Genomic DNA, 142758 nt, shown 5'->3' with positions numbered 1-142758 from the left:
TGTCTCTACCACTGGCAATCCTGAGCATGGTTACATTTTGGGACCTTGTTGGTCCTAACTGGTTTTGAATCTTTACACAGTTCTTTAAAAATAAAATACAGGTACATTTGAGAAAATGTTGGCCTTGCTTCCTGAGATATTCTCAAAGCACGGTTGTTTAATTGGAGTCCCTGTTATAAAAATGGATTGTGGATATTTCCTTTAAAGTTAGCACATACCAGGCTTTTTAAAATCAGCTATAAGTTACTATAGCATCACTGCACTTAGATGTATGTTTTGGTATGATGTATGGAATATAATTATTCAACAGACTTCATCCCTTTAAAAAGCAATTGCCTACGAGTCCTCTGTGTGATTTTCTCCAGCACATCAATATTTCGTGCTGAGAAGCTTTGATTAGTCAGTGGCTTGAAAATACAGTGTAACGCAAGTGCCTTTCCTGGCCTCACGCTAACCTTCTTGCCTCATCAGAATGTCAGCGATATGGATTCCAATGTACAGTAAGCCTAAAGCTTCTGTCATAAATAGAAAACTGTGTCATAAACAGAAAATTAAGCTTAAAATACCCAAAGTCAAAAGCTACCAACTTTAAAGCCTCCCCAAAAATGTACCAATAAAAGGGTTGGCCAGTGGTACAGGCCACAGGCTGCCACGTAAGGGATCTTGAGTTCGAATCTCCTACCCAGTGAGGGAAGCAGTGGCATCATGGAAGCAATATATTCAGAGCCAAGGAAGGCAGTGGCCACTACGTAGGCAATTCCTGCCAGCCAAAGGAGCAGTGCGGAGGGTAAGCTTCAAAGCAGGCTTCCCTCCTGGCTAGCAGGTAGTTGCTTGGGTCAGCCGCCTACGGTAGGAGGTATACAAAGAGGGAAAAAACCGAGGATAGAAATTACGGTCCTTTTTTTAAGTATATATTTTCTCAAACACAGGCTTCCTTTATTAACGATTTTCTCCTGTTCTATGATTTTGGGATAAACCCATGATATATTTAGTTGAGGTTTTACTTATCAAAAGATGCCAGGATGCTTAACAAATGTTTAGGGCTTCATGTGGCCTGAGAGATTGATTCAAGGGTTAGACCCCTGAATATCTGTGAGCAGTCATATAGGCAGGCATTATTCACCTTTAGAATTTTGATATCATATTAAATGGAGAGGCTTGTATTAGTGTTTCAAATGAAAATACTTACCAAGATTATTGGATAAGGCTCACACTTCCCACTTAATTTGCCTGTAAATATTTTACATCAAAAGAGCTGTAGTAGGCAACCTGTTTGTTGATAAAGTGGAATAAAAAATGTTGTGCATTATGAAAAGCATTTGCACAAATCTCAGAGGTACGGTATCGCAAAGACTGGGGTACCCCTGAGTTTAAAACAAAAGGCCACAGTTGAAGGCCTAAACGTAGGACCGGCATTGTGCTATCAGCTGCCCCTCAACATCTAAACAATCTCTGAAAAAACACAAGCACACAATGCTGAAACTGGTGAAACGAATGCCTAGCGTTGGAAGACCGAATTAATGCCCGATCCAAGAAACATGCTGCTAAGATGGCCTGGATTTATCAAAATGTGCTAAATATCGCATGCAATAGAAAAAGGGGCCTGTTTTATGGTAATGGGCAGTTTATTGTCTCTCTCTCTCTCGCCTCTTTTTCTGATTTGCATCGCACCATACGTTATGGTGCTATCGCATACGTTAAAGGCGTTTTCGCATGCGTTAAAGGCGCTTAACGCATGCGAGAACGCCATAACGTGATTTGCTAAATGACCCTGATAGTTGGATTGTGGTTCTTCACTGTCCCTGTGTGTGTTGGTTTTGATTCTAGCTTGGGAGTGTTAACTCCTAGAAGCTTGTCAAGAAATGTACATTATGAAGTTACAAAAGGGCATCAGCTTCCATTATTACTTTGCTTGTTAATCTTTATTTCTTTGCATTCAGGTGGACTAACGCTGCAACCACACTATTTTACCCAAGCACAGAAGAAAGAGGGCCAATAATCCATGGGAGCACAGTGTTTTCATTCTCGTCCACCTCGTAAGACGATGTGAAATTTTACCAGAACCCAGGAGAAGAACGCAGAGCTCATCCTTCAGAACTCAGAATTTAAAGGATCACAGAGAGGCCAGAAGCGGAGACCAGGGTTATTTTACTGAATGTAACAATGTAAAAAACAATGTAAAGCAAGGTAAAAGCAAAATAATTTTTGAAAAGTATAGGATTGTTCAAAGAGAAATCGTATGCCCTAAAAAACAGGAGGTTTAAAGTTTCCAGCACTAGTGTGGAAATTAGGCCATGGTTTTTTTTTTTGCTGCACCAGAGAGAAGAGATAAGTGGCATTGTTACTTTTTGGATGCATGTTTGTATTTCAAGTGAAACTGCTTTTGAACTACAGTTTTAACTGCAACAGGGAAAAGACTGAAAAATAGTTTGCCATTGTGAGAAATGTGACCCTTGATTGGGCAATGAGTATTCGATAGTGGTAAATGCTAGAAATGAGAAGTTTATGAATGTATTCTAACTGCACATGGGAAAGCCTTCACTTTGATATTAAAATCGAAGAAAACTTAAGACATGGCTGTTCCTCCAAGCCTTCCCCTAACTTAAAATGTCACTTAAAATATCACGTCAGACTCAGCCCAAGGAAGGGGATGTTCACTAATCTCTTAACCCGTCATATATTATTTATATGTAGTTAATTCCTCTCTGTCTACTTCCTGGCTACTATAGCCCCCAAGTTCAATCCCCTTGTTATATGTAACTTTGCTTGTTTCCGCCTTCTTGTTTGGTTACACTTGTTAATCCCCCAAGTTCCATGTAAACCGGCCTGATATGAATCCCATTCATGAAGTCCGGTATAGAAAAATATTAAATAAATAAAAAATTAAATAAAAATAAATAAATAAGATAGAAAGTTTTATTTGCCACACTCTGCATCCTAGTGATCTATGGAACCGTGTACTGAGTTTATCTGAGGCTGATTCACAGGGTTATTTTTCTGAGATTATCCAATATGAGAATGAACAAGTTTATGTGTGGGGGAGTATGTGTATATGAGAGGAGAAAGTTCCCCCTCCTTGCCCCCTGCACTAAACCATGGTAATCTCAGGGAGACTAGAAATCTAATGTTCCCAGTTCTGGAAAGTGAGGATTTTTAAAATCCTTCTTAGTTTTAATTATTGGGTGTTATTTAATGTGTCTGCTATTTTGAAATATTTAATTGATGTTTGGCAGGGCCGGCGCATCCCAATAGGCGAACTAGGTAGTCGCCTAGAGCGCCAGACATTACGGGCCACAAGTGGAGCCCATCCCACTCACAGCCGAGAGAAGCAGAGACTCAGTGGGCCACAAGCGGCGCCTCTGTGTGTGTGTGTGTCTGTGTGTGAGAGACTGAGAGGGATTGTGTGTGTATGAGGGAGCAATGGTGTTAGTGAGAGAGAGGGAGGGTGTGTGAATGAGACAAGGAACCTAACTGTGTGCAAGAGAGGGGGCCTGAATGAGGTTGGGTCCGGAGCCAGGGCTTGGACTGGTGGGGAGGGTGGGCGCAAGGCAGAAGGTTCACCTAGGACGCCTAATACCCTTGCACCGGCCCTGATGTTTGGGAAATTTTTCATAATTTTTATGTGAGTTTATAATTATTGGATGTTATTCTGTTTATCAGCTATTTTTAAATATTTGCCTTATTAATATTTTTTTTACCATTATGACTGATGTTTTATATTCCTTGATTTTATTGTTCTGCGAAATGGTATTTGTAGCTTTACATTGTTGAGGTTTCCAGTTCAGTTTTTGTCTACACGTTTCTGTTTATAATTTATGGTCCCTTTATTCTGTATTTGGTGAGGGTCTTTCTGTGTTCTGCAATTGTGGCTGAAGCAGGGGCAGATTGGCCTATTGGGGGATCGGGCATTCCCCAGTGGACTGGTTGCTCTGGTCACGTGGTCTGCCGAGCGCGGCCGCAACAGAGCCGCGCTCGGCAGACCACGGGGTATCTCCTGGGCCGGCCTGGGCGGAAAATCCCCGGGCCGATCTTTACCCGGAATCCGCCCCTGGACTTAAGTGAGGTATTCTGCTAGCGTGTAGTTTCTGTGTGGGGATCTATAGTGACCTGACTTGTTCTGTTGTCCTGATAAGAGATGTATTGCTATTTAAGGCCTCATATAATTACATGCAGGGTTCCCTTTTCATAGTTGGGGGTTTTATTGTTTGAGTGCTGGCAGTTAGTGCTGTTTTAGTATGGGAAATTTACTTTATTATAATTGTAATTCAGTTTATGCTGGGCTTTCTGAAGGCAAAACCTACACCCAACATGCATTATAATAGGCCTAATACCATATGCATTCCAAGTGTGTTTTTTGCTTTTCTGCAGGGTTGGAATAATTTGTGATATTTTTTACTTCAGAAAACTATACTTTCAATTACCCTTTTCATGTAAAATTGGTTATTATAAATGCAGACTTTGTAATTACGTGTGGCGAGGGCAAGGGGGCACAGGCACAAAGCCATAACGTTCGCTCAGAGTGCCTAATGCTCTTGTACCAGCCCGAAAAGCCTGTGCCACAGAAAGAGCCTCACCATTCAACCATCCCCCAGGTCTTCAGGGGAAAATGCAAAGGAAAAGGTGGGAGACAGGTCTTAGGGTTCCTGGGAGTGTGGCAGGGTTGCCAACTTCCTAGAAACATTAACACTGACACTGTGTCTGTCACCCCCCCTGGGACTCTAAATTCTGCTTTCACCCTTCCATAGCATTTGAAATCAACAAAAGGGCCAGCTAGGGTTGCCAACTGGCTCCAGATTTTCAGGACAGGTCGATCCAGTCCTGGTTTTACCCTGACCTGGAAGACTCCTGACCTGGAAGACTCTCAGCCAGTCGGGTTTTCAGGATATCCACAATGAATATGCATGAGATAAATTTGCATGCACTGCCTCCACATCATGCAAATTTTTATCTCATGTATATTCATTGTGAATATCTTGAAAACCTGACTGGCTGGGGTTCCCTATTGCATTAAGGGGACTTGTTCTGATTTCCCTATTGTATTCCCTAAAAAAAGCTTGACTGTAAGTACCTGCATTCAGGGGAGTAAAACCATGATTGGTTCAATGTCCTGAAACCTGGAGCAACTCTAGTACCATCTCATCCCTTGCTTCAGGCAGAAGATTGCCTTGAGCTGCCCTTGCAGATCACACTTATATGCAGGCCTGGCATGACCAGATGTGCATACTGTGCATTTGCAAGGAGCAGCGGGCCAGCAGCAGCAAGAGAGACCATGGGGCCGCCAAATAAGGAAAGAAAATGCAGGTCATCAGTGCTGAACCCGCCAGCGGCTGAAAATAAGAGGCCTGTCTTCCGTTTGCGTGCATAGGTGCATGCTCGAGCACAGCTTCCACTCCTCCCCATCAAGAAGATCAGTAGGACCGCAGTGGAGCTCATCCCACCACGGCCGAAAGACATCAGGAGGCCATGTGTGTATATGTGTGAACTTGTGTGTGTGTGTCTGTGTGAGAGCCTATGTGCCTGTGAACGTGTCTGTGTGAGAGCCTGTGTGTATGTTTGTGTGCCTGTGAGAGTCCATATGTCACATATAGGCTCTCACAGGCACGCACATGTGAACACACACACAAAATGTATCTGTGAGGGACAGGGAATGTGTGAGAAAATGAATATGTTACTGTGTATGTGTGTGTGAGAGAGAAGATAAAATGTGTGTGACCCTACCTCTCCCATTCCACGACAATCTCAGGGTGAATGGAAATAAGAAGATCACAGGTATGGAGAGCAGGAGATTTTTTAATCCTTATTAGTTTTAATTGTTGGATATAATTTGATGACTCTGCTCTTTTTAAATATTTAATTTTGAGGGGGAATAGAACATTTTTTAATTACTGGATATTTTATTCATCAGATGTTTTGAAATATTTTATTGGTGTTTGGGAAATTTTGTATATTCTATTCATTAACTGGTTTGAAATATTTATTCTTTTTATGAATATGATTTTACTATTATGATTAATGTTTTATATTTCTTGATTTATTATTTAATGTTTTTATGAAGAATGGTAATGTTTCTGTTTGTCCATTGTTGCTCTGCTTGTAGAGGCTGGCTTATTGTGAGTTCCAGTTCAGTTCTTCTCAGCACATTTCTGTTTATACTTTCTGATCTCTTTATTCTGTATTTGGTGAGGATCTGTCTGTGTTCTGCATATGTGACCAAGGTGAGGTATTTTGCTGGAATGTAATTTCTTGGTAGGGATGTATAACATCCTGGTTTCCTAATAGGAGGTGTATTGGTATTCTAGGGCCTGGTGTAATATGTGCAGTGTTGCCTTTTCATAGATAAGGTTGTTAGGGTTGTTTTGGTATGGGAGGTTTACTATATTGTAATGGTTATTCTGTTTGTTCATGGTTTGAGGGCCAAGTTCACATCCATTTCAAAAAGTCTAATTCCATAAAAGTTCCAAGCGTCTTTTTTTGCAGTTTTCTGGTTGGCACCACAGGAGTGCATGTAAATATAATATGCATGTTGTAAGTGTTATTTTTGCCTCAGCAGACTGTACTTTTGAATGTTCTTTTTCATGTAAAATTGTCATAAATGCATCATTTTATTGTGTGTCTGTAAAGGGTTTGGGGGGGGGGGGGGGGATCCTGTGTGCAAGTCTGTAAGGTTTGACTAAGTTTCCTAATACCTTTCCCTATTCATGGGTTCAGGTGGGGTGGGGCATGTCAGTTTTGAAAAATATAGATTGCAGGACGGAGCTGAGCCATTATTTGATGGCAGCAAAAAAGCTAGCACCAGGCCCTTCTTGTACAGCACATTTCACCTCAAATAAAGGCATTCATCTGCCGCAAAGGCTTTCTGAAAGGGCTGAGCATAAAGGATGGACACAGCTTTTGAATGTTTGCATCCACTGCTAGCCAGAGTCACAAGTCACCTCCAGAGAGGTTGCAGACAGTGCTGTGTCTTCTTTCCCATGAAAAAATGCACAACTTCCTGGAGTAATTAGCCACACTGTCAGTCCTTCTGGGAAGAATACAATTTTAGCAGTCAAAAATGTGTTTATTTCACAGTGGTCCTACTTAATTAATCATGAAATGAAACAGCCATATATCTCTCCTCTGGATCAATAGTAATGATGGGAGTGACTGGTCACTGGCTGCTTTTTTCCTGCTCTTTTATCACAGCACTCAAGAGTCCGATACTTCATGCTTTCTCCTTTTGATTTACTCACTCATGGCATAATCATACATTTGATTTACTCACTCAGCCATAATCATGCATCCATTCAAAAGCTTCCATTAACCTTGAAGGAGCTATGGCAGTCATGTCTCCGGAGATGCTATAGAAATGTTCTAGGTTCTGAACATAATTTCACAGTCTCTTGTATGTTAGACTATAATTTGTTGCAAATATCAGTCTTTGCTTATGGACTTCATCCTGCTTGCTAAAAATGAAGATTTCAAAGCCCAGCTAGAATTTTTTTTTTGCCAGCTAAAGCAGCTGAACATTTTTCAGGAGTTAATGTCTCCAAAAAGGTTTATTTTGCACTTACTTTGACAGTAGTAAACCTCACTCATAAACCAGTGTGTGTTGAATACAATCTCAATCTTGCAAATTCACTGCAATACTTCTAACTTGATAGTGCCAAAGAGAGCTTCCTTCTGGAGTTTATAACCTGTTATATGCCCAGGTAACATGTCTAGATTTGCATGGAAATTCTTTTTAATCAGGCAGTGGGATTATTTCTGTATCTTTTGGCCACATTTCCTTGCTCTCTGTTTCCATTATTTGATGTTTGAGGATCTTATTTATTTATTTTTTTTCTATACCAACATTTGATCTGAGATATCACATCAGTTTACATTCAGGTACTGTAGGTATTTCCCTATCCCCACAGGGCTTAAAATCTAAGTTTTGTACCAGAGGCACTGGAGGGGAAAGTGACTTGCCCAAGGTCACAAAGAGCAACAGCAGGACTTGAACACTGGTTTTCTGGTTCATAATCCACTGCTCTAACCACTAGGCTATTCCTCCTCCCATTTTCATAAGTTCTATTCCGCTGATCTACCAATCTCAAGCAAAATACACAATAAAGCATAACAAAACATTATGCAACACAAAACAAACATGCCAAAACAACTTAAAAGAAACATTGTTATACATCTCTTGGGAAAAAAGAAAACAAACCATAGTTTAACAAGATCAAGCAATACTCAGTCTAGGAAGGCTAGAGAAATGAGAGATGGTATGTCTTTAAGTTCTTCCTAAACTGAGAAAGATCCCTCTCTGCTCTAGCAGCTGCAGGAAGGCTGTTCCAGAGAGCAGGGACTGTGGTATAACAGCTCTGCTTGCATCTCTCTCTATATTATATATATGGTCCACAGAATAGGCTCTTGGTACTGTCAGTAATGCTGTTCTTGTGCTTTTCTCCTTTACCACTATATCCAGTCTTCTTGCATCGAGCTTTCAGTCTGTTGGGATGGGAATGTCTCAGGTGATCACAACATCATTGTTCTCTACAATTCTCTTGGGGTTGTTTTCCCAGTGCTTTTCTGATGTTATTGTTCACATAGTTGACAACCAGCAACAGGATGTGTACGTTTCTATTTCAGTTTTAAAGAATCTGCATTTATTTGTTTTACCATTATTTTCTAATGCTGGCTGTAAACCATCTTGTCCGTAATCCACTATCCTGCGCCAAAATTATCAATCTCTCAACTTCAGGTTTAATCTCACCTCTCCTTAACCATTCCTGAGTGAGATCTTGGTCCACATGGGATTTCTGAAGCAGCTCTCTCTATTTCCCACTGTATTTGTGCTTTTGCCAGTTGATTTTCCTTGTCTGCTGGTCAGATATTTTAGAGTTTTTTTCTCTTGTTTTGAAATGCCATTGCCTCGTTACCAATATATGCTGGTAAATTCTCACTCATTCTTTCCACTTGCTGAAACAATCGTCTGAGCTGCACTATAACTACTCGAAGTCTGGTCTCTTCCTCCAATTTTGGCCCCAAATGATGTGCACATTCTAGCCTCACTGGGTCATGATTTTCATTCAATTGCAATTCTCAAGCAAACCAATCCTCCAAAAGAGACACCAGCCATGAATCTGCAATATTTTCCTGAAAACCAACTAAGTTAATAATATTGTGGCATGATCTGTTCTCCAGATCATCTAATTTCTCTGCCATTTGTGTTGCTTTCTTTTCTAAGGCCTGCACTGTAGTTTCCAGCTCCTGCACCTTGTCTTCTACGGCTGAAGTCCTTGTCATCACTTCCATCAAGTTTTTACTAATGGCTGAGAGCTGCTGGTGATTCTCCTCCAATTTTTCATACAACTTCTCAAATTTACCCTCCAAGGCCACCACTACCGAAGTGGCAAATTCCAGAATCTGTGTCTCAGTGCTTGGAGAAGCAGTGGGCTTCATTGAGGTGTCGGCCATCTTGGATGTTGCAGGTTTGCCATGCCTCAGTCTTTCATGGCAGAATGTGTCAACATAACCAAAATGTCGACCTCTAATAAGTAAAGGATGCTGGAGGAGCACTCAGAACAAAAGCAGATTCAACATATCAAAGCTTTGTAGCAGAATATATCTGAAATTGGGGTGGTAGCCCCGGGAGCACATCCGCCATACATCTGCCTCTCCTCACTGCTTCACGTGATCCCTTACAAAATTATTTGATTTCGACAGTAACTTTTCAATAAAGGTAAGAAAGGCACTTTATATTTGTGCTGTAATCCATTTTGTATATGTTGTATTCTAATTTACTGTTACCAAGAAACATTATTCTAAATGAACTGATTTTCTTGCAGGTTTCGTAGGTACATCACAAGTAAACAGGAAATAAGCAACATCTAACAGAAGAATGTATCCAGCAACACCATCTATATTATTCAATTAGTCAAACTTGGGCAGATTTCTGTTCTGAAGAATTAATAAAAAATGCATTTTCTCCTTCTCCTTCTCTTGAAAGTGGTATTAAGACCCTGAAAGCTACCCTATCAGACAGGGTTTGGAAGGGAAGCTTCAGAGGCTCATCTTCTCATTCTCAGCAAATGCATTCCAAATGTGACCCTCCATGCTCGCTGGTGCCGGGTGCCTCTCATTCAATAGCAGAACAGGGTCATCTTTGCTGCCATGCACAGGACTGGCCCAGCTCTGCTGACCTGAATACTGTACTGTGCTTTTTGCTCCAGCCTTCCTATGTTCTTTTCTTATCTCTCTCTCAAAGGCTCCGCAGCACTGCTCAGTTAACAATTTAGGGGAAGCCAAGTGGATGCTTCCCCTACATATTTGCATGTCGGTATCCAGAATGTTCTTCGACTTCCACCTCTGTACTGTGGAGTGGTTGTGCTGATGAAACTATGGGGGTAAGAAGGAAAAGTGTGTATGTGGAAAATGTAACTGTGCATAGCAGTTCATTCTGTTTTTAGCATGGGAGCCTGCAGATCTTTTTGGGGGGGGAGGGGAGGGGAGGCAGAACAAAAATAATGGAGATGCATAAAAGCAAAAACTCTGAGAGTTATAAAAGCATTAGCAGTACGGTTCAATCAAAAGCGGCTGAAGCTGAGTCCGCAGTACTTTGGGTCGGCCACTTCTAGATTTTGCCAGAGGTAGGAAGTTCTAATCTTTACTTGCTTCAAAGTCCTGGCTTTGAGTTTAGGAGTCTGGCTTAATAATAAACTGAATTTGAAGACCCAGATATCAGCCATAGTGCATAGTGCTATCAGCTTTTTACTACCACAGACAACTGCGACTATATCTGGAATGGCCACATCTTAAATTTGTAGTGCATCATTTGGCCACCAATAAACTCGATCATTGCAATGGTATCTACCAGGTCTTGACCGGCACCAGCCTGCATTGGTTGAAATTGATCCACAGCACTGTGGCACAGTTGGTAGTGGGGGGCTACAAAATATGATTATATTTTGCCCATACTCCATTACTTACGTTGGGTGCCTGCTGACTCTTTCATTCAATTTAAGGTCCTGACTTTGACGTTTAAATGTATTTGTTGGGACATGAAGCTTTATTTAGCTAGGGTGATCGGGTCTTATGAACCAACGAGAAGTTTGCACTGTTCACATAAAGCCCTCTTGGCACTCCCTGGCCGTATAGATCGTCCCCTACACATTATACTGCATTTAGTTACTTTGGCACTATAACGTGGAATGATTTACTGTTGGAACTATGATTGGAGGCAAACTATTACAAATTCAGAAATTTTAGTAAAAGCCTGTTTTTTTCTTAGACCTGAGAAATTATTGTAAATAGGAGTTCTGGAATTTTTGCCATATATTTTATGGGCAAGTGATTTAGGAGCCGTGAGCAATCAGGAGGAAGTAGGAATTATGATTATTTACTGCTAGGGAGGGTTGGCAGGAGTGAGGATACGATTCATTTTAATTTGTTTTAGTGGGGATGGAGAGTGGATGGTGAGGGGGACTGGAGCATGCTGAGGTAATGATCACTATGTAATTTATTGTTTGATTACACTCTGCTTTGTTATCTATGACGAGAAGCATGTAATCAAGTTTTACTATATAAATAAGAAAAAGTAGGGTGGGGGAGGGAGGGGGAAGAGAGCAAATGACTCCCTTTACCCTCTCCTTTCCCCCTCCCCTGCAGGCCCCCATGGTTTTCAGTGATGCTCTACAGAAATACTGTTAGGATCTTCTATCAATGTCGCTTGCAGAGGCAAAATTTGAAAAATATAATATGAACAGGGACTTTCATTTTTACTCCAATTCCTGGGTCCTTAATATCTCGATCAGTAAGTGTAACACAAGAAATCCAGCCTCTGTACATCTGCCCGGCAATACAGATGGGGTTTGCAGTTGCAATTCTTAATCCTTTTTTTTTATTTACTTATTATGCATATAGACCTGGGGGTAGGGAAGACAGACAGACAGACATTCTAGTATGCCTAGGGTCCCCTGAACAACCTCAGCTGACTTAACTCAAAACTTTCATTGGCATTCTTTGCTTAAAGTTGGATTCAATTGACAAATGTTCTAGAAACCATTTCAAGATGCTATCGTCATCTACTACTAAAGGGTACTGAGTATCATTTGAGGAATTCAAACCAGATAATAAAAGCTGCAATTCACATATGGTAGTTAGAGACTTAAGGCTTGATTTACTAAGGCCTTTTTATACATGCGGTACCTAGGGGGATGAAAGCTTAGTAGTAAATCAAGCCTGCAGCTTGGTTGAACAAAGGCATTAGTCTGTCGAGTTCACTCTTTTTTCAAAGCACCCCATGGTTGGAGAATTATATGTTACTGGTCATCTACAGCCTTATCGTTTGCACCGCAGCCTGGCCTCTGCATTTGCGACTGAATGCTGCCACACCCGACACTCTGTAGAGGCAGCAAGATGCCACCGCACTTGGCCCTCCTTCTCTAGGGGTGCACACATGCTGGCAGCCCTTATCTTAAAGGGCCAATGGTAGGAATGACATCAGAGGTGGACCAGTATTTAAGGATCCCTCCTGCACTTCACATTGCCTTAGCAATAGGTCAATTCCTCTAGAAGCAGAGTATTGCCTATGTTCCTGTCTCTTGATTCCTGGTTCCTGACTTGCTGTGTTTCCTGTCTCCATGTCTTCTATCCATGGATCCCTTCATCTGGTTGTTCCTGGATTTCCTCATCTGTCTTCAGCGTCTCCTTGTGCCCCTGTGGTCCTTGTCTTCCTCCTCGTCGTCTTCCTTGTGGATTGATCTTCTGGCTTTGACTCTGGACTGGACCCCGACTTTGCATGTACTCTGCCTGCCTTGACCACTGGCTTGGACACTGATATTGCTGTGCTGTGCTTGCTTTAATCTGCACTGGATTCCGGTCAGTCTTTCCGTTGATCTCTCAGCGCATTGGCCTGCAGCGTTTCCCTCCTGCTTGGACTTCCACGACCACAGAGGCCCCCACCTAAGAGCAGACAGCCCCGGTACCCAAGGGCTCAACCTAAGGGTAACTTGGGCTGGTATTGACAAAGCTCCTGTTGGGCCTCTGCTTCCACCAGCTCCGCCTGCCGATGGTGAGGACTTGTGGGGCTCCTCCCCACAGGTAGCACAAAGTCCCCTTGGCCCAGGGGACCACAACTGCAATAGATTGCCAAGGCCATGGACCCAGCAGAGATCTCCGTTCTTCAGGCTATCCTGGGCCTCGCCCAGAAGCTCCTGGAGCAGGAACGCTTTCTCAAAGCTCTAGCAGCCTCTATGGAGCATCTCAGGCCCTGCCTAGACTCTTCAGTCTCCATGGGAGCACCAACGCTTCTTATGCTGGCACCCACCACTCCTGTGGCCGCCCCACACTCCGTCATTCCACTACCAGCCCTTTCCTGCTATGCCAGGGAGCCTCAGCTATGCCAGGGGATCATCAATTAGTGCAATATGCATTTTTTTCTCCAATCAGCGCTGCTCCCAGATGACCACCTATATTCTCTCTCTTCTGGACAGCAAGACCCACCCTGGGCCTCTCCTTTGTAGGAGTGCACCAACCCCATTCTTTAGGACTGTCAATGTTTCCTGGTGGCCTTTAAGACTGTATTTGATATTCCAGGTCACCAGGCAGCCTCTGGCTCAAATCTCCTCCACATCCGTCAGGGCAGTTGCTCCCTCTCACATTATGTCATCGAATTCCGGACTCTGACTACAGAACTCCACTGGGAAATGGACTGCCTCTGCTTCATCTTCCTGGATAGACTGTCCTTGTGCATTAAGGATGAACTGGCAGCTCGTGAGTTTCCCGACTCACTGGAATTTCTCATTGACTTGGCTGGATGGATTGATCGTTTGCTCCAGGAGTGAAGCCGGGAGTTACAATCCTCCAGGAGATGCACAGCTGCCGCCAGTCAGCCCCAGTGCCTTGCCTCTCCACCAGAATCCTCTTCCTCTGGAATCCCTGCAGAGGAACCGATGTAACTAGGATGTGGTCTGACCCCAGAAGAGCACCTCCAACGCCACCAGGCTGGGTTCTGTCAGCCCCCTGCTGAGCCCGAGCCTAGGACTCAGCGGGGGGCTTACCCTAGGCCTTACCTCTCCAGCTCCCTCTTCAACTCTTTCAGTGGAACACCTCCAAATTCCCATGCTCTTTTGCCTGGTCTCATTAGTACTCTCCTCCTTCCATGGGGATACTCTGCTAGGGAAAATTACCTGCATCACGTCTCTAGTAAAGTTCCATAGAGGCTCCCTCCACATGAAGCACCTGATGTTCCATATCATGGATAAAGCCATACATCCCATAGTGCTGGGTGCTGTGGAGACAGACAATGTGGACCCCTTGCCCGAGGTGGAGATGACGTAACCTGAGAGGGCAAACCCCTGCAGGTCCCCACCGTCAGGAGGCGAGGCCGAGCTGGTGCAGGGGCTGGCTGGAGCTTCGCCAATACCAACCCCGTTCCCCACAGGTTGAGCCTTTGGGTGCGGGGGCCGTCTGGTCTTAGGTGGGCCCCTGTGAAGATGGTTGTGACAGCCGGGAGAATCATCCAAAGTCAGTCCAAGATCAGAAGCCCGAGGATCGCCGATAGCCAGTCTGGGGTCAGAAGCCAGAAGAGTCACCGAAAGCCAGTCCGAAGTCAGAAGCCAGATGATCTGTCCGCAGGAACCAAAGGATGGAAGCAGGAGCGGGAACAGGGCTCAGAAGGCAGGACAGGAACTGGGAGCAAGAACACAAAAAGAAGCACAGCACTGAAGCACAGCCAAGAAGACCTGTTGCCAAGTAGTCCAAGGATCGACAGGAGTGAGGTTTTAAAGGGCCGAGCCCTGACGTCAAGGGGGAAGGGCCAGTGGCGTCTTCCTAACGCGGGCCCTTTAAATCTCCCCAGAAGTTACCAGGAACTGCGCCGGCAGCATCCTGTGCACCGGAAGGCCCGCACCAACATTAGCAGGAGCAGAGGCCCTCTGGCCTTGGGAAGCGGTGTGGAAGGGGGGCCCGGCCCAAGCCCTGGATGTGAGTATAACACTGGGATTATCCTGGGTCCAGCAGCACTCTCCCTCAATTTGATTGGGCTTCGCTTCAGCTGTCCCGATGGGACCCTGACTGCCATGCTACCTGTTTAGAGAGGATACAGACCCGGCCATGTCTCTCTATGTCCACTGCTCCGGCAGGCCTTCCTCTGCAGTACACGCAATATGCCGATGTCTTTTCCAGAAGACAGCAGACACCTTGCCTCCTCAGGGAATTCAAATGCACCATTGACTTGCTACCTGGTACCAAGCTTCCTTGGTACCAGGTAGCAAGGGCAAGGGGTCCACATTGTCTGTCTCCACAGCACCCAGCACTATGGGATGTATGGCTTTATCAATGATATGGAACATCAGGTGCTTCATGTGGAGGGAGCCTCTATGGAACTTTACTAGAGACGTGATGCAGGTAATTTTCCCTAGCAGAGTATCCCCATGGAAGGAGGAGAGTACTAATGAGACCAGGCAAGAGAGCATGGGAATTTGGAGGTGTTCCACTGAAAGAGTTGAAGAGGGAGCTGGAGAGGTAAGGCCTAGGATAAGCCCCCCGCTGAGTCCTAGGCCCGGGCTCAGCAGGGGGCTGACAGAACCCAGCCTGGTGGCGTTGGAGGTGCTCTTCTGGGGTCAGACCACATCCTAGTTACATCGGTTCCTCTGCAGGGATTCCAGAGGAAGAGGATTCTGGTGGAGAGGTCCCTATCTGAGACAAAGGCTATGTCCATGTATATACAAGAGAACCTGGACAAGGGGTTCATCCATTGATCCACTTCCGCTCAGGGGCGGATTGGCCTATCGGGGGATCGGGCATCCCCCAGTGGGCCGGCCACGCTAGTCACGTGTTCTGCCAAGTGCGGCCGTGACAGAGCCGCACTCGTCAGACCACGTGGTATCTCCTGGGCCGGCCTGGGCGGCGAATCCCCGGGCCGGTCTTCATCGGGAATCCGCTGCTGGGCAGGCTTTTTCCTCGTGGCTAAGAAGGATGGGACTCTCCAGCCCTGCACTGATTATCGAAGCTTGAACATTGATCACCTGGAAGGACCATTACCCCTTGCCTTTAATCTCAGAGTTATTTGACCATCTACAAGGAGCAAAGATCTTCTCTAAAATGAACCCCTGACGGGCATACAATTTAATCTGTATCTGACACAGCAATGAATGGTAAATGACCTTCAACATCAGGGATGGCCACTATGAGTACTTGGTGATGCCGTTCAACTTGTGTAATGTCCCAGCCGTGTTTCAAAACATGATGAATGAGATCTTCCCGGATCTTCTATATGAGTGCGTGGTAGTGTAACTCAACGACATCTTAGTCTTCTCCAAGGATCTAGTCTCCTATCACCGGGAGGTCTTCCGGATACTCCAATGTCTCCGAGACAATCAGCTTTATGCTAAGCTCAAGAAGTGCTTGTTTGAAAGGGAGTGCCTCCCTTTCCTGGGGTACATCATCTCCAGTCTGGGCTTTAACATGGGTCCTGACAAACTTAAGAGTATCCAAGATTGACTTCAGTCTAAGGGATTACAGGCCCTGCAGAGATTCCTGGGCTTTGCCAATTATTATCGTCATTTCATAAACAACTATTCCAAGATAGCTGAAGTGCTCATGGCGCTTACCCAGAAAGGAGCTAACACAAAACTCTGGCTACCAGAGGCTGTGACAGCTTTACAAGATGTAAAGGCTGCCTTCCTTCGGGAGCCATGCCTCCATCATCTGGACCCTATGCACCCCATTGCTTCTTCTGTGGGGATAGGAGCCATATTGAGTCAGAACTCTTCCATGGGAACCCTGCACCCCCTATTCCTTTTTATCTAAGAAATTCTCCCCAGCCAAATGCAATTATGGGATCAGCGACCGAGAGCTGCTAGCGATCAAACTGGCGCTGGAGGAATGGTGCCACTGGTTGGAGGGATATAACAATACAAAAATAAATGGAACCTTTATATGTAAGGAAAAAAAAATAAAGCAACAAGCGGCATTCAGCAGACAAGTGCTATTTCGGCTAATAATTATTTTTGCAGAAAAGCACTTTATCTGCCCACTAACATCAATATGAGATTGATGTTTTAGTGACTGATGATTATACCTTTTCAGCACACAGAAGCTTATTGTTCTTAAGGGTCACCCGGCAAGATATCTGGGACTCTGTGCTATATGATGGTCGCTATAAAATAATACAAACATTTCTATAGTCCAACATAAGTAGTAAGAAATCTTTTTGTATACTGGTTGGAGAGAGCAAAACATAACCATCTACACCAACCATCTACACTGACCACCTCCACCAAGCCCAATAGCTAGTCGCTATTCTTTATTCACTTCAACTTCAAACTCAGGTACAGGCCTGCAGCCAAGAATGTTCGAGCAGATGCTCCTTCCCACTCATTTCTGACTCAAGACTCTTCGGAACCACTCTGAAACATCATCAACCTGGCCTGGGTCCTCCTCGCATCCACCATGACTATCCCTCCAGGGAAGACAGTTGTTCCCCCACATGTTCTGTGAGAAAGTGTTAAAGTGGTCCCATGATTCTCCAACAGTTCTACTGGTGGCCTCATTTGCAGAAGGATGTTCAGGCTTTTGTGGACTCTTGTCCCACCTGCATGCAGCAAAAACCTTTGGCGGAATGACCCTGGGGGCTGTTACAACTGTTGCTGGCCCCCAGGGAACCTTGGACCCATTTGTCCACAGACTTTGTTTATGGATCTTCCCCTCTCTAATGGCAATACAGTCATCTGGGTCGTAGTTGACCATTTCTCTAAAATGGCCCATTTCACACCACTTCCTGGTCTCCCCCATGGCTCTGGAGTTAGCCCAACTCTTCATTCAGCATGTGTTTCGACTCCATGGGCTTCCCAAACACATTGGGAGATACCAGTTCATAGCTCGTTACTGGCATTCCCTGTGCAAAAAATTAAACATCGTGCTGGACTTCACTACGGCCTACTACCCTTAAGCGAATGGACAGTCCAAATGGACAATCAGACATTAAAGAACTTCCTATGGGGCCTATATCAATGCTCGCCAAGATTACTGGGCATCCCTGCTTCCCTGGGAGGAGTTCTCCCACAACTTTCATCCATGTGCTGCCACAGGCTTGTTGCCCTTTCAAACTATGTAAGCCATTACCTCCTCTACCTCTTCCCCTAACAATCCCATCGCCAGTGGCTAAAGTGTCCGCACAAGAATTCCCAAACTTCTGGGATCATACTCAACAAATGCTCTGAAAGGCAAGCCAAACAGCCAAAAAGTTCACAGACCGTCATCAGAGGCCTACTCTGTAGTTTAAGCTGAGGGAGAAGGTATGGCTAAGTACATGCCATATCAGGCTTCAAGTTCCATCCATCCCAGTATATCGGGCCCTTTACAGTGTTGCGACAGCTTGGGCCACTAACCTATCAACTCCGGTTACCCGCATCTCTGGGAATTCACAACTCCTTCCACATCTTGCTCCTAAAACCCTTGATACTTTCCTGCCCCTCCAGGAAAACGCCACAGCTGCAAGAAATCACCTCGGAAGATGACACCACGTATCAAGTAAGAGAAGTCTTGGATCTAAGGAAGTATGGCAGGAGATGGGAGTACTTCCTTTCCTGGAAGGGATACGGACCTAAGGAGAACATGTGGGAACCAGCCTGTAACATCCTGGATAAAAACCTCCTACGTGAATTCCACACCACGCACCCCAGGAAACCCAAACCCTAAGGGTGGGGTTTAGAGGAGGGGGTACTGTTGCGATTGGAGGTCCGTGGGTTCCTCCCATGGACCGCCATTCTTACCTCCGCCGGGGCTGGCTCCAGCCTTCTTGCTCATGCCATAGCCTGGCCTCTGCAGTCGCGGCTGGACGCTGCTGTGGCCCGACACTCTGCAGAGGTGGCGGGATGCCGCCACACTCTGCCCCACTTCCCTAGGGGTGCATGCACGTCAATAGACTTTGTCCTAAAGGGCCAGCGGTGGGAATCTGCAAGGGCGCATCCTGATGACATCAGATATGGTCCAGTATTTAAGGATCCCTCCTGCACTTCACTTTGCATTAGCAATGGGACAACTCCTCTAGAAGCAGAGTATTGCCTATGTTCCTGTTTCTTGATTCCTGGTTCCTGACTTGCTGTGGTTCCTGTCTCCATGTCTTCTGTCCATGGATCCCTTCGCTTGGTTGTTCCTGGATTTCCTTGTTTGTGGTCAGTTTCTCACATCTGTCTTCGGTGTCTCCTCTTGTCCCTGTGGTCCTCGTCTTCCTCGTGGATTGATCTTCTGGCTTTGACTCTGGACTGGACCCCGATGTTGCATGTACTCTGTCTGCCTCAACCACTGCTTGGACACGGGCCTTGCTTCTTACCGCCTGCCTCGACCACTGCTTGAATACTGACCTTGCTTCTCGTTGCCCGCCTCCAACTCCGCCTGGATACTGACATTGCTGTGCTCTGCTTACTTTAATCTCCACTCGAGCCCAGTCAGTCCTTCCGCTGACCTCTCAGCGCACTGGCCTGCAGCGTTTCCTGCCTGCCCGGACTTCCACTACCGCAGAGGCCCCCACCTAAGACCAGCCAGCCCCAGCCCTCGAGGGCTCAACCTAAGGGGAACGTAGGCTGGTATTTGCAAAACTCCAGTTGGGCTTCTGCCAGCTCCGCCTGCCAACAGTAGGAACTTGTGGGCCTCCTCCCCACAGGTAGCACCAACTCCCCCTTGGTCCAGGGGTCCACAACTGCAACACAATGTGAAAAGCAAGGGGACTGCAGCCAAGCTGGATAAAAAATACATGAATCCGTTAACTATCCAGCAACAGATTAACCCTGTAGATTTCAGTGTACAATTCTCTACCATTCTGTGTTTCATGTTGCTCTTCTAAAGCTGTATAAGCCGAACCCTTTTCCAGCATGCCAGTAATCCCTTCCAAAAGCTGGTTCAGTCCAGGGACAGCAAGAGTTCATTTTTCAGAAAATCCTGGATGCAAGATACATTTGCTTATTGACTGGAAGGGATATGGTCTAAAGGATTATAGCTGGGAAGGGATATGGTCTAAAGGATTATAGCTGGGAACCCACAGAGCATGTAGATGCTGACAGACTCCCAGCACATTTCTAAAGGGAACAACCAGACAATGGGTCCCAGGAGGGACCATCCAGAAAGAGGGTGGAAGGTATTCTGTAAGGATTAGGGGCTCTCAAACTGATGACCCTCAAAGCTCAGGGCACAGACCATCAAGATTAACCACAGGACCAGATGATCTTGAAATATCTTGGTACTAATTATCTAGTCTATCTGGCAGGGGCAGGCTATGCCCCTGGAACTCCCAACTGGACCAGCCCTGGATGTGTCCCCTAACTGGAAGCCATATATAAGGAGACCCTGCTTAACACACCCGCACTGATACAAAGTCTCCTGGGGCCTTTTCTGATGAAGCACTGTCTGACCGGTCCCTGATTATTGCTTCACGCTTGACTTCTGATCCACACCGCAGTCCTGATCCATGCCTAGGCCCAAAACCTTGACCTGCCTGCACCCTCAAGGTATTCCATAGATCGCCAACCTATGGGGAATGACCATGGTGTCAGGTGAAGACACCACCCGGGTACTGTGCATGGTGCGTTTGCTTCATGAGCCACTGCTTACCATGATGTTTGGCCTCCTCTGGACTCCATCCTTGCCCTCCTTTGGAAGGAAGTCCCTTCAACACCTGAAAGTGAGGAGTTGCAGGAGGACACTGCAGATTGGGCTCTGGTCATCTAAATGGCAGATGAAATTTAATGTGGAAAAATAATTTCAACTACAGATACACAATGCTGAGTTCTGCATTAAAAATCACCACCCAGAAAAAGGATCTTGGAATCATTGTGGACAATACGTTGAAATTCTCAGCTCAGTGTGCAACAAAAGAAAATTGAATGTTAGGAATTTGGAAAGGAACGGAGACTAAAACAGATAATATCATAATGCCTCTCTATCGATCCATGGTGTGACCACACATTGAGTATTGTGTTACGAGCGCGCGCTGGCGCGGTCGTCATAAGCGGGTGGTGGTGAGCCCTTGGGCCACGGCAGGACTCAAGGAGGAGCCCCAAGCCACACCGTGGGAGGTGAGCTGAGCAGGCATGGTGAGCCAGGCAGGCAGGAACAGAAGCAGGGAGTCCGACCCTCAGCCGGACCTGCATGCCCATGGTAGCCAACACGGGGAAGTTGACTAATGAACGGTCCTCCGACTGTTCCCGGCCCTTTCGGACCTGCCGCAGGGAACGGCAATGGGCAGCAGGCCGGACAGAGGCGAGGGCAGACAGAGTCCTTAAACAGAAGACATCAGACGGGGCAGAAGCAGGCTGAAGCAAGACGGAGACATCAGGACAAGGGCTGAAGCAAGACACAGGAAAGGTCCAGGCGAGCAGGAACTCCGATGCTGGGATACTCACATCCGAAGCCCCCTCGGCTGGCAGAAGCTCAAGAGCCCGTGGGACGAATCCCTCCTGTTGGCCACTCCAGGGCCCAACAGGACAGAAGGCTCAGGAACCAGATGAGGACGTAGGTCAAGGCAGAGACAGGAAGACATCCGGGCAAGGGCTGAAGCAGACACTGTAGACAAGGCTGGACGGAAACATGGCACTGTCCATCAGGGCGCCCTACTCAGCCCACCCGTGGGACTGAGTCGCGGACCACCCTGTCCCAGACGCGCCCTACACAGCCCAGGAAGGCTGGTCGCGGACCACGCTGAGAAGGAGGGTGCAGGGAAACTCCAGGCGAACAGGAACTCCGATGCTGGGATACTCACATCCGAAGTCCTTACGGCTGGCAGGCAGGGAAGCTCCAGAGCCCGGGGGACGAATCCCTCCTGTTGGCCCCTCCAGGGCCCAACAGGCCAGAAGGCTCAGGAGCCAGACAGGACGTAGGACAGAACAAGCAGAACTGGATCAGGATCAGGCAGCTTCAGGATCAGACATCAGGAAACACGTCAAGGCAGACATCAGGAAACATGGAGGACCTGGATCGGCACGGTTACAGACAACTGTAATGCACAATCCGAAGGCCCTTTGCAAGAGAACAGACAGTCCTTAAATACTGGAGGTAGAAGGCAACTCCCTGGGAGGAGCTTGCCAGGACCGCCCACCGCTGGTCCTATAAGTCAGGTGGAGAGCTGCGGGCCAGCCCCTAGGAAAGGGCGTCGCCAACAGGAAGTCCAAACGCTGGCATGCAAGCCACAGGCACAGCTAGGCCACTCAGGCCCTGGAGCAAGTCCCGGATGGAACGTAGGCGAGGCCCTGGCTTCAGAGCGGCCTCTGGAGGAAGGTAAGAGACCTCCTGTAGCGCAGCAGCAGGGGGGATCGCAACATATTGTGTGCAATTCTGGGTGCCCCATCTCAAAAAAAGATATAACAAAACTAGAAAAGGTACAGAGAAAAGCAACCAAAGTGATAAATGGGATGGAACAGCTCCTTTAACAAGTTAGGGCTCTTTAGCATGGAGAAGAGATGACAGAGTGGATATGACAGATGTTTATAAAATCATGAGTGGAGTGGAACAGGTAAATAGAGGGCTGTTATTTATCCTTTCAAATAATACTAAACTGCTAATACGGTAATTAATAAGCAATAGTAACTTGTGATCTGTCTAATGTTTGGGTACTTGCCAGGTACTTGTGACTTGGATTGGCCACTGTTGGAAACAGGATACTTGACTTGATGGACCCTTGGTCTGACCCAGCATGGCATTTCTTATGTTCTAAGGGACAAGCCATGAAACTAGCAGGTAGCACATTTAAAACAAATTGGAGAAAGTATGTTTTCACTCTATGCACAAATAAGCAGTAAAATTGGTTGGCAAAGAATGTGGTCAAAGCATTTAGCACTGCTGAATTTAAAAGGGGTTAAGACAAGTTCCTGAAGGAAAAGTCCATGGTGCATGGTGAAGGCAGGCACAGCATGGGAGAAAACCTTTAGTAAATAGGGCCCATTACTGCTGCACACTGACTCCCTCACTTTCTCTTAGCACTTTGCATTCACTTTAACTTTCCTTTACTGTTATGCACTCATCTCCTTATTTTTAAAAAATGCTCTCACACTCAGTCCTTAATTCCTGTTCACTTTTTTACTCCTATTTATACTTTCACACTCCTGCCCATGCTCCTATTAGTGATTTCAGATTAAACATAAAACCAAATTCTATGCTTGTTTGTCCAATCAGGAGGATCTGGACATTAGGACTCTAAAGTCTCACCTACTGCTCCTTTGGCCCCTTTGTGATGTACCGCACGGGGCTCATGCTAGCCACTTGTTCCAACAAGCAAGTGCCATCTTTGCCAGGCCCCGTGATCATTATAAAACTTGTGCTGGTGGAGTGAGCAGGGAAGAGAGCAGGAAGTACTGCTCTGGCCTCCCCAGGGAACCTATTGGCTATCAGCAGATTACAGGGGAGCCAAGAGTAGGTGGGAGCAGCAGTGCTGGAGAGAAAAGCACCGTGTTATGGATCACAGGGAGGATAGAGCAATAGGGTAAGGGGAGAAAAAGGAAGCAGGGGGAAGAAGGAACGCAAGGAAGGGGGTAGAATTTAAAAAAGAGGAAAGGAGAGAAAAGGAGGAAAAGAGAGCACAGGAGGGTGGACAGAATAAGAAAGGTAGAGAGGGAGAGAAAGAGCATTAAAAGGAAAAAGAGAGAGAGAGAGAGACCAAAAGGCTGAGGCAGAGTGGCAGGATAGAGTTGTTGCTGGGAGAAGCAGTGGTAGCCCTGCACCCAAGACCCTGGTTCCCTGCAGCAACATGGATGAGGGCACATTATCTGCTATCTGGCCGTGGCTATCATCGCTTAAGTTAGTACATATCTGGCTATCTGGCTCGTGGTTTGCCGCTGCCACTTAGCCGGATAAGTCCATACTTATCCGGCTAAGTGGCAGTGGAGAGGGACAGACTTCTTGTTTGTGATTTTATGTGCCCACACAGCAGCACTGGAAACTTAACTCCATCTCTGACCAGGAGTTAAGTTTCCAATACTAAGCAAATCCGGGTTAGGCCAGTGCACCTTTCTGCATCGGGGAATACTGTCTAATGCCCACATTTGCATGGGATTTATTTGCAAAGGTGCTAAGCAGCAGTACTCGCATTTTTCGATGCGCATTTGGGGGCGGATTTTAAGAGCCCTGCTCGCGTAAATCCGCCCTACCGGCGCGCGCAGAGCCCCGGGACTCGCGTAAGTCCCGGGGTTTTTCGAGGGGGGCGTGTCGGGGGCGGGGCCGATCGGCATGGCGTTTTCGGGGCGGGATGCAGCGTTTCGGGGGCGGGCCCAGGGGCGTGGTTTCGGCCCATGGTGATATTAAACAAATCCTCAACCTCCGTGAACAGTGGTGGATTTTCACCTTAATGTCCGTAACACCTCTCGGTCTCAATGACTCTGTTGAATGGGTTTCACTCATTTAGTTTCCTGTTTTAGCTAATTGTTTTGACGTCATTGCTACCTGATCCCGCCCACAGCGGTAGGTATATAATTAGTAATTTAAAATGGCGGATCCTGCTGCCGAAACAACGCTGCAGCCTAGTAGCAGAAAAAGCGGGCAGTCTGGAAAATAGTAAGTTTATGGCATCTAACAGCATATACTGCGATTGTCTTGAACATGAGATGAGTTAACTTTGCCTCATTGTATTGCAGCACTGGCACACTGCGGCCCCTGAAGAAGGTTCCCCAGAAACACGAGCCGTGTCGGGCCAATACGCCAGTCCCTGACTGCAACCACACATAAGCTACGATAAGTGTTTATCCTTTCTACTGTCTATAATTTCCAGTAACTGACAACACGTTGCCGGTACTCCGATCGTTCTGTGAGACCTATGATTATAATTTTGTGACGGTGTATGCAGAATTTATCACCGCATTATTGAACTATTGGCATTCAGGGACTAATCCACTAGTACCCTGCCATAGTATATATGAGGTCTCATTATCTAGCTTACTAATGGGCTACAGCAAACATTGATGGTATAAGATGATGTTACTTTGAAGAATTGTCATAGATTGCATCATACATTCAACAGTCCTTATTTAGATTAGTGTAAAGTATTACTGTTCAATCATATGGATCCTGCCAAATTAAAAGATACCTTTAGCTATACAGCAGACTATGTGACTACCCTAGTACAAAGTCATTCCCTACTATGTGAAGATGTTGGGGTCACCAAACTCAACACGGAAAGTGAATATATGGAGCTTCAGAAGCAATTAATTAGATCGCAACTTCACTCAGCTACCCTTGTACAGTACCTTCACCAACAGATTATTCCCCGTGGCTTACGGGTGAATAAATCCCCGCTAGTCTTTAGGGAAGATGAAGCCTTTATAACGCGCTGGGTTTCGATTTTAAATAAGTGTTCCATAGACCTCATGGTGCTTATAGTGGAACGCACGAAGGCATCTATTGAAGAAACTACAGGGAAAATATCATCACTCAAAGAACAGATTATTCAAGAATTTTCAGCGGAACATCTTCAAGAAATCATAGACAAAAATAACAACAAATTAGATGAATTTAAATCCTCTATAAAACAATTAAAATTGAAGACTCTTAAAAGGGACGAAGATGACTATGCAACGAATAATGTATACCGTTGGCTCAGTAAAGAAGACAACCAGGCGGGCAAAAAAGTTTATTTTGAAGACTCTGAAGGAAGTGGATCGACTGAATCCGATGAGGGAGAGCCCGCGAGATACATGAAGAAAGGCCCGCAATCACAGCCTTTTTTAGGTCGAGGCCGTCGAGGAAGGTGGCAGCGCTCGACCCAACGCAAACCATACCGGACAGACCCAGTCACACAAGCATACATGCATCGCAACGAGACATCAACTTACCCACAGGAGGGCCCCCAAACACGATCGAGGACCCGTTACGATCCGCAATTATAAACTTATCTGATCGCAGTCTCACTAAAACACAAGAACAAGTGCTCAATTTGGGGCTATCCTTCGTCCCATATCAGCGACATGACCCTTTCCAAAGTCGCATTATGCTAACAAAATTCATTAGGAAATTGCAAATTAAACTCTACTGTACAACCAATGAAATTCCCAGCGATAACTTGTCAATTGTTAGAGGCAAGTCTAAATGGACACCTCCGGGTCCCCTTGATCATCACATTAGTACATTTCGTGACCTTATCCTTAAGGACATTGAAGTTTTTGAAAGTACCGTAACTCACCCTTATATCAATTTTTCCCATCAGGACCGGCAAGCATTACGATCTTTGGCCTCAGATTCGGAGACTATCATTAAACCCGCGGATAAGGGGGGCAGTATCGTTATGATGAATCGGGACCAGTATATATCAAAACTTACAACCCATCTCACGGACTCAAAATATTACAGAATTTTACAAGAAGACCCCACTGTAGAATTTTCTCACATCATTGAGATGCTGTTAGAAGAGAAAGTGACACCCTTCCTTACTCGCAAAGAGAGGAATTTTTTACTTCAACAACATCCGCGCATTCCTGTAATGTACGGGGTACCGAAGGTTCACAAATCTATGACCGACCCTCCGTTGAGACCAATCGTGTCAAGCAACGGATCCCTTCTGGAACCACTAGCTATGTTCCTTGATAAATTTCTTAAACCTCACGTTCAAAAGATGAAGGCATATGTTCAAGATTCAACGGCCGTTCTTAATAAATTGGCGGAGTATTCAACTTTATCAGAGACCACAATTTTGGTTACGATGGATGTTGTTTCATTGTACACTAATGTATCCCATTCTACAGCCCTGTTGACTATTGAAGAAACTTTGAAAAGCAACATGGAAGGCTCCAGAATCCCGTTCTGGTTTGTATTTGAAATAGCTAAATTAGTTATTCAAAATAACTACTTTTCATTCAATGCTCAATTTTATCTCCAAGTCCATGGCATAGCAATGGGGTCGTCGGCAGCCCCTTCTATTGCCAATTTAGTGATGGATAGACTTGAAAGACTACACATCTACAGTTCCGGTTGGTTCAGTTCTGTGACACTTTGGATCCGTTACATAGATGATCTTCTCATCCTTTGGGACCAAGATGTAGCATTGCTTCAGAGATTCATTTCCTGGATCAATACAGTGGATCAAGATCTGAAATTTACCACACAATATAGTGACACACACATATCATTTCTGGATATAGCAATCACGGTTCAGCATCAGCAATTACACACCTCGATTCATCGTAAGGAATCTGAAAGAAACAACTTACTTAGATACCACAGCTTTCATCCGACAGCATTTAAACGGGGTCTTCCGGTCAGTCAATTTTTTAGACTCAGACGTTTGTGTTCATCGGACAGAGATTTTAAACTACAAGCAGGGAGTCTTGCAGAAAGGTTTTTCTTGAGAGGTTATCCTTATAGTGCAGTATATACAGCATTTAAAAGAGCATGGCATTCGCCGAGGACAGCTCTTCTGCAGTACAAAACACGCTCTCCAGTCACAACTGACATCTGTGTACTCACACACACAGATAAATCCTACTTAATAATGCAAAGTATAAAAAAACATTGGCACATCTTGCAATTGCATCCGATTTTTTCTGAATACCCACTCTTTGCATACCAACGCGGTAAGAATCTAAAGGACTCTGTTGTACACGCTACTGTCACTTCATGGAACCCTACAAGACAGCCAGGTAGCCATCGCGGCTGTGGAAACTGTGAAATGTGTCCTATCACGATAGAGGGATCCTCATGGAAACATCCCCACATGGGTCGCATCTATTATAAAAATTCTGAGACATCTTGCAACTCCACTTCTGTGATATACTTAATCGAATGTCCCTGTCGTTTAATATATATTGGCCGCACGAGTAGAAAAATTAAAACGCGGCTCTTTGAACACCGTAGCCGCCTAAACACGGAGAAAGTGGAAGCACCGATGGTAGATCATTGTATGGCAACTGGCCACACTTTCGACCAATTACGATGGACCATCCTTGAACAGATTTTACCCAGTCCACGTGGAGGTGATATTAAACAAATCCTCAACCTCCGTGAACAGTGGTGGATTTTCACCTTAATGTCCGTAACACCTCTCGGTCTCAATGACTCTGTTGAATGGGTTTCACTCATTTAGTTTCCTGTTTTAGCTAATTGTTTTGACGTCATTGCTACCTGATCCCGCCCACAGCGGTAGGTATATAATTAGTAATTTAAAATGGCGGATCCTGCTGCCGAAACAACGCTGCAGCCTAGTAGCAGAAAAAGCGGGCAGTCTGGAAAATAGTAAGTTTATGGCATCTAACAGCATATACTGCGATTGTCTTGAACATGAGATGAGTTAACTTTGCCTCATTGTATTGCAGCACTGGCACACTGCGGCCCCTGAAGAAGGTTCCCCAGAAACACGAGCCGTGTCGGGCCAATACGCCAGTCCCTGACTGCAACCACACATAAGCTACGATAAGTGTTTATCCTTTCTACTGTCTATAATTTCCAGTAACTGACAACACGTTGCCGGTACTCCGATCGTTCTGTGAGACCTATGATTATAATTTTGTGACGGTGTATGCAGAATTTATCACCGCATTATTGAACTATTGGCATTCAGGGACTAATCCACTAGTACCCTGCCATAGTATATATGAGGTCTCATTATCTAGCTTACTAATGGGCTACAGCAAACATTGATGGTATAAGATGATGTTACTTTGAAGAAACAATATCCAAGCATCTGAGCTGCAAGGAAGATGGGGCAAAGAAACAATATCCAAGCATCTGAGCTGCAAGGAAGATGGGGCAAAGAAGAAGCACTATGGGCAGACTTAAAAAAAGATGGGGCATCCATTTTTATTGGAGTGGTTTACAGGCCTCCAAACCAAAAGGAAGAGCTGGACAGAGATCTGATTGAAGACATCCACAGGATAGCAAAGAAAGGAGAAGTGGTGATCGTTGGAGACTTTAATATGCCAGATGTAGACTGGAGAATCCCATCTGCAGAATCTAAAAATAGTAGAGAAATAGTAGATGCCCTGCAAGTAGCTTTATTCAAACAAATGGTAATGGAACCCACGAGAGAAGGAGCTATACTCGACTTAGTGCTCACTAATGGAGATAATGTCTCAGACGTCCAGGTGGGTGCCCACCTCAGCACCAGTGATCATCAAACGGTATGGTTTAATATCACAAAAAGGACACGAAAAAGAAGCACAAAAACCCAAGTTTTGATGTTCAAAAACACAGACTTTGATGAAATGGGGAAGTACCTGGAGGAAGAACTAAAAGGCTGGGAAAACGAGAGAGATGTGGATCAACAGTGGACCAATCTAAAAGGTGTTACGGCGGTGGCTGCTGTGCTACCGCCTCACCACCAGGGGTCCCTCTAGTGCTGACTTTCCTGACAGGCCCAGTCCATCTCCTATGTCCACTCTATGCTCTGGGTGTGCCCTCTTAACCCTGCCTGACAGTTGCCTCGGTGCTTCGGCATCGAGCTCACCTGGGCTCCCTGCTCTAGCCTGCCTTGCGCGGCCTTCGGGCCTACCCTTGCCTTGCCTTGCGCGGCCTTCGGGCCTATCCTTGCCTTGCCTTGCCTTGCGCGGCCTTCGGGCCTATCCTTGCCTTGCCTTGCCTTGTGCGGCCTTCGGGCCTATCCTTGCCTTGCCTTGCCTTGCGCGGCCTTCGGGCCTATCCTTGCCTTACCTTGCCTTGCGCGGCCTTCGGGCCTATCCTTGCCTTGCCTTGCCTTGCGTGGCCTTCGGGCCTATCCTTGCCTTGTCTTGCCTTGTGTGGCCTTCGGGCCTTTCCTTTCCTTGCCTTGCCTTGTGCGGCCTTTTGGCCTTCTTCCTTGATTTCCATACCTGGCCTACGGGCCTTCCGTGTGTGTGTGTGTGGCCTACGGGCCTTCTGACCTGCCTTGCCCCGCTATTGGTGTGTGGGCCTACGGGCCTTCCGTGTGTGTGTGTGTGGCCTACGGGCCTTCTGACCTGCCTTGCCCCGCTATTGGTGTGTGGCCTACGGGCCTTCCGTGTGTGTGTGTGTGGCCTACGGGCCTTCTGACCTGCCTTGCCCCGCTATTGGTGTGTGGCCTACGGGCCCTCCGTGTGTGTGTGTGTGTGGCCTACGGGCCTTCTGACCTGCCCTGCCCTGCTTACTGTGCCCTGACCCAGCCTGTACTTGACACTGCCACTTGCCACCTGCCCTGACCCAGCCTGTACTTAGACACTGCCACTTGCCGCCTGCCCTGACCCAGCCTGTACTTAGACACTGCCACTTGCCGCCTGCCCTGACCCAGCCTGAACCCAGACTCTGATTCTTGCTGCCTGCCCTGACCCCAGCCTGGTACCTGACTCTGTTCGAGCTTCCTGTCTCTCTCCACCTGGAGCCACCCTGCTGGGTGGTGTGCACGACTCCTGTCCGGAGTCCAAGCGTAACAGTATGCCGAAGCCATCACATTTTCCAGGGGAAGAGATAGGTCTGTGTCCTGCCGGTGAGTCAACTTTTCACTAATTCAAGATGCCTCCTTCTTTAAAGTTTTATACCTGCAATTCCTGTCAAACTTTGAACTATCCTAGCTATCAGAACTGTCTAGCCTGTGAACTGGTTGATCAGGAACACTGGTCATGCAATAACTGCAACAAGAAAAATGTCTCTGTCTATCAGGAGTGTTTGAACTGTCTGGCTCCTAAACCAGGGTGGTGGAAATGCTCCTGTCTCCCGTGTTTGTTACCTCCAGGCAAACCCTGCCCCTGTTGTTCTGCTCTAGGACCAGCTGTGCAATTAGAAAAGGCTATCAGCTCTCCTAACCAGTATTCTGTTTCTGGCTCAACTAAAACAGACATTTTTGCTGGCAGTTTGAGGGTAGAAAAACCCAGGACTTACCTGGCCAAGAAGGCTTCTGTGAGACCAGTGCTAGAGCCTCGGGAACAGGTTTCTCTACAACGGAGAGAGCTGATTAGCTCTAGCAGGGCTCAGCTTCCCACAGCTGCCAAGTGGACACTAACGAGCACCTTCCCTAGACGTCCTAGAACTGCCTGTGCCTTCTCTAAACTGCTCCTCCAGAAACAAAATCAGGAGCATCAGACTTTGGCTCGAGGTATCAAGCCCACGGCAGTACAATCTGTGTCTTCCATGCACACTACCTTTAACCATGCTACTCTGCCATCTGAACCTGCTGCACTACCCCGAGAAGAGCCTGAGTCTGCTGAACCGGCCCTGCTGCCGTCCTCGGAGGGGTCCGCACCAGCCCTGCTGACAGACTTTCTAACTCTGCCATCTGAGCCTGCCGAACCGGCCCTGCTGCCGTCTTCAGAGGGGTCCGAACCAGTCCTACTGACAGACTTCCTGAGTCAGCCATCGGAGTCTGCTGAACTGGTCCTGCTGCCACCCCGGGAGGGGTCCATACCGGTCCTGCTGCCACCCCTGGAGGGGTCCATACCGGTCCTGCTGACGCCCCGAGAGGGGTCCGAGCCTGCTTCATCGCCCCGAGAGGGGTCCGAGCCTGTTACAACGCCCCGAGAGGGGTCCGAGCCTGCTTCATCGCCCCGAGAGGGGTTCGAGCCTGCTTCATCGCTCCGAGAGGGGTCCGAGCCTGCTACAATGCCCCGAGAGGGGTCCGAGCCTGCTTCATCGCCCCGAGAGGGGTCCGAGCCTGCTACAACGCCCCGAGAGGGGTCCGAGCCTGCTACAATGCCCCGAGAGGGGTCCGAGCCTGCTTCATCGCCCCGAGAGGGGTTCGAGCCTGCTTCATCGCCCCGAGAGGGGTCCGAGCCTGCTACAACGCCCCGAGAGGGGTCCGAGCCTGCTGCAATGCCCCGAGAGGGGTCCGAGCCTGCTTCATCGCCCCGAGAGGGGTCCGAGCCTGCTACAACGCCCCGAGAGGGGTCCGAGCCTGCTACAATTGCCCGAGTAGGATCCGAGCCTGCTGTACTGGCCCAGCTGCCGCCCCTGGAGGGGCCTGTACCGGTCTTAATGCCGACCTTGGAAGGGTCCGGACCGGTCCTACTATCGCCTCAAGAAGGGTTACGGACTATTTCTCTGCCCCAGGTGGGGTTTGTGTTCCCCTTGTCACCCCAGGAGGGGTTATGGAAATCTGCACCGCCTCTGCTACCCCAGGAGGGGTCTAACCCTGCCGCCTTGTCCCAGGAGGGGTTATGGACTATTTTTCTGCCCCAGGTTGGGGTTGTGTCTGCCTTATCACCCCAGGTGGGGTTATGGACTGCCTTATTTCCTCGGGAAGGAGTTGACCCTGCCGCATCACCCCCGGAGTGGTCTCCCGTTATTCTTGATTACCTCCTGCACAGATGGGATCCAGGAGGAGGGGGAGGCCTTGAGGGGGGGGTACTGTTACGGCGGTGGCTGCTGTGCTACCGCCTCACCACCAGGGGTCCCTCTAGTGCTGACTTTCCTGACAGGCCCAGTCCATCTCCTATGTCCACTCTATGCTCTGGGTGTGCCCTCTTAACCCTGCCTGACAGTTGCCTCGGTGCTTCGGCATCGAGCTCACCTGGGCTCCCTGCTCTAGCCTGCCTTGCGCGGCCTTCGGGCCTACCCTTGCCTTGCCTTGCGCGGCCTTCGGGCCTATCCTTGCCTTGCCTTGCCTTGCGCGGCCTTCGGGCCTATCCTTGCCTTGCCTTGCCTTGTGCGGCCTTCGGGCCTATCCTTGCCTTGCCTTGCCTTGCGCGGCCTTCGGGCCTATCCTTGCCTTGCCTTGCCTTGCGCGGCCTTCGGGCCTATCCTTGCCTTGCCTTGCGTGGCCTTCGGGCCTATCCTTGCCTTGTCTTGCCTTGTGTGGCCTTCGGGCCTTTCCTTTCCTTGCCTTGCCTTGTGCGGCCTTTTGGCCTTCTTCCTTGATTTCCATACCTGGCCTACGGGCCTTCCGTGTGTGTGTGTGTGGCCTACGGGCCTTCTGACCTGCCTTGCCCCGCTATTGGTGTGTGGCCTACGGGCCTTCCGTGTGTGTGTGTGTGGCCTACGGGCCTTCTGACCTGCCTTGCCCCGCTATTGGTGTGTGGCCTACGGGCCTTCCGTGTGTGTGTGTGTGGCCTACGGGCCTTCTGACCTGCCTTGCCCCGCTATTGGTGTGTGGCCTACGGGCCCTCCGTGTGTGTGTGTGTGTGGCCTACGGGCCTTCTGACCTGCCCTGCCCTGCTTACTGTGCCCTGACCCAGCCTGTACTTGACACTGCCACTTGCCGCCTGCCCTGACCCAGCCTGTACTTAGACACTGCCACTTGCCGCCTGCCCTGACCCAGCCTGTACTTAGACACTGCCACTTGCCGCCTGCCCTGACCCAGCCTGAACCCAGACTCTGATTCTTGCTGCCTGCCCTGACCCAGCCTGGTACCTGACTCTGTTCGAGCTTCCTGTCTCTCTCCACCTGGAGCCACCCTGCTGGGTGGTGTGCACGACTCCTGTCCGGAGTCCAAGCGTAACAAAAGGAGCAATCACCAAGGCAACTAATCTATATGTTAGAAAAGTAAAGAAAAGCAAAAGAAAAATGAAACCTATCTGGTTCTCAAAGGAGGTGGCTGACAAAATAAAGGCTAAAAGAACAGCATTCAAGAAATATAAAAGATCCCAAAAGGAGGAACACAAAGAAGAATATCTGGTAGAACTGAGGGAGACGAAGAAATTAATCAAGATGGCAAAAAGTCAAGCGGAAGAGAGGATTGCCAAAGAGGTAAAGAGTGGTAACAAAACATTTTTCAGATATATCAGTGAAAAGAGAAAAGTTCAAAATGGTATAGTGAAATTGAAAGGTGGAAAGGATCAATGCGTGGAGAGAGACGAAGAAATGGCAGAAATATTAAATGAATACTTCAGTTCTGTGTTCACTAAAGAGGACCCTGGAGAAGGACCGACACTAGTTAACAAGAAACTGGAGGGGAATGGAGTAGATGTAACTCCATTTACAGTAGAAAATGTATGGGAAGAGCTGGTGAAACTGAAAGTGGACAAAGCCATGGGGCCTGATGAAGTTCATCCCAGAATACTGAGGGAGCTCAGAGATGTGCTGGCAGGTCCGCTGTGTGACCTATTCAATAGATCCCTAGAAACGGGAGTGGTGCCGAATGATTGGAGGAGAGCGGTGGTGGTCCCGCTTCACAAGAGTGGGAACAGAGAAGAGGCTGGTAACTACAGACCGGTTAGCCTCACTTCGGTGGTGGGAAAAGTAATGGAGTCACTGTTGAAAGAGAGAATAGTGAACTATCTACAGTCGGGAGAATTGCTGGACCAGAGGCAGCATGGATTCACCATTGGAAGATCCTGTCAGACAAATCTGATTGACTTTTTTGACTGGGTAACCAAGGAATTGGATCGAGGAAGAGCACTCGATGTCATCTACTTGGATTTCAGCAAAGCTTTTGACACTGTCCCGCACAGGAGACTGGTGAATAAAATGAGAAGCTTAGGAGTGAGTGCCGAGGTGGTGGCCTGGATTGCAAACTGGTTGACTGACAGAAGACAATGTGTGATGGTAAATGGAACTCTCTCTGAAGAGAGAGCGGTTTTAAGCGGTGTACCGCAGGGATCGGTGTTGGGACCGGTCCTTTTCAATATCTTTGTGAGCGACATTGCGGAAGGGATAGAAGGTAAGGTATGTCTTTTTGCGGATGACACTAAGATCTGCAACAGAGTGGACACGCCGGAAGGAGTGGAGAGAATGAGACGGGATTTAAGGAAGATGGAAGAGTGGTCGAAGACATGGCAGCTGACATTCAATGCCAAGAAGTGCAAAGTCATGCATATGGGGAGTGGAAATCCGAATGAACTGTATTCGATGGGGGGAGAAAGGCTGATGTGCACGGAGCAGGAGAGAGACCTTGGGGTGATGGTGTCTAATGATCTGAAGTCGGCGAAACAATGTGACAAGGCGATAGCTAAAGCCAGAAGAATGCTGGGCTGCATAGAGAGAGGAATATCGAGTAAGAAAAGGGAAGTGATTATCCCCTTGTACAGGTCCTTGGTGAGACCTCACCTGGAGTATTGTGTTCAGTTCTGGAGACCGTATCTCCGAAGAGACAGAGACAAGATGGAGGCGGTCCAGAGAAGGGTGACCAAAAAGGTGGAAGGTCTTCATCAAATGACTTATGAGGAGAGATTGAAGAATCTAAATATGTACACCCTGGAGGAAAGGAGGAGCAGAGGTGATATGATACAGACTTTCAGATACTTGAAAGGTTTTAATGATCCAATGACAACGACAAACCTTTTCCATAGGAAAAAAATCAGCAGAACCAGGGGTCACGATTTGAAGCTCCAGGGAGGAAGATTCAGAACCAATGTCAGGAAGTATTTCTTCACGGAGAGGGTGGTGGATGCCTGGAATGCCCTTCCGAAGGAAGTGGTGAAGACCAGAACTGTGAAGGACTTCAAAGGGGCGTGGGATAAACACTGTGGATCCATAAAATCAAGAGGCCGTCAATAAAGAGTGGGTGGCTCACCAGAATGACGGCTACTGCCTGGAGATAATACCCTTATTCAATAAACATACACATGGTTACTGTGACTCCAACATCACTCTAAGCTACAACAGCAAGAGGAAATGTGGAAAAAAGGATTCGCACTCACAAAGTGGGGAGTAGCTGGCTTGTTACGGCGGTTACTACCCCAAACCAAATAAGCCTGATACTTCACTTTCAATACATATCCAGCATAGCTCTCTGCTTCAACGGCAGGGGAGAAGAAAAACTGATACTTCACGCATAGCTCTCTGCTTCAACGGCAGGGGAGAAGAAAAACTGATACTTCACGCATATCCAGCATAGCTCTCTGCTTCAACGGCAGGGGAGAAGAAAAAAGGATTCACACTCACAAAGCGGGGAGTAGCTGGCTTGTTACGGCGGTTACTACCCCAAACCAAATAAGCCTGATACTTCACTTTCAATGCATATCCTGCTTCAACCGCAGGGGAGAAGAAAAACTGATACTTCACGCATATCCAGCATAGCTCTCTACTTCAACGGCAGGGGAGAAGAAAAACTGATACTACACGCATATCCAGCCTAGCTCCCTGCTTCAACGGCAGGGGAGAAGAAAAACAACCAATAAGGGCTGAATAACACAGTCTGGGTAAAACAAATAAACATGGGTGTAGCTTGCTTATTGCGGCGGTTACTACCCCTACTACCCCTAACTAATCAAGCTTGATATTTCACTTGGTTGCAGCTCCATCACTGCTCTCTACATTAATGGTGGGGGTGGAAGGGAAATAGAACCAAAGAGCTAAGAGAAACAGATAAGTATGAGAAAAAAATGTGAAGCTTGCTGGGCAGACTGGATGGGCTGTTTGGTCTTCTTCTGCCGTCATTTCTATGTTTCTATGTTTCTAACTGGCTCCTCCTCAGCACTGTCTAAAATCCTATCTAGATGACGCGTGAGGTCCCCCACCTTCGCATCAGGTAGGCATGTTACCAGGCATCCTCATGTTCACCACCATCCTCATGTCCACGCACATTGGATGGGACATTCTGTTTTATTCAGCTAGGGTTGGTGCTGAGGGATTAAGCTACTTTTGCCCACCCGTTGTTTTGCAGGAGACCCCAGGAGTAATTGCCTGTTTGCTTATTATGGTTTGCATGGAATGTCAGAGGGCCAGAAGTTCCGATTACTAGGGGCTGCTTTGGAGAGATGCAATCAGATCTGCTGCGCCTTTTCCTCTACTGTGGGAGCAGGCTTATTGACATGGAATGAGTCTGGCATGTAGTAGTTGTTGTGGCCGATCTGGTGCTTCCTTCTTGTCAACTACCTGGAGCCGTATATTGCAGTCTTTAGCAGAAGGCAAGGAGGAGGCAGCACTTTTGAACTTTTAGGTACTTTTGCTGGTTTTCACCAACCAGTTAACAACTATGCACCCCCCCCCCCTCAGCTTCCTCCATTCTCCAGGATAAGTTGCCGGAGTACTGGCACAAACAAATTATTATTTTTTGCATTCCCCTTTTTTCACAAGACATAGATAAAGTGCTTGTTGAGTCTGGAATCACTTTTATTCTTCTGGACTGCAATTCTGCCCTCTCTGCGGGGGAGGGATCAGATGTGAGGTTGTTAGCTGATTGTTTATGGGATTTTGGTTTCCCTAGTCCTGAAGGTTTTCCCATCAGGAGAACAATTGGAAAACATTAAAGATGCTTTCCTTCAGTGGGTTTTGGTTTTGCCAGGACCTAGCAAGGATGGGCTGTCGCCAGTTGGGTTGTTGATGGAGATAGTTGGGGTGGGATGGGGAAAGTTGGGGTTTTTGTCGGGTGTTCGTGGTTGAAAAATAAAATGCATATACTAAAATCTGGTTATATGTTGGTGTTCCTCTTGATCAGGCCTATCCTGTAAAGTGCGGCCGCGTTTACCCTGCTCCTAAGCCGTTTTTAACTTCGTTTTCGGCCACGTTAGCCCTTCCTGCGATCCCGAATCCCCTTTAACCTACTCCTACCGCGTCCTAAATTCCCTGGGCAACCCCTTCCGCCCGCGGCATGTATATTGCATGCAAACGAGCGAATTAGCGCGATATTGCATGCAAACGAGCGAATTAGCTATTCACCTGCAATCCCGTAACCCGCGCCCCGACTATCGCTACCTTTCCCTGCCGTTTTGTCGCGCGTTTAACCTGGAAACTTACCGCCTACCCTGACCCAGGCGGTAGAGGCATGGGTAAGGGTAGGTGGAAAGCTTTCCCCCAGCCCCCGCTCGCCTGCCCCGGCCGCGATCATGGGTGCCGGTCTCCATGGCAGCCCCAGTCCTCTCCCCTGCTCCCGAAGCCAAAAAAAAAGCGTAAAAAACGTTGCAGCCCCCCTCCGATGTCCGGACTGGGGCTGCCACGGAGACTGCAACGGCAAAGCGACATTTCAGTGTCCCCCCTCCTCTCGGAGCAGGGCGCGAAAAGCCGCCTTGCTCCGAGAGGAGGGGGGACACTGACAGCGGCGAAGCAACGACGAAGACAGCGGCAAAGCGACTTTTCAGTGTCCCCCCTCCTCTCGGAGCAGGGCGCGAAAAGCCGCCTTGCTCCGGGAGGAGGGGGGACACTAGCAACAATGAAGCAACTTACTTTTCTGAAGCCATCATCAGGAACACATGCGATCGTAGCTCCTCCCGATGAAGACAAAGATGGCCACCTGCACGGGGAAAGCGTGCAATTGGCCGCTCAAGACGTGATGTCGTGACGTCACGTCTTCAGCGGCCAATTGTACGCTTTCCCCGTGCAGGCGGCCATCTTGTTGGGAGGAGCTACGGGAGCCAGATCGTGTTCCTGCTGATGGCTGCAAAAAAGATAAGTTTTGCCGGCGTCCAAAAGCGACTTACTTTTGGGATCTTGACAGATCCCAAAAGTAAGTCGCTTTTGAAAAAAAACAAAATTTGCTCCCCTTTTTTTTTTTGCTTCGCCGCTGTCACCCCTTCTACAGACTGACAGCGGTCAGGTCGGGTCCGGTCGGGTCCGGGTTGGGGGTCCGGGTCGGGTCCGGGCTGGGGGAAAGCTTCGCCGCTGTCATCTCTCTCCCCTCCTCCCGAAGCAGGCCTTGCTCCGGGAGGGGGGAAGAAGCGCTGTTGGGTCAGATCAGATGGAAAAGTAAGTTGCTTCGCCACTGTCATCTCTCTCTCCACCTCCCGGAGCAAGGCCTGCTTCGGGAGGAGAGGAGAGAGATGACAGCGGCGAAGCAACTTATTTTTGCATCCGATTGGACCAGACTTCCTGGTATCTGTCATTTCAAATGACATTTGAAATGACAGATACCAGCGTGGCGTGAAGCCTTAGGCCCGCGCACCCAGGATCCTGTATAGGCGCTCTATCCAGTATCCTGGGTTGCGCGGGACTAAGGCTTTTCGGACGCGGCTTACATTTACATATAATTAGGCTTCAGGATCGAGCGGTAGGTGAGCTGCACTGTGCGGGCGGTAACCGCGGGTGCCGTAGGCACTAACGCAGCTCTTCCTACCGCTCGGTACTGGATCACCCTGGATATAATTAATAACCATCAATTGTGGCCATCATAATAGGCACTCCTGGCAGTAGACTACGTTCATTTGTCTTTTATTTAATCATAGGCCAAGTGTTCATTTTTTTAGTTTTTAAAAAATTTTTATGCAATTTAAAAAGTACTTATGTATATCTGAAGAAAAGACTCCCCTACACGGGACTGAATGTCTGCATCAGGGAGATTTTATCTTGTCACACTGATTATTTCTTTTGTAGAGGATATTGTTTTACCATTTTCGCCGTGTTCTACTTTTGGCTTCCGGTATACACTTTGAAGTATTGCAGAGAATCTGGAATTTCACCCGGAAGCAGAATATCATCCCACCTTGTGATGGGAGGCTTTGAACGTGTGCTTGAGCAGGCAAATCATTGCACATTCTAGCCATTTGTATTGAACATGTGGTGTTCCAAGACACTTTAGTGGCTAAAATCAAAGAGCTAGAAGCCAAATGCAAGTTAAACTGTTTGCTCAAAACTTTATGTGAGCTATAAAAGGTTTGAGAAGAGCTTAAGCCTCTGGAAGTTGAGAAGGTAGCAAGGGTCATTAAATTCACACAGTTAAAATACTAAGAGCATGGGAAGAATGCTGGGGCATTTTTAGCAAGAGCAGTTAAGAAACGGACAGGAGGCACTATCATAGCTTCCATTAGGAATGGGATGAGGGCGATTGAGGCATTCCTTTCAGGAAACTGAGAAGGAGTTTGTCTGGCACTTTGCCACGTTAGTCATGTCACCAGGAGATGTGGACTTAACAGCAATTGGAGAAATTACTTACCTGATAATTTCGTTTTCCTTAGTGTAGACAGTCTTTAATTTTGGTCTAACGCTCTGAGAGCATGCAGGTAGTCCCTAACTGCTATGGAGATGGAAAATACTGAAGAGCTGCACTTCCTGCAGGGGTATATGTACTAGGGGCTGACGTCAGATTGAAATCTGATCCGTCTCCAATTGCTAACAGGAGTACACTATACCCATTGGTCTTGAGTCCATCTGCTACACGCTAGGAAATGGGTCTTTTCTCAACTTTATTGAACTTACCCCAAGTTATATCTCATCAAGTAGAGCAGCTTTTGGCTCCTATTATCACATTGGAAATACAGGTTGCCATGGCTGCTCTTCCCAAAGGCCTGGATAGGTATCCTTCTGACTTTTACAAAGTATTTTTGGGGATTTTGGAAAGGGGTTCTTTCCTTCTGGGCCTGTTTACTGCAGTGGGACAGGAGGGGTTCCATCTAAGTGACAAGAAGGGCATGGAATGTAGCTCCTACTGTCCTATATCCTTGATAAACTTGGACATCGAGATTATGGCAAAAATGTTGCAACTTCACCTGGAAAAATGCATGCAGGTATTGATCCAAAAGGATAAAAGTGGTTTTATAAAAGGACGGGTTTCTACAGCAAATATGCAGTGGCTTTTTCATATTTTGCAAGCGGCAGGTTCAGGTTTCTCAGGGATGCCGATTTCTTTAGACGTTGATAAAGCCTTTGATAGAGTGTATTGGCCTTATTTATTTACTGTCTTAGAGCATTTTGGGCTGCCTGAGAGGTTTGTTGTGTGGGTGCAAGCACTCTATGCCAGGCTGAGGGCCCATTTGCTCATTAATAACTCTTTGCCTTCCTTTTTTGATTTTTAGTGAGGCACTTGACAGGGATGCCCCTTATCTGCCTCCCCTATTACTCAATCTAGTTTTAGCTGGCAGAGGCTATTCAGAGGGCAAGGATCATTGTGGGAGGGTTAGAACATAAAATTTCATTATATGCAGATGACGGAACCCTCCACATCTGGTCCAGCCCTAATGGATATCCTCTGTCAGTTTGGGGAGTTATCGAGATATACTATGAATTATTCCAAATCAGAGATCTACATGATAGGGGCTAACAGATGCTTGCCTCATGAGTTGGCCTGTTTTAAACTTGCTAGGGCAGGGTTTACATATCTTGGGATAAAGCTTGTTCCTTCTCATAGAGTTATTTGTGGCTAATTATTAACCTATAATTGCTGCTATAAAATCGGAGTTAGCTCTCTGGGATGACTTGACAATTTCCTGGGCAGGCCCGATTTAACTTGATAAAAATAAATATTCTTCCCCAACTGCTGTACCTTTTTTTACATCTGCAGTGTAAGGTCCTGGTAGCAGTCTTTGATGAGTTGCATAGTAGAACAGTTAAATATGTCTGGCAATACCGACCTGCTAGAATTAAACTTCATAGTTTATGGCAACTCAAAAAACAAGGCAGTATGGCACTCCCAAACTTCTGCTATTACTATTGGTTCTCTAGACTGCAGTGTCTTAAATCCTGGTTTAGAATGGGAGGGGGACTGACATGGGTGTCTTGTGAAAGGTATTTGGTGGGTGATTTGGGTCTGCATTGCCCTGCCCTCTTCCTCATTGAGGCAGTCAATTTGCTGGCGTAGTCCCACGATTGCCCATTCCATAGGGGTAAGGCATGAGGTCTTATGGCACTTAAATATTGCTGTCGAAAAGTTATCACCTCTCCTATTTTTCAGAATTCTGGCTTATCCAGATTCACATTCTTGCGGGGCTTTTGGGTTGGGCGAGACAAGGTCTGATTTTTAGAGGATAATTATGGGATGACTCTGGTTTTAGGTCATTTGAGGATATCGTGAAGGAGTTTGAATTGGAAAGCAGTTTTTGGGCTCTGTATTTTTAGGTGCATAGATGTGTTTCCAATTTGATGGATGCTTTGCGTCCGTTTCAATCCCATAATCAGATGGAGTCTTTTTTTTCTCGATTTGGATGCACAGTGGCTGTTGCGACTGTCGCTGCTTGACGTCCTCACTCTGCCCTGTTTACCTCCGTGGTGACTCCCTCCGGGTCTGATGGACAGCTGGCTGCTGCGGCATCTCCATGCCGCCTCCCTCCAGCGTCCCCGGACCGGCTTGATGTTGCAGATCTGCCATGTTGCCTGAAAGACCTAGTGCGCGCGCTCTGATTGAAGTACCAGCAAGAGCGCGAACTTCAGGGGTGTCCCCCTGAGATGACATCATACGCTTCCAATATTTAAAGATCTCTTTATCACTAACTAAGTGAGTTAGCAAGGACTCGCTTCGGCTGTCCAAGCTACTCTGCCTCCTCTGACTTACCAGGGGTATCCGCTCCTCGGGGGCCTCGATCTTTTTCTTTACTTTCAGATTACAGATAGGAACCGGTACTCGCTCGAGGGCCCATGTTCCTGGACACTCTGAAGATTCTCTACTGCCTGGAAGCTATCGCTGCTACAAACATTTGTGAGTTACCATCGCTCTCTCAGAGCTTTCCCTGGAACCAGGTACTCGCTCCTCGAGGGCCTAAACCTTTCCAGCTCCTGAGCTTCCTTGAGACCTTATGTGAGTTTTGTCATCTAGCTCTGTTCATGAACTCTGCCTACTCACTTTCTACAGTTTTTCAACAGCTCAGCCATCCTGGATCACTGTTCCAGTACCTGAGGGACTACAGCCCTGCTGGGCATATCAGCTCACTACTGCCACCTCTGGTGGTTTCAAAACCTGTTTAATAAAAGAACTATGTGTGTCTGTCTCCATACTCAAGCCTAGCCGGTGGTCCCTCTTGGGATATTCTCCCGGGGGCATGGTCATCTGCCACCTGCCCAGGGATCCACCCACCACTATATCAGATTCATTACAGATTGCTACTCCTTAGCAAGACACTATCTGAAACACTGCAAGAGTGCTGACTCCTCCTCCTTTAGGAGCCCGCAACACAGATTCTAACAAGATTGCTAACTCCTATCTGATTGCTCCTGCCATCACATAGCGAAATATTACAGATTGCCACTCCTAGCACCAGTTCCAGAACAGATTGCTACCTCCCACCTCTAACACAGAGCTTTCCTAACAGTGGCATGGCGTTTCAGTTGTGTATCGGGGTATTATGCAGCCAAATTTGGAGATAGCACTGATCCCTGATTAATTGACAAATGGAATGTTGACTTGAAGCTTAACTTTACTAAAAGACATTGGAAACACCGTTGGGTTTTCACCCATAAAAATTCTATTTGCATTAAAAGAGTGGAATTGATGATTCGCCTACTTCATAGGGCCCATCTAAAGCCTAATTACTTCGCTGACATATTTGCTGATACGAATCACAGTTGTTGGGGGGAATGTGGCAGTCTGGGTACGTATCTGCACATGTGGTGGGAATGCCCAGGAACCAGCCAGTTCTGAGCAGCAGGGACACAGGAAATATCGGATATTATCGAGAATCCCTTTCACCTGTCCAGGGCTCTGGGCCTACTTAGTAAGTGGGGAGGGTTGGGGGTCCCTGTTAAAAATAGGGCTCTAGTCATCCAATTGCTTCTGGCCACCCGGTTCACAATTGCCGCTACTTGGAAAACTAACCCTAGTTTGGATAGTTGGAGATCCCAGACTAGATCCATAGCTGATATTGAGAAGTTACGTTGCTATTTAATGGATCTTAAGTTCAAGCATGACTCTATCTGGAAATGTTATTGGAGGTTTTATGGTATATCACAATTGGTCTGATATATTGTATGATAGCTGTAAAATGGATGACAACATATTTCTCTCTATTTCCTGTAGTATTGTATAACACCCTGAGTTTGTGTGTTAATGTGGATTTGGCTGTGTGCGATTTCTTAAAAAGTTTAAAAAAAAGAAAGAATATTTATAGAATAGTCATAATTTGGAGAACAAGACTGCCTAAATCAGAGGTGTTCATACTACGACCCGGAAGCCTTATCTGGCCTGCAGCAATGACATAATTTCCACCGGACTGTGGGAGGTAGTGGCATCATTGCAATACAAATTTCCCTTCCCACGTGCAACCTGTGCTCGGGAGGGTTCCCTCTCCCACAAGAGTGGTTTGCACTTTTAGGAAGCGCCAATAAGTATGATTTATATGGCTATCTTTTTTTTTTTTTTTACTCTCAGCATGATCTCTTTCTTCCCTGTTTCTCCCAATCTAGAGTTAAAATAAATGTGCATTCAGTCTGTGCTGAATACACATTTTAACTCAGTCTATGCACTTTTTAACTCCTGATGCATTAGCATATCAGTAGCTTGCTGCATCGAGAGTTAAAAATTTGAATCTGTGCTTTAAAACTGTGTGCTGAAATCCAGCAGAGTTCATTAATGCACGGATTATTGCATTGGCCTCTGATCAGGAAGGAGAAAAGAAGCAGGTAGCTGCTATTGGGCTGGCCTGAGAGGTAACAGTGGGAGCAAAAGAGCAGCTACAGATAGCGGGGGAGAGGGAGTTTATAGGATCCCATGGTGAGAGGTAAAATTCTTAAGCAGTTCAGGGCTGAACTTATGCATGTTCACTAGGCCCGTCCTGCAAAGTTTCTGCCCTTTCCCCCTCCCTGGGGACAACCAATCTTGCCCCAGAATGCTGTACTCTTCCCCCTTCCACCATCCCTCCGCAGGACCTCAGAGACTCCACTCCAGTGATGATATCCTGACTATGATCACTGTGGGGATTAAACTGGCCTGCGCTCACAGGCCTTCCCCCTCCAAGCTTCCAGGGGAACCTGTGAGTGCAGGCTGACTTGTTCCAACAACAGTATCCTCTGATCTGACTGCAATAAGCTCAGGGACTAAGCCCCCAGAGTCTCAGGGGAAGGGTATGGGGAGGCCTAGCACCAGCATGGACAGTACTTAAGGGCTGTGCGTTAGCCAAAATCCATCAGTACAGCAGTTGCCACATCATAACAAATCGGGGAGAGAGAGTGTGTGTGTGTGTGTGTGGGGGGGGGGGGGGCAGAAGCTGGGACTGTGTAATGGAAGGATGAAAGAGAAGGATGAAAGGGAGCTCTAAGCTACAACAGCAAGAGGAAATGTGGAAAAAAGGATTTGCACTCACAAAGTGGGGAGTAGCTGGCTTGTTACGGCGGTTACTACCCCAAACCAAATAAGCCTGATACTTCACTTTCAATGCATATCCAGCATAGCTCTCCTCTTCAACGGCAGGGGAGAAGAAAAACTGATACTTCACGCATATCCAGCATAGCTCCCTGCTTCAACGGCAGGGGAGAAGAAAACCTGATACTTCACGCATATCCAGCATAGCTCTCTGCTTCAACGGCAGGGGAGAAGAAAAACTGATACTTCACGCATATCCAGCATAGCTCTCTGCTTCAACGGCAGGGGAGAAGAAAAACTGATACTACAAGCATATCCAGCATAGCTCCCTGCTTCAACAGCAGGGGAGAAGAAAAACAACCAATAAGGGCTGAATAACACAGTCTGGGTAAAACAAATAAGCATGGGTGTAGCTTGCTTATTGCGGCGGTTACTTCCCCTACTACCCATAACTAATCAAGCTTGATATTTCACTTGGTTGCAGCTCCATCACTGCTCTCTACATTAATGGTGGGTGTGGAAGGGAAATAGAACCAAAGAGCTAAGAGAAACAGATAAGTATGAGAAAAAAATGTGAAGCTTGCTGGGCAGACTGGATGGGCCGTTTGGTCTTCTTCTGCAGTCATTTCTATGTTTCTATGTTTCTAAGCAAAAGGAAGCCTGAAGGAAGAGGTAAGGAAGGTGCAAAAATCTAAGAGAGAAAACAGGTGGACAATGTTTTTGGCACTGAAAATTATCGGCAACTGAGGCGAGTTCGTAAAAATAAATAAGTACGTAAAAAGGTACCAGGGCAGGAAGCCACTAGCTGGTTGTGGGGAAAGAGGGGGGCTTGTGACTGTGCTGACCTTCTCTCTGCCACACGCACCATTGTTTCTCTGCTACCTTCCCCACAGATTATGGGCCTGGCTCTTTCCTCTCTTTGGGGGTTGGTAGGATCAGCATCGCCAGCCACCCCAGTTTAAGTTAGGTGGGTAGAAGCCTGGTTTCTTTAGCAGCTGGTGGGATGAGCTCCACCAACTGCCCACTTTCTGCTCCATGAGTATTTTTGAAACCTGCAAGAAGTGCTAGCTCACAAGTTTTGAAAATTCTCAAAGGCATGTGGCATCTTCCCCCCCCCCCCCCTGAAGTTTTGGACTGCAGAAAATTCATGAAAAGCAAATTAGCTGCAGTTTAAAAAGGTTCTGGTCAGTGATTATGGCTGAAAATCGCCAGCAATCATTGTGTAGCCAAACCATAGCCAGCCCAACTTTGTCAGCCTTCACTTAAAACATTTCATTTAGCATCATGTGGCCTGGTCGAGAACGGCACACTCAAAAAAATAAACCTGCCACCAAACAAAGTAGTTGCAACTTGTGATGCATCTGCTTAGAGTCATCAGAAGGGCACTGCCAGGGCATGTTCATCATATTCAGGGCTCCTCCATGTTTGGCAGGCAGCCAATAACATCTCCTGTGTCGTACGGCCTGCCCTGTGATGGCGAGGGCTACAGTGCTGGTGTGGTTTCCAACCCCTGCCAGCAAATGAGGGCGATCTGCATGGCCGGCGTTAGTTGGGTGATATTAGTGAAGCAGGCCGCAGGTGAGGAGGGCGAGGGCAGGAAGCGGAAGGTGTACAAGAAACACACTTTGCTACTCCCCTAGGGCCAATGCAGGGGGCAAGGTTCCTGGGGGTGTGGCACGGTTGCCATCTTCCAAGAAACCTACAAAGATTATTCCTGACACTCTCTGCCAGCCCTGCCCCCGCATTTTAAATCATAGACAGAGCCACCATTTTGAGGAGCTGTGGGGTGGAAAGGGATGCGCCTCTCCAGCAGGCCGACGACCCCGGGGGTGGGGCGGGGCCTCTTGTTTCCCCTCTGTAGCAGCGGCCTGCAGGACAGCCATGGCCGCAAACGCTTCCTGTTTGTCCCCGATCCATCACCAGCCGCTGTTCAGCCCCACCGACGCCGCTTGCTCGTCGGGCGCTCTGATCACCGAGGGGGCCGGAGCTGGCAAAGAGCGGACGGTGCTGCTCCCCCGGGCGGGCGGGGAGAAGCTCCCGCCCCAGCTCCCGCCGCCCTCCTCGCACTGGGGCGGTGCCCGATCGCCCGCCTCTTCCTCGGAGCTCGGCTCCCCGCTCCCTCCCCTCCTCCCTCTGCCTCTCTTTCTGGCCCGGGGGATGCCCCGCTGAGGTCCGGCGACGATGCTGCTGCGGCTGCTGCACGAGGCGCGCTGCGCCCAGGGGCAGGAGGAGGCGGCGGCCAGCGACGACTCCGCCAAGTACGCGGATCTCTTCAGCTACCTGGACCGCAACAAGGATGGCAAAGTGGAGATCGCCGAGCTGCAGGAGGGCCTGCGGAGCATGGGCATGACGCTGGAGAAGGAGGCCGGCGAGGTACGGGGGGAGGCTCCAGGCCACGCTCGGCGGCTAATGGGGAGGGGGACGGTTACCGCAGCCCGGGCCCTTCCCAGGCGGGGGCCTCTGGTGGAAAACGATTTCCTGCAAACTAAGCATGGCTCCCCCTGGGATCGTGCATGCCTATGCCTGGGTCTGCCTCAAAGAGCCCGAGGGGGCAAGGGCTAGGCATGCCCAGCCCTCTCAGTCCATTTCCCTCTGGTAAAAGTTTTCCTTTTCTGCCTCCTTGATTCACCTTATCCCTGAGATCTGTTAGCGGGGAACTTAAGGCAAGGCCCTCTCCTTATTGTAATGCGGCTTTCAAATTGGGCATTTATTTCTCTGTGCATCCCGGAGCAAGTGACCTGATCAGATGGTTATTGTAACAGTTTTGAAATATATTAATAAAAAAGTTTATTTTCTGGAATTACAGTACTGGAGCTCATCTTTGTGACAGCACATTTCAAGTTTTTGCTCTGAATGTGTCATTTTGTTCCAGGAATAGCAAAACCAGGAAACTGATTTGGTAGCAGGGTGCCTTGTACTGTAAATAGAATTTCAGCTGTTAGTGAGATGCATTTCATGGAGTGCATTGAAGATTAATAAAGTCATGATTTTCTTATGCCCCTGACCATGCCTTTTAATATAATCTTTAAAGAAAACTAAGCATGAAATTTAATGTAGGACATTTTTTCTTTTGTTCTTATTGATTCAGTGCCAAGCACTGCCAGGACTACATGATGCTCACAAATGAGCAGTTGGTAATGTTTATAAGAAACTTTTATCCACTGTGTATGGCTCAGAATTTCAAAAGCACACAGCAGTATGTAGTAACCCTCCCCTCTACTAGTTTAATATGCTCCTATTACATTTTCCTAAATTCTTTAAGCCAGAAACCCTGTGGTTCCCCTGTGGGCAGCTGTTTGCCTCGGTATCATAATTGATCTCCAGTGGCATGAGATATGGTCTCTTCATGCAGTGTTGTACTGATTGCAGAATGGACCTTTGAAATATTGAAAAAAAATCTTGCTGACATTTATTTATTTTATTTAAATTCTTTTAATATACCGATGCTCAAGATAAAGTCTTATTGTACTGGTTTACAGTGTAACCCAGGGGATTACAGTACAGGACAATTGAAAGAAGAAGAATTAGTTTAACAGAGTAAAACGAAATAGTACACCATTGATTAGCATGGATAATTAAATGAGAGGTTCAAGCATAAGTTATGTATAAACATTTGATATTCCACCTTTTCTAAGTAAATCTCAATGCAGGTTACAATCAAAACTACAATTAAAACCATAATCTGCAGTAAAGATCAAAGAGCATTTAAATGTGTGGTTAGGGCATATATATATAGTTTGAGGGTTAATGAACCTGTGGGTCTGGCTGGTCAATTAGATAACAAGAATATAAAGATAGGCACAAGATTACAGATGCAAATATGATAAGGCAAGCATTTAGTGCAAAGGTAGTACGGATAAGATAAGTAGGAGTAGCCTGTGGTTGATGGGATTGGGGGTTCTTGATCAGAAAATTCTGGTATACATGTAGTGGAAAGAAGAGTGTCTCCATTGTAATTTTAGGGGAAGGCCTGGCCCAAAAGCCAAGCACTGAGAGAGAGAGATTTTTTTTTGTGAAGGTAAGGGTAGAAGTCCAAATTTTTAAGGCATAGCAGCTGAATGCATGAAGGCTTGTGCAAGTTAATCTGGCCAAAGCTAGAGGAGGGGTGGACTGGAGGGCCATTTTGGAGGACCAGAGTTATTTTGTTGGAGTGTAGAAGAACAGAAGATGGAAGAGATACTCAGCGGGCTTGTTGATTTAATGCATTGAAAAACAAAGCAGTTTTGAATGTAATTCTGTTGTCAACCAGTAGCCATTGCAACTGGTGCAAACTGGACCTTTTATGGTCAGTTCATTTGACCCCTATCAGAAATCTAGCAGCTCTGATCTGTAATAGTTGGAGACATTTGAAATCACAGAGCTCTTTCATTTCACTTAAAGACCTGATTCACTAAGCTTGTTTCTCCAAGGCTCACGGAACATTATAGGGGCTGATGTAATAAGTTGCATGTTAAAACTGTGTGCTGAAATTCAGCTCAATTTCTTAACTTGTATACAAAAATCAATTTACTTCCCGATGCACTAAGCTAATGGTATGCTAGTGCATCAGGAGTTATTAAAAAAACAAAACAAACCCAAAACTTGACAAAAAGTGTCCTCTTGACACAGATCCTTTATTGCATACTATGTAAATATTCACTGTAAATGCGTTTTACTATGTAAATATTCCTGTCCCTTTTCTCTTTTCTCCTCCTATCCCAGTTGGTAATTTCCTTGTTCATTGTAACTATTATTTTCTGCACCAGTTCAATTACCCTAGTTCTATGTTTATTACACGACTTGTTAAATGTAAACCGACTTGATGCAACCTTTGGTCGTGAAAGCCGGGATAGATAGATAGATAGATATATAGATAGATAGATAGATAGATAGAAATAAATAAAAACATGCTTACCTGACAATGGGGCCGATGTAATAAGACCTGCGGCAAAACAGGCGCAGGTTATCTGTGCGGGTTTTGGTGCGGCTGAAGCCGCTGCTTCTGTGGGATGTAAAAAATATAAATTATGCAAATTATTTGGGCACAGAAATCTGCATACCTAAGCATGGTACAGGGCCTAGGTAATAAGCGGCCGCATCTTCGCTCAGAACCCGCGCTGATAATCCGCACATAAAAGCAAGTGAGCGAGCAAACGGGTCTCCCTATTAAGTGAAAGCATGACCCTGGAAATTGTCTTTAATATTTCAAATAACTGTGCTGCAGAAAACAGAACAAATATTTTCAGAGATGCTAATTCATAACAATCTTGCTGCTCTTCTGGCCGTGTATCTGTCTGCCCAGGGAAGCGCCTACCTCGGTTGCCGTGAAAAGTGGCTACTCTGAAGCCGAGAGAGGTGTTCAGCCAGGTGCTTATCAGGCCGCTCATGCTTTTCTGTTCGTGGCAGAAAAATCTGCACGATTGGGCGCCCAGAAAGGCACCTAGCTTACCTTGCTGCTCAGGCACTCTTCTGGCCATGTATCTGGCTGCTTGGGCAATGAGCTAGGTGCTCAGATCAGCTCTCAGCGCCTAGGGAAGCACCTACCTAAGTTGGCCATTCCAGCGCCTAGCTAAGCTGGTCACTCGGACACCGAGATAGGTGCTCAGCAAAGTGATTTTCGGTTCGCTCAGATGCCGACATAGGCCCCCCCCCCCCCCCCCCCCGAGTTTCAGCGCTGATACTTAATCTGTGCCCTGACCATGGCAAAGCCCACACTAACATTAGCGCAGCTCCCTGCATTGCCTATGATTAGCTAATCTCCTCCTTTGCATGCCGTTAGCATGCATTCATGCAGGAAAAACCGCAGGTCTGTAGGCGCAATCATACATGCTTTTTTTTTTTTCCACGCACAAAACCCTTATTACATCCCCGTATAGGGCTTTGCGCGGGAAAACACACGTACATCTGCACAGAAACCCGCGGCAGCTTCAGCGCACCTTATTACATCGGCCCCAGTGTGCGCAGAAGACATGTTTACCATGCACAAAATACAGGTACAAATGTTTTATGCATGTAAAACATTTTTGGTCTTGTCTTCTGAGCATAAACCATGCGTTAAGTTTATGTGCCTCTCTGTATTGTGGCTTAAAAGCTGATGCTTTCATTAACATGGCCTATAAATGGAGGAGCACTAAGCCGTGCAAACCCGTTGTGCACATTTTCTTGTGTGCCAAACTCGTTGCTGCACCGGGAGTAAAGCTTGCACACGCAAGCTGTGTGCACAGCCCAGAGCAGCTTATTGTATTGGGCCCATAATGAGACAGTTAACCACACTATTTTATTGTTATTTTGGCCTTCCCATGCTGTGGTGGTAGTGCCGTGATCCTTCACTTGCAACTACCTGGGTTTAACACCTTCCCCCCCCCCCTCCCTTTTTTTGTGCAGTACCTGGGACTCCCTCCTCCTGACTGACATGTCAAACTGTTGGCCATACTGAGGTTATTACGCTGACCTTATTGGTTTGCTGTCCTCTGTTCATTCAGTTCATTATTATAAGCAGACGCTGCACGATCTGTCGTCATAGTTTAATACTTGTGTGAGTCAACGTGACTACATGTCGGTTGCGAGCAGCCATGCGAGGCCCCTGCAGTTGTCATGTTTACCTCCCTTTAAGAATGTATTTTGCTGCAGTCTTTAAGCCTTAAGCAGGTTTAGTTTGTAGGGCAGGCTATATATTTGACTAAATAAATCCATTGCAGGTGAGAGAGAATTTTTTTTTTTGTAGTGGAATGTTTAAGCACCAGGATCTGGATACAATTTAGATTTGTTTAGAAGGAAAATTTCACAGCCATTTAACAGATCACCCTAGCAAGAGAGACATCTTCCTTGTAGGATTGATCGTCCAGACTGAAGACGTGTGTCCCTCGTAAGGCAGACTGCTGAAACATACATTGGGCTGCAGATGCTTAAAGCTCGCAGCTGTTTGCCATCCTGCCAGCTCTTCCCTGGTCACTAAAATACCACATCATAACCCAATCGTTTCCCAAACTTTGCAGATCCGGCGCTTTGCAAATAAATTGTTCGGTTGAGAGCTTACCCTTATTTCCCCTTTATCTCCTTTACAGGCCGATGCGATAAAAACATGGGCCCGCACGATCGCCTCTCCCGGGTGACCGATGCAATAAGCGAACGAGCGTCCCTAGCGCGTCCCTGGCATGGGACACCCAGGAGATGTGGCTGTGCGCGGGTTAGTAAAACGGACGCATTTATATGTGATGAACGCTATTAGCTATGCTTTTGTTTTTGACGCGCTGATTCCCCCCCCTTATTGCATTGGGGTTATGGATACGCGTCCAACTGCTCATTGAGCTGTGCACTGGGCTGTGCATACTCTTGCATTGGCCCGTTTGTGCTTAATCCTATTCTGTCCCAAGCCACCGAGCCTCTAGATACGCGCCACTGGAGACTTGATGCAGATTTGGACGGGGGCTGTCTTTAAATCCTTCAAGGACTTGAGGACACAATTTGACATCCCATATGCATCGAGTTAACCGGTAAAAGGCTAGATTGTTTGTTTTTTGAAAAACCATAATATAGAGTGTGATGTGAATTTTTCCTGAGCTGGATATTGACCAGAGGACCTCAAAAGGCTATTCCTTCCCTCCCCCCATCTGGAAAGACCCCTAGTGTGTATGGGTCACAGCTTAGCCCTAGTGCTCCCACAGGAACCCCTGCATTCGATGAGAGGGTGAGGCAGATGTTTCATTCGAAATAATGAATGCTCTTCTGGTGTGTGTCTAACTCTTAGTGGAGTAGTGAAAAATTGACAGTTGTCACACTGAAGCATCCCATAGCGTTGTGTTCCTCTCACTGCGCTGACATGATGGCACTGTGCTTTCTTAAAATCCACTAGGGATGTACATTGGCTTGTTCTTGTTTTTAGTGTGCACTACAATGGAAACGAACCGAACCCCTCCCCCCAAATAATGAAAATAAAAACTAATTTTCTGGTTGTACATCCCTAAAATCCAGCAGTGTTTACAAAGCCCAAAATGGTCTTTCTCCCCCACTTCCTCTCTTCTGCAGCCTGGTGGCTCTTCCTGGCCACTGTCCTGACATCAGTTGCCTGGGCTCCTTTGAGAGGTGATGGGCACTAAATTTTAGGCACCTGGATTTTCTTCAGCTGTGTCATAGATGCTTGCTAAATATCCCTCAAGTTTGCACGTCATAATCCTAGGCTTACTACAAATTTCTATAGTGCTGCTAGAAATATGCAGATTCACAAAGAGACAGCCCTTATAGCTTGGGGCTTACAGTCCAATCAAGACAAGATTTGAGGAAATTTTGTTAGAAACATAGAAACATGATGGCAGAAGAAGACCATATGGCCCATCTAGTCTGCCATTATAATTCCCATTGACTCCTTAGAGATCCCCTGTATCCCATGCTTTCTTGAATTCAGATACTGTTTTTGTCTCCTCTATTTCCCCTAGGAGGTTGTACCATGTATACACCACCTTCTCTGTAAAGAAATATTTTGTAAGATCACTCCTGAGTCTAGCCCCTTTCACTCTCATCCTATGACTCCTCTAGGGCCTCTCTTCCATTGAAAAAGGTCACCCTGTGCATGAAAACCTTTAAGGTATTTGAATGACTCAATCATATTATGTCTCCCCTATCTTGCCTTTCCCCCAGAGTGCACATATTTAGATCTTTGCCTGTCCCCAAGAGCTTTAGAACGAAGACCACTGGCCATTTTAGTAGCTACTCTCTGGACCAACTCCATCCTATTTATATCCCTTTGAAGGTGCGGTCTCCAGAATTGTACACAGTATTCCAAGTGAGGTCTCACCAGGAAATTATACAAGGGCAATATCACCTCCCTTTTTCTGCTGACCATTCCTCTCCCTATGCAGCCAAGCATCTTTCTGGCTTTTACTGTCGCTTTATCCACCTGTTTGGCCACCTTAAGCTCATCAGATATAATCACCTCAGATTCCACTTTTCCTTGCCTCCAATCCTATTCCTTTCTCTAGGGATTTTGCATCCTAAATGCACTACTCTGCATTTTTTAGCATTAAATCTTAGCTGCTAGATCTCTTCCTCATGTTTTTCACACCTTCCTGACTATCCATCCTGTTACAGATTTTGGTGTAATCGGCAGAAAGACAATCATTCTCCAACAATTTTTATGTCGCTCACTCAAATGTTGAAAAGTACTAGTCCAGGGACTGATCCTGGAGGCACACTGCTAGTAACAACCCCCTTCTCAGAGAAAACTCTGTTTACCACTACTCTTTGTCACTTCCTACTCAGGCAGTTTCTAACCCAGTCAAATGTTCTAGGTTCCTTACCAAGGGCGCTCAGTTTATTTAAGAAAATGCCATATTGGGTCAGACAAAGGGTCCATCAAGCCCAGCATCCTGTTTCCAACAGTGGCCAATCCAGGCCATAAGAACCTGGCAAGTACCCAAAAGCTAAGTCTATTCCATGTTACCATTGCTAATGGCAGTGGCTATTCTCTAGGTGAACTTAATAGCAGGTAATGGACTTCTCCTCCAAGAACTTATCCAATCCTTTTTTAAACACAGCTATACTAACTGCACTAACCACATCCTCTGGCAACAAATTCCAGAGTTTAATTGTGCGTTGAGTAAAAAAGAACTTTCTCCGATTAGTTTTAAATGTGCCCTATGCTAACTTCATGGAGTGCCCCCTAGTCTTTCAACTATCCGAAAGAGTAAATAACAGATTCACATCTACCCGTTCTAGACCTCTCATGATTTTAAACACCTCTATCATATCCCCCCTCAGTCGTCTCTTCTCCAAGCTGAAAAGTCCTAACCTCTTTAGTCTTTCCTCATAGGGGAGCTGTTCCATTCCCCTTATCATTTTGGTAGCCCTTCTCTGTACCTTCTCCATCGCAATTATATCTTTTTTGAGATGTGGCGACCAGAATTGTACACAGTATTCAAGGTGGGGTCTCACCATGGAACGATACAGAGGCATTATGACATTTTCCGTTTTATTCACCATTCCCTTTCTAATAATTCCCAACATTCTGTTTGCTTTTTTGACTGCCGCAGCACACTGTACCGACGATTTCAATGTGTTATCCACTATGACACCTAGATATCTTTCTTGGGTTGTAGCACCTAATCGCAAAGGCCCACGGCGGGTGTTGATGCAATGTGATTTCTACCCAGTGCTCTGAATGAGAGGAGAGGTAATGAGTTGCAGAGTGAAGGCTGGCTCATACCAAGGGGCCACTGAACCCAGCAGTGGGCTGTCCGGATCTCTAGAAAGTACTCAACAGTTACCAAAGAGTAGATCCATTTCTTATTGCTTACGCCCAGGGATAAGTGATGGGTTTCTCCAAATCAGCCTTGCTATTTATCTCAAATTTGACTGCATTATGGTTACAATGACCAAGCAGCTCCACCACCATTACATTTTGCACCAGATCCTGCATTGCACTGAAAACTAGAACTAAAATAGTACCCCCTTTCATGTATTGTAGGACCATTTGTGCTATGAAACAATTTCTGCCCTGATGAGACACTTATCCAATTGATATTGGGTAATTGAAATCTGCCATTATTGTTTCCACATTTGGCAGCGCGTTTAGCATTCCATAATCTGGTTTCCCATCCCCACTTCTGTACGCCTCCCCATCACGCGTGGAATTTCTATCCACACAGATTCCAGAGAAGATAAGTTTATTTCCTGCAGGATCATTTAATTCCATGGACTTCTTAACATATAATGCCAATTTGATCTGCTCTGTCATTTTGATTACTGTGTCCCATTGTGGTGTGTTTTTTTTTTCAGCACGTCTGAGATGCCTATTCGGTCTCCCATCTTATTTTTTAGACTTCTGGCATTTGCAGACACATTTAAATATATTCTTTTTCATAACCTGCTTACAGTTGATTCAAATAGTTTGATATTAGTTTATTTTCTTTATTTTCTCATCTGCCCTGCACTGTCAGGTTATTCTCATTTCCCCTTTCTGATGGTATCCTCTGTAGATATCCCTCTCTTAACTGTGCACTCCTGAGCGACTGTCTGCTTCTCCCACAGTATTATTCTATTTCCTTTTCAATTATTAGCAGCCCTTAGGTTCCATTTTGGTTAAGGTGGAACTCATCCCACCAGAATAGGTTCCCCGCTTCCCAAAAGGTTTTCTAGTTTCTAATAAAATCGGACGCTCTCCTTCATGCACCATTGTTTCATCCATGCATTGAGATTCTGGTGCTTATTGTGGAACTGGAAACATTTCTAGGGGTCCTGGATTTTAGCTTCCAATCTATCAGCCTAACTTAGCCTCCAGCACCTTCTTTTGTCATTGGTACTTACGTGGACCATGAGAGCTGTATTCTGCCCAAAACATTCTAAGATCCTGTGTAGACAATGTACGAGGTCTGCTACCCTTGACCAGGCAGGCAAAATACCAAGGCTGCTAGCCAAGTTGCCAGTAATGGTCGTCCTATTCTTGCCTTCCTGAATATACAGCCTTGAAGATGCATTCTTAGTGTGAAAAGACTCCTGGAGAGAAGGTCCCAGCTACAGGACTGGGTCCTGCTACTAACATGTGACTCCCTCTTTTCTCATGACCTTGCTCCTCTAAGGCAGTGGTTCTCGACGGGTGTGTCGCGAGGTCCTGGGAGGTGTCGCAGGGCCAGCACGTGGCTGCCTCCTTATCAGCCCGGGTGGGAGTTGGTTGCCTTCTCTTGGGCCTGATGGGAGGCTACTCTCACTTCCTTCTCTTCTTTCTGGCCCAGTGGGAGGCTGTTTCCTCCTTCACCCAGATCAGAGCGAGACATTGCCAGCTCCTGCTGTTCTGGGCCTGATGAGACACAAACTTTATCTTCCCCTGCAGAGTCTGGGAGCGATGCTGCTGCTGATCTCTTTACCCTGTGGAGGGTGGGGGAAAGGAGGATGGGGATGCTGGGAAGATGAAGGTGGAACGGAGGGCGAAGTGTGGGGGCTGCTGAGCAGGAATGGATGGGAAACAGGGGATTGGGGTATCTGGGCAGGCAGGGAGATGGGGTGAAGGGGATAGGGAGAGAAGCAGGGGAGAGAGGGAGTATGAGGAAGAGGATGTGGGGGCCAGGAATGCTGGGCAGGGATAGGAGTGTGAGCGGATGATTGAAAGGGAGTAATTGGGGGAAAAGTGAAGGATGATGGAGGCATGGAAGGGGAGTGACAGGGTGCCAGAGCCATAATATGTCAGGCAGGGGAATGTGCATTTCTTCTCTTTGTACTTTGCTTAGTGTAGGAGGATTTGTATTTCTGTTTCTAGCTCTCCAGTTTTGCACTGCATGCAGAGTGGCTTTTTGAGGTTTCCATTCCAGTTTTTGTCTCCACATTTGGAATTTGTGGTCTCTTATTCTGTGTTTGGTGAAGGCTGGATCTGTATGTGTGACTGAGCTGAGGTATTTTACTAGTAGGTAGGGATTTGTATCAATCTTCTTTGTTGCATTTTCTTATTATCACTAGGACATGCATTGGTGCTGCACTGCTGCCTTTTCATAGGAAGGGCTATTGCTGTTTGAGTTCCTGGAATTAGTGTTGCAATGGTATGGAAGGTTTGCTACACATGTGCTGAGTTTTTTGTTTTGTTTTGTTTTGTTTTCAGATGGGAAGGCCCGCTTACAAGGGGGCTCAGCTGGAACGCGCCCCTCTGTCGTGCTTTAGGCTCTGTGCTCCTGCTTAGATCGGCAGGGATTGTCTGCATGTCTGGGCCTCGTCTGTGGCAGTCCTTCCTGAGGGACTTGATTTTAAAACATTTTTTCTCTTGATATTAAATGATTTTGGTGACCTATATAGTTAAGGCCTTTGGTATGTAATGCTACTCTGGTATTGCTCTGATTTTTCCACTGCCTTCAGACCTTTTGCAGTTGGTAAAGGCGGGCTATGGTGTTTTGAATTAAAAACTAAAATTGGGAAAAATGTATCATGAAAGCCCTCCACAAACAAACATTTGTTGAAAGAAAATCTAGAAAGCATTTGAGGAGAGATGATAACCTTTTTTATTAGGATCCCAAAAAGCTTTACTATGCAAGCTTTTGAGGCTACAGGGGTCCCTTCCACAGGCAATGCCTGTAGCAGTCTTTCTCTGAGATTTAGTTTCTAACTCCTAACATTTTTGCCTCTGCCAGCAGCTTTTATTTTGTTGCCAGCTTCATAAATGACCAACTAGATTGCTCATCAAGAATAATGTTCTGGTAAAGGTGGCAAGTTAGTAATGGTAGGATTTACAATAAGTTGGGGTCGGTCATGAGCAACGCTGCAGAATTCTCAGCAGATCTCAGTCCTGGCTCTTCCACAACCTTTTTCACTCTTCTCTCTTAGTCTCTGGAGTATGCACCCATTATCACCTGAGCACATCAATACGCCTCTCTCCTGGATGGGTAGAAGTGTAATTGTACTCTCTGCAAACTCTCTCTCTCTACACACACCCGTCGTGTTTTACTTTCTTCCAGGTCTCGGAAGATTGTGTGCATATACTGGAGAAAAGAGGTTAGATTAGCTCAAGTTTAAAGAACATGAGCAGTAGCGCCGGTCATCAAAGCTTTGAAGCAGTGGCTAGAAGGCATGTGCAGACCAAATATTTTTGTTTTGGGTAAACCCAGGCCCCAGCATCTTGGGGTCGGAGGCGCTCAGGGAGGCCCTGACTGAGTTTGACTTGGTCCTGCTGGGTAGGCCCCAGTTTTTTTTTTTTAATTTCTTGGCAAATAGTGCACACTACTTGCTGAATTGAAAAAACACTAAATATTTATGGTTTATTGTAGGGAGCATGCATTTGTTTTGGGTAAAAAGAACTGAAACAAGAATGGTTTGGTTCAGATTACCCATTCGTTTTAAATGAATGCACATCCCTAGAAGCTGCAGTTGAAGCCTTGATGGCTGCTGCTACTGCTCGCAAGCTTCAAATTTTTGTGTGCCTGTACTGCAACGCAGAAATCCATGTAGGTCGATAAATAGATCAGGCAGAGAAACAGCTGGTGTTTTGCAGGCATGGTGAGGCCTACATTTGCATCAGATTTAAGGTTTGGCCGAAAATTCTTGCAGTTTACTCCATGTCACAAAAAAGACAATTACCCCAAAAAGTTGACAGAAATTAAGGCAAATAAGTTTCTTGCACAATTTGAAATGGTGCAAGATTTGGCACTAAGCAAAAACTCCAGTTGCTGAAAGATGCACAGATAGAGCTGTGGCACATGTGCCTGATCCTTAAAGCGGCTCCTGGGAGAGGACCTGCTTCAAACTTGCTTGCATGCTCATTCTTTCAGGCCTGAAACGGGTATCTTAGCCATTCCTTTTTTGGAAAGGAATTTTTGTAAATTGTGAGACCTTTTTAATGAACTTGTGACCCATGAACTTTGAAAGACCACACAGGCCCCCTTTTTTAGAAGTCAGAGAATTGCTAGGGCTCAGTTTTCAGACTGGAAATGTTGCCCTGTCTTTTCGGTTTAGTACCTATCGCTAGTTTAATTATCCTTGACTATCTCTTCATTCTTTGTGCTCTCATTCACTTTCCAGAAGCTCAAGTCAGACTTATTCTTCGTACCTGGAATCAGGGATGTTGTATTTGTATCACATGGATAATACAAACATTTGATATGGGCAGTATTGAAATCCTAGCACATGAAGCTTCTGCCTGAGGTGGAATTGAAGTGAAAACAGAAAGATCAGAGATGTTCTATAAATTGTTTGTTTGTGCAGGTTCCTGCTCTGTAAGGTGCTTTTTCTCTGAGACTGGTGAGTCCCATGACCTGTCTGACCTTTCTCTGTCAGGCCCGGCATGGGAAATACCCTCTAACAGGCCTCTTCAGTGAGTAGTTATTAGTATGGCTTCTGCAGGACATTCCCAGAACCAGAAGGAAGGAATTAGCTTTAAAGATTTTTCTCCTCATAAGATTGTGTTGTGCCAAAGCCATAGGAGTAGACTGTAAATGATATTAGGCAGCACACCCAGGTCCGTCTGTGGTGGCACTGTACTTCTGAGCCATAATCCAAGATTTAAAGAAGACTGGCAGAGCATAGACTCACAGTGGTACACGGATCTGTCCAAACAGGTTTAAAAAGACAAATCTTCAGGAAATTTCTTAGCTGTGGCATTCAAAATCTGTCCTCAGGACCTCCGTAGCCACTCAGGATATCCTTGATAAATATGCATGGAATATGTTTGCATGAACTTGGTCTGCAATCGTGTATATTCATAGAAACATAGATATGACAGCAGAAAAAGACCAATCGGCCCATCTAGTCTGCCCAGCAAGCTTCCACACATATTTTCCCATACTTATCTATTTCATCAGCTACCAATTTCAGGGCCCTTGTTGGTTTGATTCAAATTTCCTGCCATCCCCTGCCATTGATGCATAGAGTAATGTTGGAGTTGCATCAAAGGTGAGCATAAGGCTTAATGGTTAAGGGTAATAACTACCGCATCAAGCAAGTTACCCTGCTGCTTGTTTACCCAGACTGCACAGATCAGTGCCTTGTTGGATGTTGTCTGACTGTAAAACCTGTTTTCCACATTTCCCCCGCCGTAGAAGCAGAGAACAACACTGTATATGCATTCAAAGTGATGTATCAGGCTTAATTGGTGTAGGGTAGTAACCGCCGTAATACGCAAGCTATCCCCACGCTTAATTGTTTACCCAGATTGTGAAGTTTAGTCCTTGTTGGTTGTTATCTGAATGCAAATCCTCTTTTCTGCATTGCCCCTTGCCGTTGAAGCAGAGAGCAATGTTGGGGTTGCATTAACCGTGCGAAGGCTTATTGAGTAAGGGTAGTAATCACTAGGTAATAGCCACCATTCCAGCAAGCCACCCCCATGGCTCTACTCTTCATTCCCAACCTCTAGCCCAGAGCTTTCCAAACTGTGTGTCGGGACACGTTAGTGTGTCGCCTGCAGTGTGCAGGTGTGTCGCTCAAGCCCGGTCAACTCTGATGCGAGTTTGGGCTTTTTTTTTCCTAGAGATTCACTTTTTTTTTTCAGTTTATGGGTTGCTTATTATTGGGTGATTTTTTGGGGGGCTTGGTGGGTGGAACGAGCCCAGCCATCCTTGCATTGGCTGCTGCTGCCGATGAGGCCTGGCCATGAGGAGTACTGACTGCAAGCAGCAGTGTCTGGTGATGATGGGAGTGAAGCACTTAACTGGCAACAATCAAAAAGACGAGGTACATGAGTGTGGGGGCCAGACATGTGCTGGGGGGAGAGAGATGAGTGAGTGGGGGGCAAACGTGCTGGGGGGACAGACATGTGCTTGAGGGGGAGAGAGATGAGTGTGTGGGGGCCAGACGTGCTGGGGGGAGGAGAGAGATGCGTGTGTGGGGGACAGACAATTTGTTTTATTATTGTTTCTCATAAATTATAACAACATGAATCTTGGAATATATATTTTTAATATAAATTTAAGGTTTTCATGAGATAGGTTGTGTCGTGAAACATTTTATTTATGTATATATTTAAGGAAACATACATAAATTGTCGAAATATGTTTTGTTCGTTTAACCTTTAACCTCTGGTTTACTAGTAGACTGAATTACCGTGTCGTGAAATTATGTTTGTCTAAAAAGTGTGTCACCAACATGAAAAGTTTGGAAAGCTCTGCTCTAGCCTTTTTTTTATTTTATTTATTTATTTATTGATTATTTTTCAGTTTACATTAGGTCAATCATTACATTCAATCTTAATTGAATTGGTAAATAAAAACAAAAAAAATCTGCAATTACCACATAACAAAAAAAAAAAAAAAAGTAAAGGAAAATTATTTTTCGAAAAACTATTCACCTTAAAAATGTACATAATTGCATAATATGTAATATATAACTAAAGAAATCTAATGGTAACCATATCTCCAGGAATATATATATAACATCTGAGATAGCTAGACAATGACAAGGGAGAAGAAAAATAAAAGAAAAACTATTAATTCTGAAAACAGCTCATTTACAGCTGGTGTTTATATATATGCCTGCATTATTTAGGTTCCTACTGGAGATGAAGCAAGAGGTTCTCGTAATTCTACAAATTGTCGTAACTGATCTGGCTGGCTAAAGCTAAATGACTCGGTACCCCTTCTAATTATACATCGGCAGGGGTACTTTAACAAAAAGGAGAAACCTAAGACTGTTACTCTTTGTCTTAAATCTAAAAATTCACGCCTCTTTGTTCTGGTAATTGGCGCAAGGTCTGGGAATATCTTAATGTTTTGTCCACAATACATAATGGGAAATTTTTGAAAATATGCTTTCATAAGGGTACTAATATCTGTTGATGAAATAAAAGAAACTATCAAAGTTTCTCTACCTAATATTTGCATATCAGAGTTTTCCAAAAAACTCGTGAGATTAGCAGGGATAGTCAAAGCTTGAGGAGAAGTTCTTTTAACAAAAAAACAAGAATTTATTGCAAGCATATTATTATTAATATCAGAAAAACCAAGAACTTCTACCAAAAACTTTTTAAAGGAAACAAAGGGAATCTCCCCTGCTATTCTAGGAAAATTTATTATCCTTATGTTTAACTGTCTAATATTGTTCTCCATTATTTCTAATCGTTTTGAGGAACCCAACTGGTCTTTTACCATAGCTACACTCAAATCTTGTAAGGACTTTATTTTCTTCTCAGCTTCCCCTATTCTATTTACTACCTCAATTGTCTGTCTTTGTATCCCTGTATATTTTTGCTGCAGATCATTGGATACTGAGTCTATTTTCCCTTCCAGTCGGTTAACAGTATCATTTAAACCATTTACTAAATCCCAGATTGCCCCTAAAGTTACCGTCTCTGGTCTTAAATTTATTGCCCGCACAGTACCTGGGTCCTCAGGTTGAGAAGGGTTTTGTCTCTCTAATTGAGGAGAAATTTCCTCAATTTTCACTGAGTCCAGCATGGAGCTTGCTCCTCCAGAAGACAACAATCTTTTTACCTCTTCGGTATTTGATGTTGCTGCATCTCCATTGGTATCCCGTCGGGCCGCAGGCGGTCGTATGTCAGGGCTGAGAGATGCCTCCTCAACGGGTGTAACCCGTTCTCCTTCCGGGTTACGTCCAACAGTCTCATTGGTACTCTCTTTCCCCAGCTGGGTCATAAAACGATCGATTTCCAATTGAAGTAGGGAAGGCAAGGGCTCTGGTGGAAACACCCTTACCTTCCCTTTTCTTTTTGGAGGCATCTCTTTTAAAAAAGAAACAGGGTCGTCGGTCGTTATGAGCTGATTTGTCTGCTTCTCAGCAATCAGAGATGGTGCTGGGCTCCCTTCAGCCCGTCCTAGTCCGGACTAAGCCGGACAAAGCCGTGCGCACCCCTTGGGCGCGCACGGCTTTGGTGACGCACCGGCGGTGGCAAGCACCGGAGTCGCAGCGTTTTTCAGCGTGCGGCTCCTCCCTCTCACTTCCGGATTCGGGGAGGGTGGGTGATGGTGGTCCGGCCCTGAATCGGGGCCCAGCAATCCGGTCTCCTCAGCAGTCTCTCTCAGCCGCAGCGTTTTCAGCGTGCGGCTCCTCCCTCTCACTTCCGGATTCGGGGAGGGTGGGTGATGGTGGTCCGGCCCTGAATCGGGGCCCAGCAATCCGGTCTCCTCGTGCTCTAGCCTTTATGGATCCACAGTGTTTATCCCATGCCCTTTTGAAATCCTTCACAGTTTGTCTTCACTTCCTCTGAAAGGGCATTCCAGGCATCCACCACCCTTTCCATGAAGAAATACTTCCTGACATTGGTTCTGAGTCTTCCTCTTTGGAGCTTCAAATCATGGCCCCTAGTTCTACTGATTTTTTTTTCCAACGTAAAAGGTTTGTTGACCATGGATCATTAAAACCTTTCAAGTATCTGAAAGTCTGTATCATATCACCCCTGTGCCTCCTCTCCTCCAGGGTGTATGTATTTAGGTTCTTCAACCTCTCATAAGTCATTTTATGTAGACCATCCACCTTTTTTTGGTCGCCCTACTCTGGACCGCCTCTATCCTGTCTCTGTCCCTTTGGAGATACGGTCTCCAGAACTGAACACAGTACTCCAGGTGAGGCCTCACCAAGGCCCTGTACAAAGGGGATCATCACTTCCTTTCTCTTACTAGATATTCCTTTATGCAGCCCAGTATTCTTCTGGCTTTAGCTTGAAGAATATGTCTGATTAAGATAACCAAGAATACCCAGACTCCTCTGCTGTACTGGCCTGTCAGAGGTGAATGAACTTTGAGAGACTTTCTGACTATCACAGATTCAACGGATGCAGAAGATTTTGGGAAACTGGTAAACCCTGCAAAGCCTATAATTATAGGCCAGGAAGGCATCAATGACAGTATTTGCTTTACAATGCAGAGAAACTGAGTCCAGGATGCAAGCGTTTATCTTGCAGATGCAACAGAAACCAATGTGAAAAGGAGATCTTGTGAGGTGACAGTTTTGAATGAATCCTGGTGCCAAGCTCTATTCAAGACCCAGACTGTGAGGTGTTTACAATAAACAAAGAAGAACAACAGAAGACAAGAAGAGAATACTTGCATCAAAGCCAGTATGATACAGGAACTTGTTTACAGTGGGAGGAGAAACAGGGTTAGAAGAATTCTTAGTTGAGGGAGGTCCTCACAAGCATTTCCTATACAGGATAGATTGTCATGACAAACAGTATCATGTGTTTGTGGGCGGTTACACTTTTCTGGAAGCTTCGAGAATGTTGTATTTTGATTATATAAGTCAGAGCATGGCAGAGATTCACGGAGATGCTAGTTGGTATAGATAGAGGGCATATTGCATCTCCCAGAACACTTGTCTTTGCCTCATTTTAAAAAAAAGCCAAAATAAACTAAATTTTAAAACCTCTTGCTGAATTGCAGTGTTCTTGTGCCCTAAGCTATGAGTCCCAAAATTAGACATTTTGGCACCCCAGATGGGACTTTAATAGCTGTTGTTATTATAATTATTAATTATTAATAAGCTGTAGTATTACTTTTGGCGGACGAAAGTATACTAGGTTCTTGAAGGGTGATTTGGCTTGCCGTTCAAAGATTGAGTTACCCAGGTAGACTGGAGGTTATCCCGGAGAATTATGAGTTCAGAGCAGATGTGGAATGAAGTTGGATCCATTTTGTGAGTATGTAACAAGAAAAAAAAAAAAAAAAAAGGAAAAATCTGTAAGTAGCAATGTTTTTATTTTATTTGTTGTACAGTGTATATAGCTTGTGTGTTATATCAGGTTTAGAATACTTTTTGCACAATGTTCTTTAATATATGTTAGGGAGACAGGACATGAGTTGATGATTTGATTAAAATCAGATTGAACAGTTGAAAAAAAAACAGAGGGGTAGCCAGCACTAGTCAGTCTGGGGTCTTTTGTTCTTAGACCGCATGGCTTGCGCTCAAGCAGTTTCACTTTCACTTTCACTTTACATCTGGGGAGCGGCTGAGTAGAGCAGTTGTAAGTGTGTAGATTCAGAAGGAGAAAGAGGGAATAAGATACAATTGGTAAGTTGAAAGTTTTATAATTAGTATGATAAGGTGTTTTTCGTTAGTGGATTTTTACCAAAGTTTAGTTGTTAAACAAAAACAAATGCGGTGCTTTTAAAACTAGAAACTGCATGGCTGGATATTATAGTTTACAGCTGTCTGTGATCAGAGGTACATAAATGCCTCCAGTTTATTTTAGTCTATGAGATTTATTGTTATCAGTTCATATTTAAGTTTGTTTTGGAGTTAATGCGTGATTGCTGTTAGGGTAGCATTAACCAGAGAAATGAAGTTTTTCAGTTTTTTGGTGTTTTGCTTCTCCCCCCTCCCCCTTAAGGTACAGGGCTGAATGATGTAGCCATGGCTGGCCACAAGGACTCTTATGTTCACTGTAAACGTAGAAAAAGAATAACCAGCCCAGCAAGCTTTTTAGTTTTTGGTTTTATTTCCTACCATTAATGCAGAGATGCTCATATTTGCATCTAAGTTTTTAGAATTGTGTGATTACCACGAGTTTATTGTGAAGAGTTTTTAGCATTATGTGCAGGGTGTGTTATTTCATTTGGTAAGAACGAAAGCATGAACCTGTGTTTATTTAAAGCCATTCATAATTAGATTTGATTTATCATTGGAGAGGGATGTATGGTTTTTTCTTTGGTCAGGGGTATAGGCAGAGAGATAGAAAGGAAAACAATCTATAGATATACTATAAGAGAGCAACTTTATTTTAATGAAATGATCTGTTTATGGGTTTTATCACTTAACAAACCTATTCATTGAGTGTAATAGTTGTTTGGCGGGAGAGGAGGTGAACCCCCCCTTAGGAATGTGTTTGAGAAGAAAGAAAAAAAAAAAAAAAAAACCACCTGGGAGTGAGTCACTTTTAAAATGGATTTTACAGTTCTGCTGAGAGGTTTGAGGTTTAAGTATGTTATAGGACAAAGTGCAAAGGTGATAGAAGAGGGACTAATGAATTGATCTGTTTAATGTGAAAACAGAAATTTGTGTTGAAAGTATGGGGCAAGTGAATATTAGGGATGAGAGATGAAGTAATGTTAAAGAGGGAAGAGATTTAGGAATATGCAGAAGGCTGTGTACTGAGCAATATAGATTGTTTTGGGTAAAAGTAGAAAGTCAGTTGCATTTAATTGTGTGACGATAGGATTTATTTTAATTTAAACACAGGACAGAAATAAACGGACGGCATGCAGCAGTAAGGATGATAAATATTTCTCAGTTTTGATTATACCTCAGTAGCTGCTACCTTTTAGAAGAAAGGAAATGAATTAGGTTGCTTATTTTGATGGGAGTTCAGGTATTACATGTTTGTATTGTGGACTGGTTAGATGATATGTAAAGGAGAAAGATTGTGAGACGGTGAACAACAGAGAAATAAGCAGCAATGTCTATTATCTATTTATATGCCAGTAAGAAAAACTTTTGGTTAATGTATATTAATATGTGCCATCCTTTTATTTTGCAGACTTCCAGACTTTTAGCTGATATGTCTGTGCTTTTGGAAATGATTCGTATTTCTATTTAGGGTATTTGCAGGATTTGGTAGTAAGAACTTTGTGGAACATATGCATATTGGATGGAAATAAAATGACTTCTAATTAAGTGCAAAGTTGTTTGTTTTAAGTTTCTCATTTAGAAGGCGAATTAGGAGTTTACAAGCATAGGAAAACAAAAAGAGATTTTAGATTTGTAAAAGGAAGTAGCTCTTATCATAGGGGACAGCGCCTCCTAGGGGTGGACCATCAGAGAAAGGAAAGTAGCTGTATGACTGCTTTTTGCTGAATTAAGGTATAACAGTAGTTTGACTTTTAAAGAATCTGTAATGTCATTTTTTAACTTTCATTTTAATCATTATATTAACTGTTATATATTAGATTTCTTTCCAGGGTACCAAAGCACAAAGCGCATCTGTCTCTATGCTATGGGAGATGAAGATCAGTTTTTTTCCAGTTTGATTCCTTTGCAATTTTTGAATAGATCTATTTTAATTTTCATCCTGAGTTTTTGTTTTCTTTTGTGGATCGATCCAATTCTTTTATATTTTAAAAAACGTTTTTCTTTTTTGAGCTCAAACGTTTGTCATGTTGTTTGTTCTATGTTACATGTGTACAAGGAGGAATGAATGAATGCATGTATTATGTGGTCAGTGATGTGACATATATGTTTTAATGTACAGTTTGAGTATTTATGTTTGTGGTCTGGACCATTGCATGATGTTTTGAAATAATGTGGGGATTATTTGGCAAATTAAATATAGGGAGTACGTGACATAAAAGTATTTTCTTACTACTTAATCGGATTTGTTGCACTTTTATTTAGGTTTGAATTCATACACATGCATCTAATCTAAGGAGCTAAGAGATTCTGCCTTGACATCATCACTGAATCCTACTAAAAGAACTATATACGCACTTGGTCACAGACTTTCTTACATTTTATATGGACTGCAAGGCGTACAATTTATACCTGATTTTTGCTTTTTCTATGTTTTGTGGGAATGACTTTATGCAGAATTTAGGTTCTTTCATTCTCTGTCAGCACTTAGGTGTTCAAGTTAATAATATTATTTGAAGTGATGCTGTTTTTATTAGTTTGTATGTTCCAAGTTAAGTAGTATTTTCCAGTCTTAGATTTTATAATACTTATATGCTGAATCAGTTAAATGCATATGTACTAGGTTTTTCTATCTTTATCTATGGAAGCTGCTTTGATCACATAGAGGGTGATGTGTTTCATTGTGATTCAAATAGGATAATTCAGGGTTCAAGAGGGAGATCTCTTTATATTTCTCTTTCACACCAGCCTAAGTTATAAGCTATTTCTATTCTTTTGTTTTGCAGCTTGCACTTAGGGTAATCACTTTGCTGATCTTTAATATTTCAATATTCTAATGTCTTTGCTGAACCCTTCTTTGAATGTCTTTTCCTATGACACTATTTACTAGATTTTACCTAATGACTGTTTTACTTTCTTTCACAAAGATTTCTTTTCTTCTTGAAACAAATACAGACCTTACACATGAGGAGCTCTGCTATAGGGATCTGTAATATTCTATTACTATATTTTTTGGGTTTATTAATTGCTCATTGTTCTTTTCTTCTTATCTTGGTCCTTTCACTATAAACTCTATCTGTGACTTATAAGCTAGTGGGTTTCTATTTAGGATTCCAAAGGGGAAGATATAATTTTCCTTATTTGTCTTTTATTTATATGACATTCCTTCCTTCCCTGTGTAAAATCTTACACTGATGGTTTATCAATTTTGCAAAGTACATTAGTTTGTTTTAGATTACATAATATGTTAAAGACTTTCTCACAGAGTTAGCTTTCATCTATTGTTATGATTATCCCCAATATATTTAGACTTACTATCATTTGAGAAGGGTATTAGCCCCATTTCCCCTAGAAGTATCTGAAGACGAAGCAGTATTACTAGCCATCATTTACCTTAATAATTAATACTTGCCCTACACAGATGTATTATTTCTTGGACATATGACTGCCATAAGTGAATTAGGACTGTCCATACAGTGAGTGCTTTTACTGCTACAGGTTGTTGTCCTAATACTGGATAGCACTATAAATACCCTACAGAATTAGTATGATGTTTCAGACTTTTGCTATGCCTTTGCCTATCATGCATATGCTTTTGTATTTGATCTTCCATCACTATAGCATATGACTAGAATATGTCTTATGCTTTGCAACACTTTTACATCATGTATGCACAACACAGTATGAGTTTTTCTATAGATTCTTGGTTTTCTTCTATGTTATTGGTTTCTTTACTTTTCTTGTAAGGTGCATTGATTATATCCCTGTTTCCCATTTTAATGAATATTATCCTGGGTAGTTGTTCACAACAACAGTATTCATTGAAAAGATTTGCCCAGTATACCTAGTATTATATGAGAAACACAGTACTTTCATACTAGTCTCTCTGTGTACTTATCTTTACATGTTATACCACTATTATGTACTTACTTGATTCTGAAAGATAACATATGTGATCATGTTATTATGAAGTAGGTCCTTTTTATAATGCAGGTATCTGTATAGCTCCATTATAGAGCTAATAGCTACCTAGTGAAAATTAGTTTTGATGTAATTTTTTTGATTAACTAGTAAATGCTTGTGGGAGTATCATTCATATTAATTAGGAATCTAGAGGGACACACACCTATACACTACACCTGATAAATACCAAGGTTAGGGGTTAGGTTACACTTTTAAGTTCCTCTGTCATGGCTTAGCATCGCAGACTGATTGATGTGACACCTATCCATTAAAGGTGTCCCATAGAGGGAAATGAAGAATATGTCTGATTAAGATAACCAAGAATACCCAGACTCCTCTGCTGTACTGGCCTGTCAGAGGTGAATGAACTTTGAGAGACTTTCTGACTATCACAGATTCAACGGATGCAGAAGATTTTGGGAAACTGGTAAACCCTGCAAAGCCTATAATTATAGGCCAGGAAGGCATCAATGACAGTATTTGCTTTACAATGCAGAGAAACTGAGTCCAGGATGCAAGCGTTTATCTTGCAGATGCAACAGAAACCAATGTGAAAAGGAGATCTTGTGAGGTGACAGTTTTGAATGAATCCTGGTGCCAAGCTCTATTCAAGACCCAGACTGTGAGGTGTTTACAATAAACAAAGAAGAACAACAGAAGACAAGAAGAGAATACTTGCATCAAAGCCAGTATGATACAGGAACTTGTTTACAGTGGGAGGAGAAACAGGGTTAGAAGAATTCTTAGTTGAGGGAGGTCCTCACAAGCATTTCCTATACAGGATAGATTGTCATGACAAACAGTATCATGTGTTTGTGGGCGGTTACACTTTTCTGGAAGCTTCGAGAATGTTGTATTTTGATTATATAAGTCAGAGCATGGCAGAGATTCACGGAGATGCTAGTTGGTATAGATAGAGGGCATATTGCATCTCCCAGAACACTTGTCTTTGCCTCATTTTAAAAAAAAGCCAAAATAAACTAAATTTTAAAACCTCTTGCTGAATTGCAGTGTTCTTGTGCCCTAAGCTATGAGTCCCAAAATTAGACAAGCTATCGCCTTGTCACATTGTTTCGCCAACTTAAGATCGTTAGACACTATCACCCCAAGGTCTCTCTCCTGCTCCGTGCACATCAGCCCTTCACCCCCCATCAAATACAGTTCTTTCAGATTTCCACACCCCATATGCATGACTCTGCTCTTCTTGGCATTGAATCTCAGCTGCCATATCTTCGACCACTCTTCCAGCTTCCTTAAATCCCGTCTCATTCTCTCCACTCCTTCTGGCGTGTTCACTCTGTTGCAGATCTTAGTATCATCCGTAAAAAAAACAAACCTTACCTTCTATCCCATCCGCAATGTCGCATACAAAGTTATTGAACAGGACCGGTCCCAACACCGATCCTTGCGGCACTCTGCTTAACACTGCTCTCTCTTCAGAGTAAGTTCCATTTACCATCACACTTTGTCTTCTGTCCATCAACCAGTTTGCAATCCAGGCCACCACCTCGGCACTCGCTCCTAAGCTTCTCGTTTTATTCACAAATGTATTTATTATTTATTCATCGGAGATATCTTGAAAACCTGACTGGCTAAGGAGGACCTGAGGACCAGAGTGAGCAGCACTGGGAACCAGAAGCACCTGCCTCCAGCAGTATTGATTCACGCCTATCAGTCTGTCTTGCAGGTTCATCTTTTTATCTCTTTATATGCTTGGCCTGCCCTTGATTATTTGGGTTGCTTTGGGGTCTCTGGCTTCCCCCCACCCCCCCTCTGTATCTTCTTTCAGATTGGAATGTAGAGTTGGGGCACCTGAGCACATGTTGGACACCGAACAATTGCAACCACCAGTGTGGCAAGAAGCTGTTGATGTATCGGCAGTGGTACATCCTATGCCAGCATACAGTCATGGCTAGCACAGGCAGATCCTGTGCCTGCTCCTTTGGGTGTAATGCAGTCATGCACTGCTTGGCAGAGGGTGTTTACAGGACAGGGTGAACATGTTAATCTTGTGTGAGACCGAAGAAATCTAGTGGATGTATGTTAATTATCTGAGGGTGTGTAGGGAGAGGTGCCAGAATTAGCCATTTCAGAAACTACAGTGCAGCTTGGGAAGGCTTAGCATCTAAAATCTTCCAAATTTGACTTAAATTGTTAGTTTTATTCTGAATGCATGGTTTATTGCCCTTCTTCACTGATCTAATTCTCGTTGAGCTGCTGAGCCAGTAGTTAAACCCAGATTGGGCTAATACACACAAAAAAGACTTCTTTATACAGCCTCTAAATGGACTCATGGTAGCCGGGCAGGGCTAATTTGTGCTTAGAAGCTCCATACTGACCACATACCGTGTTTCCCCGAAAATAAGACAGTGTCTTATATTAATTTTTGCTACCAAAGATGCACTAGGCCTTATTTTCAGGGTTTGTCTTATTTTTCCATGAAGAAGAATTCACATATATTGTTGAACAAAAAAATGAACATTTATTATATTCTGAATAGTTGTCTGGTTATGCTGGTTTGTGATGACAACTAACTGTGAATCCTGCAGGGTAAAAATATCACAGCTGCATGTTCTGGTGTTCTGTGCGACGGGCATGCTCCCAAATAAAAACTTTGCTAGGTCTTACTTTTGGGGGAGGTCTTATATTTAGCAATTCAGCAAAACCTCTACTAGGTCTTATTTTCGGGGGATGTCTTATTTTCGGGGAAACAGGGTAGCAGGGTGTGAACAATAAATGTGGTTACAGTGACAGGCCAGGGAGGGAGTTTCCAAGGTTTAAAAGGAGCAGCTCCATGTGCGTCTGTGTCCCAAGACTTTTTGGTGCATAAATAGAAGTGACTCAAGATGTTAATGGTATGCTGGGAAATGTGAGCTTCAGTATGTATATATTCCTTTCTCTAGTAGGGGATTTCAGTGTGGCTGCACAAGATGTACAGAGTGATTAAAGCAAAATCTAGTTCCATGTTTATGCAGCTTATCTCAGTGTGGGTGCAAATCTGCAGCTAATTGTGATGCTAAATATAGAGAATTTGGTAGGGATCTGAGAAGATGTAGGGCTGCATTGTCCATATGTCCTCCTTGACTCTTTCTCAGTTGGGGACAGGCTGCTCCGCTTGCCTCGCATGCTCCTCTAATCCTTCTCCTTGCTGCAGCTTTCAGTTTAGCAGCAAGTAGGCGGCCCAGCTGCCTTTGGCACTCGTTGCCAAAAATAAAACCCTTTCCCTTCAATGCTATTTCCTATCAGTGCTCAGCTCAGGCCTGGAACCAGCAAGAATCAATTGCAGACGGTACGCTGCATTCTTAATGCATGCTCATACTGAGACAGGCTCTGTAGGGTCATTTCCCAGGTTGCTCCCGTTTTGAATCTATTTTTTATTTTGCTTTCTGTACTGCCCTTGCACCGACTAAAAAATATAGATTTTTTTTTTTTTCTAAGCACAATTCTGTTTTTAATCTGTCGCTTTGGTAATCATCGTAATGCCATCATGTTGCCAGTGGGGTCAGGTGGCGGGGCATTAACTCCCCATGTTGTACAGAGTCTCGGCCAAGAAGGCACCGTCCTCTGCTCTTATCCAAGACTCTGCATGTGGATCGTAGCCAGAAAGAAGCAGAGAAGGAAGCGGAGCTTACTTGTGCTGGTCAGTGCTAGGCACAGCGCTGCTGGCCCAGAGCAGATCACGTTCATGTCAATAAAGGGTCTTGGTTCCATCGCTAGATGTGGAACTACTAGTGTAATCGGTGTGGTTGAGATGTAGCAATGTAAAGCCTTTTCTCTTTAATGCTTGGGTTCAAAGTTTTTTTTTCAGGGAGGGTCAAAGTGTTGTAAAACAGACAGAACTCTTTGCACATGTACAGAAATGAATTGTAGCTCGGTCTCTGGAGTCGGAAGCATATAACCTGTCATGCAGAGCACTTGTCAACATAACATTGTTTCCTCTTGAGCCCATGTCTAATGTCTGGCCGTCTCTTCTTTCTCATCTGATTTATCATAGTCCCAGTTATAATTATAACTCTGAATTTGTTCAGTAGGCTAAAATAACCTAAGTTGAGGTGTTTGCAAGACCATTTCACGAAACCTACATTTTCTGAAGCTGAAGTATGCTGACTGTGTATAAGCACTGTGGACGTTGCTTGTGATAAGTGTGTTCTGTATTTTGGAAGGGGGAGCAGTTGCTGTTCCTCTGTGCTCCTGAGGTCCCTCAGAGTAAAGCATTTGCTCTGTAGGGTTGTTTGGAGTACAGGACCGAAAGGAACGACTCTTGCTTGCAGGCTTCCAAGCTGAGGCTTTGCGTGTGTCCTCACTGTGGAGCTTCATGAATGAGCTACCACACGGTCATTGGGATGTGGCTAGGTTTAGTTGTACAAATAGTTGTGGGGAGAAGCAAACCTAGAATAATGTAAGAAGGCTAACAACGTGCACCTGGTGCAAATGCAGAATAATTTATTTAGCAGTAAATAAAACAATTTTTTTGTTTTAATGGCTTCAAATTGATTAGAAGAGTGCAAGGGCAGAGACCAAATCTTTTCATGCGTGCTTTGATGAGATTGCAGGTGGAATCACACACATTAATGGATTTATGAACGTTGAATGAAAATTGGTGAAACATGAATCAATGCATGGTCTGTCACACATTGCTCACTTCACACTGACTTTTATTGGTCATCGTAATCATTGTTTTTCATGCTCTTCCAGCAGATGAATTCAGAGCAAGTTGCAGAATGCAAAGGTCAACAGTAGGCAGTAGTAAACATCCATGAAAGTCATGGGGGCAAGCACGTGAGAGGATTATAGTGAGCATAGAGTGCAGCTGTACAGCAAGCATAAAGAATGTCAGTAATACAGTATTGAATCAGTCATACTTATATTATCACTCTCTGTGATAATATCAGAGGGTGTCATTTTTAGATAGACTGTAGGGGAGGGGGAGCAGCAAATTAAGTCAGAGTGCAAAGTGGAAAAGTAGAGGTAGATTCAGATTTTGGTATTATGGGGCAAGTGTGAGGCAACGTGTGCAGAGGGTGGAAGGGAATATGCAGAGAGTCAGTGGTTTAGGAAGGATGGTGCCAGGCCCTTGAGTGCCTTGGAAGCCAAAACCAGGATTTTAAAAGTGGCCTGATGGGAGATTGAGAGCAGGCGCAGAGTTTTTAGGAGTAGGGTGACCCTATCAAATTTGTTGGAGTTAAGCAGGCGCCATCTTGCTTTGTTTTTGTATGAATTGGTGATTTAGCTTTTTTGGTAGACCAATATAAAGAAATTACAGTAGTTGAGGTAGGAGATTACACAGGCCTGGATGACTGTAGCGAAGGCAGGACCATTTAAGAAAGAGTGGAGGTGGAGAAGTTGAACAAAGGCTGACTCTGTGATGGATGGTATTGGTGCCTCAGCAGTGAGTTTGAAGTCTAATATGAAGCCTGGGCTTTGGACTTGGTGGCTGAAGGGCACAACCAATCTTTCTAGGGTTACTTTAGAATGAATATGGGTCTGGTCAGTTTTTCCAATCTATAGCTCGTCTGTCTTTTGCGGATTTAGCTTTAGTTTATTAAGGAGTAACTAGTTTGAGATCATTTTAAGGCAGTTGTTTAAATTTGTGATTGCCTGGTTACCATAGAATCCACAGTAACTGAATGTCATCCGTACAGGGGGATAAGGAATTTGGAAGTGTCCGATTTAGTTTGCCAAGTGGAGCCAGGTGAATGTTGAATAGAGTTGGGGATGGAATGAAAGCCTTGTGGCGCACCACGTAGAAGGGGATGCGGCCAAGAGGAAGCCTGTCCAAGGGAGATGGTTTGAAGGCAACTGTGGCAAAAAGATTTGTCAATTACTTTTAAAGAAATTGCAAGTTTGTATTTACTAGCGTGTAGCAGATGGACTCAAGACCAATGGGTATAGTGTACTCCTGATAGCGATTGGAGACTGAGTCAGATTTCAATCTGACGTCAGCACTACATATACCCGTGCAGGAAGCTCTGCTCTTCAGTATTTCTCCGTAGCAGTTTGGGACTCTAAACACGCTTGCACAGCGTTAGAAAATCCAAACCAAAGAAGAGAGAAAATTCCAAACCAAAGAAGAAATAATTTTACCTCTACAGATGAGCCCCGCTCTCCTGCGGTGATACCTAAGGGTCCCTCCCCCAGTCGAGAATTCCTGAGGTGATTTCGAGATCCCTCAGAGGTAAGCCTTGGTCCGGTAGCCAATTCCCAGCGTGGAAGCCCTCAGGAATGGGAGTGGCTGAGAGGCAGAGAGTGCAATACCAAGCGTGGCGGTGAAGGGTATTTTCCCTCTCCCCCGGCAGCCGGAGACTGCCCGGCATGAGACCGGGAAGCGCCCAGACAAGGTAAGGTAGAAAACCTTTCTTAGTCTCTGGTCTCTGAGGCGCGGATAGCCGCACAGATCGCCATCCGGCGTCTGTCCTATCGGATTGAGCAGCCCCATCCGGGCTAGACCCCGATCTGGTACGAGGGTCCTCCCAGGTGGAGACCCTCCGGTGGGGGGGGCATCTTGCCCGCGTGGTCGTCGGTGCCATTTTCCCCCCTTTATTGCTGTATTGTCTGCACAACTGAGCCATGCGCACAGCGGCGAGCCGGGTGCTTAAACTACTTGTGTGCACAGCGGCGCACTCAACTGTGCTGGGCGCACAAATCAAGCCTGTGCGCACAGCGGCATGCACATAGCGGACTGCTTGCACTCACAGCTTCGGCGCATCCGGAGTGCATATCTAAGCCTCAGAGTGCACGCATATAAACGCACAGACAAGTTTTGAATGACTCTACGTGCACAAATCATGGCACCACCGGCCAAGAAAGCCAAGGGACAGGCCCTCTGCTCAGCCTGCCACCTGAGAGCTGCACAACATGAAGTGGCTACTGCCTTGTGCCTACAGTGTGAGACTGCTCTGGGGGAACCAGGCCAAGGTCCTCCTCTGCCAGTAGAGGAATCCGGCTCCACCAAGATAGTACCCTGGACCTCTCTATCCCTGCCTCAGCCCCTCCTCAGATGTGTCCCTTGGGGAACACCGCTGGGTTCAATATAGACCCAGGAACCTTCTCTTAGGTGGAATTCTTTAAAGAACTGCATACCTTCGTCCAGGCGCAATTAGTGCCACCGGTGACACAGCCACAGTCCCCAGCAGAGGACAAAAACCTTCCAGGCCCTTCTCGGCCTCCCAGAGACGTGCCTCCTCCGGACAAAAGCCTCCCCTTAGGGGACACAGACTCCTCAGAGGAAGAACTAGACTTCCTGGAGGAAAGGGAAATCCCTTCAGGAACGGAACCATACTGGACCATGATGCATTTTTTCTCCATAGATGAGCTTTCAGACCTCGTCTCTCTGAGCCTGAAGATGCTGGCCATCCCAGGCACAAGCGCCGCAGCGGAGCCAAAGATGAACCCTGTTTTGGTCAGACTCCGTCAGGCCTCATGCCATTTCCCAATGCTACAGGCCGTACAACAACTGATTGACCTGGAATGGGATGCTCCGGAGGCCAGCTTCAAAGGAGGGCGGGCCCTAGAAGCTCTAGACTCCCAGGAACCCTCAGCCAAAGAACTCCTGGGGTTCCCCAAAGTGGATGCCATGGTCTGCGCTGTCACAAAACGCTCTACCATTCCAGTTGAAGGACGAGTTGCACTCAAGGATGCCCAAGACAGATGTCAGGAATCCATCCTTAAACAGTCATTTGACGTCGCAGCCATGTCCTTGCAGATCGCTGCCTGCTGCGCCGTGGTAACACGTGCCTGCTTGTCTCTTTCCAGAGACACAACCACGTACGTCGAAACATTAGAACAGGTGATATCTTTCCTCATGGATGCGACCTCTGACCTTGTGCACACATCAGCCAGGGGAGTCTCATCCATAGTGGCAGCCAGAAGGCAATTCTGGCTCCGAAACTGGTCAGCCGATGCGACTTCCAAGATGAAACTCACGAGAATGCCCTTTAAAGGAGCCCTCCTGTTCGGAAGCGAACTGGAGAAGTTAGCCGACAAATGGGGCGAGTCCCACGTACCTTGGCTACTGAAGGACAGGAACAAAAGAAGCCAACGCCCCTCTCCCCGAACACCTAATGGCAGAGGATCTCAGAGTTTTAGACCGTACAAAAACACATTCCAAGCACCTCGCCCCACAGGCAGGGGCCAGTCCTTTCGGAACAGATACAACAAGAGGGGAGCCGGCTCAGGATCAGGGCCCAGCCGCACCCCACAATGAGAATCAACAGACCCATCCACAGGAAGAATCCACAGGGGGCAGTTTTGCCCTATTCTACCAAAGATGTGTCGAAATAACATTGGACAACTGGGTCCTAACCATCATTCGAGAGGGATACTTCCACAGCCCCCCTCCAGACAAATTTGTGGAATCACCGTGCCACTCCCTCTCCAAGAGAAGAGCGGTGGGAGCCACACTGACAAAATTACTTGCCCTAAAGTCGATAACACTGGTGCCCACACACCACCAAAATACTGGACACTATTCCATCTATTTTATCGTCCCCAAGAAAGTGTCCAAAGCCCAAGTGCCCAAGTTCTTCAGCCACAGACAAGAACCACAGTCCCAAGGGATCAACTCCCTCGTCCAGACCTGGCCACAGGAAGTCCTGCTGTACACCTTTCCTCCATGGCCACTACTGGGGGGGATCATCTGCAAGATAGGTCATCACAGGAGGTTAGTACTTTCTAGTGGCCCCGGACTGGCTAAGAAGGTCGTGGTATACAGACATGTGAAGACTTCTGGTGGGGAAACCCTCTGTGTCTACCTCCACACAGGGATCTGCTCCGGCAAGGACCAATCCTCCACGAAGACCCAACTCTATTCTCTCGTATGGTCTGGCTATTGAGAGGACTCTCCTGAAGAAGAGCAGATACTTGGAGGCAATGATTGACACCTTGCTCCGAGCACGCAAGTTTTCCACATCTTTAACTTACATACGAATATGGAGAATATTCGAAGCCTAGTGTGAAGACCGCGACATTCTTCTGCGGACAGTCAAATTCCCATGATCCTGGAATTTCTGCAGGATGGCTTGAAGAAGGGGTTGTCTCTCAGCTCCATCAAGGTTCAACTGGCCGCGCTGGCCTGCTTCAGAGCCAAAGTGGACAGCATTATCTTCCCATCCAGACGTCTCGCTTCATGAGAGGGGTCAAGCAAATCCAACCACCACTAAAGTGGCTGGTACCCCTATGGAATCTCAATCTAGTACTCTATTTCCTAGCGGGAGCTTCTTTCAGACCTACACACGGTCTGTCCCTATGGCTTCTGACCTTGAAGACTGCATTCCTAGTGGCAATATGATCAGCCCATCACATCTCTGAACTTCTAGCACTTTTCTGTCAGGAACCATTCCTCAGATTCACAACGGGATCCATACAGCTACGCACTGTCCCCTCCTTCCTTCCAAAAGTGGTTTCTCATTTCCATCTAAACCAAATCATCTCGCTGCCATCTCCAGACGAGCATAAGGACTCTGAAGACTCACGCCTTCTTCGCCATCTTAACGTCGACAGACTCCTAGTCCAACACCGGGAAAGATCGGAATCCGTACGAAAGACGGACCACCTATTCATCCTTCACAGCGGGAAGAAATAAGGGGAAGCGGCCTTGCGGGCAACCATAGCCCGCTGGATCAAAGAAGTAATCAAAGCGGCCTACGTAGAGGCAGGCAAGCCTCCACCTCTACAAGTCAAGGCCCATTCCACATGTGCCCAGACAGTGTCCTGGGCAGAAACCAAGATTCTGTCGGGCGGCGACATGGTCCTCCATCCACACCTTCTCAAGGTTCTACCGCCTGTATGTTCAGGCCAGGGAGGACACAGCATTAGCAAAGGTGGTACTAAATGGGCCACAGGCAGTCTCCCACCTGGTTTGGGAGTAGCTTTTGTACATCCCATTGGTCCTGAGTCCATCTGCTACATGCTAGGAAATGGAGAAATTACTTACCTGATAATTTCGTTTTCCTTAGTGTAGACAGATGGACTCAGCATCCCGCCCATGGCCGCCCCAAAATCCGGAAACCTCTGGTGACAATCCCCGAGAACAAGACAAGCACGGGTAAGCCAGACTTTACCCCTAGTTAAGATACCCATAATTGCCGGGTGTCTGCGTTTCTCAGTTGAGTGCATTGGCGGTCTCCAGCTAGAAATCAAGTCAACCAGTTCAAGTTAACCAGGTTAACCAAGTTAATCAAGTTATTCAAACACACATATATCCACAATTGCTTTTCGAGGAGAATACTGAAGAGCAGAGCTTCCTGCATGGGTATATTTAGTGCTGAATTCAGATTGAAATCTGACTCCGTCTCCAACTGCTATCAGGAGTACACTATACCCATTGGACCTGAGTCCATCTGTCTACACTAAAGAAAACAAAATTATCAGGTAATTTCTCCATTGGGTGCACATTGTCCACCTCCTTATATTAATGTCAGCTGCTCCCCACCACTAATTGTTCAGCTGTTTGAATTATGGATCCCTGTCTTTTTTATTCATTTTTGTTTATTAAAAATGCCGGTGGGGTTCCAGCTAATCCGATTGCTCGATTGGCTGCCACAGCCCCTTCTCTAGTGTGCACTGTTTTTCCCGTTCACTGAACCTCTTCCTTCTGCACATCTTCTAGATAAGGGAGCCCTGACCGACGTGCTGCAAATGTGCAGTAGAGAGCAACTCTACCGCGCATGCGCGGGCGAGCACGTCGGTCAGAGCGGAGTGTGCCCCCCCCCCCCCCCCCAAAATGGCGCTGGGTCCAGGAGCAGGAGCAGTACCAGTTGTGGCGGCGGCGAGCAGGAGTGGCAGTGACGCGCGAGGGAGGGACACCCCACGTCTGCCGGTTATGGATGAGCTGAAAGGGGAGGGAGGTGAGGCTGAGGAGAGGGTGAGGGGGGGTAGGGGGAGGGAGGAGAGGGTGAGGGGGAAGTGAGGGGAGGGAGGAGAGGGTGAGGGGGGTGAGCGGAGGAGGAGGGGGGAAGGTGAGAGGGAGAATAGAGGGAGGGAGGAGAGTGAGGTGTGAGGGGAGGGAGACTAGAGGGGGTAGATGAGAGGGAGGGGGGAGAATGAGGGGGAGGGAGTGGGAAGGAAATGGACCTAAAAATTTTTTTTTAAATGTTGCCCGTTGTTATGGGCTTAACGGCTAGTTTATAAATAAAGGAAAACCCTCTCTCCCAGTATTTATTATGGAAGAACTAATGGCTGATACTGGACCTGCAGAAAATGTGAGTCTTCGCAGGCTGTGATGCCTTTATTGGAATGACATAAAGAAGATTTCTATAAATGAGCTCTTGAGAGGCTAGAAAGTCCTCCTTCAGGGGTCTGGGTAGTCTCGAAAGCTCACGCTCTTTGAAAGTAAATGAGCCAGTGTAGTAAAGTGTGCTAGACTTAGTGCATATTTTTTTGTGAGCTAATATTACGTCCATGTAGTAACAGTTTTAGCAAACAAAAATGTGTGCTAAGAAGGAAGTAAAAAAGTGAGCTAATCTTAGCTTTTTGTGTGCTAAACCTCTCCTTTCCTTATTACAGTAAAGTGAGAAAAAAAATCCAGAGTCTTATTGCATCAGCCTAAAAAGCCCTCTCAGCCTTTGAAGATTCTGCTTTATAGAGCCCCTATGGAGCTGATGTATCTCAAGTGAATGTTTTACTGCCATTGGGACTCCATGATTTATTTATTTTTTTTAACTCTTTATTTATAACTCTGTCAGAGCATACACAGAGTACCAACCATCAGTACATAATAAGTAAAGATAACAGGGTATCGGATATCGTCCCATAATACACACAATTCTCTAAGGCAAGCTGAAAAATTTCCAGTAAGATTCCCAGATCTTGTCATAAGATACCTTATCCTGCAACATAAGTGTGACTCCATGTTTGACTCTCACCGGCCGTGCGTGGTGACGTGCTGATGGTACAACCTGTTAACCTATTATGGGAGGCATTTTATGTATGTAAAAACATTCCATATTCCACCTTTTTCCAAAGTTGGCCTCAAGGCGGGTCACAATTGATTTAGAATAGACCAATAGGTACGGTAGCAATAACGTTTGTGAAAGGGCCCATATGCACTCTTCATAGTGTCTGGAATGGTGAATGTTGGTTCTTATTTGTGAGCAGGCTGGGGGAAGACCCGGTTGAACAGCCATGCCTTTTTCCTTCCCCCCCCCCCCCCCCCCCCCCCCCCCCCCCCCCAGAAAGTCAGGTAGGATGGCCCAGATTTTGGGTGCGCAGTCTGGTGCAGGCCAGTGGCGAGGGCTTTTTTTATGGGAGCAGAGCTGGGATACCTGCCGATCACCAGAAGACCACCTTCATTTCCTTGGAATTCATCATAGACTAAGGAGGCTCATTTCATGCACCAAGCTGATGGCAATACAAAAATGCCCATGTGAGAGCTCATTTAATCTGGGTATTCCGCTTGGGTGCTTTCCGAGCACCTTAAATACCCTGAGAGTGACTTTCCCTTCTCCTTGGCATAGTACACACATACGCTGTATGTTCTTTGCTTGGCTGTTTGCCTGCTCTCTGCGGGTGTGGCATTGAGCTATTTCTGCAGGTCCAGGCTGGTTCTACCACTTTTTTTTGCATACCGCAGTGTAAACACTGACACAGGACTCTTCCAAGCCAAAGTACTGCTAGCCAAGGAAATCTTTGCAGATAACAGAGACTGCGCTGAGCCTACCTGTCTACATTAAAGGCCATTTTTCTTTTTCCAGATTTGGTTGCGGTGTTTGGTACCTGTAATGCTGCACTTACTAAAAGTGCTCGCTGTAAATGCATCTTAGCAGGTGCACCTGAGAGATTCTGCAGAGAGCAGAACTGAATTTGGGGGTGGGGTAATGGTGCTGGTGGAACTGTTTCTACCGACTGTCTTCATAAGTCTGCTTTTCCAGCTCCTGTGTCCTTCTCTCCTTTAGTGAGAGAGTTGGAGTCCAGTAACGAGGCGTGGATCGGTTCCGTCAGCTCTTGCACTTTTGGCTGTGCTTTTCACCTTTGGTGACCTGGCTTTCAAGTCTTGGCTGGAGTCCTAAGGGAAACACGTTTGGTGGCTTCAGGCTACTCAGTGGGGGCCGGTGTCTGCAGTCTCTGGCCAGCTAGGACAAGGGTTGTACTACACGTCAGGGACGGTGTGTGTATTGTGGGTCTGGACTGAGGTATATTGGCAGAGCTGTGCATGGTTCTCAGGAGAAAGCTAGTCGCTGCAATACAGATTGGAGGAAGCCCACTTTTCAGAAGAGCTACTGAGTTTAGAGAGAACCATTTTTCTAAAAATGATTAAAGCTTTATTTTTTAAAGAATCCTTTTCATTGATGTCTCGTGCTTTGTGTGCTTGTGCTATGTAAGTGGTTTGTAATGTTTATTCTGTTTATTATATTTGTGCACATTGATTCTTGTAATCCGCACTGAACAGCTTACTTGGATTTAGTGTAATATAAGATTTTTAAATAGAGAGAGACTGCTGGGCCTCTGGCACTACAAGGAAGGCTGACATGGCAGTGCCACTTGTGCATGGCGAGGTCACACCTCCCAAACGCTGGCCCCCGATCGTGTCTCTTCTGATTTAGAATACATCCTCCCAGTCCTGATGATCACCAACCCATGATTCGGGCACTGCACCCCCATCAGTGCCGCCTTCCCTCTTGATGGCTTCTAGGTTAATGAGTTTCAGATAGACGATTAGCATTTGCATGCAGGACTTTCCCTTTCTCTTGTCACCTCTTCCCACTGTCACTTGGCCCAGTCTGTTTGCTCTCCCCAATTCAGGCTTTTAGTTTCCATCCGGCATTTTAGATGCCTTCCAATAGACCACGGCTTCACTGTATCCACTTGCTTAATAGCAAACCATTCCCACACCTTCACTACGGTTTGTGCATGACCCGCATGTCCTTGGGCTTTTGTCATCGCACCACTAGCTCAAAGCTCTCCTGACCAGATTGGCAAGTCCAAGCAAGGACACTCTTTCCATTTCTTGACAGATGGCTGCCGGCCAAAGGCATCTGCAGTGCCCCCTCAGACTCGCTCTCTCTTCTGATTTGTAGCTGAGCAGGCCCTGTAACTTCTCCCTCCGGATGAAGGGCTCCGGCGGTTGTGTTCTGCCGCTCCCCGTCCTTGCTGACCACAGGTTGGAGAGTCCTCTCACCAGCTGCAGGAGTCGGGCTTCCCTTGCACCTTGCCTGGTGTAGGAACGTTGCGCGCCCCATGCCGCAGACCCTTCTCTCATAGTCTGTGGTGCGGTTTTATTTATATTCTGCCTTTCGTGATATTTCGAAACAGATTACATTCAGCTATTCTAGGTATTTCCTTGCCCCTTTTTAAATTCCCAGCTACTTTTAAAGAGTTTATTGGTTTTTTTTTAATTGAAAAGAAACATTTTACAGAGTGCTGTTATATTTGGGCTTGGCCCACAGATTATATATTTGCTCTTGTGTCATGTTAGTCGCATCAAAACTGGATAAAATATGCACAGGAAATCAGTCAGGGGTAAGAGATTTGTAGCATAAACACAATTTCTCTCTTTACCATGGGGAAACCTCCCAAACCCATTGATAGAGGCAGTGGGCATCTGGGATTGGATATTCTTGCAATAAGTAGATTGTAGTTACAGATGAAATTAAAACATATGTTATACTTGTCTGTGTGGATAGAGCATTTCTTTTGCTTTGCTGCTCACGTCCCACGTAGGGCAGCCTCATCCACATATCTGTACGTTTTGCCCTAGTTCCCCCCCGGGCACTTAAGGAAGGGGGGGGACGGGACCCAGCGTTAGTGTCCAATAAACAGATTTCTTAGTGTGTCCTTATTTTCGAGATACTGCTCACCCCTGAAGCTTGGCGAGCTGTTTGCTGTAGTTTGCTTTGTGCTGATAACCTCCCTGGATATTTTGGGAGTAGCTTGCTTGTTACGGCGGTTACTACCCCAAACCAAATAAGCCTGATACTTCACTTTCCATGCATATCCAGCATAGCTCTCTGCTTCAACGGCAGGGGAGAAAGTCTGACACTTCACGCATATCCAGCATGGCTCTCTGCTTCAACGGCAGGGGGGAATGAAGAAAGGTGGATCTATATTCAGGCAACAACCAACAAGGACTGAATTACATAGTCTGGATAAACAGATAAGCATGGGTGTAGCTTGCTTATTGCGGTGGTTAATACCCCTAACTAATTAAGCTATTTCACTTAGATGCAGTTCTAACACTGCTCTCTACATTAATGGCAGGGGTGGAAGGGAAATAGAATAAAAAAGGTTACTAAGAGCTAGGGATGTGAATCGTTTTTCAACGATTAAAATTATCGTCCGATAATGTTTATATCGTCTTAAATCGTTATAGAACACGATACAATAGAAATTCTAACGATTTATCGTTAAAAATCGTTAAATCGTGTTAGTGCGCACTAACTCCCCGTTAGTGCGCACTAACTCCCCGTTAGTGCGCACTAACTCGATTTAGTGCGCACTAACTGAAAATGATACAAATAAACACTTTCCAGGTCACTGAAGGTCAGTTAGGAATGAATATGTGTTCCTATTGGCTGGCTGCCCTCTTATCTATTGATGTTACCAAGGTTACCACTGAGGTGATGGTTGGGGGGATGGGAAATGGAACTGGAAACTAACGAACACCAACAGAAAATGAAACAAAGTGTTCACACTTCCCAGGTCAGTAAAGGTCACTTAGGAATGAATATGTATGTATGTATTCCTATTGGCTGGCTGTGCTCTTATCTATTGATGTTACCAAGGCTAATACTGAGGTAATGGTTGGGGGGATGTGAAATGGAAACAGTTGGAAGCTTGACAAAAAAAGTAATGTAATGATCAGCACTCACGTGACTAGAACTTGTTTGTTTATTATTTTTGTTAGCAGGCACCTGAAATGCTAGTGCATGTTGAATTTGCCAATCACTGTGCATTTTAGAAAGGTGGTCCTGGCTGGAACTGTACACAGTTCAAATATATGTAATTGATTGTTGGTAAGTGTATTTTTTAAGTAGCCACACTGGCACAAGTATGTTTACTTTTCCTCCTACTTAACTCACTAGCTCAGCTTTGTAAGAAGGGCTTCTCTGCTTGTGTGTTGTTTTTGTTTGGTGTGAGGAGAGCAGAAACATCAGATCTTTATTCAATCTACTACAGTCATCTCTTACAGTGCCCTATCCCTATTAATACCAGGAGTGTTGTGATCTTCCTGCACACAGTGCCCTAACCCTGATACCAGTCTGAGACAGCTCCCTCCCTGCATTACTAGTGAGAGGCTGGCTTCACAGACAGGGGGGAGCTGCCTGACCCTCACTCCTGACTTCCCCCATGTCCCAGCTAGTGAATGGTGTGTGGGTGAGGGGGGGGGGGAGGATGGTGAAGTCTGAGACAGCTCCCTCCCTGCATTACTAGTGAGAGGCTGGCTTCACAGACAGGGGGGAGCTGCCTGACCCTCACTCCTGACTTCCCCCATGTCCCAGCTAGTGAATGGTGTGTGGGTGAGGGGGGGGGGGGGGAGGATGGTGAAGTCTGAGACAGCTCCCTCCCTGCATTACTAGTGAGAGGCTGGCTTCACAGACAGGGGGGAGCTGCCTGACCCTCACTCCTGACTTCCCCCATGTCCCAGCTAGTGAATGGTGTGGGGGTGAGGGGGGGGGGGAGGATGGTGAAGTCTGAGACAGCTCCCTCCCTGCATTACTAGTGAGAGGCTGGCTTCACAGACAGGGGGGAGCTGCCTGACCCTCACTCCTCCGGGGTATTGTGATCTTCCTGCACACAGTGCCCTATCCCTGATACCAGGGGTGTTGTGATCTTCCTGCATGCAGTGCCCTATCCCTATTAATACCAGGAGTGTTGTGATCTTCCTGCATGCAGTGCCCTATCCCTATTAATACCAGGAGTGTTGTGATCTTCCTGCATGCAGTGCCCTATCCCTGATACCGGGATGTGTGCAAGAAGATCACAACACCCCCGGTATCAGGAATAGGGCACTGTGTGCAGGAAGATCACAACACCCCCAGTATCAGGAATAGGGCACTGTGTGCAGGAAGATCACAACACCCCTGGTATTAGGGATAGGGCACTGTGTGCAGGAAGATCACAACACTCCTGGTATTAATAGGGATAGGGCACTGTGTGCAGGAAGATCACAATACCCCTGGTATCAGGGTTAGGGCACAAGTTCTAGTCACATTGACTGATCACATTACTTGTTTTGTCAAGCTACCAACTGTTTCCATTTCCCATCCCCCATATACTGTCAGTAGGAAGCTTGGTAACATGAATAAATAAGAGGGCAGCCAATAGGAATACATATTCATTCCTAAACTGACCTTAACTGACCTGAAAAGTGTCAAATTGTATCATTTTCAGTTAGTGCGCACTAACTCCCAGTTAGTGCGCACTAATCGGAAAAAAACGATTTTTAACGATTTTTTAACTAAAAAATCGTGCCTAAGACGATTTTCTTGCCCTGCCACACGATTTCTATCGTTAAGACGATATGGAAAACGATTCACATCCCTACTAAGAGCCAAGAGAAACAGATAAGTATGTGAGAGAAAAAAAAATGCGAAAGCTTGCTGGGCAGACTGGATGGGCCGTTTTGGTGGTCTTCTGCCGTCATTTCTATGTTTCTATGTAAGTTATGTAAGGGCTGCAGTCAGCAGTGGAGGTGGTTGCCAAGGCGCTAGGACATGTGTTCTCCCCTTCTCCATCCAGCTCTGAATGTGCATCATTGCCATCTAGTGGTCAGCTAACAAATTGCGCCTTAGGTTCTGACAAATGATGGGGCCTGGTGTACCTTGGAAGATCTTTTCAGAGAGTATTTTTACAAGTGTTATTTTTCTCTTTGCTTCCCCCAAGGTTTTGTTAAAGTAGTCTACTTCTAGCTGTTCAGTAAGCAGCAATTATTTGAACAGTATGAGTGGCTGAGTTAATAGTGGATAGACAGCAGTTGAATGGTCTTATTTATGTGGCTGCATATTAACTACACATCTTGGTGATATTCACTGGAAACTGCTAAATTATCCAGTCACGTATTCCAGATTATCCGTCAGGGACTAACATTGGCCAGATGGCTGGCCTGCAATTACGATGATTCAGACCTCATGATTATCAAGTTTCGGTCACGTGCAGTGACTGAAGGATACGAGTCACGAATTTAGGAGTTCATGTATATTGTAGTTGATAAAAGGAGCTGCAGTTTTTTAAGCTGTTCCTTTTTGTAAATTTCTCTGCTCTGCAGACTTCTTTTGCACTTGTGCCTAATAACTGATAACAGCCAGTGTCTGAATGGGTTGCTGTTAAATATCTTTGTCCTGCTTTAAAACAGAAGCATATTTTTGTAGATGAAGCGCCTAAGTACTACACAACAGTTCTCTCCCTCCACTCCTACGTGGGTTTGAGTTTGAAAAGGAATTGTGAACAGAATGATCCTGAGGGATACTGCATGAAAAAGGGGACCCCAATAGACTTTAAAGCTGCATTATTAAACCTTCCTTACCAGTTATGAACATAAGAAATTGCCAAGCTGGGTCAGACCAAGGGTCCATCAAGCCCAGCATCCTGTTTCCAACAGAGGCCAATCCAGGCCATAAGAACCTGGCAATTACCCAAACACCAAGAAGATGCCATGCTACTGATGCATTTAATAGCAGTGGCTATTCCCTAAGTAAACTTGATTAATAGCAGTTGATGGACTTCTCCAAGAACTTATCCAAACCTTTTTTGAACTCAGCTACACTAACTGCACTAACCACATCCTCTGGCAACAAATTCCAGAGCTTTATTGTGCATTGAGTGAAAAAGAATTTTCTCTGATTAGTCTTAAATGTGCTACTTGCTAACTTCATGGAGTGCCCCCCTAGTCCTTCTATTATTCAAAAGTGTAAATAACTGATTCACATCTACTCGTTCAAGACCTCTCCATGATCTTAAAGACCTCTATCATATCCCCCCCTCAGCCGACTCTTCTCCAAGCTGAACAGCCCTAACCTCTTTAGTCTTTCCTCATAGGGAAGCTGTTCCATCCCCTTTATCATTTTGGTCACCCTTCTCTGTACCTTCTCCATCTCAACTATATCTTTTTTGACATGCAGTGACCAGAATTGTACACAGTATTCAAGGTGCGGTCTCACCATGGAGCGATATAGAGGCATTATGACATTTTCCGTTCTATTAACCATTCCCTTCCTAATAATTCCTAACATTCTGTTTGCTTTTTTGACTGCTGCAGCACACTGAGCGGACGATTTTAAAGTATTATCCACTATGATGCCTAGATCTTTTTCCTGGGTGGTAGCTCCTAAAAGGTTATTTCTGCCTAACTATTTTGCTGGTTTCCTTTTTTTTTTTTTTTTTTACCTTTATTTACAACATTCATATAAAAGGAAAACCAGCAAACATTGCATTCGTAAATGATGCACATTTTCAACAACCGCAAAGGTTAGGTTTCCTTCCCTCCCCCCCCACCTCCCTACCCCTCCCTTGGCTCCCTCATCTCTAAGTATTTGTCCATTTCCATTGTTCTGTACCCGTTCCTGGGTCATTTACGGGTATCCTTGACTTACTGCTTGTTCCAAGTTCTCTGGTTATGTGAGATGTCCGTTGGCCCAGGCTCTTAATGTTTTAATCTGCGTACATGAAGGCTCGGGATCTGCAGTCTGCTTATGTCGCTGCCAATAGGTTACTGCAGGCTTTTGCATTTAGGGACATGATGTAAGGTTTCCAGGTATTTAGAACTGCTTCATATTTCTGAATAGACGAAGACTGTTTAGCGGACATGTGTTCCAACACCGCCAGTTTGTGGAGGTTTAGCTGCCAGAGTGTGAAGGATGGTTTTGCATTTGTTGTCCATTGAGCTAAGATTGCTTTCTTGGCAAGTAGGAACGCTTTCGCCAGAAATAAGCGTTGAGGCCAGGCCGCCCAGGGTACTCCATCTCTGGAGGAGTCAAACAAGCAGAGGGATGATGATAGAGGGACGGGATTGCCCGTCAGCTTCTGTAAGTAATTTAGTAGGATTGTCCAGAACCCGCTGTATTACTTCACAGGACCAAACCCAGTGAATGTACGTCGCCCTGCATTTCTGACCTGTGTCGGTTGAGATCAGTTTTGTATCTGGTTTCCTTTTTAACTAAATTTATGTTCAACAGACCATTCTGTCTTACAGTGCAAGTTCACCTTCTCTGCCGCTATCTCCCTGTGGTGCCTGGACTCTGTATTTTTCAGAAGTATGCTTAGTCTCCAGCCGCTCTATGAAATTAAAAATAAACATCCTGTCTCTTATTATTATATGAGTGATGGTATGTTTCTCTCTCTGAGTGCCTTATCAGAGGCCTGCCGGAGAAGGCTTTCTGTCTGGTTATGTTGCTTGTGCGGGACGCATGGAGTGAGAGATTGAGGCAACCTGAGCGCTGTGACCCTTTACAGTATTCATTATTCAGCGTCTCCTACCCCCTCTTCACTGTCTGCCGTATTTAAATGCACAAGGTGGTGGTAGAAGAAAAAGGTCATTTTATATGATGTTTTTGTTTTTCTTTGCAGAAAATTGTTAGAGCTGGAGACACAAACAAAGATGGGCAGCTGGACTTCGGTGAATTTATGCGTTACCTGGAAGAACACGAGAAAAAAATGAAAATTGCATTTAAAAAGTCTGGACAGGAACAATGATGGTGAGCACCGATTGGATGCTGGGGCTGCTGCCGCAGCAGAGGGCCCTCAACTCACGACATAAGTCAGGGGTTGTGACCTCTGATACTGTCTGAGCATTACAGAGCTCAGTGCTATGTTCACCGAGGTTGGTTATACAGGGCTTTGTTAGGATGATGCTTCTATAATGGTCTGATGCAGTGAGCCTTGAGTACTTCCTTGCTAACAGGCTTTTCAGGATATCCGCAATGAATATGCATAAGCTAGATTTACATACATTGAAAGTATTTATTTATTTATTTATTTAAAATTTTTATATACCGACATTCATCCAGGATATCATATCGGTTCACATTGTAACGCAAAAACAGACGCACGGCATGGCGCTTTACATTGAACAGTAAAAAACATGATAGCAAGGCATTAACGAGAGGGGGGAACAATAATATGGGAAGTTTTTGCAATAAAATTATATACAAGAATTGCAATTAATATACATATATACAAAAGAAAGAAAACTATGAGGTTAATTTTAATCAGGCTAGGAGATAGATGGGGAAGAGAAGGGAGGAGAGCAAGGAAAGAGGGGGGCAGAGAGAAAAGAAAAGAAGGTGGGGGGAGAAAAGGGGGAGGGGAGAGTGGGGGCGGAAGAAAGGGTAAACAGGGGAGGAGTGTGGAGAGTGGGAACAGTGGTGAGGTATAGTGAAAAATTAAGTGTATGCTTTTGCAAAGAGCCAGGTCTTGAGCTTCCGCTTGAAAGATTTGAGGCATTCTTCTTGCCGTAGTTCAACAGGCATTTTGTTCCAGAGGGTCGGCCCGGCTATCGATAGTGCACGGGCTCTTGTGGAAGTGAGTTTATAGAGTTTAGGAGAGGGGATAGGCATGGTGCTAGATGTGCTAGTCTGGTGGGCTTATTAGACTGGTGTAAACGGAAGGATTCATTGAACCAGTTCATTTCGGGATTGTATAGGGCTTTGTGGATGAGAGAGAGAGCCTTATATTGTATGCGGAGGCAATTGGAAGCCAATGTAGGTCTTTTAGAACAGGTGTAATATGGTCATGTCTACGTAAATTGGTCAAGATCCGGGCTGTGGTGTTTTGTAAGATTTGAATGGGATGGATGGCATTATTAGGTAGGCCGAGGAGTAGGGAATTGCAGTAGTCGGTTTTGGCGAAGATTGTGGTTTGGAGAACTGTACGGAAATCGGGGGGATGTAATAAGGGTTTGAGTTTTTTTAGTGTGTGGAGTTTAAAGAAGCCGTCTTTTAGAATGTTATTTATGAATTTCTTAGTGTGACGTGACCATCAAGAATGATACCCAGATCACGGACTTGTTGAGTAAATTGGAACTGAGGAAAAGGGGGGAGGATCGGTTGGCTTTGGGGTGAGATGAGCATAATTTCAGTTTTATTGGTATTAAGAGCAAGGTGGATGGAGGAAAGGAGATTGTTAATGGACTGGAGGGTTTCATTCCAGAAGTCCATGGTTTTTGCTAGGGAGTCAGTGATGGGTATAAGCAGCTGAACATCATCAGCATATATGTAATGAGGGAGGTTTAGACTGGAGAGGAAGTGACAGAGGGGCAGAATGTAAATATTGAATAGGGTTGAGGATAGGGAGGATCCCTGAGGGACACCTCGGTTGAGGGGGATGGCCTTGGATACGTGATTTCCTAGCTGGATTTTGTAATCTCTATTACTAAGGTAGGAGTTGAACCAATTGTGGGCAACACCTGTAATACCGATTTCAGTTAGCCGCTGTAGGAGAATGGGATGGCTAACGGTGTCGAATGCGGAGGAGATGTCAAGGAAGGCAAGAATGTATGATTGCCCTTTCTCAAATCCTTTGATAATGTGGTCTGTCAGGGAAAGTAAAAGAGTTTCAGTGCTATGAGATTTTCGAAAACCGTATTGTGCGGAGGCCAGGATATGATTTTCTTCTAGGTATTCTGTGAGTTGCTTGTTGACAGTTTTTTCAAGTAGTTTAGAGATGAATGGAAGATTGGATATGGGGCGATAATTAGCTGGATCAGAAGGGTCAAGTTTGGGCTTCTTTAGAATAGGTTTGACTATTGCCTGCTTCAGGGAGAGCGGCACCTGTCCAGAGCTAATGGATAGGTTGATGATTTTTGTTAAAGGTTTGGCAATGATGTTGGGTATTGTAAGAAGATGTTTAGTGGGTATGGTATCAGATGGGTGGGTGGAAGGTTTGGCTTCTTGATAAAGGTTTCTATTTCTAATGTTGAAGTGCAGTCTAGGGAGGAGAGGGCATTGGTGTAATTGCTGGTTTTTGTTTGATTGATGTTAGGTTCGAAGTGGTTGGTAGGATTGGCAGAGGAGGAGAACTTGGATAGCAAATTGTCGACTTTGGTTTGGAAGAATGTGGCAAGTTCTTCACATTTGGATTTGGCTACTACATCAGGGATGTGAGGGGTAGCTGTTTTAGTGAGAGAATTCACGTAATCGTATAATACTTTAGGGTTGTATTGGAATTGATGAATTTTGTTGGCATAGAAGTCTCGCTTTGTCTTGTTAAGTTTGTCACTATAGAGATTTAGGGAGGATTTAAATTGTGCCAGGTGCGTTTGTGAGGGATCCTTGCGCCAGATCTTTTCAGATTTCCGAAGGAGTTGTTTGAGATTTTTAACTCTTGGGAATACCATGGTTTCTTACTCTTGTTGTTTTGTGGGCAGACACTTTTGGATTGTAGGGGACAGGTGGTGTTGGCTATACTATTGGTGATGTCAACCATGAGGTAAGCGCTGTGTCTGCATTGGTGAGCTCTAGGTGGTCAAGTTTGTTGGCGAGAGCCGATGTAAGGTCGTCTCTTGTGCAATTTTTTCTGTAGTGAATGGTTATGTTAGTGTTGTCATGGCAGGTGGGTGTCTTAATGGAAAGAGAGGTTTCAATGAGGTGATGATCTGACCAGGGGATGGGTGTGTGGGAAGGGTGATCAGTTTGTATGAGGGCATTGGTGAATAGAAGGTCGAGGGTATGGCCCGCCTTGTGGGTAGGAAAATGGATAGATTGCTTATATCCTAAAGCATTTAGTGAATCAAGAAAAGCGTCACAGGAAGGGGTGCGAGGGGAGCTATCAACATGCAAGTTGAAATCTCCAAGTATGATGGCTGGAATGTCAATGGAGATATTCGTTGCAATGTATTCTATAAGGGTTGAGGGGTTGTTATGTAGGGTGCCTGGGGGGGCGTATATGAGACATAATTGTAAAGAGGGGATTTGAAAGGCCTATTTCAATTTTCGGAGGGGGCGGAGTAGAGTGGAGAATCATGTTGAACTTTTTCTTTATGATTAAGAGTAAACCTCCTCCTTTCTTTTTTTGGCCTGGGGATGGAGAATGTATCATATGTTTCGGAAGGAAGCTGATTAAGGAGGACAGAGTCGGTATCCTTTAGCCAGGTCTCTGTTAAGGCACAAAATATCTGGGTCTTGGTCAGAGAGTAGGTTGCAGAGAAGGGGTATCTTTTTGTTTAGAGATTGGACATTGAGGAGGACAAGAGATAGTGCAGTAAGACCAATAATTTGGGTAAGAGGGGGGGGCGATCATGGAGGGGAGAATAGTTTTTATATGAGAGTGGTGTCGTGGGTATAGGGGGATGATGGGTCTGCGTTTGTTATAGTTGAGGATGGAGATCTGGTGCTGATGCATTTTGTAGGATGGGGTGTTGGGAGGAGGTGTGAGAAAGGAAAGAAGGAAACAAGAAAAAGAAAGGATAATGAGGGATAATTGGGTGATTGGTACAGCTGAGTTGTGGTGGTGGAGAGAGTCACAATAATAGGTAAAAACTTCAATTTTGAGCACAGTGAGAGGAGCACAATGATAGGCAAAACACTTCACTTTTTGAGCACAGTGAGAGGAGCACAATGATAGGCAAAGCACTTCACTTTTTGAGCACAGTGAGAGGAGCACAATGATAGGCAAAACACTTCACTTTTTGAGCACAGTGAGAGGAGCACAATGATAGGCAAAACACTTCACTTTGAGGGAACAGACATCTGTGAAGGAAGTAGTGCATGAAAATGTATTTTTGGCACATTCATTGTGGATATCCTGAAACCCCTCTTAGCTAGGGATACTCGGTCCTGTTTGAGATCCATTGGTCTCACGTGATAATTCAGTTGAAGACGACTGGGGGGGGGGGTGTTACAATGTGGTTTGGAATTATTTTAGTGCTTTGTGACACATGACAGAAAGGCGCCTATGCGTGCCTTCAGCCCATCAATCCAGAGCACTGTTACCTTCCTCTGAATGGATCAGTCGGGGACTGCAGTGAGCTTTTCAATAGGGCCATGTCGACAAGTGCAGGAAAATTCAGGCGTTTCCCTTCCTTCCCTGGATTTCTTTAGCCCTCTCAGATTGTGCTTATTGTGTGCATCATGTAAAGTTAATGGGCCTTCTGCTGAGGGCTGCGGTCCTGGTGCCATGAAACTACCCGGGGAGTCCTCTCCTAATTTATAACCCTCTCCCCTCCCCTCCTCCCACAGCATGCCTAGCCTGCTCACTGCAGTAACGAGGCCTGTGGTGATGATGGTGGGGCCTTCCAGAGCTCTGCAGTCCCGGGCCCAGACTCCATCCACCAGGTGTCGCCCTCGAGCACTGACTGACTGCTTCCCACCAGAGGCTGTGAGTGCAGCTTCCACAGCGTGTCCGGCTGCCCTAGGCAGCAGGAGATCTGGCACTGCCAGTGAGCCACTGGGCTGGCCCCAAGTTTTATTCATTTTAAGACTTTGTAATGAGTCTGAGGCTCCTGTATAGCAGCATTGAATCTTTCCTATAAGTTTCTCCTCCTTTTGGTATTTACCTCATCTGTAGGGCAAAAAGGGGTCCTGATTCCTGTATGCCCGGTGCAGACCCTATTGCCTCCAGGTTTTGATCTTTCTGTATGCATTTGTTTATTAAAACGGGCAGCTGCTTGACAAGGGGAAGTGCTTCTTGAGTGGCCTCCTTCAGCCTTAAAAATCAAGCAAAGCTCTGTACTGAAGTCTTGCTGTATCTATAAGTATTACCCGCTGATGTCCAGCCCGAGCGGCAGGTGAATACTTGCAAGGGTCAGTGTGCAAGTTTTCTGGGCTCTCTTGACTCCTCTTCTCTTGGGCTTATTCCTGGATCACCTTTCCTTTTTGCCCCAGCATATCTTTCTTCTGTATTTTTTGGAATTAAAGTTGTGCACTTTTTACTATAACTCCATCCTTGCCGGTGGTATTTTTGTTTTGCTGTTTTGAAATCTCCCTCCTTGACGTTGCTCTTCATGCCACTTCCTGCTTCCTAGATGCCTGTGTGATGCTTTTGTAGGGCTCTCAGTACCAAGCACAGCGACCCCCCCCCCCTCAGTTACTTAGATTCATAATTAGTGCACTGGCTACGTAGGAAGAACTTTCTGAAACTTTAGATATTATCTCCCCAAGAATGAAAGAGAAACTGATACAAAAAGGCAAGTCTTATTGATTTCAGTTAACTACCAGTTAAGATATGTAGCAAAAAAAACAAAAACCAAACCCTACGTGTACTGGTACTGTCGGACAACTAGCAGATAGCATGCAGGTGCTACTTGTGAGCAAATGATTCCATTTATCCACTGTACTAGAGAAGGCGGGAAGTGTTACCTCCAGCTATCCGGGCACTGGCACTGTTTAGAGGATTCGGGAATGGGAAATAAACATACCGAAGGCCTATACACTAAATTATACTTAGGCATAAGCCTTCTGGGACAAACCCAGATATCTTTTTGCAGCATGAGGTCTGCCGAGTATCTCTAGCTTATGAATACGTGGGCACAGCATGGGAAATGTGCTGAGATATGACTAGCTTGTCCGGTGTTTGGCGATGGGGGATATTTATGTGTCAGAGGGAGTTTGGAATCCGTGCTCGGTTAGTCAAACGGCTGAATTGTGCCTCAGTGCAGTCTGTGGCCATCCAGCCAAGGTGCAGGTCACATGTAAGGAGTGCAGAAAATTGGCTAATTTGTTATAGTATGGCCTCCTGGGCATATTTCTGCTTCACTGCGTTTTGAGTTGGGCAGCTGCTGCCTTCAGCGAATCCGAGAAAATAACAGACCTGCCACTGGCTCCGTGCGGCTGCGGCGTTCACACGTCTTCCAAGAAACAAGCCGCCAGGCACTCTGTTCTTTCATTTATTTATATTCCGCCTTGGGTGTCCCTGCAAAGCAGATGGAAGGTGAGAAAGGAATGCAGTCTTCCTTTTGTCTGCAGTAGGAAATCCTTCTCTCTGCACAGTGTGGCACCGTGAGGGTCACGTTTAATATCTGGGTGCCTCGCCCATCAGGAGTGATTGAGCCGATTTTTAGCTGCACCCAGGCCATGACATGTATGGGATATTTCAGCAAGCTTCATTTTCTGAACCTTGTTTGGTTTGAAATACCTGGCACACAGTAGTTAAATTCGATGCCCTAGCTCCCTGGGGAATTTTAGCAGAATTGCCTGAGCTTTTCCTATGTAAAGCAGAGTGCCTCTCGGGCTAGGACAGTGCCAGTGCAAGGCTGTCCAGCTGCCCTAGGCAGTGACGTCATCTCACTCCCACCGAATCACCCAGAATGCACCTCGCACACACAGCCTCTCATGCATCCACATTGCCACACCTGCCTCTCCAGTCTCGTTCCATTTTAAACATGTGCCCTTGCCTCAGGCTACGGCGGCCTGCCCACGTCCGGTGCCCTAGGCAACCGCCTGGTCTGCCTGATGGTCCCGCCGGCCGTGGGCCAGGTGCTTATGCTAAGGGCCATGAGAACGTTCAGCTTGGACATTTTTGTTCATTTTAAATGTTTCAGGTAAAATTGAAGCCTCTGAAGTCGTCTCCTCTCTCAAGGGCCTGGGCGTAAAAATTTCTGAAGACCACGCAAGAAAGATTCTCCAGAGGTGAGTGTTTCACGCTGGCACTCTTCTGTTCCCTCCTCTGTAAAATATGGATGCAAGCCAGACAAGATGAAAAGCTTGCCCTGACCCCCAGCTAGAACAGAGCACTCTGCATCCACCGATAGAGAACGCTTCACTATGGTAATAAAATCTGGTGGCCCTTATGATGATTAAATATAAGGAAGGGAAGGTGCCTATTACGATGATCATTGTCAAGAGAAAAGATATGGTCCAGAATATATTTATCACTTTTTGTTCTGAATGCTCTACTATAACATTACTTATCCTCTCCTTCCCTCGTATTTTGGGGTGTTCTTCCAATTCCTCACTGCTGCAGCAGGAGCACACAACTCTTAATAGAACTGATGGGGGATTGAAGTACTGCGTGAGAGAATTGACTTTTTTTTTTTAGTTATGTTAAACCCTAAAAATGTCATTAAGAAATCAATAAATCAAAATTTCTTTGCCTCTTCAAACCATGAACAAGGTGAGTTACAGTCAAAACATTCATAAAAAAATAAAAACATACAGCCAACAAAGTGCTAAGCATAGTTGATAACAGAAAAGGCACATAAATGAATTAAAATAATCCAGCAAATAACACACATTGCAATAAAATAGCCTTTATAAACTGTAAAGTTGTTACTGTAAATTTAGGAGCTCAAAGTCAATAAAAGATAGGGATATAGAAGGATTAGCATAAGAACCCCAAGTTAATCGGGGCTGCGGATAATAGATGGATTAAGATAACCCAGCAATTGACAAACATTAAGCACACAATATATCACCTGTGACCTGAAAAGTTGTTACTCTTTGAGTCGGAACTCAAAAATATCTCACTTAACTATAGATTAAGGGGAAGCAATCTTAACTATCTCGAGAAAAGGATACAGATTCCTGCTAAACGAATACATCACAGTTCAGGAAGTCTTTAAAAATGTATCTTTAATAAATGTAAAGATTCAGGAAGTGTATTCCAAGCTATGGGGCCCACACCCCTATGAGAGTTTTCCCCTTGGTTTGTGGGTATATATCACTATCTTTACATCTGCCACCTTGAAGTGTCTCTTCATTATGGATGTGCAGAGGGACCACATATGTTACATTTGGTATTCGTATTTGTTGGGGGGCAGATACGTTGCATTCGGCAAGGGGGGGGGGGGGGGGCCCCCCCGATCCGTTCATGCGTTCCATTCTTATTTGTTTCCCAGCTAAAATTTAATTAACTACAACCCCCCCCCCCCAAGACTTGCCAAAAGCACAAGATGGCGCCGGCCGTCCATTGCTCCTACCATGTGACAAGGGCCAACCAATGGCACCGGTAGCCCCTGTGACATAGTAAGGTCAAAGGCTATCGGCGCCATTTTGAATACTGGCAGCCGACGGCGTGAGTGCAGTAGATGGCTCCTGGACCCCCGCTGGACCACCAGGGAGTTTTGGCAAGTCTTGGGGGGGGGGGGGTTCAGGAGAGTGGGGTTTTGTTTAAATTCGCTCCTTTAGACGGCCGAATAATTTGGTGAAGATTCGTGGGAATCGCGATACGTTTTGCTTCCCCACGAATACAACGAATATGACCCTATACGTTGCGGATTACCAATACATTACAAACGAATGCACACCCCTACTCTTTATTAAGGTTTGTAAGTACATCAAAACATGGGTAGTAAAGTGTAGTCTTGCACCTTTTCTACTTTGATAAAGGAATGCCCAGTATTTTGTCTTGTCTTGCATAGCCTTTTACTTTTGGGTGCTCTCGGTTTAAAAAAAACAAAACTTATTTAGGTCTGCGTTTCTCCCCTCTCCCTAGAAGGAAGCATCTCTCAAAACTTTCTTGCTTATATATTTTTCACATGGCTGCATATATTAAAGCAAATTTTGAAATATTTAGTTTCCTCCAAGGTCAAGCAGGATGGTAGTCCTCACACATGGGTGACAACAGATTGGAGTCCCGATGTGGAAAAACATTTTTCAAAGTTTCTAGAATTTTGACTAGGCATAATGAGCATGCCCTATACCACACGGGGGTCCCTCTTCTGTGGAGCTGTAAGCCTCGCGGTCTGATTGAGCTCACTTTGGCTGATACTGGCCTAGTGGAAACCATTTTTTTTTTTCCATCGTGGTTTTTCATGGTTTTCGCTATCATTCCATTGCTGAGTCCCTCTCTGTGCCTTCCCATAGTATCCTAGTCTGGGTTTTTGGTGTTTCTGGTAAGTTTTTTTCTTTTGTGATAGATTTTCTCCCCACAGCAGCGGTGCTCCAATGCCTGCCAGCCGCTGCCTTCATTTTGTATAATTCTTTTCATTTTTAACAAACAGTTGGTTTACTTACAATATAATCCACAATTCACATAACTTTGAGGAAAATTAATAGCAAACCATAAAATCTGTTTACAGTGTATAAAGAAAGAAATGAAGGGCCCATTACAGTAATAAAAAATGGGAACAGTACTTTTCAGTATATACGAATTAAACAAAGAATATAACAGCTTATTCCTTTATCACCTGTTGGTTTGGTTATCTGATTCCCTCTTTGTTGTTATCCAAATATTTTTCCATGTCTCGAGGGTCATAGAAAATATATCTGTTTCCTTTATGCCTCATTAGGCATTTACAAGGGTACCTAATGTTAACTTGGGCACCAATATCTCTAGCTACATTTGCTAACCCCACAAACACTTTCCTTCGGGTCTGGGTATCTTTTACTATATCGGGGTATATCCATACCTTTTGACCGTAATATAATTTATTACGGTTCTTTAAGAAAATTCTAAGAACTAAATCCCTATCTGCAGGATATTTAAAGGAGACTAATAAGGTTCCTCTTTGTTCTATGTATTCTTCTGTTGGTGCTTCTATGTATGCAGTTAAATCTACTTCTAAGTTCAAATTCATATTTAACTCACCAGTTTTTAACTCCTGTATACTTTTAGAAATAGGAACAAAATAAATTTTTAATATCTCTGGTACCATTATCACCTGATATCAACAAAATATCCTTAAGGTATTTTTTAAACTGTTCCTTTGGGGAGATCAACTTAACACTAGGAAAGTTAAGGACTCTTAAATTTAGATATCTTAATTTATTTTCCATGTTTTCTAGTCTCCTTTTCATAATATTCTCTGATTGTATCATAGTTGATTGAATTTCTTGCACTATAGATATTCTATTTGTTACTTGCTGCCTTCATTTTGTATCTATGGCCCTTTTCATTCATTCCCTCATGGCCATGTCTGGATTTTGTTGGTGCCCAAGGACCATGTCTATTATGGATCCTCATGAGATGTGTCCTCTGCCTGGAGGCATCGCATGACATCCGGGGTTGTCACTTCTGCGCCCAAATGACACCGAAGCGATGTCCGCTTCAACTCAACAAGATAGATCAGCCCTTCGGGTTGAGGAAGTCTGAGGCCTTGGCATCGATGGACCTTGGAACCACACTGATGGACACTTTGCCATTGACATCAGGAGGGCCGTCTGTTCCATTGGTGCTGTCGGTAAATAGGGGCACCAGACACTGACTGTTGTCAATCTCTTCTGGACCATCGTCATCGGCACCAGGGAAAGACTGGGCCGAACATCGAGGGAAGCCTAAGAAGAATTGGCACCAGTCCCCGTCGATACGCAGGGATTCACTGGCTTTTGCCGTGATGCCCCTGAAGCAATCCTGTAGCAAGGAGGGCCCATTTTCTATCGATGCCAGGGATCCGTGATGGTCTCCACCGATCCTGGTGCCAATTGCCAATCCACCTTGTGGGTCTAGAGAAGATCTGGCTATGCTTCCTTCCTCCCAGTCGGTGTTGGCATTGGCAATGTTTGAGGAGGGGCTGGATCATTGAGTCCAGCTGGTGGTGGATTGGGCACTACAGGGCACTGGGCCTGTGGCACCAGAGCCGGTGTTGCCTGTTATCCTAACACTACTGGAGAAGCTCAATGTGCTCATCAGTACCTTACTGACCCAGCTAGTGCCAGTGCCAGCAGGGAACTGAGGCCTCCCCCTAACGATACATGGTCATTGCTAGTTTGAGGAGGAGGAAGCTCCACCAAGGCTGGCAGAGATGCCGAGGCCTATAGTCCCCCGTCCAGTTCTATCAGTGCTGCACCTATGGCCCCATCCCATGAAGCATACAGTGAGGATGAGGGTCCCTATGACCCCTGGAAGATGATCCGATGGAGACTCCTCCAAGGGCTCTGATGTTCTCTCATCAGACACTTCTCCTCAAGATGAGCGAAGGAGGTCTCAGGTCTTAACCTTCGCAGCTTTTGTGAGGGTGATGGCGGAAGCCATACCATTTCAGTTATTAATGGAGGAGGATGCCAGGCGCAAAATGCTTGAGATCCTCCAGTTCTTGGAGTATCCTAAGTAGATCATGGTGGTTCCGGTACATGAGATCCTTAAGGAGTAACTGCTGTGGATTTGGGACCACCCCCTCACAATGCCGCCTGTTAATAAGAAGGCAGACGGAGTCTACCTCGTCCAAAAGGCTTCCGGGTTCGCTAAGCGTGAGCTGCCCCACCAGTTGATGGTAGTTGAATCCACCCTCAAGAGGGCTAAGCGCTCTTAGACTCATTCCTCTGTTGCCCCTGGGACAAGAATCAGAGCAATGGATGTTCTTGGGAGGAAGGTGTTTCAAGACACCATGCTCATTGCCTGCATCGCTACCTACCACCTCTACATGAGCCAGTACTCGCAGGACATCTGGAAGCAGGTGCAGGAAGTGGCCACACAGCTGCCTCAACAGCAGCAGGACACCCTCATGTGGCTGGTGAAAACAAGATGTCCATGCGACCTACAATGTTTTTGAGACTGTATAGAGAGTCTCTGCAGTGGGAATCAGTGCCCACAGAACAGCATGGCTGTGGGCCTTGGATCTCCAACCAGAGGTTTAGGAACGACTCACCAACAAGCCATGTACTGGAGAGAATCTCTTCAGAGATAGGGTGAAGGGCACTGTGGCCCAGCTTTGGGACCATCATGAAACCCTCCAACAATTCTCTGCCAGTACTCCCAGTCCCATCATACTCTTCTAGGAGTCCAGCAAGACCAGGGCCAAGGAAGTCTTTCGCCAAACAAAGTACTATCCTCCACCCCCTTGCTCCCATTAACATCATCAGGGCTCCTGTGGTTGTCCTAGGCAGCAGAGAGCCCCTAAGCTCCAGCCAGCTCCTCAGTCAACTCTAGGGTCTGGGTTTTGACTGGGTTCTAGGGAGCATATTCCAGGTGCCCGTACCTGGGAAGATGGACCCTTCAGTTGGGGGGAAGGCTATGGTTCTTTGTGAACCAGTGACCCAGAATAGCCTTGGACCAGTGGGTTCTGTTTGTCTGTCAGGGGTACCATTTGAACTTATTGGGTGTCCTGCAAATTGACCTCCATGCCTGTTTTGGGGGCCAGTAATGCATTGTGTGGTACTACTAGCAGAGCTCTCCTCCCTCTTAACAGCCAGAGTGGTCGAGCCCTTACCACCAAGGCAGAGGCTGGGGATTCTACTTCAGGTACCTCCATCCTATCCTAGACCTTTATAGTCTTAAACAAGTTTCTAAGAAAAGAAAAGTTAAAGTGGTTTTCCTGGGCTTCTTGATCACCCTTTTGCAAAAAGAGTACTTGCTATGCTCCTTCAACCTAAAGGATGTATACACATATCGAGATCTTCCCTGGTCACAGGAAGTATCTCTGATTTGTTGCGGAAAAACAGCACTTCCAGTATGTTGCCATTCGGGCTCGCATCAGCTCCCACGGGTCTTTACAAAATGTCTGGCTATGTTAGTAGCGCAACTCTGAAGGCTGGCAGTCCATGTTTTCCCGTACCTAGACAATTGGCTGGTCAAGATCATGTCTCTGGCGGGGGCCACCAGGTCCATGCATTTGACCATCTGGGTGTTTGGAGTCACTAGAATTTGTTCTCAACTACCCAAAGTCCCATCTCAGTCTGTTACTTCAATTGGACTTCATAGGAGCCCTGCTAGACATGGCATAGGCCAAAGTCTTCCTACCTCGCCAGAGGGCCGTTACCTTGAGATCCAACAGAGCCAGCAGGTGTCAGCCTGGCACATGTTGAGCTTGTTGGGTCATATGGCCACAACTGTCCATGTCACTCCCTGGGCAAGTTTACACATGTGCAAAGCCCAATGGACCCTGAGGTTGCAGTGGTATCAGGCCACTCAGAGCCACACTCGAGTCACCCCGTCTCTCTGGGACTCATTGTCCTGGTGGCAGGTACTTACAAATCTGGAGCGGGGGGTCTCATTTCGAAGTTCTCCCTACCCAAATTGTCCTAATGGATGCATCCACCCTGAAGCTCATATAGATGGGCTCAGCACTTGAGTCTCTGGTCTGCCCAAGAAACACTCTTGTCAAATCAACTTCCTGGATCTTTGGCCGATCAGGTACATGCTATGGGCTTTCAGAGATTGGCTGTCCAACAAAGTTGTCCTAATCCACACCGACAACCAGGTAGCCATGTGGTATGTCAACGGGATCATACCTCCTGTGTTAGGAAGCGGTTCTCAGATCTGGTCATGGGCCCTGTCCATTGGATGATTTTGGGACCATGTACTTGGCCTGGACGGAGAAACATGGTAGTGGACAGGTTGAGTCGAGCCTTCAGAGCCCATGAATGGTCCCTGGACCAGGAGATAGTGAATCTAATTTTACGCCTCTGGGGAGCTTGGACATAAATCTGCTCACATCTCCCTGTACCAGAAAGGTGCTCTGTTCTGTTGCCTGTACAGGTCAGATGGCAACCAGTCTCTGACGCCCCTCACCCATCACTTGAGCCAAAGGTCTTCTGTATGCGTATCTTCTGATTCCCTTAGTGGCGAAGACTCTGCTTTGCAAGGACAGAGGGACTATGATCCTCATAGCCGAGACAGATCTGGTTTCCACTCCTACGGGAGTTGTCCATATGGAGACCGATCAGTCTAGGGACTTTCCAGATCTCATGATGGAAGATCAAGACAGGCTACGGCATCCCAACCTCCAGGCCCTGTCGCTCACAGCTTGGATGCTGAGAGGTTAATCTTGCAGCCGCTTGATCTTTCAGATGATCTCGGGGTCCTGGGTGGCTTTTAGAAAGCCTTCCACTAGAAAGTCCTATGGATTAAAATGGGGGAGGTTTTCCGTGTAGTGTGAGCAGAAGGCCCTAGATCCGTTCTCCTACTTGACGATCTCCTATACCTATTGGAGGCTGGCTTAAACACCAACTCAGTTATAGTTCATCTCAGTGCATTTGGCGCATACCATCAAGGTGTAGATGGTACATCCACCTCTGTACAGCCTATAATTGTATGCTTCATGTGTGGTCTGCTTCAATTGAAGCCTCCCCTAAGGCCTCACGCTGTGTCTTGGGACCTCAACGTGGTGTTAGCTCAGCTGATGAAAGCTCCTTTTGAGCTGCTAAGCACCTGTGACCTGAAGTATCTGACCTGGTAGGTCATATTTTTGGTGACAATCACTTCAGCGTGCAGGGTCAGCAAGTTCCAGGCCTTAGTGACTTATCCACCTTACACTGTTTTATCATGACAGGTTAGTCCTGCGTACATACCCTGTTCCTGCCTAAGGTGTGACGGATTTCCATCTTAACCAGTCAATCGTCCTGTCAATATTCTTTCCCAGGCCCTATTAGCACCAAGGCAAATGAGCACTGCACAGTTTGGACTATAAGCGAGCCTTAGCCTTCTATCTGGAGCGGCCAGAAGCCCATAGACAGTCCACTCAACTTTTTGTTTGTTTTGACAAGAATAGGTTTGGCGTTGCCATTGCCAATTGGATAGTATCTGTTTGGCATCATATTGCATCTCCTTCTGTTATGCCAGGTGGGACTGCAACTTGGGGGTCATGTCAAAGCTCATTCTGTCAGAGCCATGGCAGCATCGGTGACGGAGATCTGCAGGGCTGCGATGTGGCATTCTCTCATTACTGTCTAGATAGGGATGACTGACACAACAGTAGGTTCGGCCAGTCTGTCCTTCGGAATCTGTTTGAGGTATGGAACCCAACTCTCCTGCCTAGGGTCCATTGTTTGGGTTCAGGCTGTCTCCCCCTCTGTTACCAGCAGCACTGGGTTTGTTGTGCCCGTGACACCTAATCGTCTGTTGGTTCCCTTTTGTGTTGGGAAGCAGCCTGTAGCTAGGGATTCACCCATGTGTGAGGACGACCATCCTGCTTGTCCTCAGAGAAAGAGTTGCTTACTTGTAACAGGTGTTCTCTGAGGACAGCAGGATGTTAGTCCTCACGAAACCACATGCCACCCTGCGGAATTGGATTTCTCCTATTTTATTTTAATTATAATTCTTTGTTACATGACTGGAGAGGGACCCCACTTGAACACATGGTACAGGGTGTGCTGAGCATGCTCAGTGTGCCTAGTCAAAGTTCTAGAAACTTTGACATACGTTTTTTGCATGGGGCTCCACTTGATGATGTCACCCTTGTGTGAGGACTAACATCCTGCTGTCCTCGAACACCTGTTATAGGTAAGCAACTCTGCTATCCTGGGTAAATCATCCAACCTGTAATATAGTTTCCACATGTGAGAGACAAATAATTTTGTTGTGAAGATGAGGAATATGTCAGTAAGTAGTGCCTGATATCTTTCTATTGAATTAACGTATTTGTAACTAAGTGGACTAACACTGTAACCAATTATATTGTGTTTGAGAGCTAGTGTGTAGTCTTCTCTTTGACAGCATTCAAGTGACACACCTGAGCAACAGAAAGGGAGGGAAGTGACTGCTACACTGTCTTCTGGTTTCAGAGAGACACTGGGGCCAATGTAATAAGACCCGCAGTGAAATTGGTGCTAGTTGTGTCTGTGCGTATTGTTTTTTAGCGAACGCAGAAAAAGCAGGTGCCTCTGTGGGATTTAATAAAGGACAGGCATGCAAATGCGATGCATGCAGAAAATCTGCACAGAAGTAAAACATGCACGAAAACACATGTAAATATGCACAGTCAAGGCCCTGTGTAATAAACCGCACAGAAACCCATGCTGAAACCTCCGTTAATGTGATGACCCGCGAGTGATTCATGGGGCGAAAACGTTTTATGAAAAGCAAACAGTGATCCGGGAGTGGGACCGAAGGTGGGTAGAGCAATGTCTAACCACTTCGTGTTCCGTCTCTGATCGCATGGCAGCTGTACCGGCGCATGCCAGTAAGAGCAGGAAATGCATCAGAGACTTCTTCAGCTGACTTGCAAAATGTACCATAGCATCCGGAAAAAGTGAAGGTAACCCATGATTACCCCAGAGATGCACGGACACAGTCACACTAATGCCAGCAATGGTGAAAATCTGCCCCCAGACACGCCCTTTTAACTCCTGCCCTGACCCAGGTGCTAAAAAACCCACACTAACCAATGCGTGACTCCCTGCATAGCCTGTGTATAGTTAATTGCTTCATTTGCAGGCACTCACGCAAAACCAGCTGCAGGTTTTTAAGCAGGTTTATGGAAACGTTTTTCCTGCGCTAACCAAGATATTACATACACGCATAAACATAGTGTGGGAAAAAACGCATGTGATTTTTGCGTGCATGTATGCACAAAAACCCACGGCAGCTTTAGAGCAGTTTATTACATAGGCCCGACTAAAAGCTTTTATCTCGGACAAGACCTTCCCCTCCAAGGAATTTATCTAGGGAGAGAGGTTCAGAGAGGTTTGGTTTAATAACAGGTTTATTAGAGGTAGGGATTTTTTAGGGCATTGACTGTAGTGTAATATGTGAGGTATTAGGTAGCTTCTGATAGGTTAAGGTTCATGTTCAGGGACTACCTAGATTATATTCTGAGTATGTGGCTGTCCTTTACTGCCACCCAGTGGTTTCCATGGATAACAGCATGGTGTGTGTCCTTGTCAGAGAGGGAAATGGAACAGCAGCTGTTGGTTACAACATTACACTGGGTTTGCAGTAACTAATAAGGAACAGTTTCCCTTTCTTTTTGGTGCGTAGGGATCTGTGATTCTGAAGGGAGTTTTTATTATTTATATTCTGCTTTCAACACTTCGGGGTACTGAGGTATTTCCCTGTCCCCAGAGAACTCACAATCTCTTAAGTTTGTACCCGAGGCGACAGAGGGTAAAGTGACTTGCCCAAGGTCACAAGAAGGGGGCAGTGGGATTTGGTTTCCTTGGTTCATAGCCCACTGCTCTAACCCCTAGGCAACTCCTGCACTCCAGCAGCCAGATAACACCGGCAAACCTTATCTGCACATCCAATTCTAATGTGCTTCAGTTGTTTCTTTATTTGTAGGTTTTTATATACCGTTGTTTGGTACTGGCCTTCACAATGGTTTACAAGTATAACAACAATACATATAAAGATTTACAGTTATAACGATAAAACATATAAAAGAACATCAGCAGTTCCTGAGTCCTCAGTCCTGGAAGTAGGCTGCTTTTTTGGATAAGCACAATAAATATGTATGTAAATCTCTCTCATGCATATTCATTAGTTATCAAAAAAACCCCAAACAGATGGTTAAGTGTGCCTGCAGGACAGCACTTGGGGACCTCTGAACAAGCAGAGTTGTGAGATCATGCTCCTGTTCCATTTCCTTCTAGCCTAGGTGTTTGAAATGCAAGTTTTACTTACGGAAAAGCTGTTGAAAACCGAGGAGGCGAATACTCTGCATTACTAGACCAATGGCAGACCTGAATGAGTGATGACAGCTAATTGCAATGACTGGAAAGCTAAACCCTAGTGGCACAGCAGAGGCAGGCTGAAGAAACGGGCCTGTAAATGAGAATCGCAATACATTACATTCTAAATATATATAGATTCTTTCTTTACTAGATAAGTGTTTCATTATCAATATCAGCGGAGCCTGTTACTGTCTTCTAATGCACGGTGTAGGGTAGAGCGTGCTGTCAGGCAGCTCAACGTATATCTGGAAGGCAAAATAATGCCCCCTCCTAATGTTTGCACACCCAGCTAATGCCCTGTGTATGGGCGGAAAGCTAGCTGGAAGTTGAAAGTATTTAGAGACGTGCACTAGGGAGGAATGAAAGCAGGACGGGGATGGTTTATTAGCTGTTCTGCCGGATACAGCCACAGCTGTGCATTTCAGCATGCAATTTTCTGCTTTGGTGTGCTAGGGACAACGGAGCCATGGCAGCTCCTGCTGCTGGCCAGCCGATTTTATATTTGAATTTCATTTGCAGCATCGATGTGGATGGCACTATGTCCGTGGACTGGAACGAGTGGCGGAACCATTTTTTACTGAACCCTGCCGAAGACATTCAGGAAATAGTCCGGTACTGGAAACATTCCACGGTGAGTGGCAGGCATGGCTGGGATTTCACAGACGTGGAAGCTCCAGCAGCAGCCAACGGGGAAAGGGTTGTTTTGTTTTCCATTTTGGATGTGAATTGCGCAATGAATGCCTGATTTTTAAAAATAATTTCTCATCCAGGGATGTATGCGCAACGCAATTTTGGTTTTTGGCAGGTGTGAAAATAAATGCATTTATTGCAGGCCAGCGATAATGGTTATAGTCCAATCTCGTAAATCAAATTCGAAGGATTTTATATCAGCTATTGAAGGCACAATCTGGCTTGTTCCTTCTTTCTGGAGTTCAGGAGATATTTTTTTCTTTCACTGGAGGTGGCTGTTGGAGCCTTCTCTTTTTTTTTTTTTTTTTTAAGTGAAGTCTGGTTGGAAACCTATGAAGGGATTCTCCCTGCTAATTGGATTTATCCATTTTCTCTACTTTTTAATTTTTATGATTCAAGGAAAAAGCACAGCTATAATTTTGTATATCCCTCTCCCAAGCCTGACAACACCTGCCATGTGGTCCCCAAAATAATATTCTCCAAGGACAAGCAGGATGGGTAGTCCTCTCACATGGGTGACATCAGATGGAGCCCAGCGCGGAAAACCTTTTTGTAAAAGTTTTTAGCAACTTTGACTGGCACACTGAGCCTGCCCAGCGTGCCACTAACCACGCATCCACGCTGGCTCTCTTCAGTCTCGCTTTTTTCTGCGAAGCTGAAGCCTCGTGTTTGTGGAGCTCGTGCTTTTTCTGTGGGAAAACCACATTTTTCCTCCTTCCAGCGTTGCGTCAGGTCCCTCTGCCTTTTGCGTTTTTTTTCCTCATGGCTTTTGGTAAGTTTTTCTGGTACTCGTGGTCGATTACCAGTGGTGTTGACTGCGCGCCGCTTCCTTTTTGATATGGCATCATCCGACTTTCGCCAGTGCCCCCGGACCATGCCCTTCACAGACCCCCTGAGGACTGTCCTCTTCCTGTGGGCATCGCATGACGTCCATGGTTGCGATCTTTGCACCCAGATGACCCCTAAGGGCCGTCAGGCGCAGTTAGACAAAATGGAAAACTGGCTCTAAGAAATCGTATCTATCATCAACATCCGGGACTTCTACTCTGCAGAGACTCCTTCCCCTTGCATCTACCCCTCCCCCCCCCCCCCCAATGTCCCCTCTGCTACCACTCCTTGATCCCGGGGCGGGGGACCAAGCAAGATCCGTATCCTCTCGGTTCAGGTCAGGTTCCTTGACGTCTGTCCCAGGAAAGGACTGAGGGGAACACGGAGAGAAATCATCGTCTCTTCAAAGTCAGACCACAGAAAGGCATTGACCACTTCAGTGCCTACCTGAAATGGTCTCATGCGGAGCAGGGGATTCCCTCTGGTCCTTCTGAGGACTCTCTGCGGTCCCCACCGGTGCTAGTGGAAGGTTCGGTTCCACCCCGTGACTCTGGGGTTGATCCGATTCCTCCTCCTCAAGCCATTCTATCCTCGGCAGCTTTTGAGAAGGAGTTAGAGGCATTGTGTTGGTGGCCGGCCAGGCTCTGCAGGGCATTGAGCCTCCAGTTCCTCCGGGACCGCCACCGCTGCAAGAGCAGATTTCATTGGTGCTTGCACCTCTGCTGGAGAGGCTGGACCTGCTGCTTTGTGTCTTACTGATGCAGCCAGCACCAATGCTCCAAGCCCCTTTGCAATTAAGAGGAGCATCGCTGCTGCTACCACCGGTTCCCATTCCGGTAAGCAACTTGGACAAGGAAAGTCCATTGGGGTTGACAGCACCTCGTTTGCACAAGGCACCCCGACAACCTCTGGCTCTCCTGGGGCCACTGGACCGATGCCATCAATGCTACAGGCGCTCCTGAAGCCGGGGGATCTGTCAGTGCCCATGCGGCTCTGGATCCTACCAGTGCCCTCTGTTCCACCTTCGGTTCCACTGGTGTCCATGTGGCCCTCTGGCTCGAGAAGACCCAGAAAGGTGCTCCATCCCCCATGTCTCTGGATATTTACAGTGAAGGGGAAGCCCCCTATGATTCCTGGGAGGGTAAGGCATCTTTTTCCTCGATGGACTTGCCTTCGGAACCCTCTCCACCAGAGGAGAGGCGGAAGTCCCCTCCAGAAGATCTTTCTTTTGCTGGATATGTTAAGGCCATGGCAGTTGATGCCTTTCCAGCTATTGACAGAACAGGATTCTTGTCACAAGATGTTGGAGATCTGGCAATTTCTTGATGCTCTTAAGGAGGTGGCGGCTGTTCCAGTCCATGACATTTTTAAGGAGCTAGTCACCATAATCTGGGAACACCCCAACTCCATTCCTCTGTGACCCGGAAGACGAACGCAGTCTATCTGGTCCAACCCACCAAAGAGTTTGAGTGCTGTCAGCTTCCTCACCAGTCATTGTGTTGTTGGAATTGGCCCTAAAGAAGGTGAAGAGACTTCAGACTCATGCCTTTGCACCCCCGGGCTGTGAGCCCAGAGCTCTGGACTCTCTCGGACGTCAGGTATTCAAGGGCTCGATGTTAGCAGCTAGGATTGCTTGTTATCGGCTTTATATTGGGCAATACTCCAGGAGCCTCTGTAAACAAGCCCAAGAGTTGGGAGAATGCCTCCTGCAGCAATTTCAGAAGGACTTCCAGAAAATAGTTCAGCAGGGCCTGGACTGTGATAAACATGAGGTCAGTTCTGGGTATAACGTGTGTGAGACGGCTATGAGAGTTGCCGCTGCAGGCATTGGGACTCCCCATGTGGCTTGGCTGCTTGCCTCTGACCTGTGTCCTGAGGTCCAGGACCATCTGGCAGATCTCCCTGTACAAGCAAGAACCTTTTTGGGGACAAGATTAGAGGCAGTAGCCCAACTGAAGGACTATTATGAAACCCTTCAACAGTTGTCAGCCAGCACATCAGATACCAAGCCTTCCAGCAAAAAGCCTCACAGGCAATATCCAAGATGACGTTTTTACCAACCACACATGTACTACCCACCAGTCTCTAGGTCAGACCTCAGCAGACTCCAGCCAAGACCGAGGGTATGGCAACTTTGTATGCTCCGCCCAGCTCCTGCCCCACCGTAAAAACCCATCATGGGATTTTGACTGATGGCCAGGGAGTTTGAGCCAGCCAACCCTGCCCCAGAGTGCTGACACCGCTCCCCCCCCCCCCCCCCACACCTGCAGCTGTTCGTAGATCGATGGATATCAGTCTCCTCGGACCACTGGGTCCTGTCCATCATAAGGCAGGGGACAAATTGCATTTCCAACTAACTCCACTCCGTTCTCCTCCATGTCCCCGCTGGAGAGACATAGAGAACCAGCAGATACTCTGAGTAGAGCTTAATGGCTCGAGCGGTCAAACCAGTCCTGCCCAGCCAACAGGGAGACGGGTTCTACTCCAGGTATTAACCCGATTCCCAAGAAAACTGGTGGCCTTCACCCCATTTTGGATCTGAGGATGTTGAACTGGTTTCTTGTCAGAGAGAAGTTCAAAATGGTCTCATTGGGTATTTTGATTCCCCTCTTCAGGGCTGGGGGCTGGCTCTGCTCCCTCGATCTCAAAGTCGCATACGCCCATTTCTCCAGCAGATCGGAGGTACCTATGATTCTTGGTAGAAGAGGAACACTGCCAGTACCGCGTACTGCCCTTCAGCCTAGCATCAGCACCCTGTGTCTTCACCAAATGCCTGGCGGTAGTGGGGGCCTATCTTCAGAGGTGAGGGGTTCATGTCTTCCCTTACCTTGACGATTGGCTAATCAAGAGTGACTCCAGGCAGGGGGCGCTGCGTTCCCTACAAGCCACCATACTTGCCTTGGAAAATCTGGGTTTTCTGATCAACTATCCAAAATCCCATCTCCAGCCATCGCTGCAACTGGACTTTATCGGGGCCAGACTGGACACTGTGCGGAAAAAAAGCCTTTCTGCCTCAAGACAAGGCAGAGACCCTTGCTGCCTTCGCTCGGGTAGTCTCCAGTTGCTCCCATGTCTCTGCACACCAGTTTCTCTGACTTCTGGGACATATGGCGGTGAAGGTGCATGTTACTCCATTTGCTCAGCTTCACACGCGCAGGGCTCAGTGCACATTACGTTCCCAGTGGTGTTAAGCCACCTAGGATCTTTGGGCTTATGGCCTGATCACCATTCCCCTCTGGCAATCCCTCGTGTAGTGGGAAACCCCATCCAATCTGGAGCAAGGGATGTTCTTCTGGGGCCTGCAGCCCCAAATTGTCCTCACTACAGACATGTCTCACATGGGTTGGGGAGCCCATGTTGCAGACCTCCATACTCAGGGTCTTTGGTTTTTCCGGGAGAAGTAGTCCTCAATAAATTTCCTGGACTTGCAAGCTATCCGTTACGCCCTGAGGGCATTCAGAGAGCCTCTGCATAACAAAGTGGTCCTGGTGCAGACAGTCAATCAGGTAACAATGTGATATCTGAACAAGCAGGAAGGAACAGGGTCATACGTCCTCTGTCAGGAAGCAGTCCAGATCTGGTTGTGGGCCCTCGAATGGCATCTTCCTCTGGGCTGTGTATCTCCCTGGGACGACAATGTCCTAGCGGACTCCTTGAATCGGGCCTTCCGACCCCATGAGTGGTCCCTGAATCAAGAGGTAGCGAACAGCATCTTTCGCTTGTGGTGAACCGCAGACATGGATCTGTTTGCTTCTCAGAAAACAAGAAAGTGGATCAATTCTGCTCACTGGAACGGGCGAGCAGGGGATTGGTGTCTGATGCCTTTTCACTTCACTGGGGCACCAGTCTGCTGTACGCTTATCCTCCTCTCCCCTTCTGCTGATCTCAAACACTCCAAAAGCTCCAACAGGACCGAGGCACCATGATCTTGGTCACACCTTTTTGGCTTCACCAGGTCTGGATCCCGCATCTACGGGAGCTGGCCTCACGCCAGCTGATCCGGTTGGGGACTGCTCCAGACCTAATCTCTCAGGACCGGGGCAGACTTCGCCACCCCAACCTCCAAGCCCTGACTCTCAAGGCTTGGATGTTGACCGGGTAACTGTACAGGCTCTGGGCCTTTCAGAAGGTGTATCTCGAGGCCTCCTGGAGTCCAGTAACCCTCCATGAGAAAATCTTACACTCTCAAGTGGAAGAGGTTTTCGGCTTGATGTATTGTGTGCAGTCTGGATCCCTTCTCTTGTTCCCCACCAGAGCTTTTGGACTACCTGTTGCACCTCTCAGAGTCTGGTCTGCAGACCATTTCGGTGAGAGTTCACCTTAGAGCCATCGGAGCATACCATCAGGGGACGGATGGTGCTTCCATTTCCACCCATCCACTCGTGGGCCAGTTCATGAGCAGCTTGCTGCAAATTAAGCCTCCTACTCTGCCTCCAGCAGTCTCCTGGGACCTCGATGTAGTCCTGTCCAGCTCATGAAGGCTCCATTTGAGCTCTTGAGATCTGAAGTACCTATCCTGGAAGATCATCTTCTTGGTAGTGGTTACTTCAGCGTGCAGAATCGGTGAGCTGCTGGCTCTGGTGTCGTACCCCCCCGTATACCAAATTTTATCATAAGGTGGTTTTACATACGCACCCGAAATTCCTTCCTAAGGTGGACTGAGTTCCATCTCAATCAGTCCATTGTGTTGCCTTCCTTTTTTCCAAGGCTGCATGCTCACCAGGGTGAATGGGCACTGCATACTCTGGATTGTAAAAGGGCTCTGACCTTTTACCTGCAACGGATGGCAGCTCACCGCCTGTCCACTCGGCTTTTTTGTCTCCTTCGACAAAAACAGGCTGGGAGTCGCAGTGTCTAAGCAGATCTTGTCCGATTGGCTAGTGGACTGTATTTCTTTTTGCTACATTCAAGCATTACGTTAAGGCTCATTCCGTTCGGGCCATGTCTGTTTCGGTGGCTCACTTGCGTGCCGTCCCCATTCATGAGACATGCAGAGCGGCAACCTGGAGTTTGCCTCCACATGTTCGCCTCTTGATATTGTCTGATTAAGGATGGACGACGTGACAGTCATTTTGGTCGGTCAGTCAGTCCTCCGTAATCTTTTTCAGCCATGAAAACCCAACTCTTCCTATCTTTGGCCCTTCCTTGGGTGCAGGTTTGCTCCCCTGGTTCTAGCAGTTCTAGTTGTTGTGCATGTTGGCACCTGTTCTGTACTGCACGTTGGGAGCAGCCTGGAGAGCTACATAATCTCAGCAAACCACAGGAAATGTGCAAGAAAGAATTCAATGTCCACACAAAATTCAGTGATTATAATGTTTTTATTTTAGACGGCAACTGCACAGTGTATATATTACAGCATTTAAAGGTGCAAAGCGGATCCCCTGACATGGACTTGCCTGTCGCCATAATTTGAACAACTAAAATTCTCTGTTCCTCCCGACGCAGCCTCGCGGCGAAACATGGGTCCGTGTCGGGGGGACCCGCTTTGCACCTTTAAATGCTGTAATATATACACTGTGGAGTTGCCGTCTAAAATGAAAACATTATATCACTGAATTTTTTTGTGGACATTGAATTCTTTCCTGCACATTTCCTGTGGTCTGCTGAGATTATTTGCATGCAGAAGTGCTCCTGTTTTCTGTTTGAGCTACATAATCACCCATGTGTGAGGACTGCCATCCTGCTTGTCCTCGAAGAAAGCAGAGTTGCTTACCTGCAACAGGTGTTCTCCAAGGACAGCAGGATTAGTCCTCACAAAACCGCCCACCACCCTTTGGCGTTGGGTTTCTCTCGGTTTGTTTTACCTTTCACAAACTCTGTTATGAGACTGAAGAAGGACCCCGCATGGATGCGTAGTTAGTGGCATGCTGGGCATGCTTAATGTGTCTGTCAAAGAGTGAGAAAAGTGAATGCTTTGCTTTCCATCTACTTTGGCTTCCTCTTGTGTTTTGACAGGTCTTGGACATTGGAGACAGTTTAACTATCCCAGATGAATTCAGCGAAGAAGAAAAGAAGAGTGGACAGTGGTGGAGGCAGCTGCTAGCCGGGGGTGTAGCTGGTGCCGTGTCTCGCACAGGTACGGCACCGTTAGATCGGCTCAAAGTCATGATGCAGGTGAGTTGCTGTGTTAGGTTGTTTTACTGACAATTGACATTGCAAGACCATTTCCATTTGCTCTAGTGCCTTGTTAATAGAAATAAGAGATGAATGCAGAAAAGGACCAAATGAACCATCCAGTCTTCCCATTGGAAAAGAGGTACAGCATGGAGGAAAACTCCAGCAGGATAAGGCTCCAAATTGTGTTGCTCTCCGTATTCTTTTAAAAGAAATGCAGTTTACTTATTGTTTTACCTTTTAACCTTTTATTGTACACAGAAGGCTTGATACAAAGCAATATTGTAAATATTGGGGATCACAGCCCTGGCTTTGCATTTCTACAGATGTTGCTCATTACTGGTTAAATCTGTTTTATGTTGGCCCTGCAGATACAGGAGAACATGGTTCTTAAATTCAGAGGCTTTTTAAAAGTTCAAATAGTTTAGCATGCTTTCCCAGCTGAGTGTTGTATCAGTTCCCATCGCAGTCATGATTTAATTCATATTCTGGTTCATAGCTCATTTTATTTTTGTCTCAAAATTGGCATCACCACTGGCATTTATAGGTTACTTTTTTTTCCCCAAATTAGATTAATAGTACTATTGATAATTGTGATACTAAGCGATCCTTAGTTTACAGAGAGGGTTAGAGGACAGATTAGTCTGAACCTTTGCTTTACAAGATAGTTTTATTAGATACAGCACAACGGAAACAGGCAAAGAAAAGGTTGGTTACTTCAGCAGTTGGACCTTATCATAAAGCTAGGGTAACCTTGTCATGAGATTAGGGTATTCTAAAAATTTGCGTCTGGTCTAGTCTGCTTACCTCAGCAGCTTTAAATCAACAGTCATAGCACTCGCAGATGGGACAGTATTGCAGTAGGAGCTGCCTTGTCCTTATCCCTAGGATCTACGTCTTTCTTCCTGACCTTGCTGTCTTATTCTGCTGCTCAGGGAAATGCACTGGAACCAAAATTCCCTTATTGGCTGTCATAAGGTAGACCATGCTAAATGCAAGGTCTTGTTCGTTTATACCCTCTTTTACAATAGTAAAATAAGCACTAAAAGGTTTGGTAACTTGTAGTAGCTCTGCCTCCTCATTGCCAGGGTTTGGTAGAAAGCCATCATGGGGGCTGCCGTTTCTGCTAAAATAACCAAGCTCAGTACCTAACTGGGATCTGAGGAAGTAGCAGGTGGGTCTCCTATTCATGATCACCAGTTGGGGTTCTTTTGAAATGGTGTTGAATTGGTGTTCTGGGGCAATGAGAAGGAGAGCATGAGGGGAGACCAAGGTCCTGACAGCTATTTCCTCAACTCCTGGTTAAATATGTGAACCGCGTTCACGGACATGTTAACAAAGTTGCCCTTACATTTCTACGAGCTTGCCAGTTGGAAATTACTATTTTAGGTGTTATATTTTTAATGCCCTTATCACAGAGTTCACTAACGAAGCTTTTGATAGTTTTGCTGAATAACAGAATCACAGTCCTTGCCCGAGCAAATAATTGCTGGGCAGAATTTTTTCTCCGAGGCTAACTGCAGTAACTGTGATGTAGTCCGCAATGGCAGGAGTTTGCCAAGGCCCTGTCATGCATAATAACTCTTCTGGTTTGCTGCTGTTGGTATCAGGTTCATGGTTCGTCATCGAAGATGAATATAGCAAGTGGTTTCAAGCAGATGGTGAAGGAAGGAGGCATCCGATCCCTTTGGAGAGGAAATGGTGTCAATGTGGTTAAAATTGCACCGGAAACTGCCATGAAGTTTTGGGCCTATGAGCAGGTACTGAGGGACCCAGAGTTCATAATCACCCTGAGCTCACTTTCCTTAGAATAAATCACAGCCCCTGGACAGAATCTGGGAACTACCGAGGTGTTGATTGCAGGCTTGAAATAAGAACATGGAGATTCATGTTGAGGAAGCAGGGAAGTGGGAGATCTGGGTAACTTTACTTGGATGCACATTCTGCTGGATAAAGTTAGGTGACTAACTTTAGAACAGCCCTCCAGTATGACCAGACTTACTGGATAACTTTATCCAGATAGCACTGAATAGTTAAGCCCTGCCCCCAGGATGCCCCGTCAGTGCTCTGTTTTATCCAGCTAAATTTTATGCAGGTAATGAGTTACCAAGACAAAACTTCAAGGGGGGGGCGGTGTTTGAAAGCAAAGATTTGTCTGGGTAACTCCTGAGGACAAATCTTTAAATATGGACTTCGTGGTGCCTTTAATAGCAAAGTAATTGCACGTGGCGGGAAGCAGAAGATGGTCACGTGTGATACTCTGCATTCAGCAGTGTACGTTACATTAGCCATGTGGGAACCTCCCAGCAGGCTTGCCTTTACTCTGAATCTCAGTGCTGTAAGAGGCCCCTGCCATGGATTTACAATGTTTTATTTGCTTGCGAGTGAGGTTGACACAGTAAGCCAGAGGCCTAATCTTCCACTGGAAAAAATCTGGGGACTTTTGATTGTTCGCAAAAGCTAAGTGACATCCACATTCGTGGGAAAGGAGCAGAGGAAAGTTAGAAAGGAGCATTTCAAACCCATTCACTCAAATTTGGCAAACTTGAAATGCTATCTAAGGGCATGGACCAGTAAGATTAAAAAAAAAAAAAAGAAGGATTATGTACCACAAAAAGGAGGGAAGTTTGAAATGAAATCTTTTATTTAAGACCTTTGTTACAGAGGTGCTACATCTTTAAGATCTTTTTGGGAGGTGTTTATTAAGTCATTGATATTTATTTTAAGTAGCATTAACAGGTTCATGAGCAGGGGTATTTGCTGGCAGAGCAGAATAATGCCAGGATGCTTGTGCATACTTATTTACACGACTTTGCTGCTTTGACGTCAGATCCACGGCTGCGTCTGCCACCTACTTTGTGCTCGGGGAGCGTCCTGTGTCGCCCATGCCTGCGTATTCCTTTCCGTGCTCCTCACCCAGATTTCTGTAATCTCTTTGAATCTTTTTTTTTTTCTTCTTACTGTTTGGCCACCATTGACCCTCTTTGTGGTGGTATTGTTTGTGCAGTATAAGAAGTTAATTGCTTCAGAAGGTGGAAAAGTTGGGACTGCGGAAAGATTCATAGCAGGCTCGTTGGCTGGAGCAACAGCTCAGACCTCCATCTACCCCATGGAGGTAAGCAAAGCTTGCAGGACTCTTCCAGAGGTGCTTTTACATTTTAGCAGAATTTCTAACCCTGGAAACGTATGTACAGAGTGATAAATGCACTTAGTAAACCTGACATGGCAAATATTTACTCCTTTAAATTGGGAATCTTGTTTTTTCCCTTCAATTTTTAATAGATGAAAATTAGTTTCTTTTAAGTAAAACTATCTTGGATCCTTTCTACAGTACATGAATAGTGGGCAGGTTGTGCTCCTTGTCTGAAATCCAAAATATTTGGACTGTAGTGTACGGGAAGTAAAGACGGGATATTGCAGTTATTTTCTGAGAAGCAATGTCTGGAATGGTTTTGGGCTGTGATAGTAAGTATCACTTTTCTGGGTTTTCTGGACATATTTAACTTAAGAGGGAAGTGATGGGCCAGCCCGATAGCTCACTGGCAGTGCTGCCCGCTGCATTGTGGGAGGTCTGGGTTGGATTCCCAGGCCATGGCTGGGGATGCTGTGTAGGCAATAGGGGCTGGATTTAAGGTTTGGGTGCCCATAGACACAGGGTGATAATGGCATTCCTTTGAAACTGTGCCAGCACGGCACATGACCCTAAAGTAAGCAGAGGCAGGCTTCCGTTTGGCCTGAATATTTGGCGCCTTCAAGATCTGGTGCCCTAGGCAGTTGGCTGTGCCTGAATCCAGGCCTGGTAGGCAGCGCTCGGTGGCCAGGCTCTGTGCACGAGTGTCAACTTCCAGAAGGTTGCTGGATGAGGACTGCTACCGCAGTGGGAGGGGAGGATTAAAAACATGGAAAATTCCCAGAAAAGCTGCAAATGAAGGCTTATGCTGTCATAGCCTTAGGACCCAGTTCTGATTGAGCTGGAAGCTCAAAAGAGGAAGAGAGAGAGAGAGAGGCCGGGCTTGAGAAAAAAAGCTATACAATGTCATCCCAGTGGCTTTATGATGCTTGACCAATATAATGTCAGCTGTGAGGTCAATAGCATAATCCCGAGGGAGAGTAATATCGTAGCTTATAGACTGAATAACCATTAGCTCTCTAGTCTAGAAGCTACGATATGCAACTCAGCCTGTTCTCCAATGATTCGGTGTGTTTCTTTGCACCCCTGCTCAGGTCCTGAAGACTCGATTGGCTGTGGGTAAGACAGGACAGTACTCTGGCATGTTTGATTGTGCTAAGAAGATTTTAAAGCGAGAGGGGGTGAAAGCTTTTTACAAAGGTTACATCCCCAACATTCTCGGCATCCTCCCCTACGCTGGCATTGACCTGGCCGTCTATGAGGTAAGCTCTTTGCTCATGCAGCTGCTGCGCTTCACATAATGGATGGCAAACAAGTTGTACGGTTTCTTTCCTCATCTTCTTGCTGGTGTCTGTAAACGTTCAACAGTTTGAGCATTTGATTTGTGTGTGTGTGTGATTGTACTACAATTGCTACTTATGTGTGAAACTTGCATTTTATTATTCAGACTCACGTTGTGCCCTCTCAAGCCCTTTTAACGTTTACGTCTTAACACAACAGAGCTGTTGCAGAGTATTGAGGGGCAAAGTGAATGCAGAAAAGGGTGGGGAATAGTTAGAGTTCAGATCCAGTTATCAAACCGTAGAAGAGAGTATTGTTTCTTATGAAGGCTGTCTGACAGAGCAGAAAGGTAAAAAAACCCCCAGGCAATGGCCACCGGTGAGTTCCTCCCATAAATAGGAGAGAGATTCAGGGAAGAAAAATGCTGACTTAGCCAATCAGATTAATTGATTTGGCCAGGCACCTTCATGCTATTTGTTTGATGTGCGCTAGTGGCCAGAGTGAACGAGTGATTTACTTGGGATCACTTAATGAGTCGGTGGTGGGCCAATCGCTCCCCTGTTTCCCAGTGCCCTGTGCTGTTGCTATAGGCAGATGTGGTTCTTGAGAATGACAACCAGGTTTTCTTCTCAGGAGATTCATTTGATGTACTTGCTCGAGTTTGAGCTAAGATCCTGGATGATTTGTACATTTTTGATCTCATGAAAACTAGATGTCTGTCCGGCCTTTGGCAGCCGGAGGTGACTCTTGCTGTCTAGGGGATGTGCTGCTGTGTTAAAATGACACAAAAATATCAGTGTAGTGATTGGCATGTAATAAAGAAAATATTTGGTGTCATTTCCCATCTGAAGCGACACCAAAATATAACGCAGTATAGTGCTCTTTGTTTTTATCATGCTCTTTACAAAAATACACACAGAATGTCTGCCATGTGCTAAAAATGAAGTGAGCAAAGCAAAATAAATGAAAACCAAGAACACATTATTTCTCCATGCACACAGCGACTGCTACAGCAGCACCCACCAGAGGAGGACAAAAGATGTTTTCTTGGGTAATTTTCAAACATCTCCTCCCCCCCCCCCCCCCCCCCCGCCCATATTAGGCTGCAAAAATGTGCGCAAGATACACGAGTTTCGAAAAAGGGCTTACACGCAGAGGTCCCCTTGGAAAAGCATCCCACCCGGGTTACCTGCAGACACTTGCACCTGCGGCTATGAGTGCAGGAAAACATACACACGCACAGTTTTGAAAATCCAAAATTGTGCACACAAGTCCAAACCCCTTCCCAGCTCCGCCTCCGGGAATGCTTCCACTCGGTCTGGGTAAACTTCTGTGCAAACGAGATTCTTGGCTGGAAATTTACACACAGGCGGCGGGGGAGGTGCAGTTTTGTAAAAATCTGTTTCTGCAGATGAAATACTTTATCTGAGGAATTGCCTGTGTAATCTCGATAGTTTCCAAGGATAACCACAGCTTACACATGAGCAGTCTTTAAAATGTGCTGTTGTGCTGTGGCAAATTGGATCTAAATAAAACCCCTTCCTTTTGTTCTGTGTTTGCTTGATAGACTCTAAAGAACAGCTGGCTACAGAATTACTCGTCGGGTTCAGCCAATCCTGGTATTCTGGTGCTACTGGCCTGTGGCACCATCTCCAGCACTTGTGGCCAGTTAGCCAGCTACCCCCTGGCTCTCATCCGAACGCGTATGCAGGCGCAAGGTGAGTTTCGGCTTTGTTCCTTCACTGCTTTATTTTATCCATTTATTCATATTAACCACTCACTCGGGGAATCCCTGGTCAGTGCGGAGTACAACAAATTTAAACAAATCAGTATACAATGCAATAAAACAAATAATAAATCAAACTAATTAAAACAAAAACTTTAAAATATAATAAAACTGGTTGCAGGATTAGTTTGCTGTACCATCAGGTGATGCTTCAGAATTTGGCTTAGTTTAGTACAGAACCTGCCAACCACTTTTACTTCTCCTTGCTAAGATTTTGATTTGTATATTTTTTTTCAATTTTAAATTCCACCACCCTTTCATTTGAAAAGGGAAGGTTTTACAATAAGAACTTATCAGCAATTGTCCAGATAAGCAGTAACACTTGCTCTTGCACAAACAGGTCTTAATACCAGAGTTACATGGTTTCATTGTCTTTATTTTGGTCCAGGAAGTACGACGACACCTCATTCATAAAACCCTTTTTGTCTTGTGTATTTTTATGCATGCCCTTCCGATAACTACGAAATGAACGTTGAAGGAAGTACATGTCAGAAAATATAAAGGTCCGTATTCAGTAGGCCGGTTAGTGGACAAGTTATCCGGCTAAAGTTAGCCGGATAACTTGTCCCATATATTCAGCGGGAGAAATGTCCCTCCAGCCTAAAGTTCTCCGGCTGCATATAGCTGGATAACTATTTTATTTATTTATTTATTTAAAAACTTTTATATACCGGTATTAGTATGCATACATCATACCGGTTTACAATGTAACTTAAAAGGCAGAAATTACAATGAACAGGGAGGGCGAACAAGGAAGAGTATACAAAGAGCAGGAGGTGGAGGAATTAAAGCAATAAATAAAACTGCAACGGACTATTTACAGGAATATACAAAGCGTAGGCAAGATACTTGCGGAAGTCAGTGTACTTAATCAGGGTAGGCTTGTCGGAAGAGCCATGTTTTAAGTTTTTTTCTGAACTTGGCGTAACATGGCTCTAGCCTGAGAGTGGTAGGGAGGGCGTTCCATTGTTTAGGGCCTGCAATGGATAGTGCACGGTCCCTAGCTATGTTTTGAATATAGCCGGCTAGGTTTGTTACTTATCCAGCCTTTTGTGGCCAGATAACTTGAAAACATATCCAGCTAAGTGGTGCTGTCATTGGCTAAAGTAAAGGACAAAATAAGCTGCCCCCTCCTCCAAGGCATATTGCAAGTGATACGGAGTATCCTAACCTCCCCACCCCTAAACTTTTAAAATAGTGGCGATTTTGCTCTGTATTGGAAACCAGGCGCCCATCCCGATCTTACCTTCAAAAGGAGCTCAGCCTGCCTCCTCTCTCTCTCTTACCCACCCCTCCCCCCCCCCCAAGGAAGAAGTGTCACTCCTGCCCCCCCTCCCCGCTGATCCCGGTTTCATCATGTGTGTTGCATTTTACTGTTTTTGCTTGTTTGATTTTATTATTGACCCCGTGAGCGTGTGTGTGTGTGTTTTTTTTTTTTGCAGCCTCCGTGGAAGGAGCCCCTCAGCTGAACATGGTGGGCCTCATTAAAAGGATAGTTGAAAAGGAGGGCTTCCTAGGACTGTACAGAGGAATTGCTCCCAACTTCATGAAGGTGCTTCCCGCCGTCAGCATCAGCTACTTAGTCTATGAGAAGATGAAGCTGCAGTTGGGAGTCTCCTCTAAATAATCTGAAAGCTCCTTTCCGTAGGCGCACCTCTGAATGGTGTCTCTTCCGGGAGGATTCATTGGTCCGTGTTTTTATAATAGATGAGCAAGTCCATGAGCAAAGAAGCCGCTGGTTCTTTCCAAGCGCGTGTGGGGTGTTGGGGGAATAATTGATTATAGAATTCATGATGTTTTCCACCAATATTTAGGTGAAACAGTATAAATTTTTAACATGTTTCAGTTGTTTACATGCTAGAGGTGTTCAGGAAATCCTTTTGATATTTACATTCCTTAGCTTTGAATTTTTGGTTTTTCGTTTCTTCTGATTTAAGACCCTTTTTTTGATTTGAAAGCCAGGCAAGAGAATGAAGGAGTCCCAAAGTACAGTTTGCCCTGATCGTTTGCTGACATGAAAGCAGCTGCTCGCATGGGACGTGCATGCTGAAAGTTTTTTTGGTTCCATTTGTTTCAGCGGGGAACGGGAGTACTTGCTAATGGTGCACCCTAATTCGTGAATAGGCACACGATTTACCAAATGTATTTAAAAGGGCCGCACAGCCTGAGCAAAGCCACCTGCCCTGTACTCCTTGGGAGAAAACCTTTCTGGGGTTTAATGTCACCTCTCCACCAACCTGGTACAGAAATTCCTTGGGTCAAGTGCATCCCAAGGATTCTAATACAGTAAGCCTTCCGACACTTACTGTATTAGTATCCTTGGGCTGTAGCGGGGCAGGAGAAAGCTCTACTCCATCCCACTGAGCATTGCTGCTCCCATGTCATTTTTCAGAATGGCGGCCACTGAGGTCAGATGCCACTTTGACCTCATGCGGCAAGTCAGCGTAGAAATTGGAATCAGCCAGTCCTGGCTGGGGCGCTGCTACTTTGATCTGCAGCACGGGGTCAAAGTGGCATCCGACGTCACCAGCTGCCATTTTGAAACATGGTATGGGGGTGGCAGGCACTCCCAGGGATACCAGATACAGTAAGCCTTGGGATGGGGGTGCAGGAAGGGAAGCATTAGACCTCAGGGATTTTTGTACTACGTTGGTGGGTGGGAGGGGGGGACACCAGACCACCCAGGGGAGGCTTTTTACCTGGAGGTGCAGGATGGGGATATGCTCAACCCATCTAGTCTTATTTCAAAATGGTGGCATGAAAAGAAAAATTTCTGAAAAATGTCACACTTTATTTTTGTTCTGTTCTGTTTGTAACAAATCATTCATTGTGTTTTACCGATTTGGGTAAAAGGAATGCCTATCCCTTACTGCTTGCCCCAGCCTAGGTTTCAGTAATAACTTAAGATAATACTGTGTTAAAACCACAGCACTGCCAGCAAAACTGCAAATGTTTCCAGCAAACCTCTTGAAAGCAAATGACAGGCATGTTTTGACGAGACATCAGAAGACTTGTATTTCCTTTTTAAAGCAGGCAAGCAAAAATAACTATTTTGGGCTTTGTTTTCATTTAAGAAAATATGAGAACCAGGAAAATGGTGCATTGTGGCATCTGAATACCCCAGCCTGGCACAGCCTTATTACTGTGAGCGTAGCACAGTAACATGCAGTGCATGTTGGAGAAAGTCTGGGATAATCTGATTTGCACTGCTTGAGTACAAGACAATATCAGGAAGCAAGCACTAGGAAGGAATACAAAATCATTATCTCTTACGTACAGAGTTTCACAAGGAAACTCGTGTTCTTTCGAGTTGGCAACTTGCTCCTCCCTCTCCTTGAGGCTTCCAGCTTAGTTAGAACCCGGACTGAGAGCTGGCACCATGAACCTTCATTTGCCACTACAATATTTTTTTTCTCCTGTTTTTAATATTTCACCCCTCAGCTCTTGCTTTAGTCTAGCCATTGCAGTGATGGTTCTCGGGGGGGGGGGGGGGGGGGGTGCATTCCACAGTGACTGCCGCCCTCCCCTCAGTGATTGTGAGTGCTACCTCCGCATCATCCTCTGCCCTGGTCAACCTGAGCCAGGAATCGGAGTCCCCTCCAAATGGCAGCGTACAGCGCTGCCATTGAGCCAGCAGGCTGTCCCAGGTGGTGGTTTGGCCCGAGTATGTTTACATCCATCATCCCCAGACACTTTTTTATTCTGTTTAAATAACAACCTCAGGACCCACCGCGGAATCCAGTCACTCCTGTGCACTGTGGTGAAAATGTTCTAGATGAGACGGCCATTGCGCTGACAGGTTTCTTTGAGCTTTAGGGAAACTTAACATCATCATGCAGTCTGGTTCTCCCACATCTTGCCTTTAATTTTCTGTTCTGTAGTTCGTTGACCCAAGCTCGGGGTCTTCTGTAACCTACTTTTTATGCTAGAGAGCCACAGGTTGGGAATCCACGTTACATGTCTTACCTCGTTTTATCATCTGTGAATTGTTTACATGAATAGGATCCTATTCAAGACAGCTATACTCCAGGTGCATCTTGAGTGGTGGAACTAGGTGGGCATGAGTTTTGTACGAATGAACAGCTCGCTAGCTAGCACTCCATTGAGTTTGCACTGGCTTTTCAAGCACCAAAGATTTTTTGAATTTTTTTTTATTGAAACTTTTTTAAAATGTATATATTTTTACAGTGGAACAAAACTTTGATTGAATTCTCCTCTTAGTATGCTAAATTTTTGTTGCCAAGCAGTTGCATTCACGAACCAATCATGTGACCTCCATGTTGCTGTGAGGTTCTGCTGTTTGCTAATCAGAGAATCCATTGCGCTTGCTTAGGGGCTGTGACCCCCTTACATAAGGAGGTCATGCAACAGTGCATTAAGACACTGTATGTCGACACTAGCCAGTGTTGGTTATCTGCCTTTTTTCCTAATCCCCATTTATTGCCTTAAATTTTGTAATGCGCGGGATGCTTGGCTTTCGTTACAAAGTACTGCACTTCAATACCTGATCAGCCCATGTTTTATTCCCTTAAGGTTTACGGCAGCACATGAGTTAAGTTTGTTTCTATCTAGTCTGCCCAGTGTACTTCCTCTTGCAATACAGAGTTCATTTCTGGCTTCCTCTCCATTTGTTATCTAAGGGATCCTCTGTATTTATCTTGTGTGGGGTTTTTTCTGTTACTGTTTCTGCCTCCACTGGAGGTTGAAATGACATCATATAATTAAAAATATAATCTTCACATATGCATGTATTCTTTTTTCTATTTTATTGTACCAAAGTCTGTTACTAAGCCGACTGTTGTGGTAATTTCAACTCCTGCTCATGTATTATTGAAACCAGAGAGTGATGTCTTCGGTGGAGGAAAAGGCCTGCACCTCTCTTCTACCAATATCAGGCACTCCATGCTTTTTCTTTGTATCTGAATGCACCCTCTTGCTGCAAGCTTACTCCATCCAGTTCGTGTCATTTTTTTCACTAGTCCTGCCGTCTAAACTCACCCTTGCATTGGACACTTGTGGTGCTGACTTTTATACTGGACTACCAGCTCCGGTTCAAATTTACTGTCGGCTTAGAAGTGATCAAAAGTCGTTATCCTCTCGGAGCTATTTGATAGCCTCTGTCAAATGAGTGAACTCCCTAGTAAACAGGTGAAAGCTAAGATTTTACAGACAACAAGAGACTGCTGTACTCTCTCACCTTTAGGGTTAAGGCACATTGAGAGGGATGCATGGGGGAGCTTGTGCTGCCACTGTGCTGTGTTTTACCTGCATTGTGAATAGGTAATTGCCTGCCCAATATGCATGTAAATTATGTGACTATAGACTGTATGCATGAAGTGTTCCAGGGAGCAAAGTCTGGATTTACATGCATCCTTTAACATTTTGAAAAGTATGCATATACATTTCTTGAAAAAACTCCCTGCACAAATTAGCAAGCGTAACTTGTGCCAGACGTTTTGCTAGGATAATTTTCAATGGGAGCTTAAGCATGCAAGTTTGCTTTGAAAATTGGGGTAATTTGTGCCTGTAACAAGCTTGTAAATTTATGTGGGCTATCCCAAAATTACTCCCAAAATAGAGGACTTTGTTTTCCACTATCATCAATCCAGCATCATTCAGATGCACTAAGTTGATTAGGGGAAAACAGAATGCAGGACTATAAATTCCTAAATATAATAGATTGTGGTCTTAAAAAGCAGAAACGCAACAGGTTTCTGAACAGGCGTTAACTCTGGCTTCAGTTGGGTGTAATGGAAATTGAATAATTAATGTATCAGCGTGCCTGTACAGGACACTATCATGGAATCTGATTTTATTATTCTGCTTGCTTTGACTGTAACCCTTTTATAATATGGCACACACATACTGTAAATTGGTAATTGTGCTGTACAAGTTTGAGTCTCTTTCCTTGTGCCTTGTAAAAGTGCCTTGCCCGTTGTAGTGATTGAATGGGTACTTGTGATGTTGAAACATTCGAATGCTAGAAAAACAAAGTGAGAACAATGTCTTATTTCTTTATTCTGGGACCTCTGAACGACTGCGCTTAATTTGTACTTTTTGCCTGTTTATTGATATTCAGGATATGAAAGACTTCTTGTAATACCAGTTGTACATACAGCTTGGAAATTTATATAAAAGATGTTTTGATTTTCTATCCTTGCAGTTTTGTATGATTATAAAATGGAATGTGTGAAACTTATTCACCTCTGCTGAAAAGCACAAGCTACGTTTTGATGCACCTGCATTTTTACCACTGAAGGGTGTAAGGAATTTTTTCAGGTTTTGCCAAATAGCTGTCACAGAAGGAGGCAGCCATGAAATATTTGGTAAATGAGAAAATATTTATTATGGCTTGAAAAAGGATAGTTGAGATGTGGAAGAGGAGGAGTCAGCATGCGGACGCCAATGACGCCCTCTGTTTCATCCATAGAGCTGCCAACAAATGCTCATCATGCATCGATGACACAAGGTATCCCTAGGGCTGTAAGAAGCACATAAAATAGACACTATTGGACATCAGTACTACATTAGCAAGCATGAATTGCTTGCATTGACTAACTATAACAATATTACATAGGGTAACTTTATTCCTGTATAACTTAGGCATGTCAAACACACACAAGCTGATTTTCAGAGCAAATTTATGCACATAAGTTCACTAAGAAAATTATCCAAATTAATACATACAAACAAACCCACACAACATTGCACCTGCGCTTTGCAGGGCATAACTTTCTAGGTTAATTTATGTGCATACTTCTTAAAATCAAGAATGTGTGTGCAAATCCTATCTCTGCCCCCTAGAAAACCCATTTTTTGCATGCACGAATGTATGCATGAAATTGGGATTATGCACACAAACCCCAGGCAATTTTATAACAAACCATTTACTTGCATAAACTCATGTTTCATCCATGTAAATAGCTTTGAAAATTACAGCCCATAGTAAACTCTATCATACAAGTTAATGTACACATAGTACAATGCATCAGCTTATCACTCTCAGTGAGATGGGGGCCTTCCGATCTTCTGCACTGAATACCATAATTATGACTATCTAGCAGCTTGCGAGAGGTTGTGCGAGTGCCCAGTGCAAAAAGCTCTTGGCTCTCAGAGAATGAGTCCAATCTCTGAAGCTAGATTGGCGGTCCTGGAGGAGCTGAGGCAGACAAAGGGGGTATACAGAGGAGACCTTTAGGGACATAATAGCAAGTCTCAACTCCAATAGTGCCCCCCCCCCCCCCCCCCCCCCCCCCCCGTGCTGCCTTGAAGGAGCAAGGTCATCTGGATGGAGAACATCAGCTTGGTATAGTAGGAAGTGATCCTGTAGCTAGGACCTACTCTCCAGGTGATGCATTATCCTCTTGCACCAAGGATGGGTCTTCAAGGGCTTATGCCAGGAGGGAAAGGCTAGGTCAGTTATCTTAGTTGGTGATTTGATTATTAGGAATATAAATAGCTGAGTGGCTGGTGGACTTGCCTGCCTGGTGCAAAGATGATGAGCCTTATACTTCATCTAGATAGGATTTTAGATGGTGTGAGGGAGGAGCCAGCTGTCATATACATGTGGGTAACAATGACATAGGACGGCGTGGGAGGGAGGTCCTGGAAGCCAAATTTATACTGTTGGGTAGAAAGTTGAAATCTAGAATCTCCAGGGTAGCATTCTCTGAAGTGAAACTGACATAACTCCAGAGTCCCAAATGTGGATGAGAGGATGATACAGGGGTGAGGGCTTACTGGGCAACTGAAAGGATAAGCTCCACCTTCCCTGTATGTACCCAAATCAGTCCAGACTCCTGGTTTTGCCTCCCTACCAGCAGATGGAGACGGAGAAAGTTTTACTGATGCTGTTACTTAACCACGTGTACCACCTGCAGTTCCTTGCTATTTCTCTATCTCCAACAGGTGATAGACGGTGCAAAACCTGTAGTTATGCAGTCTGGGCAATTTTTGGATTTTGAGCCTTTTTCCAGGGGGGGTTTTGGATCCTGGTGGGTCCTTCCCTGTCTGATTGAGGTGGACGAGCTGGGTGTTGGTGACCCTTTAGTACGCTTGCTCCTTGTGCCTGTGGAGTGGTCCAGATCCCTCCCCTTCACGAGGCTGCTTAGGCAGCTGCAGGCTCTGGGTAACTTTTATTCTGAGGTGCTCTGTTTTTGGTTCCTCTGTTTTTGGCTTTTGAGCTCTCTAATTTCAGCCTTAGAGGAGTTTTTCAATAAAGTTAAAAAAAAAAAAAAAAAGTCTCAGCGGCAACACAGCTCTGTTGTGCGGGCGACTTTCTCCTCTTGCTCTGATGGCTGAGCTGTTTGGCTGGTGTGTTAGAGAGCCCATTAGCTTCCTGCTCTGAGGTAGGTTTCCCGACTTCAGTGATGGCGTGCTTAGCGCAGGAATGGTGGACATTTTTGAATTCTTATGGTTATTCCTGCATCGTCAGGGGGGATGTCCCCCCACAGTTATTGCCGACATGTTCAGGCTCCAGGGAGGATCAGGGAGCCTCAGGAGGAAAACTTTCCCATGCTACCCTGCCCGTCCTTGGTTTCTCTGCTGCTGGGGCTGAATGTCTAAGCCGTTTTCAGCTAACTTTGTATTGCTGCTGCATGAGGCTTATCTCGCCAAGCAGCAGGCAGCCTTTTTTCTTTCGGACCCCTGGTCCCAGTCGTTGGGAGGGTTGTGTGTTGAGGCCCAAGCCAGATGGCTTGGTTAGAAAACGTGTTCCCTCTGTTAGGAAATTATTGGGTCCTTCGGGTTCAGGACCCAGGGGGAGAGGACTGTGAGGATGCTGGAGTCAGGGAAAGGAAAATTGGTTCTTACCTGCTAATTTTCATTCCGGTAGTACCGCAAATCAGTCCAGAACCACCCAATTGGTAGAGAGGGAGAGTCGTCTGCTCATTTTGTTTGTATAATATGAAATACAGGATTGTTTAAATAACGTTATTTAGTTGACGAGAGTTTTGAAGTTGTGGATAGAGCTTTGGTTGCTTGGTTTTTTCCTTTGTCTTGGGTGCAAACTAATAATGAGGAACTGCAGGTGGCACACGTGGTTAAGGAGCAGTATCAGTAAACATTTTTCTCGTGTCTCCATCTGCTGGTAGGGAGGCATAACCAGCAGTCTGGACTAATCTGTGGAATGAAAATTTACAGGTAAGAACCAATTTTCCTTTAACCAGGATGGAACGAGGCTGCTGGTGCTAGCCTTTAAAAAGGGGAGAGAACAGCTTTTAAACTAGAACAAGGGGGAAAAGCCAACCATTGCTCAGCAATACATGGTTTGGAGAGAGGTATTGTCAAAGAATACTAAAGAAACGGGAGTTAGAACATCCCGATAGAGAGGTTCCAATGAAAGCAAAGGTAGCCCATGTACCTATAAGGAATAAATTGTTAAAAGATTCCACATTATCCCAGTTAAACTGCTAGGAAAGTTGTATATACAAATTAAAAAGCTTTCCTTGAAATATATCTCTATACTGATGCCAGAAGTCTAAAAAGTAGAATGGGAGAGAGAGAATATATAGCACTGAGTGAAGAGAGACATAATTGGCATCTCAGAGACCTGGTAGAAGGAGAATAACTAATGGACAATGCTATACCAGGGTACAAATTATATCACAGTCAGGCCGATACAGTAAAGTTTGCGGGCCCGGCACATGCACAGGCCACTCTCCTATGCGCGCGATTCACTAAAAAAAATATTCACGTTAGGGCCCGCGGTAAAAAGAAGTGCTAGGGGCACTAGAGCGTCCCTAGCGTCTCTTTTTTGACAGGAGCTGCGGCTGTCAGCGAGTTTGACTGCCGACACTCAATTTTGCTGGTGTCTGTTCTCAAACCCGCTGATCAGCTACAGATTCGGAAACTGGATGCCGGCAAAATTGAGCGTCCAGTTTTCAAGCCGTGGGCCGATTTTTAAATTTTTAAATTTTTAATTATTTTTAACTTTTGGGACCTCCAACTTAATATCACCATGATATTAAGTCGGAGGGTGTACAGAAAAGCAGTTTTTACTGCTTTTCTGTGCACTTTCCCGGTGCCAGCAGAAATTAGCGCCTACCTTTGGGTAGGCGCTAATTTCTGAAAGTAAAATGTGCGGCTTTGCTGCACATTTTACTTACTGAATCGCGCGGGAATAACTAATAGGGCCATCAATATGCATTTGCATGTGGCGGGCGCTATTAGTGGGAGGGGGGGGGGGGGTTGGATGCGCATTTTCGACGCGCTATTACCCCTTACTGAATAAGGGGTAAAACTAGCGCGCCGGAGCGCACTGTACTGTATCGGCCTGAGTGATAGGGTGAATCAACTTGGTATGTGTCGTGCTTTGTTAGGGAGTGAAAATCGTGTGGTGGGTTAGAGTATAGGATGGGGGTATACTCTTATTCACCAGCAAAATGAACAGATGGATGGTGAAATATAACAAAAATTAGGGAAGGTAACACATTTGGGAACACAGTAATAATGGGAGATTTCAGTTACCCCAATATTAACTGGGTAAATGTCACATCAGGACATGCTAGGGCGGTAGTTTCTAGATGAAATAAATGATAGTTTCATGGAGAGCTATTTTAGACCTAATTCTTACTGGATTTAATGTGAGAGATAACATTATTGGCGCTGCTCTGCAACAGTAATAATAAATAAATTAGACAATAACTGAAGCGAAATGAAAGAAATCTACTACTCTTAACATTTAACTTTCAAAAGGGAGACTTTGATAAAATAAGGAAAATAGAAAACAACTATAAGGTGCAACTACAAAAGGTTAAAAGTTTTATATCAGGCATGGACATTGTTTAAAAATGTCATCTTGGAAGCTCAGATCGGATGTATTCCATGCATTAAAAAAGTCAGCAGGAAGGCCAAATGACTGCTGGCATAGTTAAAAGGTTAGGTGAACGAGGCTATTTTAGTCAAAAGAAATTGGGGGAAAAAAATAGGAAAAAGCATAAGCATTAGTAAGTTAGATGTAAAATGTTAAGGCAGGCAAAAAGAGAATTTGAAAAGAAGCTGGCCATAGAGGCAAAAACTTAAAAAAAATAAAATAATATATATATATAATGGTCCAACTGGAAGCCTGCGAGGGAGTCAGTTGGACCATTAGATGATTGAGGGGTTAAAAAGGCACTTGGGGAAGACAAGGCCATAGCAGAAAGACTAAATGAATTCTTTGCTTCTGTGTTTACTGAAGAGGTTGTTAAGGAGACACCCATGCCCCAAACTATTTAATAGTGATGATATGGAAGAACTGAAACAAATCATGGTGAAACTGGAAAATGTCATAGGACAGATTTACAAGCTAAAGAGTAGCAAATCATCTAAATCAAATGGTTTATATGCCAGAGTTCTGAAAGAACTAAAAAATGAAATTACAGATCTATTATTAGTAATTTGTAACCTATCATTAAAGTCTTCTATTTACCTGAAGATTGGAGGGTGGCCAAACTTTAAAAAGGACTCTAGATGTGATCTGAGTTTAACTTGAGTGCTGGGAAAAATCATGGAACGTATAGAAAGGTATAGTTTAATGGGACTCAGCCAGCATGGATTTACCCAAGGGAAGTCTTGCCTCACCCATCGGCTACATTTTTTGAAGGGTTAATTAAACAGTGGATAAAGGTGAGCCAGTACATTATAGGGGTGGATTTTAAAAGGCCTGCATGCATAAATCCCAGGGTTTCCTTGCATGGCTGGGCCTTGCATGCAACCGTGCAAATTTTCAAAGGGGCCTGGCCACACACGTAAACCCCTTAACATGCACAAGGGCTGGGCCTCTTCAAAGGGGTATGGCATGGACTGGGACAGCGCCATTGTATGCTATCCCGATGAATTGCACGCTGGCAGTCAGCCGGCGCACGCAACTTCAGCTCTGGGCCTGAAGTAAGTTGTGAAACAAAAAAAAAGGATCGGTAGGGTTTGGAGGATGGAGAGGAAGAGAGAGAGAGTTTAGGTAGGGGGATAGGGAAGTTCCCTCCCAGTCTGCTCCTTAATTGGAGTAGACTGGGAGGGAACTTGGGAAGGACCGATTTGCGTCGCTGTGAGGAAATTGCAAAAGTTGACACCCCCCTTGCGCACACCACCCGCACATGTGCGCGCAGATTGTAAAATCCAGCGCCTCTGTGCGTGCGGCCACCCGATTTTATAACATGCGCTCGCTGGCACGCTCGTTATAAAATTGGCATGTCCATGTGCGCGCGCCAGGAACCGCACAAGACACGCGTGCGTATGTTTGAAAATCTATCCCAGAGTGTATTTGGATTTTCAGAAGGTGTTTGACAAAGTCCCCCATGAGAGACTCCTGTGAAAATTAAAGTGTCTCCAAACACGTGACAATGTCCTATTATGGATTGCAACTGGTTAAAAGACAGGAAACGGAGAGTAGCCTTAAATGATCAGTTATTTAACAATTCTGAATCATTTTGTGTTGTCTGCAAATCTGATCACCTTACTCATTCCCTTTTGCAGATCATTTATTAAAAATCCACTGTTTACCTTTATCCACTGAGAAAACAAGTGAATTTTGAGAAATTGCAGGAGGATCTTGTGAAATTGGCAACCCGAGTATCCAAATAGGTGAAATTTAATATGAATCAGTGCAAAGTGATGTACATAGGGAAAAGTAACCTGCACTGTAGTTACAGGGTTAGGTTCCATATTAGGAGTCGCTTCCAAGGAAAAGGATGTGGGCATCATAGTGGACAATACTTTGAAATAGGGATGTGCAATCATTTTTCCCGACTTAGGCAATTTCAACGAAATTTCCTAATTTGGAATGGTTTGAGAGAACCGAAAAACGATTGAATTTTTTCTGAAATTTCAGAAAAAATTCATTTTTGAGTTAGTGTGCACTAAACTGAAAATCGGGCCCCCTCCCCAAAAAACCCCCCAAACCACAGGAAAAATGAAATTCCTGCCGGGGGGGGGGGGGGAGGCCAGACACAATTTTTACCTGAAGCACATCTCTACTTTGAAATGCTCAGCTCAGTGTGTGGCGGTGCTCAAAAAGCAAACAATGTTAGAAATTATTAGGAACGGAATGGAGAATGTCATAATACCTCTTATCATTCCTTGGTGAGACCACACAGAGTACTGTGTGCAATTCAGATCACCACATCTCAAAAAAGATATACTTGAAGTGGAAAACAGAGTGATTAAAATGATAAAGGGGATGGTACAGCTCCGCTATGAGGAAAGGTTAAGGAGATTAAGGCTGTTAAGTATGGAGAAGAGATTGCTGAGGGGGATATAATAAAAGTCTATAAACTTATCAGTGGAATAGATCAGGTACATGTGAATCAGTCATTTATTCTTTCAGAAAATACAAAGACTAGGGACCACTCCATGCAGTTAGGAAGTAGCACATTTAAAACAAATTTATTTTTCACACAACATAAAATTAAGCTCTGGTGTTCATTGCCAGAGGATGTGGTAAAGACAGTTAAAGTAGCTGTGCTTAAAGTTCCTGGAGAAGTCCATAAACTGTTACTTGTTCTCATGTGCTTCAGTTTGTTCAACCATCTTTGCAGAAGCCCTTTGTGATTCAAGGGCAGTTTGATTGCACATCTCGGCAGCTCATATATGTCATTGTTTGTCCAGACAAAGCACATGATATCTGCATATCTCTGAACACACAGGCTTTATCTGCACTTCTAAGTTTCAAGCATCTTCAATCCATCATTGGATTCACCAAGGACATAATGTTGACAATATCAAGTTTTTTATTATTACTGAAGTCTGTAATTGACGTGGGGTGGAGGCAGATCTAGGATACTAATTCAGTGGGAACAAAGATTTATTTCCAGTTGGCAAACTCTCCAACTGAGTGGTCTTGATATTGAAATAGCATGGACTTCCTTTTTATTGTTCTGATCTTCAACCATAGATGGTGCTAACTGGTGTGGTCGGCTTACTTTATGGGTTGAGTAGGTGGGTTTCTGTATTCTATTCATTCATTTTGAGTATTCTGCCTTGTTTTGTTCTTGAGAGAGATTGCATGATTTGGCTTTTCATCTTGAAATGGGGATGGATATTTCCCATGCACCAGCAGTGTTGGGAAAATCAGAGACACACATGGAGGAGTCCCTTGAAATGTTTGAATAAGTGAGTGTTTCTTTTACAAATTAATTTTCTAGTGGCTCTGTTTAGTGATGGGCTTTGAAACTCTTATAGGTTGTTTGTTATCAGTGAAGGATTTTGAACTGACCGGCAGGGTTGTAGAACAGTGGTCCCCAACCCTGTCCTGGGGGCCTACCAGCCAGTTGGGTTTTCAGGATATCTACAATGAATAAGCATGAGAGAAAAATTGCATGCACTGCCGAGCAATCTGCTTTTAACATCAGCATGTAAGTTTCCATGAATGTGTGTTCTTTATAATCTAGATTGGACCAAATATGTTATGAATTAAAGAAAATATAAAATTACAAACATTAGGAGTCGGTGGCTTTGAGAAGTTAAGCTATATGCAGTTTGTGAAAATCCTTTTGCAAATGTTGAAAGCTGTGTGTGATAGTGAAGAATAGTGGTCCCTAGATTTTTCCAACGAGAATCTGGGTCAAATATTCCTCAAATGAAGCCTGCTTTTAGGTGAAACAAGGGTTCTGGTCAGGGTTACTGGGGTTTATTTTGACTTTAGACTGAGACTGATAATGTTTTCAGTGAGAGTCTTTTGATGGAGACTTCTCTTGGCGATTATTCATTATGGGGTAGATTTAAAAAAATGCGCCCGCATGTACTTTTGTTCGTGCGACCAGCGAGTGCAAGGCTGCGCAAAATCAGCAGCCTGCATGCACCGAGCCACGCAGCCTGCCTCCGTTCCCTCCGAGGCCGCTCCGAAATCAGAGCAGCCTCAGAGGGAACTTTCCTTCCTCCCCCCTCCCCCACCTTTGTTGGCAAAGTTACGTCTGCCCGAGGCAGGCGTAAATTGCGTGTGCCAGGCCAGCTGCCGGCGCGCGATTTCCCAGCCCAGGAGCAGTTTTGGAGGCCTCGGCCACGCCCCCGGGCCGGAACCACGCCAGCGGCCCCACCCCGGATGAGGCGCCACCGCGACACGCCCCCCAGGAAAGCCCTGGGACTTGCGCGCGCGTCCCGGTGCTTGCGAGCGCCGCCGAGCCTATTCAACATAGGCTCGGCGCGTGCAAGGAGAGCTTGGGGCAGGTTTTCAGGGGGTGCGCGTGTACCCCTTTGAAAATCTGCCCCTATGTGAATAGAAGGGCTTTGTGTGTTGATAAAGGTTTAGATTTGAATGAAATGGGATATATTTTAAAATTTAGTATGTTTTAATAAAGAGTTTATTGGTATGTGGTGATGAGCTAAAGGATACTGGTTTGCTTTCTTACAGGCCGATACAGTACAATGCACTCCGGCAGAGCGCACTGTTAACCTGCAATTGGACGCGCGTTTTCGATGCGCTAGCTTTACCCCTTATTCAGTAAGGGGTAATAGCGCATCAAACATGCGTCCAACCCCCCCCCGAACCTAATAGCGCCCGTAACATGCAAATGCATGTTGATGGCCCTATAAGGTATTCCCGCGCAATTCAGAAAGCAAAATATGCAGCCAAGCCGCACATTTTACTTTCAGAAATTAGCGCCTACCCAAAGGTAGGCATTAATTTCTCCGGGCACTGGGAAAGTGCACAGAAAAGCAGTAAAAACTGCTTTTCTGTGCACCCTCCAACTTAATACCATGGCGATATTAAGTCGGAGGTCCCGAAAGTTTAAAAAAAAATTTTGAAATCGGCTCGCGGGTTGAAAACCGGATGCTCGATTTTGCCGGCGTTCGGTTTCCGAACCCATGGCTGTCAGCGGGTTTGAGAACAGACGCCAGCAAAATTGAGCATCGGCTGTCAAACCTGCTGACAGCCGCCGCTCCTGTCCAAAAAGAGGCGCTAGGGACGCGCTAGTGTCCCTAGCGCCTCTTTTTGCCGCGGGCCCTCATTTGAATACAGAATCAGGCCACTCTCCTGTGCGCCCGCCGGGAGAGCAGGCAAACGCCCGCTCTCCCACGACTTTTACTGTATCAGCCCGTTGACTTTCATCCGATTTATTAGGCTTTTAAGGTACTTTTGGTTTGACAAAAAGTCGTTATCCCCTTAAGCTGTGAACCACTTTCTTGCAAAATAAACTGATCCCAGAGAACATAGGACGCATCGATAATTTCTTCCTAAAGAACTCATTCAAAAGGCCTCGCATTAGAGTGGATTCAACTCAACTTGTGTCAATGCAGTCAATTTGTAAATTTTATCACTTTCAGACACTGTGCTGAGAGGGATGGACCATGGGAAGTTTTATCTGTTGATTTTATTGGATTTATCAGTGGCCTTTGATACCGTTAATCATCAATTTTTAATAATGAGACTAGCTGAAATTGGAATATCTGGGATTGTGCTAAATTGGCCCATTTGGGCAACTCTTTGGTGTCAAGAGTTATTGTCTGCTGTTTGAATCCTTTTTAACAAACTGTTTTTTTCAAGTACAATTGAATAATACATGTTCTAATAAAATGGATCTCAGCACCGGAGTTCCACAAGGCTTCTCGTTATCAGCTTCTCTATTTAACATTTACATGTTGCCATTATGCCGTCTGTTGTCAGGTCTTGCCAATAGAGGATTCAGTTGGTGATGCGTGTAATCTCTTGTCAATATATATGAAGGCTATCAAACAGGTGCTTACTCAGATGAGACTTGTGCTAAATATTGAAAAAACCGAGATCATTCTTCTTGAGAGAAAGATCCAAGAGACATAAATCATGCACTTACAGAGATATCAGAGACTTGGGTGTTATAATTGATCCTGAATTTACATTAAAAAAACATTTCGACTAAAGTCAAAGATGGTTATGCAAAATTATCAGTGCTAAGACGACTGAAACTGTTGCTAGATCTAAATGACTTCCGCACAGTTTGGCAGGCACTTGTTTTCGGGAGTTTAGACTACTGCAATTCCCTTCTGTTAGGACTATCGGCGTCCACTATCCGACCACCAGATCTTGCAGAATGTGGCGGCCAGAATCCTAACTGGAACTAAGAAAAGCGATCATATCAAGCCCATACTATTTAAGTTACACTGGCTACCAACTGAATTTGGAATTCACTACCAGCAGCCTTGAGATTGGAGTCCAATTTTACAAAGTTCAAGAGAGAGTTTAAGACTTGGCTTTTTAGTGAAGTTTACTCGAGCCAAGCCTAATTTTCTGTTTCCAACAGGACCTGGGAAGAGACTGGTCATACCCCAGGCTAATTCTTCTCACACTACATTTAGTGTGCTATTTTTAAAGGTATTGAACATAACAAAATAAAAGAACAAAGCTGCAGTGTGGTGATGGGCAGCCACATGGTTTTAACATCTATTCCAATCTGTCATCTGCAAATACAATGTCATTTTGCCCAAAATCTATGCAATAACCAGATTTTAACTAGATTTGTAGAACTTCTAATCAATTGAACAATGTAAAAACCATAATGGAACTTAAAGAAAACATCCTTCAGTTCCTCTGTATGGATGTATATATTAATACATGCATGCATTCACAGAGTGCCCTAGCTTCGGCTCTGGGGAAACGTGACAAAGGTAAAAGTTTCCAAGCAGTGTTTCTAAATGGTGTTTGTTCTCAATACAGCAAGTTCTTTTAAATGTTCGGATCTAAAGAAAAATGCTAAATAGTAGTTCTTGACCTTGTGAATACCATTGTGCGGTTCATTAGCTCTGGAAGCGCTGGTCACTTCTTAATCCCCAACTGAAATATATGAGGCTAGCTTGGATATTTGTTTAAATGTTACATTTTTATTGGATATTGTTCTGCGAGAACACAGAGGAGTACAAGCACTAGATAGGTCTCAGGCTGCTCCTGCTATCGAAAATATATATTTTTTTTAATGTAGATCACTCTTCCTTTCCAAACCAACGCTGGACAAATAGTGATTGATATCCTATAGAGAAGTACACAATAGATTGGATTTTTTGTTCTTGATCTGACAGAGCAAAAGTTGAAATAAATGTTTTGAAGGATCATGGTTTGACCCTTCTCGTGAAGGTCTGCTGGAATCTTTGTAGAGCTGTGGCCTAAATGTTTGCAAATCATGTATGCTCTCATCTTACTAACTTTGGCCATCTGACTGGTGAAACCTGGGCCTAGGAAGTTACCAACTAGCTCAACATCACCAGAGGACAGGGGATCTTGGGCCAAGTGGGACATGGCAGAGAAGGAAGGGGACTAAACTTGCATAACCTTGCAATTAAGCATATTAGGTATAATTACACATTTCAAAATTCAGTTATTAGCTCCAGAAATACAGGCCTGGGGAGTCCTGAATGTGTTATATCCTGGAAGCTAATCTCTGCAAGGAAAGTTCATCGACACAGTAATGGAGTCACTCAGGAATAGGTAGGCAGAGGATATGAAAAACAATAACAAGCAGTATTTATTTTCTTCCATAAGGGACCACACCAGTTTCCTATTTGCTAGGAATCTACCTAATTTAAAAATAAGATGTGTTGAGGATTGGAGTGTGGGCTCTTAACTGCCATGCTGGGTCTGACCAAGACATAACAAGCTACAAACCTTTCATTTTCATTTCAGCTGGAACAAGTGCAGTGATCTGTTTTGTATCTAGTTAATGAGAGAGCCTATCCCACATCTCATGAAGAGAACAAGTTCCTGGAGGAAAAGTCCGTAAACCATTATTAGTCCTGTATATTTGGGAAAGCCACTGTTTATCCCTTGTTATGAGCAAGAAGGATTGGATCTAGTCTTGGGGATTCTGCCAGGTACTTTTGCCCTGGATTGGCCACTTTTGGGGACAGGATGCTGGGCTTGATGGACCTTTGGTCTGACACAGTATGACATTTCTTTTATTCATGACTAGGAGACTGGGCAGCCAAAGGGCAGCTGAAATGTAATGTGGACTTCTGCAACATGATGCACATAAATAGAAATAATCCCATCTACAGGTACATAATGCTGACTTCCGTATTAGGAATTACTACCCATGAAAAGGACTTCAGAGCTCTTGTAGACAATATGTTTAAATCCTCAGTTCAATGTACAGTGACAGTCTGAGAAACAAATTGAATATTAGGAATTATTTTGAAAGGAATGGAGAATAAATCAGAGAATATGATAATGCTTCTGTATTGATGCACAGTGCAATTGCACCTTGCATAATGTGTGTATTTCTGGTTGCTCCCTCTCAGAAAAGGTACAAAAAAGGGCAACCAAGCTGATAAAAGGGATGCAACAACCCCCTACCCCCATTAATAAAATCTAAACCGGTTAAGGCTCTTCAGCTTGGAAAGACAACTGAGAGAGGATTTGATAGACATTTATAAAATCATAAGTAGGGTGGAACAGGTAAATAGGGAATGGTTTTTGACCCTTTCACATCCTAAAACATGGGTACACTACATGAAACTAACAAGCAACTGATTTAAAAGAAATCATAGAAAGTATTTTTTCACTCATGCACAATCAAGCTGTGGAATGGGTTGCCAAAGGACGTAGTCCAGGCGCCAAATAGAGTGGAGATTAAAGAGGTTTGAAGAAGTTACTGGAGGAAAGGGCCATAAACAACTATTAACCAGGTAGACTTGGGAAAGCCATTGCTTACCCCTGCCTATGAAGAACCAGAAATAGTTACTTTTTGGGATCTGCCAGATATTAGTGACGCGAACTGCCCAGCATTGGAGATAGGATGCTGGAGTTGTGGACCTTGGTTTGACCAGCATGATATCGTATGTTCTTATGGCACTCCACAGCTAGAATGTTCCAGTCTGTAAAGCATTGGATGTACTAGTACGGCATCCCTTCCCTATGGTGAAGTGTTACGAGAACAATGGAGTTGCTTTCAGCAAGCAAGGTAAATATATAAGATGGATGATTGCAATGGATCCTTTGCAATTAAATTTCACCCCTTTTTGTAACAGCTTATCCAATGAGGCCAAGACTGATGGTAAATTGTGTAAACATTTGCCATAGTAATGTGACAACCCCAAAAAGGGACTTTTAGTTCTGATAATAATCTGATGTAGAGGGCTCTGTAACAGAATAGGCTTTGCATCCTAGGGCAGTGGTTCTCAACCTTTTTCCTTTCAGGACACACCTGGGAGCTGATGCTCACATGCATGACACTGACCATATGACCATCATGGGACTTATTGCGCTGTAGCCACAGAGTCCCCCACTTCCTAACAATGGGTGCAGAGCAGAACTAAGACATTTCCCTGGACAACTCATCATACAAAAAACATATTCTGAGTCTGGTGTCATCTTAATTAACAGCATCACAAACTCCTTCTCCTATCAAGTGCATTGTAAAATAATACAAAACCCCTACTCTGTCCATGTCTATCAAACATACCGTACCACAGCAGCACTAACGCCAAGAAATGAAACCGCAAGCAATAGCTCTACCCATGAAAAGTCAGAAGTTCACCACCAGTGCAATATAATATAGAGAAAATACAACAAATAAGGCTGATACAAACCTCTAGTAAAGTAGCTCATCTTAGTCATACACATACAGAATACAGACAGAGCTGCCTTCAGCAAATATAGAATAAAAGACCACAAATTACAAATGTGGAAACAAAAACTGGAATGGAACCCCCAAGACCAACTTCTGCATGCAGTGCAAAACTGGAACCTAGAAACAGAAATATATTTCCTCCTACATTAAGCAAAGTTCAAAGAGAGAAGAATTGCATATTCTCAAACCGGACATAGTATGGCCCTTGTACCCCGTCACTCCCCTATCACCCCTCACTTCTCCCATCCTTCACATGCTCGTATCCCTGTCCAACATTCCTGACACCCCCCACCCCACATCCTCTTCCACATGCTCCCTCTCTCCCCTGTTCTATTCTTTCTGCCCTTCCCTACCCAGAATACATCTGACCACCCCTTTCCTATCCCTTTTTGCTCAACATCCCCCACTCCCTGCGCCCTTCTCCCCAACCCAGTCACCCCACACCTATCTCTCCACTGTCCAGCAGCCCCCAACCTCCTTCCTCCACCCCTTCCTATCCAGCAGACTCCTGACTCCCAGTCTCTCCATGCCTTCCTGCCTAGCAGACTCCTGACTCCATATCTCCTCATGCCTTCCTGCCCAGCAGGCTCTTGAACTCCTATCTTCCCATGCCTTTCTGCCCAGTACATTTCCCCCTCCTCCTGGCTACCAGCCAGCAGAAAAGATTTCAGTCCAATCCAGATTCTCCCTCCCTCTTTATCAGCAGCAGATGAGGGCACGAAGCATTGAAGAGAGGTGGCAGCAGCAGCAGATTTACAGAGCATGCACCTTTCTCCCTTATGCTCCTGCTTTCACAACCAGGCCCCATGGGGTGAAGAGAGCACCAGCAGCCTCACTGCTAGGCCAAGTAGAGAAAGATAAAGTTGGTATCCTGCTGGGCCCATATGAACAGGAGTTGGTGATTATTGCACCTTGGGTGAAGGAGGAAGTAACAACCTCCCGCTGGCCAGGAAGAGAAGAAGGAAGCAAGAACAGCTTTCTGTCATACCCCATAAAAGAAGTCAGCCAACTTCTGCCCAACCTGATGAAGAAAGTTCAGTCTTCTGCTGGCTCTGTGACACACCTCCTGGGACTTCGCAAGTGTGTCCTGACACACCTGTTGAGAACCACTGTCCTAGAGAATGTAATCCAGCTGCATCTGTTTTGGGTCTTAGATATACTACTTGAGAGGCCTGAAATCTATACTTCTC

General features: G+C 45.4%; 1 protein-coding gene across 1 annotated transcript; it reads left to right on the top strand.

Moving 5' to 3' along the window:
* Positions 1-46354: 46354 nt before the first annotated feature.
* SLC25A24 (solute carrier family 25 member 24) lies at positions 46355-127212 on the top strand. Its single transcript, XM_029617795.1, is given in 11 exon segments — positions 46355-47059; positions 89600-89701; positions 89703-89727; positions 96507-96594; positions 107749-107860; positions 114703-114861; positions 116472-116621; positions 117869-117976; positions 119086-119253; positions 120840-120990; positions 122501-127212. Coding segments are annotated over 11 exon segments (1440 nt in total). The 5' UTR covers positions 46355-46867; the 3' UTR covers positions 122686-127212.
* Positions 127213-142758: the final 15546 nt, after the last annotated feature.

The sequence above is a fragment of the Rhinatrema bivittatum genome, chromosome 10, assembly GCF_901001135.1.
Source record: "Rhinatrema bivittatum chromosome 10, aRhiBiv1.1, whole genome shotgun sequence".
Taxonomy (NCBI): Eukaryota; Metazoa; Chordata; class Amphibia; order Gymnophiona; family Rhinatrematidae; genus Rhinatrema; species Rhinatrema bivittatum.
The sequence above is the reverse complement of the archived record's forward strand: the minus strand, read 5'-3'. Positions and strand labels throughout refer to the sequence as shown.